This window comes from Pelobates fuscus, chromosome 13 (assembly GCF_036172605.1).
Source record: "Pelobates fuscus isolate aPelFus1 chromosome 13, aPelFus1.pri, whole genome shotgun sequence".
In the NCBI taxonomy this organism is placed as follows: Eukaryota; Metazoa; Chordata; class Amphibia; order Anura; family Pelobatidae; genus Pelobates; species Pelobates fuscus.
In genome coordinates this window covers 44,401,676-44,545,854 of record NC_086329.1, presented here as the reverse complement: position 1 = coordinate 44,545,854, position 144,179 = coordinate 44,401,676, and the positions used below count along the sequence as shown (strand labels likewise).

The window sequence follows — 144,179 nt, the reverse complement described above, 5'->3', positions numbered from 1 at the left end:
TGAAACCTTGCATATACATGTTCCTTGCACCATGACCACTTCAAAACACTGAAGTGGTCATGCTGCTTGAGGTAACCCTTTAATTATTTATTTATGTTTGCAAACAAAGGTTTCCATACAGCTATTTTTAAAAGCATCCGGTTATATAATCTGATGCTTTGGTTGTAGAGTTGATAGATCTGACATATTTTCTTAGACGTGTTTACCTTCACTGTGTTGAGAAGTACATGAAAAGTGTTACCTTCCAATATGAAGAATTAATGCGTCGGGCAGGTTCAGACTGACCTGTCGAGCACTCGGGCCAAGCTCAGAGCTAAATGAATGACACTGTCAGCTGGCAAATGAGCCTAAGGAGAGTCTACTTTTATAAATGGCTAGGCCACTGATGTCACAAGGATGTGACCTTACGTGAAATCTTGAGCCAAAGTTGGTGTTCATAAAAAGACACAGCCATACAGTGTCTGGCGTAAAAATTTGGAACTGTGCAAGGCAAGCATCAAACAAAGATGAGAGGTTTCATTTGAAAAAAAGTACTCTTGTCAAAAACAATGCAAAAATGCATTGCATCATGCAATATATCAGAAAAATAATGCAGGCTTGTGTCAAAATGAGGCTAGACCAGTAGGGTAGACCAGTAGGATAGACCAGCGCAAACCATGCTAATGGTGCGAGGATGATGCTGGGTGCAAGTTATACCTGATATTACCCCCCACTCCTCATGGGGATGAATTATCTGGTTTGTGAGGAAACCTGATGTGGAGCAGGCAGCATGGTGCATTGGCATGAACGTTTGATGCAGAAAGCCAAGATCTTTCCTCTGGGCAATCACCAGTCCAATGAACGAAGTAATGCAATACACCTCTAGAGATTCTATGACTTGGAATTCTTATTCTTCTTGGCCCTCAATCAGAGTAGAGGTGTAGCGATTGCATAATACAGGTTTTAACACTAAAGTATAAAATGTGTTGGGATTGTGAAGAGAAGATGGTAAGGCTGAAGAGCATGGCAAGGGTTTCATGCATCTGGTCACATTTATAGGGTCCATTATATCTGGAGTCAACTTGTAAGTAAGGACTTTGAGAAGGATGTTTTTAATTTAAAGCCAATCCCAATCCCCTATGTAAGTGAGAGCCGCCTTGTGCCTTATATCCGTGTACTGTTTCTTGGGTTCATTCATTTTTCTCAAGGTGGTCTGAACCTGTGTCCAAATGGAATGGACATTCTCAAGATACTAATGCAACACAGGCATGCATTCTTTAAATGTATGTGGAAGAACAATGGGATGGTATCCTTGACTGACAATGAACAGAGTCAGCTGGTTCGCAGCATTATTCTCATTGTTGTGGGCAAGTTCTGGCCAGGGCAACTGGTCAGACCATACTTGGCTGTTCGGGAGATACATTTTCTAATAATTCTGATTATTTTAGGTGCTCTGTATTACTCCATAGCAGCTGTTCCCATAATAGACAATGGATAAACCCTACCTCTAGGAGGCATAATTCCTGGCAACAAGTCTACTGGGCAATTGTATGGTCTGTGGAGAGGCAGTTTCTCGGATTCTTAGCTCCCCCCACCCCGCCCCCCCCCCCCCCCCAATATATATATTTAAAAAAAGAACAGATTCCTGGTATGGTTTAGGAATACAACTAAATATGGAGGCATTTAAGTGGCATAAATAGTGTGTGTAAATTTTAGAAAGTGAGATAAATAAGTACCTTAAGCTACTATCTGAGCAGTCTCCCAGCAAATGTTAGGGTTATGGGAAACCAACCATGGATACTCAAGGACATTAGAACAAGGAGATATTATTTGCACAATTTGTTTTTATTTATGAAGAAGACCAATAGTTATAGTTCTTTACACTCTTTAGTTATGGTAACTGAGATGAGGACGGCCATTAAAAGCTACAAGGAAATCTTTAAGAACTAGGACTCAATAGCTACAGGGAAGTATTTAAGAACTCTGGGAGTGTGGTGCTGCTTCGAAAAATCGTCATCCTTAAAATAACCCACCACCCCTTTTGTCTGATGGCTGAACTATGAAAGGAACCTGAAGGCCAAATTGGGAAGGCAGGTAACATAAGGCAATTGGTTATTTAGGGGACAAAGTAGTCATATCTAGAGTAGGTCCCCTGACAGCGTGTAGGTGTCACTAGATGGTCCTTCTTGCCACATTACATTCAAATATGTGCATGATCCAAAAATTCAATTCGGTTCGGTTCGGAAATACGGTTAAGAAAACAAATTCGGCACTTCAGTTCGGTTTGGCAATTCGGGACTTCGGCAATTCGGAAAATCTGTAGAGCTCCGTAACCCTACCTTAACCCTTGCCCTACCCCTAACCCTAGCCTAACCCTAGCCTAACCCTACCCTAACCCTACCCTAACCCTGTTATCATTCCCGTAATTTTCCCTCCCTCTCTTGTTTTGCCACTTTTCAGAAATCCAAAGCACTTTGGCAATTCCAATATGGCAATATGGCACTACGGCCATTTGGTTCGTCACTTCGGCAATTCGGTACTTCGACGATTCGGCACTACTGCACTTCGAACATTCGGAAGCATCTGAATGTCCGAATTGCCCGAAATTCGTCTGAATTCACATTGGGACCGAAACGAATTGCACATGTCTGCATACAAAGACCCTCCTGTATCTTCTGAGAGATGGGTAACACCTAATTGCAGTGGATCGTCAACCTTAGAGGGCATATGATTCAAGAAGCGTGGTGCTAGACATACAGGGATTGTAATGACTTGTTCTTCTGGTCTTGTTTCTCAAAATTCTCACATAAATCAAAGTGGCATAATCAAATTGAGTATCTAATTTTTCAGCGAATTCATCCAGTAATTTGTCAGGCTATTTAGAATGGCTGCAATAAGCCCTTCCTCTGTCCAACCGACTTCATAGGCAAGAGTCCAGAACTCAACAACTACCACAACAGATTGGCCCAATAGAGCAAATTGTGTGAGGGGCAAATAAGGCCGTATAGGAAGCGTACGAAGAGTAGCATAGTATAGGGAGAGATAAGTCGGTTGAGGTGTGCCGGAACCGACGTCGCGGTAGGCCTGTAATAAAAGAGGGCCCCATGAGGTGTTATGAAAAGTATAGATAGAGGGAGTGGAGGGTGGGGATATGCGAGTCGCTAAAAGCACGTAAGGGACGGAGGAAGGTGATTAGGGGATTTTAATAGGTTAACATGCCCCTCCCACAACTGCAGGCCAAGCCTTTGCATTTGTGTGAGGGGCAAATAAGGCCGTATAGGAAGTGTACGAAGAGTAGCATAGTATAGGGAGAGATAAGTCGGTTGAGGTGTGCCGGAACCAACGTCACGGTGGGCCTGTAATAAAAGAGGGCAAAAATACTAGAACTCTGATCTCCCAGTGATCATGCAATGGAGAAACACTAATACCAGTGCAGCTGACGGTATGTGACATTCTTACTGGGAAGTGATAAAGTAAAAATGTCACAATATGATACTGCAGAGGTAAGCCATGGTGATATAACAACGTGTTACCGTGGAGTTGTGCTGTAGTCATATCACCTTTGAAATTGTAGAGGTAAACTGAAGTAATTACATATTGTGCCATTTTGAGGTACACTGGAGTAAACTGCCAATAAAGTTAAAGAGCTGTCCCAGCACCAACAAAAGAATGCAGTGCAACAAACAATGCATGAAAAAGTACAAATAAAACAGCTTAACATGTCTGTACAGAGTTAATCATTTAGTGAATAACTCCCTAATTATTTAATTGCCTGTTAATAGAACGCAGTCGCAGATCCCCCATCTCCTTATCTGGCCAAGTGCTGTGCAGATACCCAAGCTCAATTTGCAACATTTTAAAACATTCATGCCAGTTTCCGTCTCATGCCCAAATCCACTGACTCTAAAGTGTGCAACCTAATACTTAAAGTATAGAGACGAGAAATAAAGCACATTTAGAGAAAGCTATGAGAAATGACACATGTACCATATGATGACAGGCTTTAAGATCCTGATTAAAGTTTAATGTAAAAAACTGACAACCAAGTAGCCTCACAACAGGTTAATGTGGACCCAGCACTTCTCTGTATCGAAACTCTGCAAGGTTGTAGTCACAGATGAACCCCGGTTAGGCAGCTGACAATCCCGGGAAAGTTACAGTCGTGGCATGGGCTCCGCCGATGTACAATGAGTAGAGCGTACAGCTGTCCAGGGGGCAACAACTACGTTTCATAAAGGAGTAAAACTGCCCTAATGAAAACAAATTGTGACAACTGTATGACAGAGCGTCGCGTCTTGGCTACAGAGCTCCCGACCGAAACAGACCACATGCAGGCAAAAGACTGCACGGAAACCCTATCTGGCCATAGGGCTTTCGTGCAGAAAAACAAGCGAAACTGGCGAAACAGCAGGCCGTTCGCAGGAAAAACAGGTGAACGCCAGACAGCCACGAACCCCCGGAACCATGCCAGCAACAGGAACAAGGGAAGGGGAAAAACTCTCGAATGGAGGTAAGTAACTCACAAAAATCAGAAGAGTTGGCTGGAAGAACGGCAGACTGGAGCAGAGCCCAGAAAGAACCGTAGACAAATGAAAACAGCGGGGGAACAGCAGGCCAGACAAGGAGAACCACGAGGGACCAGGCAAGGAGGAGATGGCGACCAGAAATAGCAACACGCGAATTGCTAAAAGCCCCTCCCACAACTGCAGGCCAAGCCTTTGCATTTGTCAAAATTGCAACACTGAAAATGACATGTCCCTAATATAACTCTATAACTTCCCAAAAATAAAAATCTGCAGTATGTACTGTAATGGTACACAGTAGGTCTGTGAAATTCACCTTGAATTGAAATATCTCTGTGGAAAGCACAAAGTGATAACTATATAACAAGCAGTCCTGGCAAAGGTTATGGATAGAATGGTTGAATTCAAAGTGTCAAAATTTGCTTAGTTAAATCCCCTGATGGGAGAATCTAACTTTTACATTCAGTTACTTTCTAATGAATCTGGTAATTGATGTTAAAAGTATAGTTCCCTCGTGTAAATATTTGAAAATATTTAGTTTTAAAATGACAATTCACTCCTTGCAATATTTGCAGTATAACTTTCAAAAATGGATTGAAATCATAGGCACATAAATTCAAAATAAAAAATAGAGTAGGTGAATGTGGTACCTGAAACAGATCATTGCCCCTATGCTACCAAATATAGTCCTTAGCAGTAGCACCGTTTGATTTTTACAATGCAATTTACAGTATGAAGAAACGACAAATCGCTAAAAGTGCAAAGAGCATATTAAAGCGACATTATAGTCAGCAATGCAACTTTAGCTTAATGAAGCAGTTTTGGTGTATAGATCAGGTTCCTGCAGTCTCTCTGTTCAATTCTCGGCCATTTAGGAGTTAACTTACTTTGTCTACACAGCTCTAGCCAAACCTCCCTGCATGTGACTTCACAGCCTTCCTAAACACTTCCAGTAAATATTTAACTAATGTTTATACTTCCTTTTAGTGCAAATATTGTTTGATTTTTTTTTATCACCTGCTCTTTTAATAGCTTGCTAGACCCTGCAGGAGCCTCCTGTATATCATTAAAGTTAAATTTACAGAGTAGGAGACAGTGTCAGTCAGAGCCTGTAGCAGTACTTACCCTCTCCAGGGGCCGGCCGGGGTCCTCTCTTCTCGCCGCGCGCGGTCCTGCTCCTGCACGAGCAGCGGTCACGTGTCCCGCCTGACACTAAGAGCGCGCCGCGCATCTCGGGTGCGCTCTTAAAGGGACAGTGGGAGACAAAATTAGAATCAGTCTCCCATTGGCCCCTGTCATGCCACGTTCCCCATACACTCACGTTTTGGGGGCGTGGATATGACAGGGGCCAATCAAAGTGAACATTAGGGTATTTATACTCACCTGTTTCCTTTGCACCTTGCCCTATCGTGGTTTCTGTTCAGTTCCCTTTAGTGCTTGTATCGTCCAGTTGGTTTTTTGGTGCTTGACCTTGGCTTTGTTCCTGACTCCGCTCTCTCTTTATCCTTGCTTGTTTATCCGCCGGTTTGTCTTCTGTACCAGTCCTCGGCTTGTTCTACTTTACGCTGTCTCTCCGTCCCCTTGACCTCGGCTTGTTCTGGACTCTGTCTTTTCTTGTACTCGTCTAAGTCCGGCCATTCTAAGGTCCGGTAAGACGAATCCTGGTTTCTTGTCTCTTGACTATCTGGACTATTCCTGCGTGTTGGGGTATATTACCGTGACACTACGATAGGGCCATGGACCCCGCAGGTTTAGGACAACAGATGGCCACTCATGAGGCTAGATTCGCAGAACAGGATCACTGTATGGATCAAATGGCTCAAGCCATCCAGACACTCTTATCCAGAACAGCTCCGGTACCTGTACCTGCGCCTCCTGTAACCCCTGTACCAGACACAGCTAATATGCCTAATGCTTCAGCACATCTAACCCCGCCACCTAGGTATGGAGGGGACGCTAAGACATGTAGGGGATTCCTTAATCAAGTGGAATTCCACTTTGAAATGTACCCACGTTCATTTCCCACTGATAGATCTAAGGTGGGTTTTCTTATGCACCAGCTTACGGATAAGGCACTTGAATGGGCAAATCCTATTTGGGAGGCTAATGGACCTATGGTACACGATTTCAATAGCTTCCTCACAGCGTTTCGTAGAACATTTGACACGACTAAAAGGTCAAAGAATGCCGCCAGGGCGTTAATGAGAATTAAGCAAGGATCTAAATCTGTAGCCGATTATGCTATTCAGTTCCGTACCCTTGCCTCACAGGTAGATTGGACTAACAATGGGCTTACTACTGCGTTTATGGAAGGTCTGTCTGAAACTATGTTGGATGAGGTAGCAGCTAAGGTCCTCCCTGTACCCCTAGAGGACCTTATTGACTATCTCATCGATATAGATAACAGGATCCGTGACAGGTTATATACCAAGTCCAGAAATAGACGCTTTGTCCCCGTTAATTCACCTAGAGCTGAGACTCCCGAGGGATCTAAAGGGTCAGAGGAGGAACCTATGCAGTTAGGGGTTACTACACTTACTGACGCTGAAAAACTTTATAGGAGAAAGGAGGGACTTTGTCTTTATTGTGTTAGGAGGGGCCATATGAGACAAGAATGTCCCGTGCGTCCGGAAAACTATCGCACCTAAGACCGTATAGAGGACAGGCCTTGGGTGTGACATCAGAGTCCTCACATTTGCCTCTTAATAAATTGCTTCTCCCTGTTTCCCTGCACCTTGGTAGTAACTGCATAGCAGGGAATATACTAGCCCTGGTTGATTCCGGAGCGGCCGAAAACTTTATAGATTCCAGTTTTGTCAAGGAGAATAACATACCCACTAGAGAGAAGGAGACACCCTTGGCCGTTGAGGCCATAGATGGTAGATCTTTATGCTCTCCAGTTATCACACATGAAACTGTACCACTACATATGTCTACAGGGGTGTTACACTCTGAAACCATTCGGTTTCAGATCATTACTTCTCCTTCCTCTCACCTCGTGTTAGGGTATCCTTGGTTGCGTACTCATAATCCCACTATTGATTGGGAGTCAGGACAAATAGTATCTTGGAGTGATGCTTGCCAAGAGTCTTGTATTGTTAAAATCACCCCTTTGAATTCTTCTAATATTCCTCCCGTGCCTACGGTCATACCCCAACAGTACTTGTCTCTTAAATCTGTTTTTGATAAAAGGGAGGCTGAAAAGTTGCCACCTCACAGGCCTTACGACTGTGCTATTAATTTACTACCTGGTACTATGCCTCCCAAAGGGAGAATATATCCTTTGTCTCCTCAGGAGAATCTTGTTATGGAGGAATATATTAAGGAATCTTTAGAAAAGGGATTTATAAGAAGATCCTCTTCCCCGGCAGGGGCTGGGTTCTTCTTTGTATCCAAGAAAGATGGCGAATTAAGGCCTTGTATTGACTATAGGGGCCTAAATAAAATCACCGTCAAAAATGCGTACCCCATACCTTTGATCACGGAACTATTTGATAGGCTTAAACATGCCACGGTTTTTACTAAATTGGACCTTAGGGGTGCTTACAATCTCATACGTATACAAAAAGGATCACGAATGGAAGACCGCATTCAATACCAGGAGTGGTCACTACGAATATACTGTGATGCCCTTTGGCCTTTGTAACGCCCCAGCAGTTTTTCAAGAATTTATTAATGATGTCCTACGTCAGTATATACATACATTCGTAATAGTATACTTGGACGACATATTAATTTATTCTACTGATTTACAGACTCATCACATGCATGTTAAATTAGTGTTGAGAACTCTTCTTGTTTACGGTCTCTATTGCAAACTCGAAAAATGTTCATTTGATCAATCAGAAGTCCAATTCTTGGGTTATATAATCTCTGCCAAGGGTTTTCGTATGGATCCCAAGAAACTTTCTGCCATTATGGAATGGCCTCTACCTCAGGGTTTGAAAGCCATTCAGCGTTTTCTGGGTTTCTCAAATTATTATAGGCGTTTTATTAAAAGGTTTTCTGCCATTGTAGCACCTATAACCAGAATGACCAAGAAGGATGGTAATACTCATGTCTGGAAACCAGAAGCACTTGAGGCCTTTGAATTCCTGAAGGCTTAATTTGCCTCTGCCCCTATTTTACAGCATCCTGTCCCTTCACTACCCTTTATTCTTGAAGTTGATGCTTCAGAGATTGGGGTAGGTGCTATCTTGTCTCAAAGAGATTCACCTGAAAAGCCGTTACACCCTTGTGGCTTCTTTTCCAGACAGATGTCCAAAGCAGAGAAGAATTATGATGTAGGCAATCGCGAACTCCTTGCTATCATTTTGGCGCTCAAGGAATGGAGACATCTACTCAGGGGCGTATTAGCCGCGAGGCAAACAAGGCATTTGCCTTGGGCGGTATTTTCCAGGGGCTAACAGACATGCTGAGCTGCTGCTGGGCGGGCGGGCGGGCGGCGCTGCTGGGCGGGCGGCGAGGGAGTACTCCCCCTGAGCTGTCTGCTCAGCTCCCTCGCGCGCTGCAGAGTGAGGCTGGGAGCCGGAATATGACGTCATATTCCGGCTCCGCCTCCCAGCCTCACTGTGCGGCGCGCGAGGGAGCTGAGCAGACAGCTCAGGGGGAGTGCTCCCTCGCCGCCCGCCCAGCAGCGCCGCCCAGCAGCCACTGGACCACCAGGGAGAAATATGACCCCCCCCCCCCCCCCAGCATTCCCAAAGGTAAGGAGGCTGGGGGGGTTAAAGTGAAAAAAAAAAGAAAAGTGTTAATGTGAGTGAGTGTGAGTGTCTGTTAGTGAGTGTGTGTCTGTTAGTGAGTGTGTCTTAGTGAGTGAGTGTGTGTGTGTGTGTCTGTTAGTGTGTGTGTGTGTGTCTGTTAGTGTGTGTGTGTGTCTGTTAGTGTGTGTGTGTGTCTGTTAGTGTGGGTGTCTGTTAGTGTGTTTGCCTGTGAGTGTGTGTGTGTCTGACTGTGTGTGTCTGACTGTGTGTGTCTGTTAGTGTGTGTGTTTGCCTGTGAGTGTGTGTGTATGTTAGTGAGTGTGTGTGTCTGCTAGTTTGTGTCTGCTAGTGAGTGAGTGTGTGTCTGTTAGTGTGTGTCTGTTAGTGTGTGTGTTTGTCTGTTACTGAGTGTGAGTTTGTCTGTTAGTGTGTGTGTTTCTGTTAGCGAGTGTGTGTTTCTGTTAGCTAGTGTATGTGTATCTGTCAGTGAATGTGTGTGTGTGTATTTAGAATGTGGGGCGGGGTAAAGGTTGGGTGGGGGTGGCGGGGGGGAGGGGGGCGCATGAGTTTTGTGCTGCCTAGGGCAGCACAAAACCAGGATACACCACTGCATCTACTAGAAGGTACTAGGGATCCCATCCTCATTTTAACGGATCACAAAAACCTCTCCTACCTTAGTGAAGCAAAAAGATTGTCTTCTAGGCAGGCCAGGTGGTCTCTGTTTTTGTCTCGTTTTAATTACATAATCACATACAGACCAGGTGATCGTAATACTAAAGCTGACGCTCTGTCCAGACAATTCGAGACTACTGACAAACTAGAAATTGATGTTACCCCTGTCATTCCTCCTGACAGAATAATAGCTACTACTGTTCTTTCTATTTCTTCTTCCCTCTTACAAGCTATACAGGCTTAACAAAACATGGCTCCTGGGGAAAGGCCTGCTGATAAACTGTTCGTTGATATACCCGAGAGACGAGACATTATGTCATTGTATCATGACACTAGAACTGCTGGACACCCTGGTATTTCTAAAACGTTATCAGCAGTTTCTAGATATTTCTGGTGGGCTTCCTTACGCAAGGACGTCACCGATTACGTTAATGCCAGTACTACTTGTGCCAGTATGAAGTCCTCCCACAGAGTTCCTTGTGGGTTGTTGCATCCGTTGCCCATACCCGAGAGGCCGTGGTCCAATCTATCCATGGATTTTATTGTTGAGTTACCCCCTTCGAATGGTAAAACTGTCATCCTGATGATTGTGGATCGTTTTTCTAAGATGGCTCATTTTGTGTCTCTTGTCAAATTGCCATCATCCAAGGAACTTGCCTCTATCTTTGCCAGGGAGGTGTTTCGGTTGCATGGTATTCCCACTTCGATCGTGTCCGATAGGGGTAGCCAGTTTATCTCCAGATTCTGGAAAGCATTTTGTTCAGAGATGGGTATCTCCCTCTCGTTTTCTTCCGCTTACCACCCCCAGTCTAATGGAGCTGCTGAACGTGCCAACCAATCTCTAGAGCAGTATCTTCGTTGTTTCGTGTCCCACCATCAGAACAATTGGGCTGACCTTCTTCCTTGGGCTGAGTTTGCTCGTAATAATGCTGCGCATGAGTCCTCCGGTAACAGCCCTTTTTACGTTGTTTATGGCCGGCATCCCGTGGTTCTTCCAGCTGCATTCTCCTTACAGGGCATGCCAGCTCTGGACGAACATTTGGCTGGTTTACGTAATACTTGGGAGCAGGTTCAGTGTTCTTTGGTGGATTCCGCTGCTCGCCAGATGGTTCAGGCAGACAAGCATCGCAGGGCGGCTCCATCCTATGCTGTGGGGGACCGGGTTTGGCTTTCTACTCGCAATATTCGTCTTCGTGTGCCTTCTATGAAGTTGGCTCCTCATTTTATTGGTCCTTTTCGTATCTTGCATGTGGTTAATCCTGTCTCGTATGCCTTGGATCTTCCTAGAAATCTACGCATTCCTAACGTGTTTCATACCTCCTTGTTAAAACCCCTCCTGTGCAACCGTTATACTCGGCATGTCCCTCCTCCCCCTCCGGTTTCTGTGGAGGGCCATGAGGAATTTGAAGTGGCTGCTATACTCGACTCTCGTTTTCTTCGGGGTCGCCTCCAATATCTGGTACATTGGAAGGGCTATGGGCCTGAGGAACGCAGTTGGATTTCCGCTTGCGCTGTTCACGCTCCTCGCCTTGTGCGTTCTTTCCACGCTCGCTTTCCTGCCAGGCCTGCTCCTCCCCGCCCGGTGGGCGTGTCTTCAGGGGGGGGTACTGTAGCAGTACTTACCCTCTCCAGGGGCCGGCCGGGGTCCTCTCTTCTCGCCGCGCGCGGTCCTGCTCCTGCACGAGCCGCGCGCGGCTCATCCAACGACGAGATCAGTCAGGCGGGCAGTGACCGCGAGAAGCGGTCACGTGTCCCGCCTGACACTAAGAGCGCCCCGCGCGTCTCGGGCGCACTCTTAAAGGGACAGTGGGAGACAAAATTAGAATCAGTCTCCCATTGGCACCTGTCATGCCACCTTCCCCATACACTCACGTTTTGGGGGCGTGGATATGACAGGGGCCAATCAAAGTGAACATTAGGGTATTTATACTCACCTGTTTCCTTTGCACCTTGCCCTATCGTGGTTTCTGTTCAGTTCCCTTTAGTGCTTGTATCGTCCAGTTGTTTTTTTGGTGCTTGACCTTGGCTTTGTTCCTGACTCCGCTCTCTCTTTATCCTTGCTTGTTTATCCGCCGGTTTGTCTTCTGTACCAGTCCTCGGCTTGTTCTACTTTACGCTGTCTCTCCGTCCCCTTGACCTCGGCTTGTTCTGGACTCTGTCTTTTCTTGTACTCATCTAAGTCCGGCCATTCTAAGGTCCGGTAAGACGAATCCTGGTTTCTTGTCTCTTGACTATCTGGACTATTCCTGCGTGTTGGGGTATATTACCGTGACAGAGCCAAAAGAGGTGTAGTTAGGGCTACATAAACAAAAATGTATTTAACTCCTACATGGCAGAAAATTAAGCAGTGTGGCGAAAGTAACCTCGCCATGGGCTCCTCGTGGGGCCTGCCTGGCCAGGCTCTTGGCAAAAGACTATGGGCCTTTTAAAAATGTATGTGATTTATGTACTTTTGTACTCCAAAAAGAAAGCCCTAATTCCCTGTAACTGTTTTGGGCATAGGACCATGTGCACGGTCGGTCAAAACCTATGACTTCCATGGAAATCCCGAACCCCTGAACCGATCTGGCTGCTTTTAGGATATGTTGAGCTCCCAGATCAGGGCTATCAGGGGATGTGAATTTTGTGGGGTTTCCATGTGTTTTGGAGGTTCACTTCACCCATAACACAGAGCCTCATCTCATGATTGTAGGGAACAGCTATACCAACTATAATCCCTGCTCTTGGGATTGTTCTTTGGATTGCTATAATCACTATCTCTTGTAAGAGCTACACTGCTATACCTACTCTACTCTCTGGAGTAGGAGAGGTCCACCCGCTGGAAGCTGGATCCTGGGTTTGGGTCCAGGGTGGGTGGAGGACAGCGAGACCCCAGCCAAGCTGCGGCGGCTAAGGTGCTTATGGTGTCCCGTGCTGTGCTTATAGCACTCCAGGCTACTAGGAAGCAGCGATTGGTGGAGGCACCCAGTCGGGGTGCCTTGCGGTCCGTCACAAGCAGGGAAACTACAGGTGCATGATCTATAAACCATAACTGCTTCAGCAAGCTAAAGTTATTTTAGTGACTATAGTGTTCCTTTAAGGATGCACTAGTTTAACTCCACATTTATTTGGAGTGAAAACATAAATGTTTTCTGATATTCTTTAAGAAAAATAGCGACTTTGTATGTAACTAAAGGGTATTTCAAGTGCTTGGTTGAGGGTGGGCTGCCCGACTAACTCAGGTACCGACCGGCAAGCAGATCAGGTACCTGGTTAGTCTTACCTTGGGGGGGGGGGGGAAGATATGTGGAGAAAGTAACCTCGCCACAGGCTCCTGGAGGGGCCTGTCTGGCCAGCCTCTTGCCTAAAGACTATGGGCCCTTTAAAAACATATGTGATTTATGTACTCTTGTACTCCAGAAAGAGAGACCAACCGTTAGCCCTAATTCCCTAGAACTGTTTTGGGCATAGGACCATGTGCACGGTCGGACAAAACTATGGTGGCCCTGGCCTGTTATGGAAGGCCATTGAGGGGGACGGTGATTTCGGCAGTCCTAAACAGTCACGATACTGGGCGATTTATGCACTATCGGAATATGGTATTACAATATCCCTCCGTCCTGGGGCTGGGACCTGACGTTACCTGTCTGGCTGCCATAGAGTGTGAACTAGAAAGAGACTATGTGGAGCTACTAGACGCAGTTCAGCCACCGGACAGTGGCGCAGAACGGGAAAGCTGGATGGCAGACCCAGACTTGCCACCCTACCGATGAGAAGACCTGGCTGAGGTACCCCCTGCTTTACTACCAGCTGCAAAAGTAGGGGACCTCATAGACTGGTCCTGGGAAGACTCCCAGGAGGCAGGTGGAGATGGGACCGAGGTCTCTCCACCGGCCCTACAGAGATGCTGGGAAGCCGGCCCAGATCCCTAACTACAGCCAGAGTTACTGGAAGTAGGGACAGTCGGTCCTACTCCCCAGTGGCAGTGTACCATGCAGGGAGAGGAGACAACCGGTCTCTCTCCCCAGCGGCAGCTGGAGATACCAGAAGAGGAGACAGCTGGTCCTTCTTCCCAATTACAGGGGGACCTTACAGACTGGTCCTGTAAGGAACCCCAACTGGCAGGGGGAGATGGGACTGAGGTCTCTCCACCGGCCCTATGGGGATGCTGGGCAACCGACCCAGATACCCAACAGCCTCAGGAGGAATGCTAAGGGGAGCGGGTGAGAAATCCATGCTCTCTGCAGCAGATGCCCAACGAGGTCCTGGGAATAGTGGATGGGACAGCGGTCTCCACTAACCCCCATCCAGCGGAAGACCTGGCACCAGGGCAGAGCGCAGCTGGCCTCTGCCCTGCCTGTCCCCGTATTGTTGAACCTGATGCCCAGCAGGCTTCTACAGCAGAAGCCATGCGTACAGGACAGAGCAGCACTGGCTTCTGATCTACCCGTCCATTTGTTCTGGGACCGGACGACACACAGGCCTGCCCAGCTGCAATGCTGACTACAGGGCAAAGAGCCGCTGACTTCTGCCCACCAAGTACCCACAACTCCATGCCTGGGAGCAAAGGAGAGATCTGGGGTGATGGACACCCACTCAGCAGCCTGGGACATACAGGACAGATCCGGGAACCATAGATCCACAGGTCAAGTGCTTGGTTGAGGGTGGGCTGCCCGACTAACTCAGGTACCGACCGGCAGCAGGTCAAGTACCTGGTTAGTCTTACCTTGGAGGGGGGAAGATATGTGGAGAAAGTAACCTGCTATACCTACTCTACTCTCTGGAGTTGGAGAGGTCCACCCATTGGAAGCTGGATCCTGGGCTTGGGTCCAGGGTGGGTGGAGGACAGCGAGACCCCAGCCAAGCTGCGGCGGCTAAGGTGCTTATGGTGTCCCGTGTTGTGCTTATAGCACTCCAGGCTACTAGGAAGCAGCGATTGGTGGAGGCACCCAGTCGGGGTGCCTTGCTGTCCGTCACAAGCAGTGAAACTGCAGGGGCATGATCTATATACCATAACTGCTTCAGCAAGCTAAAGTTCTTTTAGTGACTATAGTGTTCCTTTAAGGATGCACTAGTTTAACTCGACATTTATTTGGAGTGAAAACATACCGTATATACTAGAGTATAAGTCGAGTTTTTCAGCACATTTTTTGTGCTGAAAAACCCCACCTCGACTTATACTCGAGTCACTGTCTGTATTATGACAACTTACATTGCCATAATACAGACCAGGACCGCCGGGCTCATTACAAGCCCCGCGGTCCTGTTGGGGGCTGGCAGGAAGCTGTTAATTACCTTCACAGCAGCTCCTGTCAGCTCCCTTCTCTCTCCTCCGGTCCGGTCAGTTCCACTGCAAGTCTCGCGAGAGTCGCGGGGTCAGAGCGTTGCCACGGGTTACTGTGGCAACGCTCCACGCGGCCGCGAGACTTACACTGGAGGAGAAGGGAGCTGACAGGAGCTGCTGTGAAGGTAAGTAACAGCTCTCTGCCAGCCCCCCTCCTACATAGCCCATCCACTGGACCACCAGGGAGTGAGAGCCCCCCTCCCTGGCCATGTATCAAGCAGGGAGGGGGTACGAAAAAAGTAAATACAAATTTAAATAATAATAAAGTAAAATATTAATAATATTAAAAAAATTACAAAAAATATTAATAATATAACAAAAAATTTATATTAAAATAATAATAAAAAAAAAATACATCTTCCCCGTCCCTTAGTGTTCCTCTTTTCACTGTCCCTTGATTCAACTATCAATCAGCATTGACAGAAGACTTAGAGAAAGAAAGGCAGAAAAAGCTCTCTCGAGTTCAGTATGGAAAAAACCATTTAGTCCTTCAAAAACAACTGAAAAACCATCATTACAAAATGAACCTATGGAAATAGGGGTAATAAGAAGTCCTCTCACTCTAGAAGAGAAAACCAGAAGACGTCTACTAAACCTCTGCATGTATTGTGCCTCGCAAGATCACTTGATCCCAGATTGCCCCTTATTGAAACGGCCAAAAGTTGGTAAGCATGCTCATACCACTTCTATACTAAGTGCACTTCCCTCTAAATCAACCACTCAATTCTCCTCTATTTCTCTCATATTACAGTGGGACAAAGAAAGAATTACGACTGAAGCAATCATTGATTCTGGTGCAAACGGGGTGTTCATCGATTCATCCTTTGTAACCAAAAATAAAATCCTTGTGTTCGCAAAAGCACTTCTGTTTCTGTCAGAGTGATTGACGGCTCCCTCATATCCTCGGGCCCTATACTACATGAAACTATTCCTGTAAGAGTAACCACCAATCATACTCATACTGAATATCTTGTATGCAATATTATCTCATCACCTCTTTATCCGGTCATACTAGGAATCCACTGGTTAAGGAACCACAACCCACAAATTACTTGGTCTCCCTTCTCTCTCACCTTTAACTCTGCTTATTGTAAAGAAACATGCTTACAACATATTCCAATTTTACAGATTATTGAAGAACCAACTATACCTGTGACGAGAGCAATCTCGCCACATTGCATTGGAGAAGCCTGGCTGCCCGCCTGCTGCCTTTGGACTATGGCCCTGGGAGATTGGGCCCTTTAAAAACAGTATTCGGCCATACCAGAGTGTATGTCACTCATTCTGGCCCTTTAAATACAGTGGGGTCATTTGGTACTTGCCCTGTGTGAGCTGTGGTAACCCAGATAGCTATGCCATAGAGCCTATTCGTGTGATTAAAGACTTTGGCTCTATGGCGGTTAAACTGTATTCGGTTGGTCTGAGTGCCATTCACCTAATAATGTGCACTCAGACCTGAGCTATCTGGGGATATGTGAAATGTCTGTGTGTTATGTGTAAAATGTGACTTTATGTATTTTAAAGTGTTTTATGTCGTTTTGCAACCATGTGGTTAATGGAGTCTGCCTCTAGTTCTGGATAATTGGATTACTTCTCCAATTATCTCCAGGGCAGAAGGGAGGAAACCAGGATGCATTGTGGGGATGTTTTTTCTGCCAGCCAGGGGGAACAAAAGATACTTTTACTAACTTTTGAACCCCTGGTCTGATTCATGCCATTTTTTAATATGTTGTTCCCCTGAATGGATTGATTGAGGATATGTATTTTTATGTGAATGTGATGTATGGTTTTAAAGTTACAGAGTATGTGTGGAAACTGTATTTTTACTGTATGTATAATGGGATTATGTGTCACACTAAGGGGAGGGGATGTGTGGGATGTAACATCTATGTCATTGGTTGTTTTATGCCTCCCCCTGGGTGTGGCCTGTATGTGTACTCATGTAATAAAAACCAGGCTGGGTGCCCCAGCACTTCAGACCACTGCTTGACCCTCAACACTGAGCCTTGTCTCGTTCTTGGGGGGATTCACTGTATGCTGTTGGAGATTGATTGCTAGGAGTGTAAGCTGATGTCTGCTTTTCCTATTCGTCTGCTAGCAGCTATTCGTGAGGTTCCAGCTTGGAGTGCTATCTTATTCCCTGGTATGCAGTTCGGGAGTTTGATGCATTCACCTATATCCAATTCGTGAGTTTTGATGTTCTGCAGTAGCTGTGCCTTTCTGAGAAAAGGGGATTATCGCCTAAACGGATTTTAACCCCTCATATGCTGAAACGGTCCGTTTCAATTGGTGGCAGCGGCGGGATCGTTCCTACAGCCAGAAGGACAGCTACAGAACACCATTACTTTGGATTTTTACAATTTGAGGGCAACGCATGTCCCAGTACAGCGACCCTAAAAGCAACAGCATGGAACCAGCAGTGGAGTACGAGGAGGGTGACATAGATGACCGGGATGCATTGAGGAAAGGCATTTGGTACCAGGCCCTGGATAACGTACAGTACCAGCGGGGCAAGAGTCTCCCCAGTGAAGAGCAGCGATGGCAGACACGACTGGCACTGCGGATGCCCTTCCTGGGAGAGCAGCCTCTGGAGCAATGGGTAAAGGAGCTCGAGCACCGGGTATGGCAGGAGCTGTGGCTGGAGGATGCCTACCAGGCGCTCTGGTGGTATATGGCACAGTATATACCCTGGACAGCCGAACATGACAAGCCAGAGGGAGAGGAGTTTGATGGTCCTGGTGTCAGGGCTTACCTTGGTGGGAGTCCAGTTTGCAGAGATATGCTTACCCTTGCAATTAAACACAGGCCGAGGTGGTCAGGGAAGAACTCACCTGGCCTGTGAGTCTGTGCACGGGGGCTGTTTCAGGATAACCAGGTCGAAGTACAGACAAGGACAAGAACAGGAGAATCGTCGTGGAAAAGCCGGAGGTCAGAGGATGCCAGAATACAGGATCAACAGGAACAAAGCCAAGGTCAGAAGCCGAAAACCAACAAGACAACAGGAACTCGAAATAGCAGGAACCAGAGTCAATGAACTGACCCTGCCTTCTGGGAGAGGCAGGGTTAAATACCTGGCTAACGGCCATCAGCTTCAGGTGTGCAAGAGTATTGGAGCAGCCACAGATAACGGCCAGCCCCCAGTGCTGGATACAAGGCAAGATGTACTTCTGGCTATCTCTAGAGCTGATATGGTGGCTCAGAGGCAAAATAGCAGGTTCAGGATAGCAAGGTACCTGGGTTCAAATCCCTCATCGGGTATTTCTGGGGCGACCTCGTCTGGCGGTCTGGATGTCACGGTGACTGTCATGACAGTACCCTCCCCTCAAGAACGCCCTCCGGGCGTGAACAGGCTCTTCTTGGAAATCGTATTCATCATTGGTCTCAATGTCACTCAGGTAGTCTTTATCATTCAGGTATCCAGAGCAGAGTCCTTTTACATCCTGGGATTTTATGGTACCAGACTTGGAGGATGCTGTAAGTACCTTGATCCCAGGAGTCAGTCTCTCTGTACCTTTTTCCTTATGTGCATTGGTAGGTAATTCTCCTCTGGGCAGGTAGGAAGTGGTGCTTGCTTGAACAGCAGTTTCTTCAAGAAGAGGTACAGAAGTCTCCGGGACTGGAGGCAGAGATACTTCAGAGGCACTGGTAGCCGATTTTAGTGAAACACAGGTAGTATTAACTACCGTGGTCTGAGTACTCATATGTGTCACGGAGCGTGGACCAGACTGACAGTGACTTTGGCGTGTCTCAGGCAGAGGTGCAGACTTGGCCGGATGGGTATGCACAACCCCAACTTGAACGGTTTCTGGCCGATGTGGGCGAATTGGGCAGTGTGAGATAAGGTGCCCTCTTTCACCACAATAAAAACAAAGGCCATGATTTCTCCGCCGGTCTTTTTCTTCAGTAGTCACCTTGCGCTGGACCAATCCTATTTCCATAGGTTCATCAGAATCAAGAGGAAGGTAGGATTGTTCTGGGGCCTCCCTAGGAACAGGAGCATAATGAGGCAGCACGGGATTGTGGTAATGGTATAGGTTCCCTTTGTTTCTTGGAATCTGGGATCCTCTGGGACGTGGTGCTGGTTTAGGTACAGCGGTCTTGCTAGAAATCTTGCACTGTGCCTCCATGGCAGTCATGAAAGCATCCCATCCAGCAAGGACAGGACTCTGAGACTGCAACCTTTCATGTGCCCATTGTTTGATTTCTCCCGACAGCAGGTTAATAGCTGCTCGGACCTTTATGAAGTCATTAGCATAAGTCCGAGACTTCAGGGAAAACACCAATTCACAATCTGTTTTAAAGCACAGGAAGGAAGCACGGTTACCATCAAATTTCTCCGGCATAACGGTAAATGGTTCAGGATAACCAGGTTCCAGGGCTGGGCGTACCGTGCCTTTAAGAAAACTGACTTCTCGCTGCAGCTCCAAGACAGTCTGGGCCAGACTGGATACTTGCTGGGTAAGCAATTGAGACATCTCTGCAGACTCCATTGTGGTCAGTTCATTCTGTCAGGGCTTACCTTGGTGGGAGTCCAGTTTGCAGAGATATGCTTACCCTTGCAATTAAACACAGGCCGAGGTGGTCAGGGAAGAACTCACCTGGCCTGTGAGTCTGTGCACGGGGGCTGTTTCAGGATAACCAGGTCGAAGTACAGACAAGGACAAGAACAGGAGAATCGTCGTGGAAAAGCCGGAGGTCAGAGGATGCCAGAATACAGGATCAACAGGAACAAAGCCAAGGTCAGAAGCCGAAAACCAACAAGACAACAGGAACTCGAAATAGCAGGAACCAGAGTCAATGAACTGACCCTGCCTTCTGGGAGAGGCAGGGTTAAATACCTGGTTAACGGCCATCAGCTTCAGGTGTGCAAGAGTATTGGAGCAGCCACAGATAACGGCCAGCCCCCAGTGCTGGATACAAGGCAAGATGTACTTCTGGCTATCTCTAGAGCTGATATGGTGGCTCAGAGGCAAAATAGCAGGTTCAGGATAGCAAGGTACCTGGGTTCAAATCCCTCATCGGGTATTTCTGGGGCGACCTCGTCTGGCGGTCTGGATGTCACGGTGACTGTCATGACACCTGGCTTGTTATGTGAGTCCTTTGCAGAGCCTGGCTTCGGGAGCCCTGCGCAAACCAGACTTCAGGATATTTTCTATGAGAGGGAAGCTAGGCATGAGTGGGATGACCCCCATGAGGTAGAGCAAGACCTGGCTCACCTAGCAAACATGGAGTGGGAACTGGAGCAGGACTACCGAGATCTCTTCCGCTCCATTGGGAAGGCTCAGCAGGACAGTAAAGTGACAGACCCAGATCCAGACCCATTCCGCTGGGAAGATATTGTGGAGATTTACTGGGAAGAACCCCAGGTGGCCGGTAGAGATGGGACCGAGGTCTCTCCACCGGTCCTGCAGGGAATGGGGAGCCCAGTCTCCATTCCCCAGCGGCAGGCTGAGTTACAGGGGGCAGAGGTAGTTGGTCCTACCCCCCAACAGCAGAGTGATATGCCGGGAAGGCAGTGTGAAGTGCAGGGAGAGGAGAGCAGCGTCCTCCCTCCCCAGCGGCAGGCTGAGTTACAGGGGGCAGAGGTAGTTGGTCCTACCCCCCAGCAGCAGCGTGATTTATTGGGAATTGGGAGCCCAGACTCCATTCCCCAGCGGCAGGCTGAGTTACAGGGGGCAGAGGTAGTTGGCCCTACCCCCCAGCAGCAGCGTGATTTTTGGGGAATAGAGAGCCCAGTCTCCTTTCCCCAGCAGCAGAGTGTCCAGCAGGGAATAGAGAGCCCAGTCTCCTTTCCCCAGCAGCAGGACACTGTATTGGGAGGAGAGACAGTCGGTCTCCCTCCACAAAGGCGGAAAGTATGTATGGGAGAGGAGCTTGCTACCACCTCTCCCCAGCTGCGGATCATTGATGTGCCGGGAATAGAGAGCCCAGTCTCCTTTCCCCAGCGGCAGAGTGTCCAGCAGGGAATAGAGAGCCCAGTCTCCTTTCCCCAGCAGCAGGACACTGTATTGGGAGGAGAGACAGTCGGTCTCCCTCCACAAAGGCGGAAAGTATGTATGGGAGAGGAGCTTGCTACCACCTCTCCCCAGCTGCGGATCATTGATGTGCCGGGAATAGAGAGCCCAGTCTCCTTTCCCCAGCGGCAGAGTGTCCAGCAGGGAATAGAGAGCCCAGTCTCCTTTCCCCAGCAGCAGGACACTGTATTGGGAGGAGAGACAGTCGGTCTCCCTCCACAAAGGTGGAAAGTATGTATGGGAGAGGAGCTTGCTACCACCTCTCCCCAGCGGCGGATCCGTAATGTGCAGGGAATTGAGAGCCCAGTCTCCTTTCCCCAGCGGCAGAGTGTTCTATTGGGAGAGGAGCCTGTTACCCCCTCTCCCCAGCGGCAGCTTAAGGTACCAGGGGGAGACTGTAAGCCCCCCACCGGTGCAGATGGGACCGTGGTCTCTGCACTTACCACACAGGGGGTAGGGATGGTCGGCCCTGCCCCCCCACAACAGGGCTGTTTAGCCAAAGGGGAGACAGTCGGTCTCCAGCAGCAGAGCTGTGTAACTAAAGGGGAGACAGTCGGTCTCCAGCAACCAGGCTTCAACCAGACTACTCCCGTGGTAGTGCTGGCATCAGGGCAGAGTACCGCTGGTCTCTGCCCACTCAGCAACCCACCAAGGCAGCCTACCAGTCCCCCACACAGCCATGGTGAGGCACCTGGACATGGACAAATTTCTCCTCTACCCAGGTGTAGTAACCAGTTATTGTGGGTGGGCTGTACTGCTGTTTCTGTTTTGTGGGTGGGCTGCTGGACTAACAAGGGCACTGACCGGCAGGAGGTCAGATACCGTGTTAGTCTGTTTGGAAAAGGGGAGAGATGTGACGAGAGCAATCTCGCCACATTGCATTGGAGAAGCCTGGCTGCCCGCCTGCTGCCTTTGGACTATGGCCCTGGGAGATTGGGCCCTTTAAAAACAGTATTCGGCCATACCAGAGTGTATGTCACTCATTCTGGCCCTTTAAATACAGTGGGGTCATTTGGTACTTGCCCTGTGTGAGCTGTGGTAACCCAGATAGCTATGCCATGGAGCCTATTCGTGTGATTAAAGACTTTGGCTCTATGGCGGTTAAACTGTATTCGGTTGGTCTGAGTGCCATTCACCTAATAATGTGCACTCAGGCCTGAGCTATCTGGGGATATGTGAAATGTCTGTGTGTTATGTGTAAAATGTGACTTTATGTATTTTAAAGTGTTTTATGTCGTTTTGCAACCATGTGGTTAATGGAGTCTGCCTCTAGTCCTGGATAATTGGATTACTTCTCCAATTATCTCCAGGGCAGAAGGGAGGAAACCAGGATGCATTGTGGGGATGTTTTTTCTGCCAGCCAGGGGGAACAAAAGATACTTTTACTAACTTTTGAACCCCTGGTCTGATTCATGCCATTTTTTAATATGTTGTTCCCCTGAATGGATTGATTGAGGATATGTATTTTTATGTGAATGTGATGTATGGTTTTAAAGTTACAGAGTATGTGTGGAAACTGTATTTTTACTGTATGTATAATGGGATTATGTGTCACACTAAGGGGAGGGGATGTGTGGGATGTAACATCTATGTCATTGGTTATTTTATGCCTCCCCCTGGGTGTGGCCTGTATGTGTACTCCTGTAATAAAAACCAGGCTGGGTGCCCCAGCACCTCAGACCACTGCTTGACCCTCAACACGGAGCCTTGTCTCGTTCTTGGGGGGATTCACTGTATGCTGTTGGAGATTGATTGCTAGGAGTGTAAGCTGATGTCTGCTTTTCCTATTCGTCTGCTAGCAGCTATTCGTGAGGTTCCAGCTTGGAGTGCTATCTTATTCCCTGGTATGCAGTTCGGGAGTTTGATGCATTCACCTATATCCAATTCGTGAGTTTTGATGTTCTGCAGTAGCTGTGCCTTTCTGAGAAAAGGGGATTATCGCCTAAACGGATTTTAACCCCTCATATGCTGAAACGGTCCGTTACAATACCTTACTGTTATTCTGAGTTCTCAGACGTATTCAGTAAAAAGGAAGCTGAAACACTACCACCTCATCGTCCTTATGACTGTCCCATAGACCTCATACCTGGTGCCCCCATACCTTTTGGGCACATCTATCCTCTCTCTGAATCTGAATTACAAATCCTCAAAGAATACTTGGATGAAAACCTCCGTAAAGGGTTCATTAGACGTTCCAGCTCACCTGCTGCCTCCAGTATGTTTTTTGTGAGAAATAAAGACCAGACTATACGTCCCATCATAGATTACAGAGCTTTAAACAAAATTACAGTTAAAAATCGTTACCCTCTTCCTCTGATAAATGAATTGATTTAACGGTTAAAAACTGCTACTATCTACACCAAGCTTGACCTTCGTGGGGCATATAACCTCGTTAGAATCAAGGCTAACGATGAATGGAAAACTGCTTTCCGAACAAGATATGGCCTCTACGAGTATCTTGTGATGCCTTTCGGCCTCTGCAACGCCCCCGCAACCTTTCAACATTTTATAAATGACATCTTCAGGGATCTTCTAGATGTCTGTGTTATCATTCATCTAGATGACATTCTTATATATTCTAACACTCCTGAGGAACACAAAAAACACGTGAGATGGGTGTTATCCAGACTTAGAACTCATAAATTATACGCTAAACCAGAAAAATGTATTTTTAACGTTAATGAAATAACCTTTTAAGGTTACGTTATTACCCCTCATTCGATAAGCATGGATAGTTCTAAAATCAATTGTATCTTCAACTGGCCCATTCCTTCTAATGTAAAAGAATTACAGCGTTTTCTGGGGTTTGCCAACTTCTACAGAAAATGTATTAAAAATGACTCTGACGTAACTCATTCACTTAATTCACTTAACAGCAAAAAACATCCTTTCAATTGGAATGAAAAGGCTCAAAAAGCCTTTGGTGAATTAAAAAGAAGATTTACAACTGCTCCTATTCTTCAACTTCCAAACTCCACATGTCTCTATGTCCTTGAAACAGATGCTTCAGAAACAGCCATCAGAGCTGTCCTCTCTCAACACAAGACTCCTCAAGATCCTCTTCATCCAGTTGCCTTTTTTTCACGTTCAATGTCTCCTGCCGAAAAAAATTACCCTATAGGAGAAAAAGAATTATTGAGTATAAAAGCAGCCTTAGAAACCTGGCGACATCTTCTTGAAGGAACACAAACTCCTATAATGGTTTATACTGACCATAAAAACCTTGAATATCTTCACTCCAACAAGACTCTCTCTGCTAGGTGTCAGGGTACCTGAAGTCTCTACCTCCGAGAGAGGTAGAGACTTAGACGTCCATCCGTCCGGACGGGCTGTTTCCTCTGTTCCTCGCGGTCCATCCGGTCACGTAAACGCCGGCCGCGAGGGACTCACTTCCTTTTCTAGCATGACGTCCAGAAACCGACGTCATGACGCCAACCCGGAACGACCTGTCACTCAATCCTTCAGAGACTAATCAGGACTCGTCGGAGGCGTGTCTACCCTTCCCAGCCAGGGTATTTAAACTTGCTTCTCCCATTTGCTCATTGCTCTGTCGTGGTTCTGGTCTGCCTAGTCACACAGTGCTCTTGTATTTCTGTTATCCCTTTGGTTCTGACCCGGCTTGTTTGACTTACTCTGTTTATCTCTGTTACCCTTGACCCGGCTTGTTCCTCGCTTACCTGTCTTCTCGTTCCCTCGACCTCGGCTTGTCTTTGACTATTCTCTATATTCTCCGTACGTTAGTCCGGCCATTCTAAGGTCCGGTATACGTATCCTGTACCTGTTTGTACTCTGCGTGTTGGATCCCTGTCCCGATCCTGACATTACGACAGGGCCAATGGATCCTGCAAGTACAAACAGTCAGCTTGGTCCTTCTGATCCTAGGTTCGAAGCCATGGAGCACAGAATGGATCAGATGGCGCTAGCACTACAGGCGTTATTGTCTCGTGCGAATAACCCGCCTGAGGAGACGCGTACCACTTCTATTTCTCCTGTGAGCTCAGGTCTAGAGGTAGCCACTGTAGGTGCCTCTTCCCATATTACACCACCAGTACGTTATGGTGGTTCACCTGAGAAGTGTCGTGGTTTCCTTAACCAGATCAGTATCCACTTTGAATTACAACCTCGCTCCTATCCTAAAGATAGGGCGAAGGTTGGATTTATTATCACCTTACTCATTGAGAGAGCTCTGAGATGGGCCAACCCATTATGGGAGAATGATAACCCTTTGGTATATAATTATAATGCCTTTGTAGCTGCCTTTAGAAGAACTTTTGACCCTCCTGGTAGAAAGGTCAATGCAGCTAGATTACTGTTGCGCCTGAGACAGGAGAACCGAACTCTTGTGGATTATGCACTAGAGTTCAGGTCTTTGGCGGCAGAAGTTAAGTGGAACGAGCAGGCATATATAGATGTATTTTTGAATGGGCTATCAGATGTAATCCTCGACGAGGTTGCTACTAGAGAGCTCCCTGAGAATTTGGAGGATTTAATTTCATTCATTTCTCGTATTGATGAGCGTTTAAGAGAGAGACAGAACACTCGAGAGAGGAACCTTAGACCTTCATTTAAATTAGCTCCCGCATTTCAAAGTCCTGATTCCACTACCTCACTATGTCCTGAACCTATGCAGATAGGCAATACTCGCCTCTGAGAGGAGGAGAGGCAGTACAGGAGAAGGGAGGGATTATGCATGTATTGTGGAGTCAGAGGTCACCTACGCCTGAATTGTCCTAATCATTCGGGAAACGCTCGCACCTAAGTTTCTCTAGAGGACAGGCCTTGGGTGTTTCTATTTTGTCCTCTACGCATAATTATAAAGATCACAGGCTTCTGTTACCAGTTTCTTTAACTTGGCAAAGGGGAGTACTAAGGACCATGGCTTTGATAGATTCCGGTGCTGCTGAGAATTTTATCGATCAAGCCTTTGCTACTAAACACTCTATCCCATCCCAGTTAAGGGATACACCCTTGGCCGTTGAGGCCATAGATGGTAGACCTTTACTTGAGCCTGTTATCTCTCGTGAGACGATCCCAGTTAGCTTAACTGTTGGTATCTTACACGAGGAAAACTTATCGCTTATGCTTATTTCATCTCCTTCGGTTCCCATAGTCCTGGGCTACCCATGGTTAAAAAGACATAACCCTATTATTGATTGGGAATTAGGGGAGATACTCTCATGGGGCCGGGGTTGCCAGGAGAATTGTTTACGGAGGGTTTCCCCATTGGGTGTAATTAACACACCAGGTAGTTCTACCCAGTCTACAGAGATACAGATACCGCCCCGGTACCTAGACTTAAAAGCAGTATTCGACAAAAAGAATGCTGATACTCTACCTCCACACAGGACCTTTGATTGTAAAATTAACTTACTACCTGGTACCATGCCTCCGAGGGGCAATGTATACCCCCTATCCACTAAAGAGAATTCAGTTCTAGAGGAGTATATTCGGGAGAATCTAGACAAGGGATTCATTAGGAGATCTTCTTCTCCTGCCGGGGCTGGTTTTTTTTTTTGTTAAAAAGAAGGATGGTTCACTAAGACCTTGCATTCATTGATTACCGAGGTTTGAATAAGATAACCATCAGAAATGCCTATCCGATTCCCTTGATTACCGAGCTGTTTGATCGTCTGAAAGGCTCTAAAATTTTCACCAAGTTGGACCTCAGAGGGGCATATAACTTGGTGAGAATCCAGCAAGGACACGAGTGGATGACAGCGTTCAATACCCGTTATGGGCATTATGAATACACGGTCATGCCTTTTGGTCTTTGTAACGCACCTGCTGTATTTCAGGATTTGATTAATGAGGTTCTTAGGGAATTTCAACATGATTGTGTTATTGTATACCTGGATGACATACTGATACACTCTAGAGAGGTTGAGACCCACCACAGACAGGTCAGACAGGTATTACACAAACTCTTGCAACATGGCTTGTACTGTAAATTGGAGAAATGTAGCTTTGACCAGTCTCAGATAGACTTTCTTGGATACGTGATTTCTGGGGAAGGCTTTAAGATGGACCCTGACAAACTCCAGTCCATTTTAGAGTGGCCTTTGCCTAAGGGACTCAAGGCTATTCAGAGGTTTATTGGTTTCTCCAATTATTATAGGCGCTTCATTAAGGGATACTCTTCTATTATTGCACCTATTACCAATATGACCAGACAGGGGGCTGACACTAAGACTTGGTCTAATGAAGCTCTCGCTGCTTTCAAGACTCTCAAGGATCTTTTTGCTTCTGCTCCAATTCTAGTCCATCCTGATACGACTCTGCCGTTCCTACTCGAGGTCGATGCCTCTGAGACAGGCGTAGGGGCTGTTCTGTCGCAAAGGTTAGGGGTGGATAAACCACTACACCCTTGTGGTTTTTTTTCTAAGAAACTGTCTGGCCCTGAAAGTAGATATGACATTGGCGATAGGGAACTCTTAGCGGTCATTATGGCCTTAAAGGAGTGGAGACATTTATTGGAGGGGACCTTACATCCTGTTACTATTTTAACGGATCACAAGAACTTGTCCTATATTGGGGAAGCTAAGCGACTGTCCGCCAGACAAGCTCGTTGGTCCTTATTCCTGACCCACTTCAATTATGTGCTTACTTATAGACCTGGTTCTAAGAACTCCAAAGCCGATGCTTTGTCTCGCCAATATGAACCTTCTACTATATCTGAACCGGTTCTTTCCTCTATAGTTCCGAAATGCAATATTATCGCCAACACGAATCTCAGGATTCACTCTCCGTTACTTGCCGAGATCATGAAACTGCAACACCTAGCTCCTAAACAGACTCCTGAAGGTCGACGTTTCGTTCCTCCTGTTCTACAACTGGAACTGTTGCAATGTTTCCACAACAGCAAGGTGGCTGGACATCCTGGTATTCGCAAGACATGTGCTTTGATCTCTAAGGACTTCTGGTGGCCTGATTTACGGAAGGATATTAAAGATTTCATCGGTGCATGTGAGGTTTGTACTAAGACCAAGCAACCTCATACCCTTCCTTGTGGATTTCTGCACCCCTTAGAGGTTCCAGAGAAGCCATGGTCCTGTTTGGCTATGGACTTTATTGTCGATTTACCTATCTCTAAAAAACAGACTGTTATCCTCACCGTGGTTGACAGATTCACCAAGATGGCTCACTTCGTTCCTCTGCCTAAACTCCCGTCTTCTCCCGAATTGGCGGAGATATTCGCAAGGGAGATTTTTCGATTACATGGGATACCCTCCCAAATTGTATCTGACAGAGGTTCCCAATTTGTTTCCCATTTTTGGAGGTCCTTCTGCTCTCAACTGGGTATCAAATTTAATTTCTCTTCTGCCTATCATCCTCAGTCTAACGGAGCTGCTGAACGCACCAACCAAAAGATTGAACAATATTTACGTTGTTTTGTTTCCGAACACCAGGACAATTGGGTTGGTTTGATTCCTTGGGCGGAGTTTGCACACAACAATCTCGTTTGTGATTCTACTCGTTCAAGCCCCTTCTTCATGAATTATGGCTTTCATCCATCTATTCTCCCTTCGGCTTCTTCTTCCCAGGGGGTGCCGTCGGTTGATGTTCATGTTGCCAATTTGAGGAAGTTGTGGGATCAGACTCGACAGATTCTTCTGCACAATTCTATGCTGGTTAAGAAACACGCTGATAAACGTAGAAGGGCGGCTCCGGTGTTTGTTCCAGGTGATAGAGTATGGTTGAGTACAAGAAACATCCGTTTAAAAGTGCCTTCCATGAAGTTCGCTCCTCGTTATATTGGACCTTACAGGGTGCTAACTCGCATTAACCCAGTTGCGTATCGTCTAGCTCTTCCAACTGCCTTACGCATCCCTAACTCATTTCATGTTTCATTGTTGAAACCACTAGTCTGTAACAGATTTTCCTCCACATCATCCTCTCCTCGCTCTATTCAGGTGGAGGGTCAGGAGGAGTATGAGGTTAACTCTATTATCGATTCTCGAATCTCCCGGGGGAGAGTACAATATCTGGTCGATTGGAAGGGATATGGTCCTGAGGAGAAGAGTTGGGTACCTCAGGAGGATGTTCATGCTCCTCGCCTCCGCAGGGCGTTTCACTCCCGCTTCCCATCTCGTCCCGGTTCCTTCCGCCCGGTGGGCGTATCTGAGAGGGGGGGTACTGTCAGGGTACCTGAAGTCTCTACCTCCGAGAGAGGTAGAGACTTAGACGTCCATCCGTCCGGACGGGCTGTTTCCTCTGTTCCTCGCGGTCCATCCGGTCACGTAAACGCCGGCCGCGAGGGACTCACTTCCTTTTCTAGCATGACGTCCGGAAACCGACGTCATGACGCCAACCCGGAACGACCTGTCACTCAATCCTTCAGAGACTAATCAGGACTCGTCGGAGGCGTGTCTACCCTTCCCAGCCAGGGTATTTAAACTTGCTTCTCCCATTTGCTCATTGCCCTGTCGTGGTTCTAGTCTGCCTAGTCACACAGTGCTCTTGTATTTCTGTTATCCCTTTGGTTCTGACCCGGCTTGTTTGACTTACTCTGTTTATCTCTGTTACCCTTGACCCGGCTTGTTCCTCGCTTACCTGTCTTCTCGTTCCCTCGACCTCGGCTTGTCTTTGACTATTCTCTATATTCTCCGTACGTTAGTCCGGCCTTTCTAAGGTCCGGTATACGTATCCTGTACCTGTTTGTACTCTGCGTGTTGGATCCCTGTTCTGATCCTGACACTAGGCAAGTAAGATGGAATCTTTTCTTCTCCTGGTTTAATTTTCAAATTGTTTTTAGACCCGGATCTAGGAACAAAAAGGCGGATGCCCTTTCCAGAATTCACCAAGATCTTGAATTGGAACCTCCTCCGCATACAGTCATCGGAATCTTAACGTCCCTTATAGATGACATAAAAGGCCTAAGTAAAGATGCTCTTGAACTTCCTAAATCAATTAAGTTATCAAAGAAAGATGGTCTCTATTATTTCAATGACAGGATTTACATCCCTCCCGCATTCAGAAATAAGGTACTCGAATTTATTCATGATTCTCCTCTGGCTGGTCATCCTGGTATAAAAAAGACCCTAGAATTATCCAAAAGATATTATTGGTGGCCTCGCCAGGACACCACCATCGAATCCTATGTTAAAACTTGTTCAACCTGCCAAAGATCCAAATCTGAACATCATCACCCATTTGGTCAATTGTTGAATCTACCGATTCCGGAGAGGCCTTGGCAATCCATTTCTATGAACTTCTTGGTGGAACTTCCCCCTTCTCAACATCATACCACCATTTTAGTAGTAGTGGACCGCTTCACAAAAATGTCCCATTTTATCCCCCTGAAGAAATTACCCTCATCATCTGAACTCTCAAAAGTATTCCTCGATAATATAGTGAAACTTCATGGACTTCCAGATGAAATCATATCAGACCGAGGAACCCAGTATACCTCCAAATTCTGGAACGCATTGTGTGCTTCTCTTCGTATTCAACGTAAACTATCTTCCGCTTATCATCCCCAAACCAATGGGCAAACTGAAAGAGTTAACCAATGCTTAGAGCAATATTTACGTTGTTATTGTTCCCACTTACAAGATGATTGGATGACATGGTTGCCCATGGCCGAATTTGCATGTAACAACTCAGTTCATACCAGTAGCAAAATGACTCCCTTCTTCTCCAATTATGGGTTTCATCCCTCTTCGTTCCCTGCTCATACAATTCCTTCATCTAACACCTCCGTTTCAAATCAAATCTCCCACATGTCTTCTCTATTTAAAAAATTGCATGAAAACCTTGAATCAGCATCTTCCAATCAAAAGAAGTTTTTTGATACTAAGAGGCAACCTCCTCCCGCTTATAAAATTGGTGATCTTGTCTGGCTCTCCTCAAAAAACATATCCACCAACCGTCCTTCAAAGAAGCTAAGTTCCCTTTTTCTTGGTCCTTTTCAAATATTGTCAATTATCAACCGTAACGTTGTGAAATTGAAGCTTCCACCTACTTTAAAATTTCATCCTGTCTTCCATGTTTCCTTGCTCAAACCCCATCTTCCTGACCCTTTCCATAGAGATGCACTTACTACTCCTGACCCTGTTTTGTTACAAGGTGAAGAAGAATACGAGATCCAAAAGATTCTGGATTCACGGATCCATCGTGGCTCTCTGCAGTACCTCATTAGATGGAAGGGTTACGGAATTGATGAAGATACATGAGAAAACTCCTCTGTGATCCATGCAAACAGGCTAATTGCCGCATTCCACAAGCGCTATCCTTCTAAACCATGTTGACAGCACCCGGTGGGTGCTCCTTACAGGGAGGGTACTGTCATGCCTCAACTACCGGTAATTCCTTGTCTCTTCCGGGTTGACGGAGTTTAGCCACACCCCTTCTCTGACGCGGTCTCCCCCACGCTACATAATGCGACCGCGCCAGATACAAGACGCTGGATTATTGAACAGCGTTACCGCGATATCAAACCGGCTAAACGTTTCTCTGCAACCTCTATTGTGTACCGAACCGGACTGGAATTCTACTTACCCTCCTTCTCCTCTCCTCGACCACGGCTAGTATCTGGACTTTCCTCATCCTGCCTGAGAAAGCAACCCTCCCCGGAGAAGAACTCCGGGAACCTGATTTTTCACCCTTTGGAAGCTAAGTCAATTGTTAAATCTGTGATAAGAGCTTACCTTCTCTCAAAACCCGCTAAGCATTCCTGCCAAAGTCTGCTCTCACGTCTGCCAAGCATTTCTACTTCAGCCTGCTCTCAAGTCCGTTAAGCATTCAGGTTACAGCTGCTCCCAGGCCTGCTATCTCTAACTCCTAAACGAATCACTCCTGTTACAACTTCATCTCTAACTTACTCCATTTCCTTAAAACACCAATGTGCTATATTGCATGTACCGTATATACTCGAGTATAAGCCGAGTTTTTTAGCACATTTTTTGTGCTAAAAAAACCCAACTCGGCTTATACTCGAGTCAGAGTCTGTATTATGGCAATTTTCATTGCCATAATACAGACTGGGGGCTGCAGAGATGTTACTTACCTCTCCTGCAGCTCCTGTCAGCTCTCTCCTCCTCCGCGCCGTCCGTTCAGCACCTCGGTCAGCTCCCAGTGTAAGTCTCGCGAGAGCCGCGGCTCTCGCGAGACTTACAGTGTGAGCTGACAGAGGGAGCTGAACGGACGGCGCGGAGGAGGAGAGAGCTGACAGGAGCTGCAGGACAGGTAAGTTACAGCTCTGCAGCCCCCTCTCCCCCCCACTGAACTACCAATGCTGGACCACCAGGGAAGGAGCCCCCCTCCCTGCCATGTAGCAAGCAGGGAGGGGGGACAAAAAAATAATAATTAGTAATAATAAATAAATACTAAATAAATAATAATACAATAATAATAATAATAATTAAATTAAATTAATAAAAATAATAAATAATAATAAAAAAAATTAAAATAATAAAAAAAATTGCCCACCCCCCCAGCAAGGCTCTGCAACACACACACGCACACACACACACACACACACACACACACACACTACACTCATACACACAGACTGCATTCATACACACGCTGCACTCATACACACACGCTGCACTCATACACACACGCTGCATTCATACACACACGCTGCATTCATACACTCACACGGCACTCATACACACACTGCACTCATACACACGCTGCATTCATACACACGCTGCATTCATACACACGCTGCATTCATACACACACGCTGCATTCATACACACACGCTGCATTCATACACTCACGCTGCACTCATACACACGCTGCACTCATACACACGCTGCACTCATACACACACTGCATTCATACACACACACTGCATTCATACACACACACTGCATTCATTATACACACACTGTAAATAAATATTCAATTAATATATTTTTTTTAGGATCTAATTTTATTTAGAAATTTACCAGTAGCTGCTGCATTTCTCACCCTAGTCTTATACTCGAGTCAATAAGTTTTCCCAGTTTTTTGGGGTAAAATTAGGGGCCTCGGCTTATATTCGGGTCGGCTTATACTCGAGTATATACGGTATATCGGAAGCTGCTTACTCCAATTAAAGCAACAGCGAAGTAATTAAAGATACAGTACCTGTATTTTCCATTATTGAATACACAGTTCCTAATCTGTTCCTAAGTATCCTAATCAATAATCTAAGTCCTAAGAAATCTGCAGTTGTGCTCCATATCAACCTATGTAAACGTTACACACACTCACAGACAAACACATACACACACAGACACATACACACACTCACACACTCACAGACAAACACATACACATACACACACTCACACATACACAAACACTCACAGACAAACACATACACAGACACACACACTCACAGGCAAACACACACACAGACACACACTCACACACACTCACATACATATACACTCACACACAAACACATACACAGACACACACACTCACAAACACATACACAGACACTCACAGACAGACACACATACACAGACACACACAGACACACACTCACAGACAAACACACAATCACACATACACTTTCAGACACACACAAATTATTAATAATATCCACCCAGCCTCCCTACCTGGAGAGCTGGTGTGGATCTGTCCCTGGGGTCCAGTGGGGCTTTAGTGCGGCGGGCGGCAGTGTTCTAATGAGAGGCGGCGAGGGAGCTCTAACCTGTCTGCTCTGCTCCCTCGCGGGCTGTCTACTGATCCCGGGAGCCGGAATATGACGTCATATTCCGGCTCCCGCAGAATCAGCAAACGGCGCGCGAGGGAGCAGAGCAGACAGGTTAGAGCTCCCTCGCCGCCTCTCTTTAGAACACTGCCACACGCTGGGGATCCAGGAGGTGACCTGGCAGGAGGGAGCGCTTCCCTCCTGCCGATCACTGAAATCTGGCGCCCCCAGAGACGGTGCGCCCTAAGGCGGCCGCCTGGGCCGCCTTATGGATGCGCCGGCCCTGCATACACACTTTCCATCACACACACACACACTGCACTCATACACACACACACTGCACTCATACACACACACACTGCATTCATACACACACACACACACACACTGCATTCATACACACACACACCCTGCATTCATACACACATACACACACACTGCATTCATTATATATACAAACTGTAAATAAATATTCAATTAATATAATTTTTTTGGGATAGAATTTTATTTAGAAATTTACCAGTAGCTGCTGCATTTCCCACCCTACAGGGAGTGCAGAATTATTAGGCAAATGAGTATTTTGACCACATCATCCTCTTTATGCATGTTGTCTTACTCCAAGCTGTATAGGCTCGAAAACCTACTACAAATTAAGCATATTAGGTGATGTGCATCTCTGTAATGAGAAGGGGTGTGGTCTAATGACATCAACACCCTATATCAGGTGTGCATAATTATTAGGCAACTTCCTTTCCTTTGGCAAAATGGGTCAAAAGAAGGACTTGACAGGCTCAGAAAAGTCAAAAATAGTGAGATATCTTGCAGAGGGATGCAGCACTCTTAAAATTGCAAAGCTTCTGAAGCGTGATCATTGAACAATCAAGCGTTTCATTCAAAATAGTCAACAGGGTCGCAAGAAGCATGTGGAGAAACCAAGGCGCAAAATAACTGCCCATGAACTGAGAAAAGTCAAGCGTGCAGCTGCCAAGATGCCACTTGCCACCAGTTTGGTCATATTTTAGAGCTGCAACATCACTGGAGTGCCCAAAATCACAAGGTGTGCAATACTCAGAGACATGGCCAAGGTAAGAAAGGCTGAAAGACGACCACCACTGAACAAGACACACAAGCTGAAACGTCAAGGTTTTATGGACTGATGAAATGAGAGTGAGTCTTGATGGGCCAGATGGATGGATTGGTAAAGGGCAGAGAGCTCCAGTCCGACTCAGACGCCAGCAAGGTGGAGGTGGAGTACTGGTTTGGGCTGGTATCATCAAAGATGAGCTTGTGGGGCCTTTTCGGGTTGAGGATGGAGTCAAGCTCAACTCCCAGTCCTACTGCCAGTTTCTGGAAGACATCTTCTTCAAACAGTGGTACAGGAAGAAGTCTGCATCCTTCAGTAAAACATGATTTTCATGCAGGACAATGCTCCATCACACGCGTCCAAGTACTCCACAGCGTGGCTGGCAAGAAAGGGTATAAAAATAAGAAAATCTAATGACATGGCCTCCTTGTTCACCTGATCTGAACCCCATTGAAAACCTGTGGTCCATCATCAAATGTGAGATTTACAAGGAGGGAAAACAGTACACCTCTCTGAACAGTGTCTGGGAGGCTGTGGTTGCTGCTGCACGCAATGTTGATGGTGAACAGATCAAAACACTGACAGAATCCATGGATGGCAGGCTTTTGAGTGTCCTTGCAAAGAAAGGTGGCTATATTGGTCACTGATTTGTTTTTGTTATGTTTTTGAATGTCAGAAATGTATATTTGTGAATGTTGAGATGTTATATTGGTTTCACTGGTAAAAATAAATAATTGAAATGGGTATATATTTGTTTTTTGTTAAGTTGCCTAATAATTATGCACAGTAATAGTCACCTGCACACACAGATATCCCCCTAAAATAGCTATAACTAAAAAAACTAAAAACTACTTCCAAAAATATTCAGCTTTGATATTAATGAGTTTTTTTGGGTTCATTGAGAACATGGTTGTTGTTCAATAATAAAATTGATCCTCAAAAATACAACTTGCCTAATAATTCTGCACTCCCTGTAGTCTTATACTCGAGTCAATAAGTTTTCCCAGTTTTTTGGGGGTAAAATTAGGGGTCTCGACTTTTATATTCGGGTCGACTTATACTCGAGTATATACGGTAAAAGTTTTCTGATATTCTTTAAGAAAAATAACGACTTTGTATGTAACTAAAGGGTATTTCTCCTGAAACATTTATGATTTGCATTGCTACTCCAAATACATGTGTGGTATCTTGCGCTGATAATAATTTTATGAAACACAGATGGTTCTCAGGCAGCCAATGAGTATGGATCCTTTCAGGGTTATCAATGAATTTAAAAAGTACTGGGAATTCAAAGTGAATTTTAAATTTGAGGCCAAAGTGATTAAATGGAAATTCTCCAAGTCAGCTATGCTTCCAGTTTGGCGATTTTGTCCTTAAATTTGAAATTCACTTTTAAGTCCTACTGTAGTGAATAACCCTGAAAGTTTGTAGCAAATATGTGCATTGGTTTTAAGAAACATTAAATGAGTAATTTCAATTTAACTCCCTAATATTAATGCCCACTGTACTACAACAAGGGAGACATAGTCCAACAGCCTGCAGAGCTTTACCCGTTCAGTGACTGAGATATGCAGTGCATTATTTTGCTCCAAAACAATCCACTAACTATACCCCAGCCCTAAACCCTAAAAGGGTTTAAAGGAATATTTGAAGCACCATAACAGTACGCTGCAGTAGTTATGGTGCTAGTAATGCCCTTGCAGCTTAAATAGTGATAGAAGGAACTTCCATTAACTCCACTTTTTAAATCCCGCTGGCTGAGATGGTACGGTGAGCACTCTCAACCAATGACCTAAGCCCTGTAATACTGGTTTAGTTTAGTGCAGGAGCTTTTGGGCACAATCTCAAAAAGTTTGACTACTTATCCTGTGAGGGCAGCAGGAAAATTCAGACACTATAACTACGACCGCACCGGTAGTGCTTAGGAAGGTGTATGTGAGATATAATATGGACTGAATCTATAGGAATTTTTTTAACTTAGCAACGGCCCTGGCAATAAAACCCATCCAAAGAACAAACCAACATCAGTATAACAAGGTAAATTTGAAGAACAGACTTTATTGTTGTAATAAAATGAACACTACATAAAATACATATGTCTAGGAAAACAATGGTGGTTCTAGCATGCCAAGTGTGAATTCAGGTGCAGGCCAGTGAACCTTGCATGTTGTTAATGTGCGTTTCACTCTGTATTTTATTTGGCAATAATGAAAATAACTAAATCATGTTTTTATGCTACCACTAATGTGTTTGTTTCATAACATGTGTGTGTCTTTTTATCTGAATAAATATTGTTAAAGTTGTCATTAGGAAGTGTGTGAGTGTATGTGAATGTTTGTCTTTGCATAATTGTCTGAATTTGTCTTTGAATAAATGTTTGTGCTTGTGCATGAATATGTATGTCTCTTCCTGTATATGAGTATGTGTTACTTTGTGAATAAAGGTTGGTGTCATTGCCTGAATAATTTTTTATGTATTTAAGTAAATAAATATGCAGGCTTCTCTTTGTGCATTTGTTGCATATATCCATTTGTCCGTGGAATAGAAACATAGAAACTTAGAATGTGACGACAGATAAGAGCCATTCGGTCCATCTAGTCTGCTCAATTTTATGAATACTTTCATTAGTCTCTTGTATCTAGAATAGCCTTATGCCTATCCCACGCATTCTTAAACTCCCTCACTGTGTTAAACTCTACCACTTCAGTTGGAAGGCTATTCCATGCATCCACTACACTCTCAGTAAAGTACTACTTCCGGATATTATTATTAAACCTTTGCGCCTAATTTGCCCAATTTAAGACTGTCATCTTGTTGTGACTGTTTTCCATCTTTTAAATATACTCTTCTCCTTCATGTTGTTGATTTCCTTTATATATCTAAATGTTTTTATGATATTCTCCTGTCTCGTCTTTCCTCCAAGTTATACTTTCCTCCGAGCTATACATGTTAAGATACTCTGTGTTTTTTGTTTTGTTTTTTCTTTTGGTTCAAGGCACTTTTCTTTTGGATTCCTGTTCTACCTCTTTATGTATTTGATCAATAGTTTTTGGCCCCTCAGGTTTGTGTCGCGGTACCCAATTATTCCTCCTCAGATCCAGCACATCCTGCACCAAAAATCTAATCCTAGAAGAGGTCTTGTTTTTAATAAAGATATTAATCTTCTTGAAATAATTGTCCATGCCAGGCTTTCCATTTTCAAGGTATTTTCCAACTGATGTCAACAATTGACAGATGCACTCCATGGACTCCTCGGTGTTCTTGTTTAGTAGTTTAATAAGGCACTCTTTAATGGTGGCTTCTGAGATCAACTTTAATTTGAATAGCTCCCCAATAAATTTGATGTTTCCAAGGGATCGCCTGCGTGCTCTTTTACAGGCATCACTTAATTCTTCCTTTAGTCGAGCCTTTTCATTAGGTGATATAGCAGCGTCCAGTTCCTTCTGCAGTTCTTCAATTCTTTCACCACCTTTTTCACCTCTCTCAAACTCCACCTGGCAGAGCCTTATTAGCAGCCTGCGGAACGTAATGCACACTTCACGATTTTCTTCAGTTGGGACCTCAAGCATCATTAGCCAGTTGCACATGTTTGCATATATAACTGCAAAATGAGGCTCTGCTACTGCTTTTTCAAATATGAGTTCAGCAACTCCTTTAAGCTGATACTCAGTGTCTACGGAGAGGTCCTTCACCTGATGGATTAAGTGCTCGAATGTCTGAGGAGTGATCTTATTCAGGATACCGCGAACTTTCCGAAACAGTTCTTCAGCCTTGACTCTACTGGGTTCTTCGTTTGCCCTTTTCATGGGAGGTCTCCAAGCTTTTTCACATTTTTGCAGTTTCACATTCTCATTTAGTTCAAGGATTTGTAGACGTTCTTTAACAGGAGCTTGCTGAGACTTCATTTGATGGATTCCAGGTGGCAATCTGCGATTACCCTTAGCAGGGTGGCAGGAATTTCCAGATTGAGGTGTCCAATTCCTGCGAGACAAACGTGATGGATCTACTGGCCGAAGGTGAGGTCTAATAACCATGCCTTGGTGGATTTTACAGATTTCAGAGAAGTCCTTTGGTTCCTGCGTGATCGATTTGAATTGGAGTAAGAAGTTCCTGTCGTAGCATACCCTTTCTAACTTTGCTTTGATATTCATCTTATCTTGGAGTGAAGGTACTGCAAGGTCTTGGCTTTCTGTAATTGACTTTGAAACCACATCAGCCTTACCAGGTTGTTCTTTTTCTTCTGTTTCTGGCAATCCTTGCTCTTTAGGGTCACAGCTCAGGCTCCTATATGATGCAGGCTGGTTATTCTTTATCCCAATTTGCTTCTGATCAGGGGTGCCCTCTTTCTTAATTAGAAACAACTCCTCATGCTTAACAGTGGGGGAATCCAAAGTCGTCTCAGAGGGATAAATCACAGTGGCAGAGTTTACTGGCAGCTCCTCTAACATTTCATTAGTGTGTGCTTTAGCAGGACAAACTGGGACATCAAGAAGAATACTCTGTTCCTGAACTGTGGCAGTCTCCAGAGAATCTAGATTAGTAGGCTCAGGATGACAACCTGCAGTGGACTGTGGCAGAGTATGAGGTTCGATTGCACAAACATGGCACTCTAGAGAAATGTTGTCTTCTAAACATGTGACAATCTCTGTAGGCTTTAGGGACATAGACTGCAGTGAAGGACCAACTGTGACTGGGTCTTGAGCATATATATTTGTAGGCTCAGATGGACAACTCAATGTGGACTGTGGCTGATCAAGGTTTACTGTCAACTCATCTGTCAATTCACTTGTATGAGGTTCGATAGTACGAAAAGGGCACTCGAGAGAATTGTTGTCTTCTAAACATATGACAACCTCTGTAGGTTCTAGAGACATAGACTGCAGCAAATGACAATGACCTGTGACTGGGTTCTGTGAATCTAGATTTGTAGGGTTAGATAAACTGAAAGTGGACTGTGGGTGACTAAGGTTCACTGGCATATCCTCTGTCAATCTATTTGTATGAGGTTCGATAGTGCAAACAGGGCATTCTAGAGAATTGTTGTTTTCTAAACATCTGACAACCTCTGTAGGCTCTTGAGACATAGACTGCAACAAAGGACAAGGAATATCTTCTAGACTTGTGACGGGTTCAGGCTGTAGAATAGTATTCTGTTTATAATACTCAGCAGAATCTTTTTCATTTTCTGGTCCTTTTTTGACCACTTCCTCTTCTGGGACACTTGCAGCCTTTTCAGTTGCTATGTTTTGTCTTGGAAGTAATGTAGGCTTTACTTTAGTAAAACGGAATGGGTCCCTGCAATTAATTAGGAAAAGTTAAAATACAATTGTAACAATTCTATCCTTTCCTCCCTTTCCATCCATCAGCCCATTTTGTCATTTATCTTATTCCTCTTCAGCTATTTTCTCACTTTGGTCCGTCAGCCACCATATCACTTTGTATTTATCAGTTATCGCACAACTTATAGTGACGCTATCAGATCATTTATATTTCATATAATACATTCTGGTTACAACAATTTCAGTAGTTTATGTTGCACCATAAAAGCTTCTGTTTATTTTGAAATGCATTCCTTATGGAAGTTTAGGTAATGCTTAGTAAGTTACGTTGCCGTAGCACTCCCCACTGATTTGTGATGTTGGTTCAGAAAGAGCAGTGACATGTTTCTCTGTCTGTGTTTTTTCTCTCATTGGTTTTCTGTGTACACAGACAGCCAGTGAGAGAACCAGGGTATTGGCTTACTGAGGACACTGCAGTTTTATTTGTATATGTGTATATATATATAAGGTCAATCATTCTGTGTTTCATAATACACTTACCTAGGTAGCTGACCATATGTCATTAGTTTGTTGGTTTTTGTTGGAGTCACCCGAATATAGCATGGTACTTCGGGAATCTTCTCCTCTTTTCCATATCTGACATTAATGTTATGTCTAAAGCTTTTGAAGAAAAACACAAAAAAAAACAAAGGTCAAGCTAATTATTCCAGCACCCAGCATTGAGGTTAAATCTCACTTTGTTAAAACAAACATCAACAATAGATAAAAATCACAAGACCTTACCCCCTGTTTCCCCCCCCTTTGATTAATGTGATCATACAGTATTTACCTTTCATCAAGCTCTGCAAATTTAGATGTAACAGAAGGGGGAAGGCGAAGTCTTTTTGGGCCTTGTTGGCAATTGTGTAGAATTTCTTCCACAAACCCACCATTCTGTTTCCATGGCTCCCCTTTCTTCCCCTTTACAGGATCTGGACAAACATCCAGATTAGGTGATATCAGGGACAATATCTGGGGCTCAGCTTTAAGCGGTAGCCTATTTAGGAAAGAGAAAGTGATTAGTGAAGTTTCATATTTCACACATTGGATGGTATATTTTTTGAATAACTGAGTGTGTTTAGGAGATGATAAAAGAAGCCATTATATATTATGCATTATTATTATTTGGGTTGTATTGTAATGGTTAAATAATTCAATATGATTTGTAAAACCTATGAAATGTCTGGACTAATTTCATCCTGCATTTCATCCCTGTTGGTGCTGTCTGATCAGGGCCTCAAAAACCTTTCTTAATTCCTATATATTTTATTTTTTGCACCCCTGTATACCATGCCTGCTTATTTAATTGCAATCACTACAAATGGGCTAGGCTACACACATTCATTTTTTAGTTCATTTTTTATCTTGTCTGTTATGAAAAATAACTAAAAGATGAAATTCATATTCATATTTTAAGTACTTTAACCCGTATATTACTCCCATTCATTTTAAGATGAAACTATTACATCTAAAGGAAAGCTATGTTATTTATAGAGGTGATGCCCATGAGCAAACCATCCTTTATTCTAATTTTTATCGATCTCTGACCTCCATCTTCTAATAACCCTATCTAATATGATACTTGCAGCTGCTGTCCACTTACCTCTCTGTAGACGAGGGGTGGGGAGCCTTCGGACCTCCAGATGTTTTGGACTCCATCTCCTATAATCTTCTTACAGCCATAATACTGGCAAAGCATCAATAGAGATGTAGTCCAAAACATCTGGAGGGCCAAAAGTTCCCCACCCCTGCCGTAGACGTATGACAAAGAATATCCTCTAGACTTGTGACAGCTTATAGTGACACTATCATATCATTTGTCTCATATATTCAATTCTGGTTACAGCAATTTCAGTAGTTTATTCGTACCATAAAAGCTTCTGTTTATTTTGAAATGCATTCCTTATGGAAGTTTAGGTAATGCTTAGTAAGTTACGTTGCCGTAGCACTCCCCATTGATTTGTGATGTTGGTTCAGAAAGACAAGTGACATGTTTCTCTGTCTGTGGCTTTTCTCTCATTGCTTTTCTGTGTACACAGACAGCCAGTGAGAGAACCAGGGTATTGGCTTACTGAGGACACTGCAGTTTTATTTGTATATGTGTATATATATATATGGTCAATCATTCTGTGTTTCATAATACACTTACCTAGGTGGCTGACCATATGTCATTAGTTTGTTGGTTTTTGTTGGAGTCACCCGAATATAGCATGGTACTTCGGGAATCTTCTCCTCTTTTCCATATCTGACATTAATGTTATGTCTAAAGCTTTTGAAGAAAAACACACAAAAAAAATAAAGGTCAGGCTAATTATTCCAGCACCCAGCATTGAGGTTAAATCTCACTTTGTTAAAACACACATCACCAATAGATAAAAAATCACCAGACCTTACCCCCCTGTTCCCCCCCCCCCCCCCCCCCCCTTTGATTAATGTGATCATACAGTATTTACCTTTCATCAAGCTCTGCAAATTTAGATGTAACAGAAGGGGGAAGGCGAAATCTTTTTGTGCCTTGTTGGCAATTGTGTAGAATTTCTTCCACAAACCCACCATTCTGTTTCCATGGCTCCCCTTTCTTCCCCTTTACAGGATCTGGACAAACATCCAGATTTGATGATATCTGGGGCAATATCTGGGGCTCAGCTTTAAGAGGTAGCCTATTTAGGAAAGAGAAAGTGATTAGTGAAGTTTCATATTTCACACATAGGATGGTATATTTTTGGAATAACCGAGTGTGTTTAGGAGATGATAAAAGAAGCCATTATATATTATGCATTATTATTATTTGGGTTGTATTGTAATGGTTAAATAATTCAATTTGATTTGTAAAACCTATAAAATGTCTGGACTAATTTAAAGGAACACAATAGTCACCTAAATTACTTTAGCTAAATAAAGCAGTTTTAATGTATAGATCATTCCCCTACAATTTTACTGCTCAATTCACTGTCATAATTAGGAGTTAAATCACTTTGTTTCTGTTTATGCAGCCCTAGCCACACCTCCCCTGGCTATGATTGACAGAGCCTACATGAAAAAAAACTGGTTTCACTTTCAAACAGATGTAATTTACCTTAAATAATTGTATCTCAATCTCTAAATTGAACTTTAATCACATTCAGGAGGCTCTTGCAGGGTCTAGCAAGCTATTAACATAGCAGGGAATAAGAAAATCTTAATTAAACAGAACTTGCAATAAAGAAAGCCTCAATAGGGCTCTCTTTACAGGAAGTGTTTATGGAAGGCTGTGCAAGTCACATGCAGGGAGGTGTGACTAGGGTTCATAAACAAAGGGATTTAACTCCTAAATGGCAGAGGATTGAGCAGTGAGGCTGCAGGGGCATGTTCTATACACCAAAACTGCTTCATTAAGCTAAAGTTGTTCAGGTGACTATAGTGTCCCTTTAATCCTGCATTTCATCCCTGTTGGTGCTGTCTGATCAGGGCCTCAAAAACCTTTCTTAATTCCTATATATTTTATTTTTTGCACCCCTGTATACCATGCCTGCTTATTTAATTTCAATCACTACAAATGGGCTAGGCTACACACATTCATTTTTTAGTTCATTTTTTATCTTGTCTGTTATGAAAAATAACTAAAAGATGAAATTCATATTGATATTTTAAGTACCTTAACCCGTATATTACTCCCATTCATTTTAAGATGAGACTATTACATCTAAAGGAAAGCTATGTTATTTATAGAGGTGATGCCCATGAGCAAACCATCCTTTATTCTAATTTTTATCGATCTCTGACCTCCATCTTCTAATAACCCTATCTAATATGATACTTGCAGCCGCTGTCCACTTACCTCTCTGTAGACCAGGGGTGGGGAGCCTTCGGATCTCCAGATGTTTTGGGCTGCATCTCCTATAATGTTCTTACAGCCATAATACTGGCAAAGCATCAATGGAGATGTAGTCCAAAACATTTGGAGGGCCAAAGGTTCCCCACCCCTGCCGTAGACGTATGACAAAGAATATCCTCTAGACTTGTGACAGCTTATAGTGACACTATCATATCATTTGTCTCATATATTCAATTCTGGTTACAGCAATTTCAGTAGTTTATTCGTACCATAAAAGATTCTGTTTTTTTTTATAAATGCATTCCTTCTGGAAGTTTAGGTAATGCTTAGTAAGTTACGTTGCCGTAGCACTCCCCACTGATTTGTGATGTTGGTTCAGAAAGAGAATTGACATGTTTCTCTGTCTGTGTTTTTTCTCTCATTGATTTTCTGTGTACACAGACAGCCAGTGAGGGAACCAGGGTATTGCCTTACTGAGGACACTGCAGTTTCATTTGGATGTCCTAATAGCATTGTGGTCAATCATTCTGTGTCTCATGATACACTTACCTAGGTAGCCGAGCACACGTCTTTAGTTTGTTGGTTTTTGTTGGAGTCACCCGAATATAGTATGGTACTTCGGGAATCTTATCCTGTTTTCCAAAGCTGACAAAGGTATGTCTAAAGGTTTTAAAGAAAAACACAAAACACAAAATGGTCAGTCTACTTCTTATATCACCCATCATAGAGGTTAAAATGTAAATTTGTTAAAACAAAATATCAACAATAGAAAAATGCACAAGATTCCCCCCGTTGATTAATGTGATCATACAGTATTTACCTTTCATCAAGCTCTGCAAATTTAGATGCAACAGAAGGGGGAAGGCGAAATCTCTTTGTGCCTTGTTGGCAATTGTGTAGAATTTCTTCCACAAGCCCACCATTCTGTTTTGATGGCTCCCATTTCTTACCCTTCTCAGGATCTGGACAAACATCCAGATTAGGTGATATCTGGGGCAATATCTGGGGCTCAGCTTTAAGAGGTAGCCTATTTAGGAAAGAAAAAGTGATTAGTGAAGTTTCATATTTCACACATTGGATGTTTTGTTTCTGGAATAACTGAGTGTGTTTAGGAGATGATAAAATAAGTCATTATTATTTGGGTCGTATTGTGACCCATCTCTGACCTCCATCTTCCAATAACCCTATTTAATAGGATACTTGCAGCCGCTGTCCACTTTTCTGTGTACACAGACAGCCAGTGAGGGAACCAGGGTATTGGCTTACTGAGGACACTGCAGTTTTATTTGGATGTCCTACTAGCATTGTGGTCAGTCATTCTGTGTCTCATGATACACTTACCCAGGTAGCCGAGCAGACATCTTTAGTTTGCTGGTTTTTGTTGGAGTCACCCGAATATAGTATGGTACTTCGGGAATCTTATGCTCTATTCCATAGCTGACAAAGGTACGTCTAAAGCTTTTGAAGAAAAACACAAACAAAATGGTCAGTCTAATTCTCACAGCAGTATAGAGGTTAAAAATGTAAATTTGTTCAAACAAAATATCAACAATAGAAAATAAGCACAATATTCCCCCCCCCCCCCCCCCCCCCATTGATTAATGTGATCAGACACTATTTACCTTTCATCAAGCTCTGCAAATTTAGATGTAACAGAAGGGGGAAAGCGAAGACTCTTTCTGCCGTGTTGGTACATTTTTCGAGTTTCTTTCACAAGCCCACCTTTCTGCTTCCATGGCTCCCATTTCTTACCCTTCTCAGGATCTGGACAAACATCCAGATTAGGTGATACCTGGGGTAATGTCTGGGGCTCAGCTTTAAGCCTATTTAGGAAAGAAAAAGTGATTAATGAATTTTAATATTTCAGACATTTGAAATTCTATTTCTGGAATAACCGAGTGTGTTTAGGAGATGATAAAAGAAGGCATTATATATTATGCATTATTAGTTGTGTGGTTAACTAACTAACTTTGAATACTCAAATTAATGTCATTCTGTATTTCATCCCAGGATTGTGCTATCTGATCAGGGTCTCAAAACACCTTCATTAATTCCTATATATTTAACTTTTTTTTTTTACACCCCTGTTTATCATGCCTGCTTATTTTATTTCAAATTGTATCACTACAATTGAACTAGGCCACACACATTCATTGGTTTGTTTGTTTTAGCTTATCTGTTAGGTACTCTTCTTAACAGATGAAAATTATATTCACATATTAAGGATTTTAACCCTTATATTACTCCCATTAATTTCAAGATGACACTATTAAATGTAAAGGAAAGCTGTGTAAGTTATAGCGATGATGCCTATTAACAAATCATCTTTTATTCTAATCTCTATCTTACTCTGATCACCATCTTCTAATAACCCTATCTAATACGATAGCTGTAGCAGCTTACCTGTCCGTAGAAGGCTGGATCTTTGGCTGTTTTTTGAATTCTTTTTTAGTAGAATTCCTGGGTGGGGGTTGATTACCCCACAGCCATAAAACCAGGGGATGTTCAAATATAGAAATAGCGTTACTCATGGTCTCTGTAAATAATCTCACTGCAATGAAAATGCCTGTGAAATGGTAGTAGGACCAGTAGGAGTAGGGTTTCTGTCCTTTGGCCAGTGACATCACAATCGAGCCTGATTGTCTAAATGCAGAAACAATGACTGACTGCATAATGTCTATGGAAATCAAATCAAATTGAAAATTTAAATAGAATTTAAATGATAGGTACAGAAACCACTTAATTTTTCAATTTGTGTTGTGGCATTAAAGGGATACTCCGGTCACCATAACGCCAAGATCAAGATTTTGTAATTTTGTCTTTGTTCTTTGACAATATTAAAAAAACGTCTCTAAGCACCAACACAACTTTAGCTTAATGAAGCAGTGTTGGTGTATAGATGATTCCCTGCACTCTCATTGCTCAATTTTCTGCCATTTAAGAGTTAAATCAGTTTTGTTTATGTTTATGCAACTCTAGCCAAACCTCCCCGGGCAGTGACTCACACAACCAACTTGACAAAAAAAATTGTTTCATTTTCAATCAGATGTAACAGCACTGTGTGTTTACTTTGCAGATTTTATGTACTGCACTGTTAATTGACCATTCATAGCACACAGGAGGTTCCTGCAGGCTATTAACAGAATATGGGAGATGAAATTCTAATCTAAACAGACTGTGCAATAAATGAAGTTTCAACATTAGATCTCTCTTCACAGGAAATGTGTATGGGAGACTCTTTAGGTCAAGTTCAGGGAGGTTGAATTAGAGCTGCATAATTATAGTGATTTGACTCCTAAATGGTAGAGAATCGAGCAGTTAGAAACGGCTTTGATAATTCTTATATATTTTACTTTGGGTTTTTGTTTTTTTTGCACCCCTGTATAACTTGCCTGCTTGCTTTATTTCAATACCTATAAATGGGCTAGGCTAAATAAACACTTTCATTTTATTTATTTTTTTGTTCATTTTTTTATCTCATCAAAAATAACTAAAAGATGAAACTTAAATTCACATTTTAAGAAATGTAACCCTTCTATTACTTTTCATTTCAAGATGACACTGTTAAATCTACAGGAAAGCTGTGTTATTTATAGAGATGATGCCCATTAACAAACCATCCTTTATTCTAATCTCTATTGAACTGTAACCACAACTTCGAATAGCTCTATCTAATATGATACATGTAGCAGATGTTTACTTACCTGTCCGTAGAAGGCTGGATCTTTGGCTGTTTTTTGAATTCTTTTTTAGTAGAATTCCTGGGTGGGGGTTGATTACCCCACAGCCATGAAACCAGAGGATATTCAAATATAGAAATAGCGTTACCCATTCTCTTAATAAATCATCCCACTGCAATGAAAATGCTTGTGAAATGCTAGTACAACCAGCAAGAATAGGGTTCTCTATTCTCTGGTTAGTGACATCACAATAGAACTTGATGTTCTAGATCAGGGTAGATCAAAATAGGCAGATCCCAGATGTTGTACAATTACAACTCCCATGATGCTTTGCATGCCTTTAGAATGCCAAAGCATCATGGGAGTTGTAGTTCTACAACATCTACATCTGGGGATCTGCCTATTAGCCTTGTTCTAGTTGCGGATAGAATGGCTGACTGCATAATGTTTATGGAAATGTAATCCAATTGAAAATGTATATGGAGTTTAAATGACAAAAACAGAAACTACTTAATTTCCCATGTTGTGGTTGTGGCATTAAAGGGATACTCCGGCCACCATGACACCTTCATCACAATGAAGTTGTTATGGTGTGATGAGGTCCATGGCACATCTCACTTTAAGATGTTTAACCATTAACTGTTTAACCCCAAACACTTCCTCTAAAGGTCTGAAGCCTTGCACCGGATGCCGCTTATAGGGTGAGAGCATTAGCTGACAGAAGCTCTTCATTGAGAAAGTGAGTGGAAAGGACGCATACTTTTTTTCATTCACTTTTCTGATTGGGGAGCTTGTGATTGAGTGAGCGCATTAACTGATGCTCCCAGTCTAACAGTGGTGCCACGTTTGGGCATCCTGATTGAAGCCTTGGACCTTCAGAGGAAGTGGAAGGGAAGAGCAATCAAGCACAGTTTTCCAGAATTTGTGTTAAACTGTTTGTTAATGGCTTAACCCCATAAGGAAAAATGACACCCGTGACCTTTAGTTGTTATGTTGCCTTGAACGGTCCTTTGATACAAGTAATGGATGCAGGTTTAAAATAAATAAATAAAAAGACTGACACAGAAAGAGTGGAGTAGTACAGAGTTATGTCAATGTGAACTAATGTTATTGGTGGTGGAGAAGCATTGAGCAAGAATGATGATTGATACTTACACGCATCCTTTTTTGCTCAGCGTTGCCAAAGGGTTAGTCTAGGTACATTTTAACAAATAGCTTTTACCCTCATAGTATAGAAAATATTGACAAAAAAGTTATATGTAAAAAAAATAAAAATAATGTTAAACTACTTCTCAGAGCATCAGAGCACTGTTTATCGTGTTTGCTTGCAGCAACCGTTTTCCACAGTAGAGCCAGATGCCATATAGCTTAAAGGGACACTAGACTCACCAGAACAACTTTAGCTTAAAGAAGCAGTTTTAGTGCATATATGATGTCTCTGAAGTTTCATTGGTCAATTCACTCTCATTTAGGCATTAAAATACCTATTATTTCTTTTAATGCAGCCCTAGCCACACCTTCCCTGGCTGTGACTGACAAAGCCTGCATGGAAAAAAAATGATTTTATTTTTAATCACATTTAACTTACTTTAAATGTTTTTTATCTCATGCTCTGTAATTTGAACTTTAATTACATACAGGAGGCTACTGTAGGGTGTAGCAGACTATTAACAGAACAGGAGTTAAGAAATTCTAAAGTAAACCGAATTTGCAATTGTAGCGGTACTTACCCTTTCCAGGGGCCGGCCGGGGTCCTCTGTTCGTCATCTGACGGCTGGAACAGGAGGGCAGGCAGTGACCGCGAGAAGCGGTCACGTGTCCCGCCTGACTCTAAGAGGGCGCCGCGGGTCTCGGGCGCGCTCTTAAAGGGACAATGGGAGCCTAAATTGGAAAAGGCCTCCCATTGGTCCCTGTCATACCACACTCCCCATACACTTACCTTTTGGGGGCGTGGATATGACAGGGGCCAATCAAAATAGGTGTTTAGTTATTTATACTAACCTTTTTCCCTTAGTTCCTTGCCCTATCCAGGGCCGGCGCTTCCTATAAGGCGAACTAGGCAGCCGCCTAGGGCGCCATATAGGAGGGGGCGCCCTGTGCCCCCATAGCCGGTCCTTTAAATGTGGCAGCCGCCTGAAAGCTCTATAGAGAGCGCTCAGACAGCTGCCGCACTGCCTCACCTCACCTCCCCTGTAGCGTGGCCGAGCTCCTCTCCGGTCCGCGACCCGGCCGGACTGACCGGAAGTGCACACTGAGTAAGAAGAAAAGTGGAGGGGGGGGAATAAGAAGAAGAGGGGAGGGGGGAATAAGAAGAAGAGGGGAGGGGGGAGTAAGAAGAAAGAGGGGAGGGGGAGTAAGAAGAAGACAAGTGGAGGGGGGAGTAAGAAAAAGAGGGGGGGTAAGAAGAAGAGGGGAGGGGGGAGTAAGAAGAAAGGGGGGAGTAAGAAGAAAGGGGGGAGTAAGAAGAAAGGGGAAGGAGGAGTAAGAAGAAGACAAGTGGAGGGGGAATAAGAAGAAGAGGTGAGGGGGGAGTAAGAAGAAAGAGGGGAGAGGGAGTAAGAAGAAGACTAGTGGAGGGGGGAGTAAGAAGAAAGGGGGATGGAGGAGTAAGAAGAAAGCGGGGGTAAGAAGAAGAGGGGAGGGGGGAGTAAGAAGAACACGGGGGGAGTAAGAAGAACACGGGGGGGAGTAAGAAGAACACGGGGGGGAGTAAGAAGAACACGGGGGGAGTAAGAAGAACACAGGGAGGGGGGTGAGGAGAGGGGGAGGTGAGAAGAACACAGGGAGGGGGAGTGAGAAGAACACAGAGGGGGGGGTGAGGAGAGGGGGAGGTGAGAAGAACACAGGGAGGGGGAGTGAGAAGAACACAGGGAGGGGTAGTGAGAAGAACACAGGGAGAGGGGGTGAGGAGAAGGGGAGGTGAGGAGAACATGGGGGGAGGTGAGAAGACATGGGGGGCAGGTGAGAAGAACACAGGAGAGGGGTGGGAGAAGTGGAGATGAGGAGAAGGGGAGGTGAGGAAAACACAGGGAGGGTGGGTGGGTGTGAGAAGAGACCCCCAGGGGAGGGTGGGGGAGAGGAGAGACCACTAAGGGACAGGGGAGAGCTCTAAGGGACAGAAGGGAGAGCTCTTTCACACTACACGCACACACACAATGCATCCCTTACACACACATGCAAACACACACACACACTGCTTCTCTTACATACACACAAAAACAATGCATTTCTTACACACACTCAATGCACACACTTACAGACACACACCTTGCATCCCTTATGCATACAAACACAGATTCAAACAATGGATCCCTTACAGACAACCACAAACACACACTGCTTCCACTACACACAAACACACGGCATCACCTACACAAACTGGTATGCCTATACACTACATTCCATAAGCACACACATTAGATCCTCTACAATAACACATAACACATGCCCTACACACTACACTCCCTGTGAGCGAATTTAATGGGTGGAACATATAGGTGGACTTATGGGTGGGCCTTATGGGCATACTCACCGTCAGGCCCTGGGGCCCAGACCTTGAGCTGTGTAAGGGGCCTCAAAAAATGGAGCTGCTCCCTGTTCTCCCAGAACATTGAATTTTGTGACTGCAGTTACAAACAGCCTCCAGAGATCCGGTTCTACACCAGACCAGTGGAGCCAGACTGCAGCTAGAGCCCATCACCATCTTCATCTGGTTGTAAGTAGGCAATCTAGTATATTATTAGTGACACTAATCTCTAATTAACCTCACATTAAAGGGACACTATAGTCCCCAGAACCACTGCAGCTTAATGAAGTGGTTCCAGTGTCTATAGCCTGTCCCTGCAGGCTTTTTAATGTAAACACAGTGTGCAGCACTGGCTCATATGGCAGATCATATGGGTGGGGCATTGTGATGTCACATGGGGGGATGGCAAATTTTCCTTTTGCCTAGGGCGGCAAAAATTCTTGCACCGGCCCTGGCCCTATCGTGGTTTCTGTTTCAGTTCCCTTTAGCGCTTGTTGTGTTCAGTTGTGTTCCTTAATACTTGACCTTGGCTTTGTTTTCTGACTACGTTATCTCTTTATCCTTATCTGTTCTGTTTGCCGGCTTGCTGTTTTCTGTGTACCAGACCCTGGCTTGTCCTAGTTTACGCTGTCTCTTTGTGCCCTTGACCTCGGATTGTTCCTGACTCTGTACTTCTCCTATATACGTCGAGTCCGGCCACTCTAAGGTCCGGTAGCCGTATCTCCCCTCTGTGTTGTCTTCTGTTTAGCTGAATCCTGCGTGTTGGGGTATATTTTCGTTACATTACGATAGGGCCATGGACCCCGCAGATTTAGCTCAGCAGATGGCATCCCATGAGGCTAGATTTGTAGAGCAGGATCACCGTATGGATCAGATAGCCCAGACTCTCCAGACGCTCTTATCTAGAACTATTCCAGCAACCACACCTAACCCTCCTACACCTCTTCTTCCTGAGGTATCTGCTTTGCCTAATACCTCGGCCTATTTAACACCTCCTTCTAGGTATGGAGGGGACTCTAAGACATGCAGAGGTTTCATTAATCAAATAGAATTCCACTTTGAGATGTATCCACGTTCCTTTCCCACAGAAAGGTCTACGGTGGGGTTCCTTATGCACCAACTTACCGATAAAGCACTTGAGTGGGCAAATCCTATTTGGGAGGCTAATGGACCTATGGTGCATGATTTCAACAGTTTTCTTACGGCTTTTCGTAGAACTTTTGACACAACGAAAAGGTCAAAAAATGCCGCAAGAGCATTAATGAGAATTAAACAGGGTTCTAGGTCTGTGGCTGACTATGCTATTCAGTTTCGTACCCTTGCTTCACAGGTAGATTGGACCAACAATGGGTTAACTACTGCATTCATGGAAGGTTTATCTGACACTATATTGGATGAGGTAGCAGCTAAGGAGCTTCATATTGCATTAGAGGACCTTATTGACTACCTCATTGATATAGATAATAGGATTTGTGACAGGCTAAATACTAAGAACAGGAATAGACGTTTGGTTACACCTATTAACCCCAGAGTTGATAAACCTGAGGGTGTTAAAGTATCTGAGAAGGAACCCATGCAATTAGGGGTTGCCAAACTCTCTGATACTGAAAAATTACATAGGAGAAGGGACGGACTCTGCCTATACTGTGGTAGGAGAGACCATATGGTAAAGGAATGTCCTTTGCTTCCGGAAAACTCTCGCACCTAAGACCTTATAGGGGACTGGCCTTGGGTGTGATATCTAAGTCTCCTAAATTGCCTCCTAACCGTTTGCTTCTCCCTGTTTCTTTACATATGGGAGAGAGTTGTATAGCTGAGCACATATACGCTCTGGTTGACTCCGGGGCAGCTGAAAATTTAATAGACTCTGGTTTTGTTAAGAAAAACAACATTCCCATCAGAGAGAAGGAGATACCCTTGGCCGTTGAGGCCATAGATGGTAGACCATTAAGTTCTCCAGTTGTTACTCATGAAACTGTACTGTTACACATGTATACAGGGGTTTTACACTTTGAAACCATTCGGTTCCAAGTCATCACCTCTCCTTCTTCACACTTTGTGTTAGGGTACCCATGGTTACGTGCTCACAATCCCATTTTCGACTGGGAGTCAGGGCAAATAAAATCATGGAGCGAAGCCTGCCACGAGTCTTGTACTATTGAAGTCACCCCTTTGAATTCTATTAATGTTCCAACTACTCCTCCTTTGTCTACGGTTATACCCCCTTAGTACTTCTTTCTCAAGACTGTCTTCAATAAAAGGGAGGCTGACATATTACCGCCTCACAGACCCTACGATTGTGCTATTGATTTATTGCCTGGCACAATACCTCCAAAGGGCAGGGTGTACCCTTTATCTGTTAAAGAAAACCATGTCATGGAGGAGTATATTAAGGAATCACTAGAAAAGGGGTTTATTAGGAGATCCTCTTCTCCGGCTGGAGCGGGGTTCTTCTTTGTATCGAAGAAAGAAGGTGATTTAAGACCGTATATCGATTATAGAGGTCTAAATAAAATCACTATCAAAAATGCATACCCTATTCCTTTAATCACGGAATTATTCGACAGGCTCAAACATGCTACTGTATTCACTAAATTGGATCTTAGAGGTGCATACAATTTAATACGTATTAAGAAAGACCATGAATGGAAGACGGCATTCAACACTAGATCTGGCCATTACGAGTATACTGTTATGCCATTTGGTCTATGTAATGCCCCAGCAGTATTTCAAGAATTTATTAATGACGTCTTAAGAGACTTTATTCACACATTTGTAATTGTGTACTTGGATGACATATTAATATATTCTACAGATTTACACACTCATCACAGACATGTTACAACAGTTCTGAAGACCCTTCTTGCTAATGGTCTTTATTGTAAACTGGAAAAATGTCTATTTGACCAAACCGAAGTCCAGTTTTTGGGGTATTTGATTTCCGGTAAAGGTTTTCGTATGGATCCCCATAAGCTTTCTGCTGTCATAGAATGGCCTCTACCACAAGGTTTGAAAGCCATTCAGCGTTTTCTTGGTTTCTCTAACTATTATAGACGTTTTATTAAAGGTTTTTCCACTATTGTAGCGCCTATCACCCGTATGACAAAAAAGGATGGCAATACTCGTGTCTGGTCTCCCGAGGCACTTCAGGCCTTTGAATTTCTTTAGACTACGTTCACCTCTGCACCTATTTTACAGCATCCTGTCCCCTCACTGCCCTATATTCTTGAAGTGGATGCTTCCGATATCGGGGTAGGTGCTGTCTTATCCCAAAGAGAGTCGCCTGATAAGCCATTGCATCCTTGTGGCTTCTTTTCCAAACAAATGTCCAAAGCAGAAAAGAATTAGGATGTGGGTAATCGCAAACTCCTTGCTATTATTTTAGCACTTAAAGAATGGAGACATTTGTTAGAAGGAACTAAGGATCCTATCCTCATATTTACGAATCACAAGAACCTATCCTACCTTAGTGAGGCTAAAAGATTGTCTTCTAGGCAGGCTAGGTGGTCACTGTTTTTGTCTCATTTCAATTATATTATCACCTATAGGTGATCGCAACACTAAAGCAGATGCTCTATCCAGACAGTTCGAAACTGCTGACAAACAGGAGATTGATGTTACTCCCGTCATTCCCCCAGACAGGATAATAGCTACTACTATTTTGTCTATTTCCTCGTCCCTCTTGCAGGCCATACAAGCGAAACAAAGCATGGCCCCTAGCGAGAGGTCTACTGATAAACTATTCGTTGATGTTCCCAAGAGACAGGAGATTCTGTCGTTGTATCATGACACTAAGACTGCTGGACATCCTGGTATTTCCAAAACGGTGTCAGCTGTTTCTCAGTATTTCTGGTGGGATTCCTTACGCAAGGATGTCACCAACTATATAGGTGCTAGTACTACTTGTGCCTGTATGAAATCTTCTCATAGAGTTCCCTGTGGGCTGTTGCATCCGTTACCCGTTCCCGAGAGACCTTGGTCTAACCTGTCCATGGATTTTATTGTTGAATTACCCCCTTCGAATGGTAACACAGTTATCCTAATGATAGTAGATCGGTTTTCCAAGATGGCCCACTTTGTGTCTCTTCGCAAGCTGCCCACGTCTAGGGAACTGGCACTTATCTTCGCTAGAGAGGTGTTTCGGTTGCATGGCATTCCCGTATCTATTGTGTCCGATAGGGGTAGCCAATTTATTTCCAGGTTCTGGAAAGCCTTTTGTTCGGAAATGGATATTACTCTCTCATTTTATTCCGCATACCACCCCCAGTCTAATGGAGCTGCTGAGCGTGCCAATCAATCTCTGGAGCAGTACCTTCGTTGTTTCGTATCCCACCATCAGAACAATTGGTCTGACCTTCTTCCTTGGGCTGAGTTTGCTCGGAATAACGCTACTCATGATTCTTCCGGCAAAAGTCCTTTTTACGTTGTCTATGGCCAGCATCCCGTTGTTCTTCCGGCTGCTTTCTCCTCACAGGGCATGCCAGTTCTGGATGAGCATTTGGCTGGTTTGCGTAATACTTGGGAGCAGGTTCAGCGTTCTTTGGTGGATTCCGCTGCTCGCCAGAAGGTGCAGGCTGACAAGCATCGCAGGGCGGCTCCTTCTTATGTCGTGGGGGACAGGGTTTTGCTTTCCACGCGAAATATTCGCCTCCGGGTGCCTTCTATGAAACTGGCTCCCCGCTTTATTGGTCCTTATCGTGTTTTGCATAAGGTTAATCCTGTTTCGTATGCCTTGGGTCTTCCTAAGAATCTGCGTATTCCCAATGTCTTTCACACTTCGTTGTTGAAGCCTTACGTACGCAACCGCTATACCCGGCATACCCCTCCTCCCCCTCCTGTCTCTGTGGAGGGTCATGAGGAGTTTGAAGTTTCTGCCATTCTTGACTCTCGTTTCCTTAGAGGTCGACTTCAATACCTGGTGCATTGGAAGGGCTATGGGCCTGAGGAGCACAGTTGAATTTCCGCTGATGCTGTTCACGCTCCTCGCCTTGTGCGTTCCTTCCATTCTCGTTTTCCTGCCAGGCCTGGCCCTCCCCGCCCTGGAGGGCGTGTCCTCGGGGGGGGTACTGTAGCGGTACTTACCCTTTCCAGGGGCCGGTCGGGGTCCTCTGTTCGAGCCGCGCGCGGTCCTGCTGCTGCACAAGCCGCGCACGGCTCATCAGACGGCTGGAACAGGAGGGTGGGCAGTGACCACGAGAAGCGGTCACGTGTCCCGCCTGACTCTAAGAGCGTGCCGCGGGTCTCTGGCGCGCTCTTAAAGGGACAGTGGGAGCCTAAATTGGAAAAGGCCTCCCATTGGTCCCTGTCATACCACACTCCCCATACACTTACCTTTTGGGGGCGTGGATATGACCGGGGCCAATCAAAATAGGTGTTTAGTTGTTTATACTCACCTTTTTCCCTTAGTTCCTTGCCCTATCGTGGTTTCTGTTTCAGTTCCCTTTAGCGCTTGTTGTGTTCAGTTGTGTTCCTTCGTACTTGACCTTGGCTTTGTTTTCTGACTACGTTATCTCTTTATCCTTATCTGTTATGTTTGCCGGCTTGCTGTTTTCTGTGTACCAGACCCCGGCTTGTCCTAGTTTACACTGTCTCTTTGTGCCCTTGACCTCGGATCGTTCCTGACTCTGTACTTCTCCTATATACGTCGAGTCCGGCCACTCTAAGGTCCTGTAGCCGTATCTCCCCTCTGTGTTGTCTTCTGTTTAGCTGAATCCTGCGTGTTGGGGTCAGGGCCGCCATCAGGGGGTGACAACCGTGACGGTTGTCACGGGCCCGGCGGTCCTGGGGGGCCCGGACTGCTTTGGCAGTCCAGGGCCCCACAATTACACTCTGCACATATATATAGCGATCATCGCTATATATATGTGCAGCCGCGGGCCCCCCGGCTCCCTGTATTTGCAGAGGGGGCCCAGCGGATTGCAGGAGCACTTTCCAGCATTTCCTTGTCTCTCACTCCCACGAGATGTGTGGCCGTTAGAGCGTTGCCACAATGGCACCGGACCGGACCACCAGGGATCAAAGAATCTTCCCCATTCCCTGAACCAGGTAAGAAACAGGGAGGGGGGAATAACTTTCATTACATTACATACATACACTAGTAAACACACTAACACACACACACTGCATCCACTACACTAACACACACTCTGCATTCATTACACTAACACACTGTATTCACTACACTAACACACACACTGCATCCACTACACTAACAAACACTCTGCATTCATTACACTAACACACTGTATTCACTACACTAACACACACACTGCATCCACTACACTAACACACTGTATTCACTACACTAACACACACTGCATTCACTACACTGACACACACACTGCATTCACTACACTAACACACACTCTGCATTCCTTACACTAACACACTGTATTCACTACACTAACACACACTGCATCCACTACACTAACACACACTCTGCATTCATTACACTAACACACTGTATTCACTACACTAACACACACACTGCATTCACTACACTGACACACACACTGCATTCATTACACTAACACACACACTGCATCCACAACACTAACACACACTTTGCATTCATTACACTAACACACACACTGCATCCACAACACTAACCCACACACTGCATCCACAACACTAACACACACACTGCATTCACTACACTGACACACACACTGTATTCACTACACTAACACACACTGCATCCACAAAACTAACACACACACTGCATCCATTACACTAACACACACACTGCATCCACAACACTAACACACACACTGCATCCATTACACTAACACACACTGCATTCACTGCACTAACACACACTCTGCATTCACTACACTAACACACACACTGCATTCATTACACTAACACACACACACTGTATTCATTACACTAACACACACTGTATTCACTGCACGAACACACACTGCATTCACTACACTGACACATTCTGCATTCACTACACTAACACACACACTACATTCACTACACTAACACACACACACTGCATTCACTGCACTAACACACACACTGCATCCATTACACTAACACACACACTGCATTCACTACACTAACACACACACTGTATTATTTACACTAACACACACACTGTATTCACTGTACTAACACACACTGCATTCATTACACTAACACACACACACTGCATTCACTACACTGACACACACTGCATTCACTACACTAACACACACACTACATTCACTACACTAACACACACACACTGCATTCACTGCACTAACACACACACTGCATCCATTACACTAACACACACACTGCATTCACTACACTAACACACACACTGTATTATTTACACTAACACACACACTGTATTCACTGTACTAACACACACCATTCATTACACTAACACACACACACTGCATTCACTACACTGACACACACTGTATTCACTACACTAACACACACTGCATCCACTACACTAACACACACACTGCATCCACTACACTAACACACACACTGCATCCACTACACTAACACACACTGTATTCACTACACTGACACACACTCTGCATCCACTACACTAACACACACACTGCATTCATTACACTGACACACACACACACTCTGCATTCACTACAGTGACACACACACTCTGCATTCACTACACTGACACACACACTCTGCATTCACTACACTGACACACACTCTGCATTAACTATACACACAGCATCCACTACACAAACATCCTGTATTCACAGTACACACACTACATCCACCACCCATTTAGACATTCTGCATTCACTATACAGAGACACTGCGTCTAATACACACACTACATACACTAAACACATTACATCTAGTACACACAAAAACTAGATCCACTACACAAACACACACTACATCCACTACACACACTGCATCCGCTACACAAACACACACTCTGCATTCACTGCACAAACAGTATCTAATACACACAAACACTACATCCATTACACACATTCTAATTCACTTCCATTATACACACCACATTCAGTCTTGCATCATTGTCTGCGGACTAGGTGAGAGTCCTGTGGGCGGGCCGGGAGGATAGGGCGGGGAGAGGGGGCCCAGACCTTGTGCTTTGTCAGGGGTCCCAAAATTTCTGGTGGCGGCCCTGGTTGGGGTATATTTTCGTTACAGCAATAATGGAAGTGTAAACATTAGATGACCCTTTACAGGAAGTGTTTAGGGAGGCTATATCAGTCACATGCAGGGAGGTGTGACTAGTATAGCATAAACAAAGTGATTTCACGCTTAAATGGCAGATAATTGAGCAGTGAACCTTCAGGGTCATTATCTATACATCAAATCTGCTTCATTAAGCTAAAATATTTTGGTGACTATAGTGTCCAAATAAAGTAAGATTATAATTGAAGATTACTCTCATTTTGTATCCTAATGTGGAGATGACATATATAACGATAAATTAGGGAGCTATCCACTAAACAGCGGAATGATTACTTTTTCTAAAGCTTTTTTTTTTTGTCAATCTTTTCTTTTTTTTGAGGCATGAGATAAGACAGCATAGAACATAAAACAGGGAGTTAGACCATGTCACCACATGGTATGCACAGTACATCAAGATACTCCAGCGTGTAACAGCCTCCTTTTATTTTTATTTTTTATATTACAAACAATAACAATATATTACAAACAATAACAAAAACAAACTACTATTGTTAGCAGTGACGTGACTGTCTAGTTAAACAGAATTTCAAGTCTAAGCAGGCAACTCGGTAATTCACTACACTGACACACACACTCTGCATTCACTACACTGACACACACTCTGCATTAACTATACACACAGCATCCACTACACAAACATCCTGTATTCACAGTACACACACTACATCCACCACCCATTTAAACATTCTGCATTCACTATACAGAGACACTGCGTCTAATACACACACTACATACACTAAACACATTACATCTAGTACACACAAAAACTAGATCCACTACACAAACACACACTACATCCACTACACACACTGCATCCGCTACACAAACACACACTCTGCATTCACTGCACAAACAGTATCTAATACACACAAACACTACATCCATTACACACATTCTAATTCACTTCCATTATACACACCACATTCAGTCTTGCATCATTGTCTGCGGACTAGGTAAGAGTCCTGTGGGCGGGCCGGGAGGATAGGGCCTGGGAGAGGGGGCCCAGACCTTGTGCTTTGTCAGGGGTCCCAAAATTTCTGGTAGCGGCCCTGGTTGGGGTATATTTTCGTTACAGCAATAATGGAAGTGTAAACATTAGATGACCCTTTACAGGAAGTGTTTAGGAAGGCTATATCAGTCACATGCAGGGAGGTGTGACTAGTATAGCATAAACAAAGTGATTTCACGCTTAAATGGCAGATAATTGAGCAGTGAACCTTCAGGGTCATTATCTATACATCAAATCTGCTTCATTAAGCTAAAATATTTTGGTGACTATAGTGTCCATATAAAGTAAGATTATAATTGAAGATTACTCTCATTTTGTATCCTAATGTGGAGATGACATATAACGATAAATTAGGGAGCTATCCACTAAACAGCGGAATGATTACTTTTTCTAAAGCTTTTTTTTTGTCAATCTTTTCTTTTTTTTGAGGCATGAGATAAGACAGCATAGAACATAAAACAGGGAGTTAGACCATGTCACCACATGGTATGCACAGTACATCAAGATACTCCAGCGTGTAACAGCCTCCTTTTATTTTTATTTTTTATATTACAAACAATAACAATGTGGGTTAAACTACTATTGTTAGCAGTGACGTGACTGTCTAGTTAAACAGAATTTCAAGTCTAAGCAGGCAACTCGGTAAGCTGCGCATTAATCGTTCGTTGCGAAGCAGGCTTCAAATACACAAGTCTAGTGGAGTGAACATTTAAAGGGTAAATGCTGAAACCTAGAGCAGTAGGAGGCAACAAGGGTATAGACCACTGAGTGATCAGAGCTAGCCATAGCAGGGACTCAATTGGGTCTCTGGTTACTATTATTAGCGTGCAACATGTATAGGTGTAACTAGTCCTGACAGACAAAGAATTTGCACAGATTCTTAGGAGAAAATGATAATAATAAACTGGCTGAATAGGCAAGTCTAACCGGTGGGTACATGGGGCCTGAGACACAAACTGGCTATGGGTAATATGCATCTTAAATGTTTCAGGATCGAACAAGGCCAGTTGCGCCATAAAAGCTTCAGCAGTTACGTGGCCCTAATGCTTGCCAGCTGAACATTCTATGCAGGCAACTCAATAAACACGGTGAGTGAGATGCTTGTCAAGTAATGATAAAAAAGGCCGGAAATAAAATTACTTTTGTCGTGTAAGATAGGAGTAAGCTCAGAACATTGCTATACTAGGCATGTGCGTAAAATGACACTCTTAGTAAAGAGCACAGACCATATATGGTGTAAACAGCCTAACTATGAGGAAACAGAATAAAATGCATTAGTTAACAGTGTTAGATGCCAGCAGTCTCTGTTCAGGTGGTGACCGCTGCATATGGGTCAGGTGTTGAGCCTTGCAGTATAAACGGGACCGTTGGTCCCAAGTGCAGTTCGGGGGGGTTGTATTATGCGGCCCCGTCTGGAGAAGTGAGTGTTAGGGTAGGCCCAGAGCCCGCATCAGGGCTGCTGCATCCTTGAGATCTTGGATCTGGTGGAAGTCCGTCCCATATTGGATGGTGAGCGTTCGGGAGGGTCACCAGCGGTGTTTTGTCGTAACAGGGAGGGTGGTGGTCGGATCGATCTGCGCCAAGCCAAGGTTCGTATTGGAGAGGCGTTTTACCCCAAAGGGCCTTGAGAACTGCTGCTTTGTCATGTTGATTGGGGAAGGTGACTATAATGTCCCAGGTTGCCGTAGGTGTTGCCTTGGCATGTTTGGGGACCCTAAAGAGTTCTTCGGGGGTAATAGTTTTGGCCTGCTTGGGTGGTAGCAGGGCCGTTAAAAGGTGCCTTATTACATGTGGCAGTTCGGCCTCTGGGATTTCCTCGGGTACCCCATGGACCTTCAGGTTTTTTCTCTGCCTGGCGTCTGCTTGATCCGCGAAACTGTGCTCGTGTCGTGTTGCGGGTCGTGTACAGCCTGTTGGAGCTTGGTGATGTCTCTAGTGTGCTTATTCGGCCTCTAAGGCTCTGCTGGTGCTGCGTGCCCGTCTTCACATGTAGCCGATCGTCAGCCCCGAAGTAGGTTTTATCATTTTTGGGGGGTTTTTCGTCCCATATGGCTTGGGTCGTCTAGGGGGGTCCCCTCTGTTATCTGGAGGTGCAATGATAGATTTAAACTGCCGTTTTTGTCGCGTGAAGCCCGGAGCTCCAAGTTAGTGCGACCAATCGCTTCAGTGGTCAGGCTTGTCCTTTAGAATGCTTATTTAAACTTTCAGCCGTATAGTAGATAACTTCCTAAATTGGTACCTTTATGGTACCTTTATGAGGGATTGACAAATAGGATACCAAATTAGATTGAAACAGATTGAAATTAACAGATTCATAGCCAACCCCATTTCAATCCCTCATAAGGATACCACATTAAGGAGCTATCTACTAAACAACTGAAATATTTTTATTAAGAAAATACATAGTTACATAGCTGAAGAGACTTGTGTCCATCAAGTTCAGCCTTCCTCACATATGTTTTTGCTGTTGATCCAAAAGAAGGCAAAAAACCCAGTCTGAGACGCTTCCAATTTTGCAACAAACTAGGAAAAAATTCCTTCTTGACCCCAAAATGGCAGTCAGATATCTCCTTGGATCAGGCAGCTATTACCCCACTAATTGTAAATTATATCCCTGTATGTTATGTTTTTGGAAGTATTTATCCAATTGCAGTTTAAACATCTGTATGTACTCTGATAAAACCACCTCTTCAGGCAGATAACTCCATATCCTTATAGATCTTACTGTAAAAGAACTTATCTTTGCCTTAGATGAAATCTCCTAGCCTAAATGCGTGACCTCGTGTCTGATATATAGCACTGTTTATGAAAAGATTTCCAGATAATTGTTTGTAGTGGCCCCGAATATATTTGTTTAATGTTATCATGTCCCCTCTGAGGCGCCGTTTTTCCAAACTAAAGAGATTAAAAATGTTTAACCTTTCTTTGTAACTAAAATTCTCCATTCCTTTTATTAGTTTTGTAGCTCGTCTTTGCACTTTTTCTAGTGCCATGATATCCTTCTTAAGAACAGGTGCCCAAAATTGCACAGCATATTCAAGGTGTGGTCTTACCAGCGATTTATAAAGAGGCAAAATTATATTTTCATCCCGTGAATTTATGCCCCTATTTATACATGACAAAACGTTACTGGCCTTAGCAACTGCAGATTGACATTGCATATTGCTGCCTAATTTGTTGTCTATAACAATTCCTTCTCGTGAGTGCTTAGCCCTTATTCACTACTATTTAGGGCGTAAGTTGCTTGTGCATTCTTGACCCTGAAGTGCATAACTTTGCATTTTTCTACGTTAAATTTCATCTGCCATTTTCATGCCCAGTCCCCCAAACTATCTAAATCCCTCTGCAGCAAAGCAATATCCTGCTCACATTTTATTACTTTACAAAGTTTTGTGTCATCTGCAAACACTAAAACATGGCTTTCAATGCCTATTTTAAGATCATTTATAAATATGTTAAATAAAACCGGTCCCAAAACAGAACCCTGAGGCACACCACTTACCACTTTTGTCCAACTTGAAAATTTACCATTAATGACAACTTGTTGTACTCTATCCTTAACCCCTTAAGGACACGACATGTGTGACATGTCACGGTTGCCTTTTATTCCAGAAGTTTGGTCCTCTTAAGGCAATGTTCTACCCAAGAACAAGAATATTCATCTAGACCAATTTATTTTAGTTTGAAGACTAACCAATTGTGAGGAACCATATCAAATGCCTTGGCAAAATCCAAGTAGATCACATCCACTGCAACACCATGATCTATACTTCTACCTACTTCTTCGTAGAATGCAATTAGGTTAGTTTGACATGAGCTATGTTTCATAAAACCATGCTGATTATTGCTAATAACAAAGTTCTTCCCAATGAATTCCTGAATATTATACCTTAATAGCCCTTCAAATAATTATCCAGTCACAGAAGTTGAGCTCACAGGTCTATAATTTCCAGGCAAGGATTTTTAACCCTTTTTAAATATAGGAATGACATCTACCTTCCTCCAATCCTCCAGTACAATACCTGAAACAAAAGAATCTTGAAAGATTAAATATAGAGATTCACTTATTTCCCCACTTAGCTCCTTAAGTACTCGTGGGTGAATACCATCAGGCCACGGGGCTTTATTTACATTAATTTTCTTTAACTGCTGTAGCACCTTGTCTTGAGTCATCCAATCACAAGTTATCTGCAAGTTTTTTGCAGCAATCATTTGCATATCTCTTTCCATAGGATCCTCATTAATATATACTGAAGAAAAATAGTTATTTAAAATGTCTGCCTTTTCCTGGTCTTGGTTAATTAACAGACCTATCTCTGTTTCCAGTGTACCTACACTTTGATTTTTTTTGTTTTTTTTAGAATTGATGTACTTCTTTGGCTATCAATTTCTAGCTTAGCCACTTTAATTGCCTTTTTGCAAGTATTATTGGCTTCCTTATATCTTGTATAGGATGTCTCTGAATTGTCAGTTTTTAAATGCTTTAAATGCCCTTTTCTTATTTTTAATCTCGTTTTACTTTTCTACTAAGCCACATTGGTTTCAATTTGTTTCTTTTATATTTATTACCCAAAGGTTACTTACTGAGAAATGTACCTTTCTAATACCTTTTCTTAATTCTGATCTTTTAGCAGTTTAAAAGTTAATCCATAATTTGATATCCTTATGTGGGACTGCCATATACCAAATTAGGTTACTATCTACTAAACTGCTGATGGATCAGAATTAAGAAACATAAATTTACGTTTTATCTTTCCGCAGTTTAGTAGATAACTCCCTAATTGTGCGTGAAAATTGTCTTATGTAAAGATACAAAATTAGGGAGCTACCTACTAAACACACACATTCTCATGCACACATACATACACATTCAAACATAAATCACAGACATATACACATTCTCTCTCTTTAAAACACACACACCCACCCCAACCAACCTTTCAAAACATCCCACTTGTGTAAATTTCTTGTGTTTAAGGGAAATTACAGGGCTGTAATTGGAACACTTTGGAGATACTTATTTTGCAGTTTCACCGTGTCTTATATGAGACTGTATCGAGTGGTGCAGTAACATGTTACCTTATATATGTCATGCTCTGGGGTCTTCGATGAAGAGGAGCATTGCTGCGCGCAGGGTGTTTGGCTTGGTTTGAGGCACAGGGCAAGGAATGTCATCTCCCAGAAAAGCAAAAGGAAATGGCCCAAAATGTGGACAAAAAAAAGCTGGGCAGGTGTATTGGAAGGGATGTGAAGGAGGGATAAGAAGTTATAAACGATAATGGGAGTGGTAGGAGTATAGGAGAGCAATGGAATGTGTTATGGTATATCCCCATCTTTCTATGTTATGCTTTCAAGGATTTCAATGAAAACATAGCGGCTGCTGGTTATAAAATAAAAAATAAACATGAATCCCCTTCTAACCCATCCATCACATGTAGAGATCTGGGGCTAAACAGACTCTCATCCAGGGCTTCAGCCCTCAAAGTACCCCCTTGCACAAGCCAAACACATACGGTAACTACTTCACTAGTCGCATACAAACATACGTATATCTAATTGCTCACAGAGGCACTTACTAAGCAACATTCACATATATCCACAGTATATACGTTGACTTACTTATGTAAGCATGCATACACAATCTTACTGCTTGGTGGTTTTGCAGCTGAATCTGGTGCCCCCTTAATGCCCGATATCCTGCCCCTAAAAGTGTTCCATCATGGACCCACCTCAACCACTTATGTGCCATCCCAGTGAAGGTGTATATTATAGTTATGTAAATACTGTTAGCTATATGTTTTATATAAACACTGCATGGTGTGTAATGTATTTCAAACATTTTTATATATAGAAATGTATTTATATAAACAAACTAATATATCAATATATATTTTTGCATTGTGAATAATGTATTTAAATGTTGTGTTTGTGTTAATATTACAAGTAATATATTGTAGTTACATAAACTTTGCATGCTGAATATTGTATGCAATACATTTTAAAAATACAGGTTATGCTGTAGAATGTATACAAACACTGTGTGCTGCGTATTGAAGTTAAAAAAAACATTGCATACTGTGCAATGTTTTATATTGCCTGTTACATTTGTAGAAGTATTGCTTTTGTATAATGTATTTATATAAAGTCTGAATGATATGTATTTGTATATATATAGCTGGGTATATATTGTATTTGTTTACAATGTAACATCATGTATAATGCATTGATATAACTATTGCATGCAGTATAATGCATTAATATAGATATTGCATAGTGTATAGTGTACCAATAATAATGAATGGTTTATAATATAATTATAACATAATGCATTTATATTATTATTATTATTTATTATTTATTATAATAAAATAATAATAATAATTATTATTATTATTTTATTATTTATATAGCGCCATCACATTCCGTAGCGCTGTACAATGTATATATAACATCCTGCTGTATGGTGAACTAATATAACATTGCATGATGTATGTTGTACTTATATTTTTGCATGTTGCATTGATTTAAACATTATTTGCTGTATAGTGTGTTTATGTAAACATTACATGCTGTATATTGTATTTACATGAATATTGCCTTCTATATAATGTGGGTTTATATAAATATTGGTGGTTATTTATATAATGCCAACATTGTCCGCCGCGTCCTGCAATTATAGTATGGGGATAATTGACCAGTGAGCTTACAATCTGCTGCAATATGGTGTATCTGTATAAGAGTTGCCTGGTAATTAATGTATTTATATAAACAGTATAAAAGTGCTTATATATTTTATTTTTAGTTTCTTTCCTGCTATATAATGTTTATATAAATATTGAAGGGGGTACTGCTTGTTGTGTATTGTATTGTATGATAAACAGTCTAAATGGTGTATAATCTATTTACCGGTATAAACATTGCATGCTGTGTGTTTATATAAAGTTTGCAGACCATATATGATGTTTAATAATATTTTTATTTTGTATTATTGCCAGAGATTCTCCAGCTGGCCAGGTCTGCCTTGCTGAATTCTCAGGGATAGGTTTATCATATTGCCATGGTAGCTGCTGACGCTGGACGTTACGTGCTGACGTCATGTGACCGGCACGTCGTTCTGTGTAGCAACCGCTGCTACGAATGCCGAGGACATGGGAATGAGTGGAGTCATGGAGCAGCCCACAGGCAGAGCAGGTAACTCGGGAGAGCGCGCTTCCTCACCCTTCCTTACCGACAGGCTGTACTCAAACCGCTCACTGCGCTGCAACCTGGTACCCACATTACTATACTGCCAGTCTGTACCCACACTACTATACTGCCCCCCCACTGCCTGGCTGTACCCACACTACTATACTGCCAGTCTGTACCCACACTGCTATACTGCCAGTCTGTACCCACACTACTATACTACCCCCCACTGCCAGTCTGTACCCACAATTACTATACTGCCAGTCTGTACCCACACTGCTATACTGCCAGTCTGTACCCACACTACTATACTGCCCCCCCACTGCCTGGCTGTACCCACACTTCTATACTGCCAGTCTGTACCCACACTGCTATACTGCCAGTCTGTACCCACACTACTATACTACCCCCCACTGCCAGTCTGTACCCACAATTACTATACTGCCAGTCTGTACCCACACTGCTATACTGCCAGTCTGTACCCACACTACTATACTACCCCCCACTGCCAGTCTGTACCCACAATTACTATACTGCCAGTCTGTACCCACACTACTATACTGCCCCCCCCACTGCCAGTCTGTACCCACACTACTATACTGCCCCCCACTGCCAGTCTGTACCCACACTACTATACTGCCCCCCACTGCCAGTCTGTACCCACACTACTATACTGCCCCCACTGCCAGTCTGTACCCACACTACTATACTGCCCCCCACTGCCAGTCTGTACCCACACTACTATACTGCCCCCCACTGCCAGTCTGTACCCACACTACTATACTGCCCCCCACTGCCAGTCTGTACCCACACTACTATACTGCCCCCCCACTGCCAGTCTGTACCCACACTACTATACTACCCCCCCACTGCCAGTCTGTACCCACACTACTATACTGCCCCCCACTGCCAGTCTGTACCCACACTACTATACTGCCCCCCACTGCCAGTCTGTACCCACACTACTATACTGCCCCCCACTGCCAGTCTGTACCCACGCTACTATACTGCCCCCCCACTGCCAGTCTGTACCCACACTACTATACTGCCCCCCACTGCCAGTCTGTACCCACACTACTATACTGCCCCCCACTGCCAGTCTGTACCCACACTACTATACTTCCCTCCACTGCCAGTCTGTACCCACACTACTATACTGCCCCCCACTGCCAGTCTTTACCCACACTACTATACTGCCCCCCACTGCCAGTCTTTACCCACACTACTATACTGCCCCCCACTGCCAGTCTGTACCCACACACCTATACAGCCCCTACTGCCAGTCTGTATCCACACTACTATACTGCCCCCACTGCCAGTCTGTACCCACACTACTATACTTCCCGCTACACTGCCAGTCTGTACCCACACTGTGTACTGCCCCCTATACTGCCAGTCTGTACCCACACACCTCGTTCTCCCTATACTTCCAATCTGTACCCAAACATCTTAATGCCACTATACTGCCAATCTGTGCCCACACAGCTCACTGTTCCATATACTGCCACCTATATACTCATCTACTGTGCCCTACTCTATTTGCCCATTTGTAATGGCAGCGTGTATTCAATCTTTTTTTTGTGCCATACCATTCTCTTTCCTCAACCTAATGCTCATGTCACAGTTTGTAATAATTTGTCTCAACGTGCTGCAGGATAAGCTGACGGAACATATGCCAGTAATAATACTAATATCCCTGGCACTGCCAGTCTGGGTCCCACTCCATTTGTAATGCATGTCACGTATGTGCCATCTTCCCCTTCAAATGCAATATGGCCCTCACTCTCTCCTTTCTATGCCAGCCTATAATACACACTACGTGCAATGCCAATCTGTCGCCCACTTTTTGCAGTGTGTTTGTGCCCACTTCTTCCCTCTACAATTCCAATGTTTTCCCCACTCCCCTGCTAAGCTACTCTGTGTCACAGTCTCCCAAAACTGCCAGTCTTTGACCCCTCCTGCCACACCATTTGTAATGCATGTCACGTATATGCCATCTTCCCTTTCAAATGCAGTATGGTCCTCACTCTCTCCTTTCTATGCCAGCCTATACTATGTGCAATGCCAATCTGTTGCCCACTTTTTGCAGTGTGTTTGTGCCCACTTCTTCCCTCTACAATTCCAATTTTTTTCCCCACTCCCCTGATAAGCTACTCTGTGTCACAGTCTCCCAAAACTGCCAGTCTTTAACCCTTCCTGCCACACCATTTGTAATGCATGTCACGTATATGCCATCTTCCCTTTCAAATGCAATATGGTCCTCACTCTCTCCTTTCTATGCCAGCCTATACTACACACTACGTGCAATGCCAATCTGTCGCCCACTTTTTGCAGTGTGTTTGTGCCCACTTCTTCCCTCTACAATTCCAATTTTTTCCCCACTCCCCTGCTAAGCTACTCTGTGTCAGTCTCCCAAAACTGCCAGTCTTTGACCCCTCCTTCCACTCCATTTGTAATGCATGTCACGTATGTGCCATCTTCCCTTTCAAATGCAATATTGCCCTCACTCTCTCCTTTCTATGCCAGCCTATATTACACACTACGTGCAATGCCAATCTGTCGCCCACTCTTTGCAGTGTGTTTGTGCCCACTTCTTCCCTCTACAATTCCAATTTGTTCCCCACTCCCCTGCTAAGCTACTCTGTGTCAGTCTCCCAAAACTGCCAGTCTTTGACCCCTCCTTCCACTCCATTTGTAATGCATGTCACGTATGTGCCATCTTCCCTTTCAAATGCAATATTGCCCTCACTCTCTCCTTTCTATGCCAGCCTATATTACACACTACGTGCAATGCCAATCTGTCGCCCACTCTTTGCAGTGTGTTTGTGCCCACTTCTTCCCTCTACAATTCCAATTTGTTCCCCACTCCCCTGCTAAGCTACTCTGTGTCACAGTTTCCCAAAACTGCCAGTCTTTGACACCTCCTCCCAGGACTCCTCTGAAACTGCCAGTCTCTCAACCCATTGCCCTGCAGATTGACCCCCTCCCACAGCCATGCCAGTTTGGACACCACCCCAATACTTCATCTGACCCTTATGCCCAAGCATTGCTTTTTTTTCTCCCATTATCTCCCCAGGCACATGTTTTGTAGGGCTATGGTGGTACACCTAACCCTGCATAGGTGTGAGAAGGTGTAATGAGTATTGTGTTACAGTAAAGATAAACCCTGTGTGACCAGAGGTAGCAGGATCAGACAGATGGGCTGTATACTGTGACTCCGAGCTATGCTGAGTAATCACACTGTAAATGGGTAAGAGCATAGCAGAAACATTGCTTGTCTTACACTGCACTACAGTGCACATTGCCCTTGTGAGGTCCGTTTACCTTCATTTATATTACTCATTTTAATTAGATTCAGCAAAGGGGGGGGTAATAAACCCTGGCTCAGTAGTATGTTTTGCTGGCCTATTACAGGAATGTATTGCAAGCAGTATTTCTTATATGGGGAGGGAGTCTCATGCAGGTATAGCTATCTACACATAAAATGTAGTGGGGATACAATTCAGGTATTATCAGGTTAGATGGGACATCCAACTCCCCAAAGCTAGTATATCACATACCTTTAAATCTATGCATTTCATATGCATGTGTAATTGTATTGTATGTGACTGTCCTTGCTTATGTAAAGTTGATGTGTTTGACTCCATCTACAACAGGCCAACAAATATAAAGTAAAGACAGGTCAACTATGTCTCCAAGTTTATGCTTTTTTTTTTTTTCTTCACAATGGAAATTTCTGTGTGTTAATCTTGGGTGGAAAATGGCAAGCAGTGTGTGAAGTTAGTCAATGTGTTTATTGATGAGGGATACTGGGTTGATGAGTGTTTAGCCGTGTACAAAGCTGGTCCTATAGCAACTATGTCTCTAATCACTACTCTCATAGCTATTAATGATGCTGGAACAAAAACACACACTATCAAGTTAAATGTTTCAATTGTATTTGGTGCACTTTTTCAAGAGAATTTTCTCTCTTCCACATTCTTCTCAGACCCCCAATACTTCCTTCTCACCACTTTTTTTTCTTTGCTTTTGGTAAGGGGAGTGATTTCACACATGGTACTTGCGCAGCTTTAAGATCCTCTCTGTCTCACAATCTCCCCTATTTCTGGCCATCTGCCCGTTACTCAGCCTGCTTCTCTCTTTACACAATGCCAGGTAGGGTTTACTCTATAGGATAACATTGCTTCAGCTCAGAACAGATTTGCTAGTAAATGGAATAGAGCAGGGGGTGGGGGTTGTGAGAGCTCAGCTTGTAAGACTGGGAATATCAAATGTTTGCAGAATAGAAGAAGCTGAAGCTCATCAAGTTTTAAGGATAGTATAGATTGAATGGAATTTACAGAAACTTCTCCCTACCTTTAGTATATTCGTATTTGCCCGAATCCAATGGGTGAGGGCCTGTGGGAGGACTTTAAGTCCGTCTGCCCCCCTGAATTTTATCATATGGGCATGCGCCAATGGGTAGGGACATTAGGTCCTCCTCCTGAATATTATTGTTTTGAATATTTTTATTGTTTTCACAATATGACGTCTTGCATCAAACTGATTTGTAATAAAGCAAGTGATTGCCCACGCAGGGGCTTAAGCATTGGTTTAACACAGTATATACAGTTGGTTGCCTGCGCAGAGGCGGATTTGTCTTTGCCAGTGTAGCTTAACTTTTTTGTTCACAATTGGTTGCTTTGTGTTTTATATTTTAGTGTACTGTGTTGCCTTTTTAGCTCTGGTAGAGCGTTAAGTAATTGCTTTGTGTTGACTAGTGTGTGCCAGTGCTGTGTGTTCGCTGGATGGTAAATGCAAATTGTCGCCTGTGCTGAGGCGCATTAATCAACTTGCAGAATAGATGCAGATTAAGCAATAATCAGAAATACAGAAAACTTTTCCAACTTTCAACCTGAGGTGCATATTTGTTTTTAGGCTGCTGTGGTTTAATATATAATGAAGCTATCTGGCTATCAGGTATGCAGTAATAAGCGACTTTACAGGCCATCGTGCAACAGTCTGTCATTATGCATGCAACGGCAGACAACCTCCATCCTTTGCTCCTATGGGCATTATAGCATGGCCTGTATATTCCTTTGGCGTTTTAGGCTGTCATAGTAATTTTATGCTGCTGTGCAATAATTCTATATGTAGCTATTTGGGTGTCAGGTTTACATTAATAAGCGACTGTACAGTCCATCGTGCAGCAGTCAGCCATTAAATATGCATTAGTGAACAGTATCAACTTTTGGCCCCTATGGGCATTATGGCCTAAACTGTACATTCATTTGGCAATTTAAACTGACTTGGTAGAGGAGAGCCAGCATCATATAGACAGAATAGGTAAAGACTAAGGATATAAATGCAACTTTTAAAATACAAATGCGAGCTATCAGTCGACTGGGTCGCCCTGTCAAGAGGGTCACCTATATACCACCTATACCAACTAGCATAACATATTATATGCAGAATGTGCAAAGCTTAAAAATAAAATAAGTAAGAAATGAATGTAGCTTGTGAAGTGCAAATGCGGGCCCGCGATCCGCAGGGCCGCTGTGTGAATTCCCATGTCCATCTGGGAAGGCCTCCCATGGTGCTGCCTCCGCACTGTCCCCGGGGTGCCAGGCCTCCTTCCCTCGCCCCCATTCCGCTCACCGCTCACCGGTCAGGTCCCCCACAGTTCCGTGGGCACTCAGGAGCTGAAGCTGTTCGTTGGGCCCCACCACAAAAGCCCTCCGGCCGGCTGCTCCCTGCACCTCCCCAGCTTTGCGTGGGTCCCTTGTGGAGTGTGTCCCTGTGTCTCACCCGACGCCGGCCACATACTTGGAGCCGGCGTCTGCCCCCCACGACCACCAGTCCGTCGAGGGGGTCGGTACAGTCCCGCCCCACCGGGCTCGCGGTGCCAGGGACTAGGCTTTCTGGGCACCCCAGAACTTGATGCCCGGGCACCCACCTCTCCCGCGGTCGAGGCCACGGCCTGGTTGATCTGTCCGGCACCTGGACCTGCCTGGGCCAGCGCGAGTCGCCCATGCCAGACCTTCCTGGTGCGTCTCCTTCAGGGATAAATGTTCGGGCGGGCTGTATACGTTGCCTATGCCCGGTCAGGCGGCCTGCTTGGGCCCTGCGCGGTATCTGCTGCCCCGGGGTGTGCCGCCGCCATGCGGCCTGAGTTACCCCACATCCCCCGGCCGGGTGGGTGGAAGAAAAAAGGGGGGGGGGGAGCGGGGCCGAGCCGCCCCTTGCCTCAGTGTATTCTTTCAGGCTGCTGTGTGTTGTGTCTCCCGTCCACCAGTCCGGTCTTATCGGCGGGAGTCGCCATTTTCCATGTGCGTGATGGTGCTAAGGCCTGCTTGTTTGTTTGCAGCGTTCCCGACTTGAAATCTGCCTCTGTTTGGGGTCTCCAAGAAGCTTAAGCTTTGCTGGTTAATTGTAGACCAGTTAATGCCCGTTCATGGTATAATGGGCGCTCATTTTCGTGTTTTTTTCCGGGCCCAGGCCGGGAGGCTCAGTGTTGTGCTGCCTCCCCGCCCCCCCTCCTCCTGAATATTATTGTAAGGGCCCACTCCCGCCACCTCCCCTTATAGAGTACCCCCCACAAGCTGACCATGGGTGGGGGTAGAGGGGGACATTACGAGGTTCTCCCTTTTCTTTTCTTTTTTTAATTAGAGGCTCCATATTGTTGGTGTGTCTGAGTATATAACAGAGCTCCACATCAATAATTCTCCTAGTAATGTGTCTTTAAACCACAATAAATGTTTAGAAACCAGTATGTGCAAATAAGATACATTGTTATTCCTCGAAATTATGTTTTAGATGCGAAAATTATTAGTAAGTCAAAAATGTATTTGAAAAATCACACCCAGAAATGTAAAGTGTTGATGGGTATTGCAATGCAATGATGAATATAGATTTACATTCTTATCCTGGCCTAGAAACCCTACCAATATCATGCTCCAATTTAGATTTCTGCCCTGATTTTCAAATCTGTTCTACTCAGTCACTCTATTTGTTTTAAGACATTACTGCTTTCTCCTTTCAAATCATACCCTCCCTTCTCACGTACAAAACTTGTACTGTTCGGACAACTACCCGTGGCGCGCATTATGGCATGATCTATAACTATTTTAATCCCTCAATGTATCTCATCATCATCATCCCTTAAAATGTATCATCCCTCTTCAAAGCTAATCATTCTGTTAATACAAGCAGTCATGCCCAAAGATATTCATAATGCATCCATTTGTTTCTGTCCGTTGTAGTGTTTTAAATTTTACTATAGTTATCCAGAACTGCAGATTTTGTTGGCACTAGATCAATAACTGATAAGTACTCAAAAAGCTTGTGTGCCAGCAGCCATATTTTTTTAGAACCCTGGCTCCTAGTGTTTTTAAGCCCAAGCTTAAATTATTGTTACACTATTACCCAAGGTTGCTTAAGGTAATATATGGCACTTTGCATCATAAATAAAACATTACACTTTTGTTCTTTTAAAGCTGCACTGCAGTCTGGAGTTTATACGTTGAAATAATGTTTTTGTTCTCTAGCTGGTTAGAGGTCCTCCACTACGTTCAATGTCCTAGACTGGTGGCTCTTTACCATTTTTTTTTGTCAGAGACCCTTGTTAGATGCATGTAATAAGCTTAGCAATCCATTATTCGCTGAACAGTTGGCTCAGAGGTCCATTCTTAATGTGTGATATATTTAAAGTAACACTCTATTGGCACCATAACCACTTTAGCTTAATGAGTTGTTTTTGGTGTATAGAGCATGCCCCTACAATCCTCTTCCATTTTAGGAATTAAATAGCTTTGTTTATGCAGCCCTAGCCACACCTGTGTAAATTTTTTAGTTTCCCTTTTAGGGGTCGTGTGTGTGTGATATAAAGTTCAATTAACAGGGGCGGAGCCAGCGGCCTCTTGAGTCGGATGCACATAGTGATAGCTCGGTACAGGCTTGCAGATATCTGCAGGTGACGACCTCTTACACTTCCCTCACAGGTCTCTCCTGCGGGGCTTCCCTCCCTGACGCTGATTGGGAAGAAAGCCAAAAAACACTGTACTGATCGAGTTAACTGGACGTTCCTGCGCGAGCCTGTTAGGCCGAAGCAGACTAAAATGGCACCGGAGGAGGCCTCTGCTTCAGCATCCTCAGATGAGAACAGCTTGCCGGAACAGCTATTGACCTTTCCAAAGTTATCTTCGGTCACCCAAGGGCCCCTGCATATGGGGATACTGCCCATTCCACTAAGGCAGACATCAAGGCTGTGCTTCTTGAGCTGAAAGCGATGTTTAAAGCAGAATTGTCACAACGGAGGAAGACCTAGGTGTCCTGAAGGTGACACAAACTGTGACAGATACAGTCCTTCACATATTGCAAAAGAGCAATGCTTACATACTCTGCCACATGGCCACCTTTGAAGACAGGACCAAGATGCCTCACTTTATTAGTAGGCTCATTGCTTCACTGTTATTGCCGAAACAATTAAAATCGGTCGCAATAAACTATTGTTTTCATTTACCTAGGGCCCTACAGGAGACTTCCAGAGATGTTCTTATGAAATTTGTGCGTGCTCAACAATATTTGAAAATTTATAAAAGTAGGCCAGATTAAATGTATTCCAACTTGTACTCCCTTGTCGTCTGGTTACTATGTGTCGCCTGGGGGTGCATAGAGCGAGTTACCTATTCGGCTCCAGGAAGGAGCGGTTCCAGTACCCCAGTCAAGCCACGGCGACACTGTGCAGTAGTGCTGCGGTTTTTCCCCTGTTCCAGCTTGGAAGCGGTTCTTTGGCGGAGCTACCCTGCTGGGGTAGTAGAGCTCCGTTACAGGATAGTCACGCGTGCGACCAGGAACACCCAGTCTAGGACTGGATATGTCCCGCCACACCATCCTTTGGAGGAAGTCCCTCAGGCTGCTGACATGGCATCTACGCAACCACCAGGTTCCTTATAAATGGGGCATGCACTGGCTCCTCGTAGAAAAAGATGGAAGAACCCACTCACTCACGCATCTATCCGAAGTGTACTTCGTATTTCGGGAACTGGGATTAGCAGCCGGATCCTTCTCGGTAGCATAGTGCTCTGTGGACCAGATAACCTCATTGGTTCCCAGAGCAACAACATCAAAATCCAGCAACCTACTACCATGAAGAGTGATACCGTATCTTGTCTACAATGCATGCCTGTTATATGCACTGGCTCCGTAAATGTTCTTTCAGTCATAGATGGCTTGTTTCCTTCCACCTTAGCCCAATACACCACTGACAGTCTAGAAAGCTCAGAAGGTGTATTAGATTGGCAGTTAGCATCTCCTACTAGGCTGAGTAAGTAACAGTCAGGAGACATGTAGCTAGGGATGCATTAATAGAAACAAGTGATTTAAATCCTAAATTGAACGCAGAGGCATTATCTATACTCTAAATCTGCTTCATTAAGTTACACTTGTGAAGCTTAGTGCCCTATTATTATTATTATTATTATTATTATTATTATTATTATTATGTTATTTATATAGCACCATCAAATTCCCTATGGGTCTCCATTGCACTTGGATGGCAGTGATACTACAGTTTATTGCACTTGTCTGAGAATCTTGAATGTTATGTACCCATTCCAAACATTGGGGTCTCATTAAGTTGATATGGTAACCCATTTTTTAGGTCCTGACACAAGGGGTTAAAGGGCCAACTCCATTGGAAAAAATTATATATATTTTATCTGTTGAGTAAATATACCACCAAAGAAAACATGCCTGTATTTTTTTTCCACGTTTTCTTTGGGCTTACATGGGGAAAAAACTACTTTCAAAAACTGCAGACCTGTTCAGCCTGTGCCAAGGAATTCTCCAATCAGAGGCTACATGTACACTACGTGTTAGTTATTTCAACATAATGTATATGTCCGGATGCAAGCATTGCATCTGGTAGTGCAGGGGTAGGCAACCTTTTAGCAGCACTGTGCCGATATAGGATTGTGATGTCCCGTAGCGTGCCGGTCCTATTTTTTTATAAATCGAGGTGTGTGTGCTGCCGTATTCTGCTTGTGTTATTTGTACTGTAATTGCTTTGTATCGTTGTATTTGTGCGTATATATGCAGGGCTGTCTTTAATAATGACTGGACCCTGGGCAAAGCATTTTCTTAGGGCCCCCTGGACCCTGTCCCCCCTTCCCAGGCATGCAATCACGTCCTCCACCTCAACACAGTGGCGGACCTAAAGTAGAGAGGTGCAAGAATTCTTGGCAGTCTCCCTGTTGCACGGGTGATTAAAAGGTAGATCCCCATCTGTCGTGCAACTCCAGAAATGCATTAACCGCTGGAGCTCTACCATTTACTCATGTTTGCAGGTCTGAATTTAGCACTAAGCAGTATTTGTGTGTTTTTGTGGAATATGTTTGTATGTGGTGTTGGCATGATTGCAAGCACACACACACACAGATATACTGACACACACAGAGACATACTGACATACACACAGACATGCTGTCATACAAACATACTGACACACACACAGATATGCTGACACACACATAGACATACTGACACACAAAGACATACTGACACACACACACTGACAGACATACTGACACAGACATACACTTTAAAACTCACCCTCCAGTTTCCTACCTTTCCTGCTGGTGGCTGAAGGCGTTGGGAGTTGGGAGTTGGGGTCTAGAGCTATTGGCCAGCCCCCTCCAATCTGCCTACTCTTCTTTCCTGCGCGCTCCTCTCTTTGTGGGAGGAAGTGATGCGTGGCCGGCACTTCCTCCCAGCCTGCTGCCGAAAAGCAAGGGGCCCGCTGTTAAAGCACCTCAGCGTGTGACCGGGTCCCTGCTGACAGAAGCCCAGCGGGTGGTCCTTTGTGCATGGGCCACCCGGTGGGCCTCCTTACTGTGCAGATTACCAGCCAGAGCGTTAGAAATAGTTGAGGCCAGCAGGGCTCACGGTGCAGCTGCCCAGTTTGCCCCGCGTTAAAGAAGGCCCTGCGTATATGAGCTATTATATTGTTTATGTTCATGAGTAGTTTATGGTATTGTGTATGATACATATGAATGTAAGCTGTGTATGGGTGCTGCTTGTGGAATTGTGTGTGTGTGGATGGATATGTCAAAGTGTGTGTTTGGTAGTGTGTGGGGGCTCTTTGGGGTATTGCATGTGGGGTTGTGTGCTTGTATGTGGATTGTTAGTGGTGTTTCGTTTGTGCGGATTGTGTGTATGTTTGTGCGTGGGCTGTCCATATTATTTGTATGAGGGGAGGGTTATTCTGCATTTCTGTGTATATCTAGCAGTGTGGGTAACTTCCCTGGGGTCCAGTGGGGACTAGTCCGGCCAGGTACAGGTCAAGGACAGGAGCTGCAACAGCAACTGCGAGCTGCTCTACTACAGTGTGGCTTCCTATTCACAAGTGCTGGGAGGAAGTGATCTGAGATCACTACCTCTACGTGTTGCAATGCATAAATTTAGGATTGTCCTTCACCACCTTTTCGGATTAGCAGATATCTAAAGTTTTACTAGGACTCCTGATAGGCCAGAGCCTGTTTGACTCTAGCAGCCTTGAGTGCCATGCAAAGACACCTCGAGTGCCGTGCATGGCACTAGTGCCGTAGGTTGCCTACCCCTGTGGTAGTGAATTTTACCAAAATATATCAAATGGCAATCCAGATAGTCCCAGGATGAGTGTGTTCACAGGTCTTGTTAAGTAACAATCTTAACATGTCAGTCTCCTGGTATGTCACTCTCCTTAAAGGACCACTATAGGCATCCAGACCACGTCAGCTCAATGAGAAACTGCTATGTTTACACTGCAGGGTTAATCCAGCCTCTAGTGACTGTCTCCCTGATAGCCACTAGAGGCCGCTTCCGCGTTTTATACTTACGGAGTCCAGTGTCAAAAAAAATGAGTCGGAGGGATTACTTATCACGCAAACCCAAAAGAAGTATGATTGTGCTAAACAAGAGATAAGTTAAATTGAACCTCGCTTGTAGTGATTGTTAGCACAAAGCTTGTTTAACCCCTTAAGACCGGAGGGCGTACAATTACGTCCTTTTTTAAGCAGCTCTAAACGCCGCCGGGCGTAATTGTACGCCCTCCGGGTTTTTTTTACTTACCCGGTCGCCGGCGATCGCGGTTGAGGGGACTCCCAGGGAGCCCCCCGCGGCACGTCCGCCCTCTTCAGCCCCCTCGGACCATGTGAGAGTGAGGTCCTTGCGAGGACCTCACAATTACATGGCCGGGATAGCTGGCTGCAGCAATGCCAGCAGGGGGACTAACTGTAATGACAGTCCCCCTGCTGGCTGCAAATTAAAAATAAATTAAATAAGTGTGAAAAAATCTATATATATATACTGTACTTAGATCATATATATATGATCTAAGTATATATATATATACACATATACATACACGCACATACACCGTCTAGGTGTATTTTACTATTAATATAGTAAAATAAACATAGACAGATTACACGTAGACTGATACTGATTAAATATATATATATATATATATATAATTATTGTTTTATATATATATATATAATATAAAAAAAAATATGTAAATACGTAATAATAAAATAAAATTTCAAAAATAATTAAAAATAAATAATTAAAAAATATATAGATGTGTGTTATTTCGTTCTAACTGTATTGTATTATATCAAAATACACGTAGAACGAAATAATATATAAATCTATATACATAAATATATACGTATATATCACTATATATATATATATATATATATATATATATTTATATACCTATAAATAAAAATATTTAAAAAATTATATATATATATATATATATATATATATATATATACGTATATATAAACATATATATATATATATATATATACATATATTAATTCTACACATATATTTATGTAATATTTTTACATAATTAGGTATCATAATTAATTACAATTAGCGGGACCTGCCTGACAACCCATGCCGAAAGTATAGGGAATTTAATTTGCTAGCACTATATTTAACCCTATAACTTTCCAAGACACCATAAAACCTGTACATGGGGGGTACTGTTTTACTCGGGAGACTTCGCTGAACACAAATATTAGTGTTTCAAAACCCAAGAATGAAAATTACCCCTATGATGGCATACCATTTGCAATAGTAGACAACCCAAGGTATTGCAAATGGGGTATGTCCAGTCTTTTTTGGTAGCCACTTAGTCACAAACACTGGCCAAAATTGGCGTTTTTTGCATTTTTCACACACAAACAAATACTAACGCTAACTTTGGCCAGTGTTTGTGACCAAATGGCTACTAAAAAAGACTGGACATACCCCATTTGCAATACATTGGGTTGTCTACTATTGCAAATGGTATGGCATTATGGGTGTAAATTTAATTCCTTGGCTACTATACAGTCTCAAAGGCAACGTAACCAATCTGGCGAATTTCGATTTCAAATGTAACGTGCTATATTTGACCCTGTAACTTCCCAAAACACCATAAAACCTGTACATAGGGGGTACTGTTTTACACGTGAGACTTTGCTGAATAGAAATATGTGTATTTTATTGCAGTAAAAGAAAACAGTATTATGACATTGACAGTTAAAATGTCATGTAGAACTAAAAAAATAACTTCTTATTTTCTCCCATTTTTTTCATATTAAATTCATAGCTAAATATTTGATATTAAATGAAAGCCCCGTTTCCCCCTGAATAAAATGATATATAATAAGGGGGGGTGCATTTAATATGAAAGATGTGAATTACGGTTGGACAGACATATAGCGCAAATGCCAGGTTTTGTTTACGTTTTGTTTTGTTCACAACTTGTCCTTATTTGGCTCAGTCCTTAAGGGGTTAATAAGGTATGTTTTGCATTGAGTAGCTCATGTGTTGTTTGTTTATACTCTTTTTGTTTTGTTTTTTTTCTTTTGTGTTAGTTAGCAGAGCCCAGTCCGTTCCTAGATATGGAATCTCAAGCCCTCTTAAAGGACATTTAAGTACGAAAAGCAATGGTAAGCAAACGCAGAATCCATTCTTTATTATTTTTAATGAACCGTACAATAAGGGATTCAACATGACTTGACTGTTATAGACTGGTACATTATGTACACAATTCACATGTATAACCAAGTCGTCCTTGTTCCAGGGCATATAAATCATTGTGCATTGTAGTGAATTGGAAGCAGTGTTCTAAGCAGAAACAGACATTTTATAAAGCAATCTATCCATTACAGCAGTATTCTTCAAACTCCTGGCCTCCAGATGTTGCTGAACTACAATTCCCATGATTCTTTGAATGACCTGAATAGCCAGATAGTCATGTGAATTGTAGTTCATCAACATCTGGAGGGTCAGAGTTTGGAGAATCCTGCATTTGAGCATAAAGCAATATAGCGGAGGAGTAGCACTGGCACATGTCATTATATGTAAAACATAACTTCAGTATTATTATTATGTTATTATTTATATAGCGCAATCAAATTCCGCAGCGCTTTACAGTGTGTGGACTAACAGACATGTAGTTGTAACCAGATAAGTTGGACACACAGGAACAGAGGGGTTGGGGGTCCTGCTCAATGAGCTTACATGCTAGAGGGAATGGGGTAAAATGACACAAAAGGTAAGGATAGTATTAGAATAATGACAGTTGCAAGAGAGGAAGTAATGAAGAAGTGGGTTTTTAGCGATTTTTTTTTTTTTTTTTTTTTTTTTTGAAGGAGTGAAGACTGGGTGAGCATCTAACGGAGGAGGGAAGCGAGTTCCACAGGAACGGTGCAGCCCTTTAAATTACTCTGGTTTCCGCATTCTTGTTTTAAAGTTAAAGAGGGCCACCGTGTTGGTTAAACACTGGAAAACCTTTAAAGTAAAGACACTATCTTTTCTGTCTAAGTAGCAATTGACTTATTGCAAAGTGTTACCCTCTGTTTCAGTAGATCAAACAATCCCTGATGCCATTAAACAGAATAGCCATGTTTCTTGAATGCTATTTAGCTACAGTGCGCTCATGGCTTCTTCCAGCGTGATAGAAACGTGAGTCAGTCTTAAGTTATAATATAGCCAGCTTTCCAGCTTTTGTGGGGTTTTTGTTGTTGTTTTAATTCCAACTGGTTAGTACTTCTACACTTTGTGACATAAAATGTATCACAGTATGTTATTTCCTGTTTTTAGCATTTTGCATTGGACCAAATAGCAGACTGAGTGATCAGTATCAAATCCGGGATCAAATGCTTGTTCACTACAATAAAATCATCAAGGCAAAAGGTAAAACGGTGTGTGCTTATTAGTTTAATACACAATAACATGTAACATCTTGGTACACAGATTTTGTTTTGTTTTTTAATGCAAAAAGGATAGCATTATTTTATTTCGCTCATACCCTTATGATGTCAAAATGGGGGTTAAAAATCACAAATTTTGACCAATCGATCAGATGTATGTACCCCCACTGGACTATCGTATTGAGGGGAAACAAACATCAGGAGAGTATTTTTTTTTTAATTTCTAAATGTGCTAGTAAATTGACAAACACAATGTGTACATTCGCTTTCATTACTTGCTTGAAGCAGATCTGGCACCATTGCCTTTTCTGTTTTGTGAGTTCACGTTAACTCAAATAAAATGTCCTTCAGATTTAGTTCAACAGTAAAAGTCACCCTGCATAAAATTCCAAAATTGTCTCCATCACTTAAAATGACCACCAGATTTTAACTCTGTCTGATTTTCAGTGGGAGTTTAGAAACTGATTGCGTTTTAGACCTTGACCGAGGATTTGATTTTTCTCTTCTCAGGAGAGAATTTCAAACGCTGTATGTGATGCCTTTTGCAGGTAGATAGATTTGTATACAGCAAGTACAGGTTTAGTTGATATTCCCTGCAGTTCTCGGGCTCAGGATCTTACATGTATTTCACCAGTATATTGCTTTCATTATTGATCTGGAACAAGTTGTATTCATTTATGTTAAAGACTAGTCCCATCTGGATAGACATAAAATCAAGGTACAAACATATATATTAAAAAAAAACAATTCTCCACTATATATGAAAAGAAATCAAAAAGCAACATAAAAGATCATTCATATTTCTCATGTATTAAGTAAAATCTATCTCATATTGACTTTACGCAATAGCCGAAGATGTAACAAGGTTTAATCTATGCTGTACTAGTAAAGTGAACTAGTCATCTGCATATCATATCTACTTGAGCCAACCTCAGACCAGACATTGTGCACATGGGCATTAATTCAGAGGCTTCTCAATAAGAAGCCTCTGCTTTGTTATTTCTTTGTTAAGAGACTGAAAGTCTCTTCTGGGGGAAAAAGGGGGAGGACTAGTTATGAACGCAGTTCATAAGATCTGCAGCATTTGCAAGTTCTTTTAAGATATTAAGGTATATCTACTAAACAGTGATTTTTTATTTTAACCATTTGGGCAGTGGAGTGTTCCTTTAATAAAGGGCAAAAACACTTAAAGGGCTCTGAAACCACAAAAGGGCCCAGTGCAGCCAAGAGCTCTCCCTAAATAGGGAGGTTCTGTACAAGATTGGCTCTGCTTCTTGCAAGCATTCAGCACAAAAAGGTAGCACCTGCGTTAACCACAGGTGTCCCACAAATAGACAATCAAGGCAATTCAGGCAGGTAAGTAGCAACCAGGCAACTCAAAATTTTCCACAGTAAGCAGAATGTGGGAAACGGGTTCCCCTAGAGCCAGTCGGAGAGTGATGACCCCCCAGAACTTCTTTTTCTTGACACCTATAAAGTGTCACCCTGGCATGTCTGTCATGACATGGGCACTCAATAAAGCAGACTGTCATCTACATGTATATATGGCAAAGTCCACTTAATGTGAGATTATAATCTGTACGTAGTAATTTCTTTTCCTCTCAATATTTCAGCTGCCATTGATTGCTCACCCCCGAAGAGTATATCGAGAAGCATTAAATGTAAGTATAATTTTTTTTTTTTTACCAATTTACTATTTTTTACACTGCACTCTTCCTGCCTGGGAGTAATGAGGTTTATACTCATGGGCAATCACTGCAGTTTGCGATTGCCACCATTAATTTAGTCTGCTTCCAGTTACTGAAATGCTACATCATTATTTGGAGGCTGACTGTAACTCCTGCCAGTCTTGGGCAAACATACGTAGACAAATATATGAATATGTAGGTTTTAAATGCTTTGTCAGACCTGCTCCTTTGACCACATTGTTCTACCCTTGCTAGGAATCTACAACAAATTAATGTAAGTGATGAAACGTGCTGTATACTCATACATATGAAACAAATTTGGTTAAATTTTTTTTTTGTTATGAATAATATTTTGCTTGATAAGTCACTGCAGTTTATTGTGAGAAAACCAGCGGTAACTGCTATTAGTTCAAAGAAATGTAAAACGACTTTCAGTCGTATGTTAATAATTTTTAGATTCGAAGGCCATTGAAAATCAGTCATTTAAAAATGCAATATTGTGTGGGAAAACCGTAATGTATCAGTAAGCAAAATGTCCCTAATGGATCTCTCTCCAGGTGCACTTGGCTCTTTTGTATAAACTATTTGTCAAAGGGTAAAAAATATCATCCAGAAAAGAGAGTGAGGAAGAGGGAGGAAAATAAGGAGGGGGAGAAATGCTTGCCACCCAATTTCAGCCTGCTCTGTAGGCTAGGCATATCCACAAGTGATTTGGGAAGACTTGGAGTATCACAAGAATCAGTCCATGGGGACCTTAAGTTGCCAAGCACATCTTGTAAAGCATACTGTATATATGTTTGGGCTATCTGTAACCCTCAAGATATATTTTAATATACTTCTCGCCAAAATGCCTGTGCACTGTATATATCACAAGTTTAACCAGGCACTTTCCAGCGGAGGTGGAGGGGCGGGCTTGAAATTATTCTACACAAAACAGGTCTCCATACTCTGCCAATCAGATGCGTATCATGAAGGAGCGTTGAATCTAATGCTTCTCTGTGAGCATTGGGCATTGTCCTGCTGTGCGTAAAGGCACAGAACTTAACCTTCCCACTAGAAGTGTGTACTCTGACTATACAGATTAATCAGAGTCATACAGCAAAGGAGTTAAGAAAACCAGGGATTTTTTGTAGGAAATGGCTTCCATATACAAAGCTATACTTAGATTTCTCAGATCAGTCCAATCTACTTAAAAACTAAAACTGCATATAATGAAGAAAGGGACTGCACTCATGGTTCTCACACCGTGCCTAAAAAGAGTAGATGTCCCTGACCACCTGGCTGGCAAATCCCTAAATTGCTTGTATATTTGAAATAGACGGTTTAGGCACTCAAAGGTTCTTATAAAGTGCAGACTTTAATAGGAATTGCAAGCAGAGAGTGGCAACGTTTCAGCCAACAATAGCATTTGTCATGACTTGACAAAGGTCATTGTTGGCCAAAACTTCACTTTCTGCTTGCTGTTCTTATTAAATTGTACAATTTATAAGAACCTTTAAGTGCCTGGACTTTCTATTTTTAAATATAATTAAAAGCAGAAAGACTTGACTGCAATTTCTGTCAGTAATTCTGTAGAACCACACTTGAATTTATAAGCAAAAGGCATTACTTTTTAAAAAGGAACTTTTGGGAGGCAGAGCCTGACTCTCAAGCAGAGTGGACATGTGCTTAGCAAGCTGCTAAGCTGGCACAACTTTTAATCAAATTAATACAGTCCGCCTGCAAATCTAACCAGAAAACAACCCTTATCATTAAGGGGGCACCTTGGTGAATCGAAGATACCAGAATCGGTGCCTTCCTCATCCAGATTGCCAAATTCAGATCTTTGCGGCCTTTAAGCGAAGCAGGCGCGTGGAAGAAATTAACGCTCTCCAGATTCCGTAACCGGCTGATCGAATCTAAATTCTCTACCTCTCCTTTCCTTTGAACTGGTCCCAAGAGCCCATCCAATGCTACAAATTACCCTTCTGTTGTGTCCACATGGCTTCCAAAATTGAGGTGATCACTTTTGAGACTTAGCCATGGGATTCATTGCAGCGTCACTGGTAAAACTGGATCTTTGCAGGATTCCTGACATGTAAGGCAGCTGAGCATACAGCTACTTATACCAAGTCACAGCGAGGCAGAGAAGCAGTGTACCTGTATGTTCTTGAGCATCTTGTCTCTGAGGCCTGTCATTTGCCCTACCTGTCAGTTGGAATCTCTTTCCCAATGGCGGATGCTGGCAGAATCTGGATCTGGCCTTGCTTCAGGAATTGAAGCTCTTGGGGCAGAGACTGTGGCAGTTTGGAGTCCGGTTTTGGCCCAGAGTCCCAGGAGTTCTTTCTACAAAGCCCGTCAAGATGGCGGCTGCTGCCTTTTAGAGATCCTGTGGAAACCCTATGCAGGGTTGAAGCTGGCATTCTCAAACTACAGACATCCATTTATATGGGACTATTTACCGAGTCATCAAATCGATTGGTAATCGGAAGAGGGCACAAGGTGTCCTGGCTGATATCAGGCGCAGTGTGGTGTCTCCTTTAGCCTTTATTTGGCTAATTTTCTCTTCGACTCCTGTTTTTTTTTTTTTTAGCACTTACCAGTTAATCTAGCTTGTATTTTTTTATTTTTCCTGTTAATTGAGACACACTCCTCTAAATTGCTCTAGTTGCCTTATTATATTTAAAAAAAATGAGTAGTTTCTTAGTTAATTATATATTAGTTGAAACATGAGCAGCAGGGGCGGGGCCTGACAGCCAAGATGGCCGGACGCACAATCTCAGAGCTGCTGCAGCAACAGGCAAAAGATTGGTGAAAACGAGCAAACTGACGGCGCTAGCTGCAAATGGTGACCAGCAAAGGGCACAGGAGGACTCAAGCTATCTAAAGATACCTGCCCGGCACCGGAACGCCGAAAAAAAAAAGACGCCGGCCATGCGGCCTACTACAGAGCGGGACCCGAGGTCCGGGGGAGGCGGCCGATCCCACGGCCCGGAAAGTGCTCACAAGCGAGAGAATGCAAAAGCCCTGCTACCCCCCCAATGAACCGGTGGGGGACATCCTGGTCCTCGCTGGGGACGACTTTCCCCACGCCTCAGATAGCCCAAGCGACGAAACCGCGCAGCATGCAGGGCAGTCGGAGCCTAGCCAAGATGGCGCCCCTACAGCAGACCAAGACAAAACGCGCACTCACCAAATCACCCCAGCACACTCTGGAATTCTACGAGAGGTTCAGCGCTTACCTATGGGGGAAACTGAGCTCCCGAAGACAACTCTACAGGCAAGCGCTAAGAGAAATGGAGGCATGGATCCGTCCGGTTACCCAGCGCCTTCTTCGGGGGAAGCCCCACCGCTACTATATGGCGGCCTCCAGTAACAAACGGCACCGCGAACCAGCGGGGCAAAAAACAGCACCATGCCTCCCCCCGACAGCAGCAGTTATGCCTCCAAACAACAGGGAAAACACCACTGGCGCACACAAGCTGCCGACTACTCGGAGAACCCAGCAACTAAGGCTGACCGGCGAGACACCTGCCTCACGAATGGGACTCGGACAAACAAAGGCCCACATGATTGCGGACCTGCGTCCAGGAGCACCACGAGGCACCCGGGCACAGCACTGTTTCAAGCACTGTTTCACGTCTGGGTGACAGGTACATTCCGGCATGATACATACCCACTGCCAAGCGAATACCGACCACCACATAGACAAGGCATTAGATGAACGGGCAAGAAGCTCCGGACTGTCTCATGGCACTGCAGCCCTGGTATATCCTAGTGGACACCCGACGAGTTCAGGCTCTCCTGTGAGCCTCTGGGACTGACATATGGACACAAACCTGTCTAATAATCTGAACAGCAACATGGAGAGTTTCTTAGGTCTGTACTCTGCCCACACGAGGCATCGGCGGAACGGCATTGCGGGAGAAAGACTCACCCTAGGGCACCTGTGACACGGACTACCCACACTTGCTGGAACACTTCCTTAAATGTGCAGCCCACCCCTGAGAGACCCACTTCGGATGGCAGGACTGTCATTCTGCGCTGCCCACTCAAACCCCTTGAAAAGCCGAGTGGTTAAAAATGTCATAGGCTTCTCTGTTTATGTTTACGTTCCCTTTATATATAATTTATCATTAGTAGTCCTAAGGCGAATTAATCAATGTACCCAGCAAAGTTAGTTTACTCGTTCAGCATTATGCTTTTGACCTTCTAAACCTCACTGTTACCCGAAAACAGCATGTTACAACTCCCATTACATCCTAGGTGCAATGCTGCCTTTACTTATATCTGCCCACTCAGTGCACAGTTATCACCACTCACAGTATGTACAGCAGACATACCACAAAGCACACACCTCAACTTAACCCAGTGTTTCCCAACCCAGTCCTCAAGGAACACCTACCAGTCCAGGATTTAAGGATTACCCAGTTTTGTCTAAGGTGTTTTTTCTTTTTTTTCTAAAAACACCTTAGACAAAACTGGGTAATCCTCCAATCCTGGACTGGTAGGTGTGCCTTGAGGACTGGGTTGGGAAACACTGACTTAACCTATACGGTGTAACTACCAAGCCTGAGTCTTACTATATAACATGCGTTGATTTACCTCGTAATTGATAAACCTCACTAAATGGAATAGCTGGTCATTACTAGTTAGAATAGCATGTTTACTATGCATAAAATATCTATACACATGATCTTACTTAACTGTTTCTTGTTTCAAGGATTGAACCCACTTTTAAGCTACACGTAACGGAAATTACCTTTTACATTTGTGCAAATATTACTATGTTCCCCAATGTTGTGAATGTCATTGAAAAGCATGTGGAATGCCTTTGGGGTACCACATACGCGTTGTTATATCTTTATGCACTACAAAAATAAAGAATAAAAAAAAAAACATGAGCAGCATTCTGTTTACATTTATCTCTTCAGGTAACTTATCTCACTGTGTTTGCTTACTCTTATTCTGCGTATATTGAGGTTACAATATCTTATTGCTCTCTTTAGAAATCGTATTCTTATGAGTTCATTTGATGTCGTACTGTGTCCTATTATTGTATTGGCAGATATCTGTGGTGCAATTTATACATGTATACTGCCATTTCTGTTTGTGAAACTGTACGACAAAAATAAAAAAATGGAACTTCTCTGGAAATTAAACCACCCTATCCTTACTCTGAGAAATAATAGTAGGTCTCTTAAAAAGCATCTCTCACTTCTCTAGTTACAGCCATTACATTTTAATTCTTCTAGTGGTTCACATCCCTTGACTTGTTGTACTTGGTCTTAAGGACTCTTTCATTCTTTCATGAAATGCGTGTTGGTAGGGGGGAGGGCGGGGTACATGGGTGCGTCCAAAGTGGAATATGGAGTTCAGTGACCCTGTAGGACCCAGGAGTAGCTGACTGTCCGTCTGGTCAAGATGGCAGCAAAGGGGTAGCACCAACTTATGCAAATTCATATGAGGGACAATCGGAATGCAGCAAAATCTGGGTGATTGTTGATACAGTCATGGAGGCAGGGCTCCTTTGTTGATTTTGAGTGACAAGTATCTCACTGCATGGTCTGTGAGAGATAATCCATTATACAGCTGATTTCTTGACCTGTCAAGCAAGAGGATCGGCCTTTACCTGAACTTTCAGGCAGTGATGGAAATTCAATGTAAAAGCAAAAAGCCTAGCTGCACAATTATAAGGATGTTTTATCGAAAACATTGCTACCCGCACTATATGGACTTTTACTGCGGGTGCCTTTACCAATATTGCATTTTAAAATTTCTATGGATCAATGTGGTTAGAGGCTGGAGGAAGTGCACTCCTACACAATATTGAGGCCAACTCTGACACAAATTGTGTATAATGAGAAATAGGACTTACATTGTACCTGAAGCAGCATAAACAACGCTGGAGGTGTGTCCCGCTGGTTTCCGGTTTGTAGGCTTGGTGTCTGTAGTCGGCAGCATAGCATAATATACAAAACTGACTTCACAAAATTCCACATTCCAATATTTGGTTTAATTCCTTAAAACATATTCTTAAAGTTACAGTTGACGTAAAAGCAAAACTAAATTGGCCTCCACGTACGCGTTTCATATACGCGTCTCACACTTATCGTTGGTCACAAAATGGGTGAAGTGGAGGTTTTTTTTAGCTTTTACGACAACTGAAACGTTTCATAAGTGTTTTAAGGAATGAAATGAAGTATTGGAACGTTGAATTGCTGAACTGAATTTTATTACAAGCTTCCGTGGAGCCAGTAGATTTTTGCAACTTTACCACAACCACTTTACGCACCACTATATGCGTCATTTCATTGAATACAGGGTACAGCAAATGGACAGGGGTTTTCTTTGGAAACAAATGCTCTTTAGACAGTACATCATGAGCCACCCTAACCACAAAATGCTTCATAAATCTCTCTGCTTTCAATTAGTCAAATAGTTATATAGAACATTCATAGGATTTGGTTTAATTACTTTGGTGTATCTTAATATTAATTTGATTATAATTTGTTTAGCTATGTTGTACCCTTAAATCTTCTATGTAGAACGCATGGTTGAGTCGTTCCCTGGGGCTCTGAGGATGTATATAAAATCACAGCAGCCTGAGTGCATGATCATGATAAAGCATAATGTGTTCCCTTTTGACCATATGCTCACTGTGAGCTTTCACTGTTGATACCAAATGAATAATTGTTTAACCCAGTTGTAGGCGGGTTAATACACAGTAGGCATCAATATTGATATTGCTGGGAAATTAAATGAATGTCCAGTATGTTTAATTTCCAATCATATATAAAATGTCTCTGACAGACATGCACTTAGATTATATTTTGGGTAGCAAAAGAGCTTTTTGATGAATAATTATGCTGATTTTTGAAATGTCATGTATTTAAAGAAAAGAAAAGGAGGATGCTATCAATAAAACAGATCTACAGGGTGAATGCAGGGTTTAACATGTCTTGTAAGGCTGGAAATTAGTCCTCCGAAGGGAGATAATCTTTGTAACCTTTTGTTCTTCTGAGCAAAGCAGGTGCATTAGTTACATCAATTAGAAAAGGATGCTCATGTATTGTGTAATATGGAAATCAATTCTAGACTCACAGAAATGTTAACAAATATCATGTCCAAGTCCAGAGCCCATGCATGCATTCCGCATCGCTGTGCATTATTCTGTTTTTTCCATAACAGAAGAATTCATAACGAGGTTGGCCTATTAGTGAATCGCCCAACAATCATTTGTGATTCCAGCTATGCCGTTCCTGTATTCATCCCCATCTCTGTATCTCTTCTACATTCTCTCTCGTTAGCCCCAGTGTTGTCATGTCTTGAATCAAAACCCTTAATGTACAAGCTGGGAACATTCAGATATTTTTACTATTTTGTTGCAAGATGCTTAGGTTATTTGTAAAATTACCCAGGTATTTATTGTCACAGAGAGCTTTTCTCTTGGCAAGCTCCAAATCTCATGACGCTTATTCTTGTTCATTTGATCTCCGCAAGGGACAGTGCCACTTTAAGTCATTTAGTGAACAAGGCTTTAGTCCTCTGCTCTCTTAATGCCCTGGGAAATCTGGTGTTTGGATAATGTGTTCTACAGTGCTTTCCATTACCTAATGTTACACGTTAACAACACATCAGTCCCTACTGCAACATTGAAAAATGACAGATTGGGCCAATTTAAATCACTTCCGTAATAGTGCTATATGCATTGATAAAATGTTCTTCCTAACTCTGCACTGTTGAGTTGTTTTCGGTCTCACAGATGATGATAAATAATGTCTAAATTTGCTGCGAGGAGTGCGGCAAGCTGGCTTCAATTGTGGGTCGGGAAAGTCTAGTGTTGTCGCCAAGTTTAGGTTTTTAGAGCGAAAAAGTGCCATCAATCTCCCTGTTTTCTGAGGAGCTCTGCTAAAGCACGTCTGTCCTCCTGTTGTTTTATCCCTCATATTTAACAAATATGTGTTTTGTAAGGTATGAAAAATTAAATCAAATGTACAAATCTACACGACTCTATCAGGAACTGAGCGCATCCATCTGGACTACATGTCAGTCGTTAATCTAATACCCTGGCAGTCCAGAGTATTAGAGAGAATGTAGAAAGTGTAGAGCTTTGTTTCTGTTAGTGCCTGGAATGAACTGAATTGGGATGTCAATAGTTAAATCATTAATACACATTTAAAACAAAACATAGTAGAGTAACAGAGCTTAAAGTAACACACCAAGCACCATAGCCACTGCAGCCCACTGTAGTGATGATTGTGCCAGAATTGCCCTGATGCCCTCCCAGGACAGCTTACTTGAGACCACTAGGCACATGGCGCCCTCTTCTGTGCCCTTGGAAAAGCTTGCATTGAGCTAAAACCAGGCCATTGGCTAATCGCACCTTAGCTGCACCCAGCGGACCACAAGTAAGTCGTCTGACTTTTCATGAATCGCAGATTACTTACCCTGGAGCCCTTCTGGCACCATAACTACGACAGCTGGTCATAACACATTACAGGTGATTTTTCCATATTTCATTCCGAGATGTAATTTCCAGAGAAGTGACCATTCCCCTTTTATTTTTATCTTGTCTATGTGTTTCTAGTATGTTTTATGCACGTTGTCCCATAAAACCGTGTTTATATCCCCCGTCGTATTAACTACTAAAACATAGATAACTGTGGGTGATTATGATTACAACAAACCTAATTATTTGAATGGTTTGTAGAGTAAAATAATGTCATTGTGTTACACCATCTTAAACCTTTTGTTAAATATTGGCATGCCCTCAATGAAGCGGTTTTACTCCACTGGTGACAAGAAAAGTGTCATATTTCTCATTCTGGCATGGAAAGTCATGTGTCTCTCCCTTTACCAGTTTATTATTGCCCATATTTTGACTAAGATTTAGAGATTGATATAGCTCTATATTTTTGAGGCTATTTATTGATTCTCTAAATATACCCAGGAGAAACCCTCCACAGTTGTATTTATAACCTTCCCTGAGAAACCATATAATGGTAATAGATCTTTGTTATAGCCATTCCTTCCCTATCCTCTAAGATAGTCCTATTTTTACCCCTGTACCATGAGTGATGGCTTGTTTAAAATAATTCCTTGCCAGAACTGGATATTTGAAGCCATACATTTTAAAAGGGGGCTTGCAACACCCAATGAATATGATCTGGTACAGGTTTAGAAACCCCCATCATTCTTTTAAAATTATTTATTTATATTATTTATTGTTTTGCTTTGTTTTTTCTCAACTGTAAATCTTTAGCAGTACTTCAGAGCACAATGTTACTTACATCGTTTATAGGATTTATGGTTTTTTTTTTGTTGCATTTTGTAAGTGTGTATTTTTAATATTTTTAAAAAGGACAAAAAAAAATCTAATTTCAAGACCATGGGGAATTCAAAAGCACTGAGGGAAGATGGGCAGGTAACAGGGTGCGTTTCATCACATTTAGCGTTTTGTAATGTAATTGCTCTATACATATCACCCCCTGTCTGTATAATAAATCATTGTAAAGCTTGACGTTTGATTATTCCACTTACAGCATCTATGCCCTGGTGCTCCTCAGTCTAATTGGAAACTGCAGATCATAGAAGAAAACACTCTCCAATGTTTACAGCAAAAATATGTTTAGAATTCCATACATGTAGGGATTTTTTTATTAATAACCTTTCGTAATAAAAATATAATCTATATAATCATAGGAAATATTTATTTGGTTCTTATAGAAGGAGCGAACCGCACAGTGCTACAGTCTCTGGAAGTCCTCACATACAATTTTTTTATTTTTTCTGAATTATTGTTCGGGTCTTACAGACCAAAACATACTTGGATATTATTATCAATTTGGTCTGAAAAAAAGCCAAGGTCTCGGAAACCTCTTGACAGTTGAAGAGTAATCCCTTAGCCTCAGGAGAGGAAGAACCTTGTATGGAGGAAACCATGGCCTGACAGACTGCCCTTCCATCTGGACACACAAATACAAATATAGTAGTAGATTTCTGAGAAACAGTGCTTACTCTTATTAAGCTGTTTAAATTGATAGGAAGATAGATGCATAGATAAAATGCTCAAGCACATTAATCATAGCTTGAGTGAGAATACTTCATGTAATGTGCGCATTAGGCTCTTCTCTGCTTCCAGGAAATAAATGATGATGGGCCAAATGGTTCTTATCTACCGTCACATTCTATATTTCTAACAACTCCATAGCATGGAGACAAAAGCAATCCTCCCAACTCCGCAAACACACTGCTTAAAATGTTTATCCCCACTGATGAAGATTCAGTCTTTGATAAAGCCTATATAAGTAGCTGTGTAAAATATAAGGCTGATGACTAAAACTTCCATTGCTCAAGATGACATTGAGGGTGGTCAATCTCCGTTTCAGACACATCCAAAGGAGGCATCGATAGGTATGGGAACTGTGGATGCGGATGTGTCATTTTATATATCCTTTACAGGGCTCTAAATATCCACTAGTCAAAGGTGTGTGAAAATTTAACCCTGGTGAGTAGGAATTCACCACTGGTGAGTGTGCATGTTCCCTCCAGACTTGCAGTGGCAACTAACCTTTTAAGGCCTGGCTAGTAGCATAGGTCTTGAAGTTTTTAAGTCCTGTGTTTTACAAATATCCTCTGTGTCTTTTTGCATCAGTCATTGCTACATTTGTGCTGATGAGGTAAAGGACTTGAGTCTATGAAGGGGCATCGTATATGATGTCATAACCTTGCACTTTCCTCAGTCCCAAGAAAGCAGTGACATTTGACATAACACACAGAATACTTCATCCTCAAAAACACCATTAGATGATGTGATGAAGGGAGTGAGGGAATCTGGCAATGGAGGAGTAACTGTAGCCGGTCAAAGAACAGAAGGTGGCTGGGAAGGTATGTGTGTTTATATGGGTGTTGGAGCAAGTATGACTGAGAGTATACATAGCAGAAATTATAATGCTATTTGGACCATACAGTGAAGGGGTATGCATGGTAGACAGACTGATTAGTGTTGAGGGCATATATATATAATCCTCATGGTTTCATAATTTCATAATATGAAATCCTCATGGTTTATTGGCATGGAGCAAATGAAGAGTGTTCTTCTTATGCTGCAAAGGACTTGATGCTCCATTGTTTTTCAGGTTTGGTAAAGACAACGAAGCAAAGTTCTGCTCAGAATTATTCACACAGTACATATGTCATTAGGTCTGTTTTTATTATTCTTTACAGTGGGCTTTTCCTGAGGTGTACGAAAGAAGATTAGCTTAGGTGAATGTCTCAGTTTCTTCAATGTTCCTTGGAGCATTGTGGTTTGTCTAAAGATCCGTTTTTCTCAGAATGTCCCAGCTGCCTGCTTGTGTCTTTGGTACATTAATATGGATAGTTAAGGAGGTATTTACAAGTATAAAACCAACAATTGTCAATTTCTGTTCCACTTTGTCCATGCATTTGACAGCATTAAAAAAAAGTGTTTTTTTCATTGAGCCATAGTCTAATTTACATAAGAGTTTTTTTAGTTACTGAACCCCGACATGCCGTGATTTTATTTTATTTATTTATTACTGGCATTTATAAAGCGCCAACATATTCCGCAGCGCTGTATAATTGTGAAAGACAACACAATAAGAACAGACCACTACAACAGGTAGAGGGTCCTGCTCGTAAGCTTACAATCTAAAGAATAAACTGGGGAGATGAGACAAGAGGTAGCAGAGGCATGTGTATGTGATAGCAGAAAGAGTTAATAGTATAACTACAGCAGCTGATAGCATGTGATGGGAATGAGGAGGTGATTGGCTGTGGCTCCAAACTGCTGAAAGAGCATGCTATATAGTAGGAAGGAACCAGGGTGCGTGGGTGGGTAGAGCCAAGTAAAATTAAAAGACCTTGTAGCAGGAATGGATGATGATTTGGGGCTAAGGAAGAGAGATAAAACTGTTGCATTACAGCCACGGCTCACCTCAAAGGTCTTACTCACAGCGCACACTATATGCATACAAACCACGTTATTATCCTACACAAGACACTGTATAAGCTGTGTTGTACTCTTGCCTACACTATGGGACAGCCGAGCAGGATACCATTGCATAGCTTGTACCGATGCCTAGCCTGTTTAACACAAGACACAATCTTGTAACACACTACTGCTACACACTCACAATAAAATACTCAACTGAAACTCATCAGTTATACTAAGCTTGTTTAAAAAAAAAAAAAAAAAAAAGTGCAATAATTCATGCCACAGTCTAACATGTCTACACCTATGTACGCTTTTGTGGCGTTTGACTTGATATGTACCCACCTGCACAATAAAAATAAAGGATTAAAAATAAATAAATTTAAAGCTGGGAGTGGAAGGGGGAGGGGGGGGCAGAATGGAGCAGGCTAGTCATTTGTTATAAACAAGTAAGTATTTGGCAACCAAATTTCTATCAGCCAGATTATTAATAACTACATGTAATCTCAAGTGCAAAATATTACAGTAGTAAACTATATGAAACAATGGTAGTATCATTATAGTAAAGTAATAATCTAGTTTTATGGATTGTGATTCAGCGATTGGTATGTTTCACAGGAATCAGCCCTACTGGACAGTATACTTACCAAAGTAAAGACTTCTGCTACTGATCTGAGCATGTCAGGTGGCCATGCATGTGGTACTTGATCCTTCAGAGGGGTGGCAAAAATGCAAAGCTACCAGCCAATGAACAAAAAGCTCTAATTGTTAGAGATTAAAGGGGTAGACCATCATTATACTAATGGCTAGGGGATATGTACGCTTTAGACGCAAGCATATCAAGCTCAAAGGCTAGCACAGGCCACATAAACAAGGTTTAAGTTTATGTGGGCCGTAAATAATAATAAAAAAAAAACCTTACATTTTCATAGAAACGTAGCTTTGTTTTGAAAAGTACAGTATAAAACAAAAATTAGCATCCCCCCACTACTAAATCCCAGTTCCCCCCTCTGTACTAAATCCCAGTCCCCCTATACTAAATACCTGTCCCCCTCACCCTCTATACTAACTCCCAGTCCACCCCCCCCCCCCTCTACTAAATCCCAGCACCCCCCTCTCTACTAAATCCCAGCCCTTGTTTAAAAAAAAAATAAAAAATAATAATGATAACAATATTGGCCAACAAGCAGACTCCACTCACATTGCCGCTGCCAGTATGCGACTCTGGAGTTCAGCCTCTGGTATACCTCGAATGGCGCCGTCCCCACCTTGTGCTAAAGCTGATCCTCCTGCTACTCCTTGAAAACCTGTGATGGTGGAGAATGTTGACATCACGTCGGAATGTTACGTGGCATTGCCTCCGTGCACTTCCAGTTCCTCCACTGTCCAGCCACGGCCATCACAACACTGACAGACACACACACTCTCTGACAGACACACACACACACTCTCTGACAGACACACACACTCAGACACACACAGACACACACTCTGACAGACTCACACACACACACTCTGACAGACAGGCACACACACACACTCTGACAGACAGGCACACACACACAGACACACTGACAGACACACACACACATTCTCTGACAGACACATACACACTCTCTGACAGAGAGGCACACACGCACACACACATTTCCATATTCCTGCCCACACCAACATCATTTGATTTATTGCTCCCAACTTATTGGAGCTTGTGTGGGGCCTCTTCTCTCGGGAGCTCAGTCTTCCTGCTCCTCACTGCTCAGTTTAGTGATGCTGAGTGCCGGAATATGACGTCATATTCCGGCACCCGTCATGACTAAGTGCATGCGCGAGAGAGAAGTGAGGAGCAGGAAGACTGACCTCCCATCGCTGCCGCCAGGGACCTCTCCGCCGGTACCGGGTAAGTTTGAGCAGAGTAGGCACCTGCAATGTAAGGAGAGCAGGTGCCTACTCTGCCTTAGTAATCATGACAAACTCGCGGCTTGTGGGCCGCAAATATATTCATTGTGGGCCGCGAGTTTGACATGCTTGAGCTATAGTATATATCTATAAATTGTATTGTATATGGAAGATTGTGTTTGTACACTACAGTTAAATCATGAACTTTTATATGTCAATTATGCAATTCTACAGAATATGATAATTATCTTAATCATTGTTTGGTCACTTGAATATTTTAATGCCTTCTTTTTTTTTTTTAATAGACCGTGACCAGCAGCGAAGGGAAAAAATCAAAAAGCAGCTGTCACAGTTTGAGGTGGGATCATTGCAAAGGCAGCAGTCGAGAATTGATTGGCGCCCGCGTTCCACGGAAAGTACAGGTTCTTTAACCCAGAGAAAGGTAGGACCGCATGGTAATTATTGGAAATGGTCTGGTGAGTTTTCTTTTGAATCCATTTTTTCATCTTACTGAAGAAATGAATAGACTTAAATCTAAACTCTAGTACTAAAATTAATAAACGCGAAGCGTCCGGGCTTACCGTATTAACCCTCTACAGTGAATAATTGCTATTAATTTATGTTCTCGCCAGCGTGGCAGAATAATTATTGCTGAATTGGTTCATACCAATTATCAGGTAACGGTGTGCAAGAATTTGATATCTTCCTGAGATCCAGCCCATTAACTTGTGTCCTCTGTACTGGGCATTTCGTTCACAAGCATCTCCTTTTATTCTTTTGAGCTACTCTATCAATCCCTGCTGTATTGTAAAGAGGACATCCTGGGCTTTCCAGTGATATGTCATGTGATAGGCTGGGATGGTGGGAACGTCCTCTTCCTTTTCTTCAAAAATGGAAAGAAATTGGAAGATAATTATTTTCCTCCGTTCCCGAGAGGACATATCTATTACATTGTTAGTCTCGGACAAAATTAGGATACACTATGTTTTGTGTGGGGGTTCTGGCACTAAATAATTGAAAAAGGGCCCTTCAAAACAACACCTTTTTGCATTAAGTACCTGTTGTAAACCTGTATACTTCAGATTGTATATTCCACTCACAGAAACATGTACAGGCTGTGAAGCCAATGTTCCCCCATAAAAAAAAATTATAAATAATTATTTTTTGTTTTGTTTTGACTGCAGGAGCATGATCAATACACCAAGATAGCTTCATTAAGCTTAAGTTGTTTTGGTAACTGACTATAATGTCCCTTTATTTCATTAAATTATGAGCCGTCTTTTATTCATAGTGATTCAAGTGAATTTAACCCCTTAAGGACACATGACGTGTGTGACACGTCATTATTCCATTTTATTCCAGAAGTTTGGTCCTTAAGGGGTTAAAATATAAGGTCAACATTGCTGAACTTAAAACATATCTGACTTGATAAATGTTCACATCATTTCTGAAATGCTAGCAATTCACAGTTTAGTAAATAATACCATTATTCATGTCTGTTAAAGGAGCACGTGCCGCTATATAAAAAGTGTTTATATTAAAATGCAGATTTACATGACGTAATGGGAGCAGTTCTTTCCCTCTTGGGGGTATTTGACCTTTAATGCATTGTCATATATCTCTGTATAGTTTGCTTTTCCTGCATATGCTACTGACGTACAATCTCTTCTCAAAGAGGCCCATCTGAAAGATTATTATTTTATCTTGGTAACCACATACACCACAAGATTCACTTTAAGGATCTGAGAGCCTGGCCTCCTGCTGATCTGTGGTTTCTGATTATATCCAGGCAGAAAATTATTAAATTAGAAATCTCTCCAAAAATTAAGTGAAGTGTAATTACATTTTATTAGACACATTCTGTCTCCTTCAGACTTCATTTTTTATTGTGCACTGTTAGTCTTCTGATTAGGAGGCTGATCTTAAATTGCATTTATAAGTATAACGCTGGGCTTCTAAACCAGCCATCAACTTGGGTAGCTATTAACAAAGTTGAGCTGAAACAGGCCATAAAAGATGGATACTGCCAAACATTGGGGATATCACACACAGGGTTATTTAGTAATGTGTGAATTGCCAGGAATTCAAAGATAATTTCACATCTTGGATAAAAATAGCCTAACTGGACACATCGATGACTTAAAGATTTTATTAAAATTCAGTTTTTAATTAATTTCAGGGAGAAGAGCCCTACATTTTTAAATGGTTAATAAAACATAACTTATTTTTATTAATATTGTTAAAAGTAATTTCATAATCTCAATGATATCCAAGTAGTAATATGTTCATGAAATACAGTGTCTTTAGAAGTGAGTGTTGTTCTAAAGTGAGTTTACTTGCCTTTCTTACCTCGCTGCACAAGGCTGACCACGGCCGTTCCACTTGCCTGGCTGAAATCATCACGATTAGCGATCTCAGCCAATCTAATGCTTTCCCGTAGGGGAACCATTGGGGGCCAAGTGCACATATGCGGCAGATCACTTTATTGCGCCAATCAAATGCTCCATGTGAGCAGCGTTTAATTGAAGAGTCGGTTCTTATACTAGAAACACCTCTAGTGCCTGTCGCACTACGGCTGTGCTTAACCCGGTAATGGAAACATTGTGGTTTCTACAAAATGTTTTATTTATTCCCGCGTTAAAACTATAAAGGACCACTGCACCCAGGCAAGTTCATTGAGATAACGTTGTCAGGGTGCCTTTTGTGGTACATTAAAAAAACTAAAGAGAATTTCATGTCAACAAAAATACTATTTTGAACAAGTTTAACCCCTTAAGGACACATGAGATGTGTGACATGTCATGATTCCCTTTTATTACAGAAGTTTGGTCCTTAGGGGGTTAAGGTAACGTGTGCCAATTTTCCTATTTTTGCAATATTAACCATTAATCATTAAATTATGATGTGTGGATAATTTACAAGGGAAGTATACATTTTATACCAAATCGGCTATTGTGGGGAAAAAAATGCAATCTGCTATGTCCGTCTTGGCTGTTTTAGCCTAGAATTTGCGATTACCTTGCTAATTATGTGTTATTTCAAGTTTTGTGAATGAACACAGAGTTCAGAAGTAAGCAAAAATGAATCTGGGATGTTATAATATACAGTGATTTAGTATGAATATTGAGTTTCAATAATTCAAAATGATCAGCTCCTTAAACGCTTAAAGGACCACTCTAGGCACCCAGACCACTTCAGCTTAATGAAGTGGTCTGGGTGCCAGGTCCTGCTAGGGTTAACTAATTGTTTTATAAACATAGCTGTTTCAGAGAAACTGCTATGTTTATCAATTAGTTAAGCCTTCCCCTATTTCCTCTAGTGGCTGTCTCACTGACAGCCGCTAGAGGCGCTTGCGTGATTCTCACTGTGAAAATCACAGTGAGAGCACGCAAGCGTCCATAGGAAAGCATTATGAATGCTTTCCTATGTGACCGGCTGAATGCGCGCGCAGCTCTTGCCGCGCGTGCGCATTCAGCCGACGGGGAGGAGAAGAGGCGGATCGGAGGAGGAGAGCAGGAGGAGAGCTCTCCGCCCAGCGCTGTAAAAAGGTACGTTTTTACCCCTTTCCCCTTTCCAGAGCCGGGCGGGAGGTGGTCCCTGAGGGTGGGGGCACCCTCAGGGCACTCTAGTGCCAGGAAAACGAGTATGCTTTCCTGGCACTAGAGTGGTCCTTTAACAAGCCAATGCAACGGTACTCTTTGTGCACTGAATGTAATGAATATTTAACCAAATCGAAGTTTTGATTCTTGCTTGCATTGGAATTTTATGCGTTCCTTGTCAATCCTTCAAAAAATGTTTTTTAAAAATCCATCACGCAAGCACTCATCATGTTGTGCCCTGCTTATAAGGTAGTATAGACGTGGTTGCTTGTTTCAGGGAAAGAGTGATAAAATTGGCACTTTTATGATCAATTTATTTTGTTAGACATAGTTGCTATGTCATGTAAAAATGAAATATTAGAGATGAATCCTAATCATCTTCAGATTTTTATAGGGTTTGGATATAGTATGATTAATAATTTCAAATGTATATTACAAAGAAAAATTAAAGGAGCACTTTAGCATTAACAATACAAACTTTCTATTCTACACAATATAATGACTAGCTCACTCTTTCGGTCATCGCGTCCATGTGAAGTAAAAAGGTACTTGATCCTTTCTCCCTCATCCTGGTGCTCTCTCTGCTGCTAACTCTGCCTCCTTGACTGAGATCACAAATCTTGATGATCTCAGCCAATTCAATGCTTTGCCATAGGAAAGCACTGTGATGCTTGTGCGTGTGCATCAAAATGCTGCACTGTGCCAATCAAATGGCCTCCATGAGTCCATCCTATTGAAATAGCCAAGTTTAACTTGGCTATTATTGTAGAAGCACATTTAGTGGCTGGCAGTGGCTATGCCTCTAGTGGCATGTTGACCCTGCAGTTTAAACATTGTCTTTCCTGCAGAATGACTGTTTTCAATTGCAGAGTTAAAACAACAAGGGCATGGAAACCTACCACTTCATTGAGATAAAGGGATCTTGGGTGCCTTTCGTGTCCCTTTAACCCAGGGCTCGACAAATCCTTGAATTATGGCTGGGGAATTGTGGAGGCAGGCGGCATGCTGGCGGGTCGTGGAGGAGGCCGGCTAGCTGCGTGAATGGTAAGCAGGGGGCGAGGGAGCTGTGATGTCCCTGCTGCTCTGCTCACTCGCCGCTTAGTGAGACTCAGGCTAAAATATATCGCCCTATTCCGCCCCGTTCTCACTAAACGGCACATGGGGAAGCAGAGCAGGGACATCACAGCTACTATTCACGCAGCTAGCCGCCTGCCTCCACAATAATCCAGCATGCCGCCCACCTCCACGATGCAACCCTCCAGCCGTTCGCCCACTGGACCCTACATGTATTAAAACAACCAATAATGTGTGAGTGTAAGTCTGTCATGGTGTGTGTGTGTGTGCCATGGTGTGTGTGTGTGTGTGCCATGGTGTGTGTGTGTGTGTGCCATGGTGTGTGTGTGTGTGTGCGCGCCATGGTGTGTGTGTGTGTCATGGTATTTGTGTGTGTCTGTCATGATGTGTGTGTTTAGGTGACCAGACTCCTTCCGTTTGCAAGGGTATGGTGTTCTCACCTTATTTTTTATTTATTTTTTTACGCTGTGCTGGTCTCCCCTTGACTGGCCCTGCCTATATGGCTAAGATTATCACGCTTGATGATCTTTGCCAATCCAATCTTTTCCCATAGGATTGACTGCACCAATTAGCATCTCCTTATAAAGATGCATTGAATCAATACATCTCTATTGGGAATTGTCAGCGCCTCCATGCCCAGCATGCAGACTCTGAATGTAGGTTCTGCACACTGTAACGCTCTGACACAGGAAGCACCTCTGGTGACTGTCGGAGTGACGCTCACTAGATGTGTCACTAGGAAATGTTTACATTAAAAGGCCTGCAGGACAGGCAATGGACACCAGAACCACTACATTAAGCTGTAGTGGTCCTGGGTACTATAGTGTCCCTTTAAGAATTGTATTTTTGTTGTTGAATATAAAGCTTTGTAAGTTTTAATAAAAAAATCTGTCTCCTAACTTTTTTAGCTCGCTCCAAGATTCAAAGCAAATTTGTCAAGCCCTGCTTTAACCAATATTTTTTTTTTTTTGTCAATCTTTCTTTTATTGAAGCATATTAGATGGGGTACAGAAACAAAGAGAGGGAAATGCAAAAACGGTTTACAATAAAGGGTTAGTACATCGATAGCTTTGAAAAATTTAATTTCCTGAGTGATGATGCCTCATTTTTTAATTGTGTTAACGTGTCGTGTAACAAAAGCGTGTTGTAGCTAGTAGCTATGCCTTTCCTGATAGACTATTAGAAAGTAACATTAGACTATGCAATAACATAGGCACGCAGTAAATAAGTAGTATGTGAGGTCATAGCAGAAAAAACAACGAGTGGTATTCGTAGGGTACATGCTAACATTCCTTGTACTGTGTTATGAGAAATTGCATAGTTTTGTATAATTATAACAATCATCAGCTTGGCTAAACAGTGAAGACATTGATATAAAATGAAAATGTAGCTTATTTTAACAGTCATAACTGAATATAACCTCGCTAGTGTTTAAAATTAGCTAGTTTTGAGTGCCATACAATAACATATGAACCGATGGATTCAAGCTAGGTCTAACTTTTATACAAGGGGGGGATCACATATGGTTAGTGTACTTTCTGCACTGAAGTGTAGTATTAACAGGTTGAGTGGGCTATGTGCTTAACCCCTTAAGGACCAAACTTCTGGAATAAAAGGGAATCATGACATGTCACACATGTCGTGTGTCCTTAAGGGGTTAATGGCTGCGTTGCCATATGCTAGGTGATAGTATAAAACAAGGGAGGCTATCAAGTGCTTCATTAATTAACCCTGTAGTGTGAAGGCAAGTCTCCCAGTTAAACAATAGGTGTGTGCTAGCCTGAAGGTTAAACATAACGGTATTGTTATCATACTGTTGCGGTTAATCGGGTGCAGATGGGCTTCAGGTGACCGGTGTTAAGATGCATCTTGCTGTGTTTCAGAATCAGTCCAGGAGACAGGCAAACAAACCCCAAAGGAGTGTGTTGGCTGTTTTGCCTGCGGTGTGCCCATAGTAGTTCAGCCAATACCTATTGGGTGCTGGATACAGTCCAGGTATGAGTGGCAGTCCTGCATGGCAAAGCTTCTAGGTGCAGGCAGGTAGGTTGGTTCCTTGATCGCTTTTGGGGGATCCCTTTCCTCTTTTCCGGCTGTAGTTGTGACCTTGTTGGTAATCCTCTGAGTCGCCTCTGTGAAGTTGATCGGAGGGTATCGTGCCGGGATGCCAGTAGATAGGTCGGGTCTTCTGTCTTCTTTGTGGTTTCCCACAGCGCTCCAGGCCCATGTATTGATCCTGCTTTGTGCCGGGTAGTGATATCTCGCAATGCCGCATTCCGCAAGGAGGAAGTGCGACTCTTGTTCCGCAGCAGTGATGGGAATTTTGCAAGTGACCTGCTCGGCTAACTCTTCTTGCCCCTGGGTGCAAGGTCTTGTTGCTGACTACCTTGGTGGTCTCCTGGGTCTGGTCCCGAATGGGACCTCCGTTTGTGCTTGCCCCTCGGGGCCATGCGTTGATGTGGGGTTGCTGCGTTGCTCTGCCCAATCTCACTTGGTGAGCCCTGTGGGGATGAGTGAGGCTGTTTGTCAGCTACCGAGGATGTCATATGGGCCTCAAGCTTCTCCCAAAATGCGGAGAATATGATGCTCAGACGTGCTTCAGTTTCCCACCATGCGTCGGGGTGGTCTGCAGTGCGGCGGGCCTCCGCCACTTTAGAGACAGTAGGGACCCTGGGCTCATTGACATAACGGTCGGTTATGTAGGGGCGGACAGGGATGACCCCCACCAGTCCGGGGGGGGAAGGAGAGCTCACCTTCGGGCATCCGACCTGGTGTCGCCTCAGGGGAGCGGGCGACTCCCCGGTGACCGCCATGCTGGTAGGCCGCATCATGAGTTGGGCTCAATTTATTGCTTATGAGGTGTTGATCTGTTCGTATCGATGCCCTCTCTCACTTGACAGCCTTGTATCCTCGCTTAAATGCCAGTGTGGCAGTGAAATTCAGACTTCAGTGCCCATTTCAGCAGGAGCTGTTGTGATGCACGTCTTCACAGTTTTGCGGTCAAGCCCTGCCCCCCTTTAACCAATATTTTGGTATATAAGAAAGCCTAGTCCTGTTTTATATCATTATTATACTGTAACATCAGTCAGTAAATGTATGATATCCTGAGTGCTTGATGGGCCTGTAAATCAATGTAAGGGATAAAAATTACAGCTTCAATTTTAAGGAACACTATATAGTAATATAAGCCTGTATTCCTAACCTATTGGGTCCCTCCCCCACTGTCCGGTGAATAAATGCTTTTTTTTTTTTTTTTTTTTTAACTTAACGCAAAGCTCCCTCGGCACTGGCTTGGTCTCTTTATCCTGCTATGTCACAACATGGTGGGACTTAATCAGCATGCACGGTGCCCACATTGAAGTGTCCCCATAGGAAAACGTTGAATCAATGCTTTCCTATGGGGAGTTTGAAGATGTTTGACATCCTCATGCAAAGCGTGAGTACATGATACATCTAATGTTGTTTCACTGAGTAAAACTCTGTTCTGCACCAGGAATCACCAATGAGATGAAGTGGTCTGGGTACCTCTAATGTTCCTTTAAGTATAACTTAAATTAATTGTGGATATAGGCAACTGCACTTTCAAAACTTGAATGATCATTCACAGGTCAGGTCTGCAACCTCCTTGTCGAAATCATGTTTGCAACCCTTGCTGATTCCCAAACAAATGCTTTTGAAAGTATGTCTTTCTTTTTTAAATCCTCATGTGATACATGTACACCTCCGTAATTTTGGCCAAACAATGGCACAAGACCAGCATTTTTCTCCAGAGGAAAACTTTCATACCAAATACAACCCTAAATGTAATTACACAGCTACTCAAGTTCTTCGTCTGAAAGTCTGCTTTTAGTCACTTATGATTTATTTATTTTTTCGTGAGGTGGGGGGTGGTCCGCATTTTTATTTTTTACATTGTGCACAATGAGCAATCAAGAGTACTCGTAGTGTGTGGGGCTAATAACACCAAAAACATGAATATTTTCAATAAACTTTATTTATTGCACTAACAGCAGCAGCACAAGCCCAATAAAGAGCTGCCTTACGGGTATTAATTACCTTTTCATTGCAAAAATCTCTGTGTCATTCAGCAGTACCTCATGTTGTTTGATCCTGTGGCTGTATTGCCTGCTCTCAATAAAACGCTTGCAATTCTGATTTTCAGCAGAAGTGTGCTTTAAACTATTGTTCCTCTATGGGCTTTTTTTATTTGTGTGGTTTTTTTTTTTGGTTTTTTTTTATATATTGGCCAAAATATCTATTCTAAGGTCGATAATGGTCCTTCAGTATATAAAGGAATGACATTGAATGAAAGGCTAAGATGGCGTATCTCTTGCTCTCCATGTAAAATAGCAATTGTACCACGTATACAACCAATCCACAATGTCTGACTTATGACAATTACCTATTGGAAGCCACTTCCGTGATTAACAAACAGAAAGTGTAGCTGCAGGATAAAATGTATTTATTATTATTGTATTTTATCACTACAATTATTTAGTAATTTTACAGAAAAAAACTACGTAACTTTTTCAAATATGGAAACTTTCATAAAAGCTCACTTTTTAAAGCAGCACTTAAAGTAAAATCAGACGTGGCTCATACAGCGAGGGAAAAAAAAGTAGAAAATCAAAAAACTTTATTTTCTTAATTTAACTTTATTTCCTTCACTTACAATCTCGTCTGGGACTGTACAGTAGGGGAGAATGCACAACCATGATGATGTTTACAGCTTTCGTGCCTCAAGAGTACTTCATCAGATCCTGTGTTGGTCCAACTGCACATCAGAAGTATGAAGGTTTTTTTTTTTTTTTTCCTCACCAGCCACCTACTAAATACCATTTTTGGTTTTGGATACAAGATTTTTTTTTAGGATTCTTTTTTGGTGGGCAGCACTCAAAGTATGGCTGATTTGACAAATATTTACAGAATTTAAGATTCATACTTAACTATTGAAGAGCCAAGCCCAGGAATGAACTGACGTATATAGTTGTGTATGTAATACAATAAAAAAAAAGAAGAAATATAATCTAAAAAACTAGCGTGGCAGCTGTAAAATATCCATTATGGGAACCATGTGCTCATCTTGTCTGTATGTTCTGTGAAGATGATAGTCCTAAATACATTGTATAAAAAAACATGTATGTATTTAGTCTGGTAAAGTAGCGAATGCATTTTGTGTGAAACGCGTTGACATTAGTCCCACCACATACCTCTCATTTGTCCTTTACTATGACCCAAATCTTCTTGTCCCTCTTTTTTTTCTTTGGCACACCTCTTTTTTAGGAGCTCAGAATATATATAGTGTGTGTGTCACAGAGCTCCACCGAAGTACTGTTAGCTCTAGATGTGCCACATTGCTTCACTCCAGTAAATATTACATGAATAAGAACCTAACACCAAAAGCTACATCCATCTGTGGTAGTAGTAGTAGGCTTGGACCTTTCTGAGTTATAATCATGGGACACACTCTCCTCTCATTGATGATCACTTTTAATCTACTGGTTAATACTTTTCCACTTTAATTGCTCTCTTGCTTCCCCTAACCAACCTGGAGATGATGAAGTAAATGTGAATTATGTATTTTCAAAATTCTGATTAAGGCTTGTCTTTTTTTTTTTTTTTGGTTAAAAGAAACAGATAAATGAATTAGTGCTCGGATGTTTCCCACGAGGACCTGACTTTTAGCATCTCGGGACAATAACAAAGTAAAAGGTCACATAAGATCACACTATATGTTGGTTAAAATATATTTTTTTGCAGTAGCTACCTGCTCATTTCTCAGTAGAAATATTTTGTTGCTTTTGTGCAGAGTCACTTTTTTCAGTATCCATTCATATACGGTGGGCACCTTTGCCAACACCATCGAATCTTGAGACTTCTAGCATTTTAACTAATCCTCCTTGCCATTTTAAAAACTGATATGATTTTGTGTACACATCTAAGCTGGCTATTTTGTTCCTGGCTCTTGTTTACTTGAATGTTTATTCTGAAGTTTTGTTGGATTTTTTCTTCTCAGTTTTTTTTCTTGTGTTTTTTCACTAAGCAACAGAAATAAACATATTCAGGATCGCAAACAAAGCCGTATTGGCGGTGACTAAATTTAAACTAATGATAGTAATTAATTTAAATGTGGAACGGAGCAAAACAAAAGCTTACAGATGGCTTACGAAGGAGAAGTCATTCTGTTTAACCCAACTTTGCAATTTTGTTATTTATTTTTTCCTTTTCAAAAGAATCCTGCTGGGTTACTTGATTCTGCGATCTGCTTCCACAAAACAGTCAAGATGCACCAAAATAGGAAGCCGCGCAGATCATCGTGGGCTCAACCAAAACTGTCAGATGCACCAACAGCAGGAGGTCGTTTAATATTTAATCTGTCAAAATATTTCGCGTTTCCCTCGCAACCTTTTTTGGGCATCGCTGATTTTTCAGATTATCCAAGTAATATCTCGCAGAGATATTATGGTCCATGTAGAGAATACACTGTTCGCTACAGTTCTGTGAAAGTACCTTGCATGTTTTTTTTACGTCACAAAAACTATCACAGATTCTAGTTTGAAGGAAAAGGCATGATTTAAATCAGGGGTGCCCAAAAGGCTGATCCCCAGATGTAGAACTACAGCTCCCATGCTTTGCATGCATTTAGAATGACAAAGCATGGCAAGAAACATGGAAGCCGTAGTTTTAAAACATCTGGGGATCTACCTTTTGGCCACCCCTGATTTAAATGTTGTTTAATCAAGTTTGGACCATTAAGACCTAAATGCACCTCGAAACATGGGAACTGGCGTTCGAAATATCTTAAATGTGCTATGAAAAAAAGCATGAGTCCCTGGGACAGAGACAAGTTTTCAGGATAGGTGACAAGTATGCACAGCTAGATTAAAATGTATTTCTTCAGATATCTCAAAAGTAGTGCTGGCCTAACCAGAACATGTATATTATTTGTGTCTTCTTTACCATTGCAAAACCTGCTGAATCAAATTATTGTTTTATGTGTATCTTTTCACATAGTTATGGTCATAGTGTGACTGCTGAAACGCGTGTCAAGCGCTTTCTTTATACATATATATTTTTTATTTTCACATTAGGTAGCACTTAAGTAGTCAGTATGCTGGGATAAGTCAGTTAGTTTACCAGATTGTTCAGGATTTTTAGGTAGGCAGCTTTAGTCCTGTGTGGTGTTTCTAGACCTTGTATAGGGTTATTTATCTTGGGTCTGTTTAACCCATTCGTCTACAGGATTTCCAGTCTGCCTTTTGATAGTGGGGATTCTTCACTTTTTGGGGGGTTATCAGCCCTTATTTAGTCCTTATTTAAGGAACTATGGGAGGCAGAGGGTGGAGATAGGATTTTTTTTCTGTTTACTCCCTTTCACCCTTTCCATCCCTTTACTCATTTATATGTGACTCCCCTCTCTCTTCCTTCTTGGTTTCTCTTCATTATCTGGTACTACATATGTACTTTCTGTGTTCAGAGCTACTCTCTTTGGGATCCCCTTGTTTCAAGGGTCTCCTCGTTGTACTTATTATTGTTTGGGTTACCCCCTATTTTGTAGCTCTGAGGTAGGCTATTATAAGAAGTCTACAACTTCACATATGTTTGTGATGTTGTGGCTCTACCTTGTATCTCTTTTTCACTTATGGTCATAGTGTGACACATGCTGGTAAGAAGGGGTTGGGAGTGTGTTACTGTCGAAAAAATTTTTTTTTATAAGTTGTGTCTGATGAACTCTGAAAACTTTACCTGCCACAATCGTCTTGTGAGTTTTGTAAGCTACATCCATGCTTTAAAATACTACATGCCATTTTTTTATTTTTAAATATATCATCGCTGTTACAAAGTTATTTTTGCGTGTACACTAGTAAGATTGGCCTCGCATTGGACATGGCCAAATACAGTCAAATGGTTAATCTAGTAAATGGGCAAAGATCACAACAGGCAGCTGCAAAGTCATAGCAGTGTTCAAGGTGAAGAACAGAAATTCCAGTGAATAAGATAAATGGGCAGAGGCTAGGGGAGCAGTACAAGGCACAGAAAAGATAAGACAGACATTGCTCCGGTCAATACTAATTACTGTAAAGGCATCCCTTCTTCCCTTGTGTGCACACGCTTCACTGCTTCACGGCGAACATAACAAAGATGAAACCTTATTCAGATAATGCTTTTCTTGGCAAGAATGCCCACACAGCATTTGTAGCTGGTTTCTCTAGCCACCAATGTTGCGGCATTTAATGTCCTTTGCGTCATTATACTTGTGCTTTCATTCCGGTATCTCCGCATACAGCAATTTGTAGATAATTCGTCTGTTGTACCATCAGCTTGACAAGTCCCCATAGTTATTTGCTAAGATAGGCGTGTTTATATGGCCCTGGAAATGTAACTATAATTTTGAGTGTGCACTGTTTCCTTAATGCGTATTATGGGTACACGTTCTGTCACTTGGTCCGATTGCATAATACGCATGGTCGAGTGGTGCAAACTCGGATTTGTGGCACTGCACAATCTTGCAGGAATTATGTTGGATGTGTCACAGGTAAATTTATTTGAGTGATGTGTCAACACTGCGCTGTATGCAACAGTCGATGGTCAGGCGTGCAATATGTGCGTTGTAAGGTGCATCACTTGAATGCTGTATACTATGTGCTTGTAAAAATACATATACATTTTTCAGTAACAGCGGAGTATGCGAAGAATTTATTCTGAATTTTTATGTAGTTATATTGAGTATTTTACTGGTTGCATATAGTAGGGTTTCCTATTTTTCTAAATATTTTGCAGGGAGCATTAACAATACAAAGGTGCACATTGTAACCATAAACTTGTACAAGACGATCAAATTGAAATTGGGAAAATTCTGATCTCTATATGTCGCATAATATTTCTTTCAATCCAGAACTCACTTTATTTTAAGTACGTGACTCTTTCTGGATTACGACCGTATTACGACCGTATCTGTATCCCCACAGCATGTTTATTTTTACTTTGCTAAAAATACATTTAACCTTTTCTTACAATATTGGCTGCCTTTAGCAAGTGGGGAATTTCGTGTATTAACAGTATCAAATCCTTTCCTATCCCAAAGGTGAAATACACCTGCCTTCTAATAACACGGGAAGACCTTGTGTCTGATTCCACAGACCTAGTAATAAAAGAATCCAGATGTTTAGCAGTCGTGAACAAATAAAATAACCATGAGTTCACAAAAGCTCTTGTCCACCTAATGTAAACAAGTAAAAACAAAATGATCTAGAAATACAAACACACTGCAAGAATTGAAAAACGCGTTATTTATTAATTATGTGGCATTCAGCTGGATCCCATTGCTCAGCGCTACGGAATCTGTTGGCGCTATAGAAATAATAAACTAATAATGTATAACTTGCGTTTGTTATATAGTATTAAAAAAAGTACAGTGAAAATTCATCAGTCTGTTTGAAATTCCCATGATACAGTCACTAAATGTATTGAATGTAACTCTAATAGTTTAGATGCACAGCTAAACATGTGGACAATAGTCTTAAAGGACTGACCCTGTTGCAGAGGACTGCATCTGAAACAATCACAATAGAAACTGCCAGAATATTCATCTTAATTACTTCAAATGCCTTTTAGTCCTAAAACAATATCTTTCTTTTAAATTGTTTGTGGGGAGAAAAAGGCATTTCAATGTGTTAAAAGTGAGCAATCATCACAGACTCATTTCTCTTGTTATCCTCTTCTTCTCACTCCCCCCCCCCCCCCCCCCCCGCATCTCCTGTTCCACCTTCCTGCTGCATCTTACCTGTGTTTCTCTTACTAACCGAGACCTCTTTATAAAAAAAAAACAACAACAACTTTCCGAGAGTGGGACATCCCACAGTCCATTATCTTTGGATACAAATACAAAGAAACAAGTCCTGCGCTCAAACTCCCCATTACTCCTGGGCGGCAGCAATGACCATAGCACACATCAGTAAAAAAAGTTCTTTGGTTTTTACATTATCTTTGAATGCCAACGAACCGGTTGGACAAGACCGTGTTTTTCCAGCCGGTACTAAGCTGGAGACCACCTTTCACATATCTGTAAAGCTGTGACTAAACATACACTCTATGATCCCAAAAAGACAAAAAAATGTGTAAATATTGGTAGACCTATTGCTACTGATAATCTCTCTCTCTCTCTCTCTATATATATATATATCTATATCTATATATCTATATATATCTATATATATATCTATATATATCTATATACATATACATACAGGGAGTGCAGAATTATTAGGCAAATGAGTATTTTGACCACATCATCCTCTTTATGCATGTTGTCTTACTCCAAGCTGTATAGGCTCGAAAGCCTACTACCAATTAAGCATATTAGGTGATGTGCATCTCTGTAATGAGAAGGGGTGTGGTCTAATGACATCAACACCCTATATCAGGTGTGCATAATTATTAGGCAACTTCCTTTCCTTTGGCAAAATGGGTCAAAAGAAGGACTTGACAGGCTCAGAAAAGTCAAAAATAGTGAGATATCTTGCAGAGGGATGCAGCACTCTTAAAATTGCAAAGCTCCTGAAGCGTGATCATCAAACAATCAAGCGTTTCATTCAAAATAGTCAACAGGGTCGCAAGAAGCATGTGGAAAAACCAAGGCGCAAAATAACTGCCCATGAACTGAGAAAAGTCAAGCGTGCAGCTGCCAAGATGCCACTTGCCACCAGTTTGGCCATATTTCAGAGCTGCAACATCACTGGAGTGCCCAAAAGCACAAGGTGTGCAATACTCAGAGACATGGCCAAGTTAAGAAAGGCTGAAAGACGACCACCACTGAACAAGACACACAAGCTGAAACGTCAAGACTGGACCAAGAAATATCTCAAGACTGATTTTTCTAAGGTTTTATGGACTGATGAAATGAGAGTGAGTCTTGATGGGCCAGATGGATGGGCCCGTGGCTGGATTGGTAAAGGGCAGAGAGCTCCAGTCCGACACAGACGCCAGCAAGGTGGAGGTGGAGTACTGGTTTGGGCTGGTATCATCAAAGATGAGCTTGTGGGGCCTTTTCGGGTTGAGGATGGAGTCAAGCTCAACTCCCAGTCCTACTGCCAGTTTCTGGAAGACACCTTCTTCAAGCAGTGGTACAGGAAGAAGTCTGCATCCTTCAAGAAAAACATGATTTTCATGCAGGACAACGCTCCTTCACACGCGTCCAAGTACTCCCCAGCGTGGCTGGCAAGAAAGGGTATAAAAGAAGAAAATCTAGGGGGGGCGTGGCCAGGCAGCCGATGGAGTAGGACGCTGGCAGTGTGAGCTCCTAGGCCCCAACTCGCCAAAGCCCGTGTAAATAGCGCAGTTATACCCGTTTGAATGGGTAAACCGAGGAGGGGGACCACCCCGGGCCCGCAACACACCGACATGTCTCAGCAGTCGGGGCCGATGGATGAATTCCTCTCAACCCCGCACTGCATGACTGGCGCACGAGGCCCAGACAAAATGGCGCCCGGGTCGCCGGGATCAAGCAACAGAACATGCTCCACACAGGACTCCCCAAAGAGAGATGCCCTCTCCCAGATGTCCGCAGAACTAGCGGCAATCTCTACAAACATGCTCACCAGGCAAGACAAGAAGGACCTGGTGGTGGAACTCCGCTCCGCAATCCGGGAGGAGATAGCTGCGGTCCGACAGGACCTCTCTGCACTGGAACACCGGGTGGATGACCTGGAGGTCCGACGGCTGCAAGCAGATCAGCACCAACGGGCTACAGACCTCGCTACTACACGGCAAGGCAACATCATCCTGGAACTCAGACGCCAGGTAGAGGACCTGGAGAACCGCAGCCGACGCAATAACATCCGCGTCAGAGGTATGCAGGAGTCAGAAGGGGAAACACCCAAAGAACTGCTGGAGGGCCTGTTCACACACTTACTGGGGGAAGAGGCTCCACTGGACTTCGGATTGGAGCGAGCCCACCGGGCACTCCGACCACCAAGGAGAGATGGCCTCCCCAGGGATTTAGTCTGCTGTTTTCAATCGTTCCAGCTGAAGGAGGCCGTTATGAGGGCAGGTAGGGCACTGCGCACTATCACGTACATGGATTCCCATATATCTCTATTCCACGACCTGTCTGCCCTCACCCTTGACGCCAGAAGAGCGTTGAAGCCGCTCACAGGCCTCCTGCAACAGAAGAGGATCCCGTATAAATGGGGATTTCCATTCAGCCTGCAAGCTAGAGTGGACAACCGCTGGCTGACGATTCGGTGGCCTAACGATGTGCCCAGATTCCTGCGAGCTGCAGGCCTTACGGAGATACCAGTCCCCAATTGGATCCTGGACCACCCACCAAGCAGACCCACAGGCCCAACAGTCCCGGCAGAGAACTTGGTGGACGGCCCCCCGCCGAGCCCCTGGACGCAGCGAGGCGGACCCAACACCTCGGAGGAATAGAGTGCTGGAATACCCCCGGGGACAGGCTAGATACACCAAGACCCCCACGATTACCACTCCAGATTGAATACCAGCATATCCTGCAGCAGACACGGGAGTGTAGAGACACTGAAACTGAACTCGTGGGGTATGTACTTTGCTTTCCCTTAGGCCCACGTTCCCCCGGGGTACCCTGTAAAACCCATCTCCCCAGGGAAACAGCGCTTGGGTGGGGTACGGAGGGGGGCGGGAGATGGCTGGGTGGACCAACTGCCAATACCCCGCATAGCTCTGGAGGGAACTGAGCAGGTTTGGGTGTGGAGTCTGGGCAAACGAACACGCTATCAGGACCACAGGGGATTTGACTGTGCCCACTACTACTACCGAGATCATATGCCCAGGCTCTAGCGGCCGGTCATGCCCGGGGGGGGGGGGGGGAAGCCTCATATGGAGAGGGGGAGGAGGAGCCCGGGAGAAAGTGTTTGGGTAACCCGAGGAAGGGGAGGCCTCCCTACGGGGGCGAGAGAAGCGGGAAGGTGTTTGACCGGCCTACAGGTGGAGAGGTGGAAGAGCGGGGATGGCCTGGCCCCGGAGGGGTCACAGACAGGTGGGGGATAAAGGGGGCTCTAACGAGGGTACTCGGCCGGGCTACAGGTAGTGCACGAGAAAGGTGGACTCAGGTGCCCGAACCTATTGGGAAGCCAGAAGGGTGGGAGAGAAACTGGCAGCACGCTCGGCATCCCCCCACACGGCCTGACGGCCATCCATCTTCAACCAGACCCCCGCTAGGAAAGGGGGGTGTACGACCGTGCGCCAGAGCGCTTGAGGGGGGTCCCCAAAGCAAGCATGCAGGGGCACAGTTACTGTTAAAATGTTTATTGTTAGTTGAATATTGTTATCTCTAAGATGCGAGGGGACTGGGCGAGCCAAAAGTCTGCAAGGGGAATGGAGGTTGACAACCGGACAGGGCTGGACGGGACCGAAAGAGGAGATTGGGCGACCGGGGGTAACTGGCCGAGGGAACGGTTCACTCACACTCCATGAACGGGGGGAACAAGGAGCAGGCTAGGGACGATAGACAGGAAAGACGGGAAAGAGGGCACACACAGCTTAAAAAGGATGTACACAGGGAGAAGAGGGGACGAGGACGCAACCCGGGAAAACTGGTCCTCCACCCTCGGACACGCCACGAGACGGGGACGACTTTTTACGATGTGACGGGCGGGTTGGGAGCACCTGGAGACAGCCACGATCACGACACATACAATAGTGTGACAGGCACAGTAGGTGACCTTTCTCGCACCCCACGCAACTGACCCACAGTGTACATACTGGTCGGTGTTTGGTAGGACTGCGGACGAGCAGCTTCCAAACGTCTCCAACCGACCGAGGTTCATAGTTGCTACCCAGCAACTTTCCCCCCTCCCCCCCCTTTTTTTTTTTCTCCTCTCCTTCTTTCTTCTTCTCTCCCCCTCCTGCTCTCTTCCATCTCTTCACCTCACCCTCCCCCGAATCCCCCACGTATGGACGTCTGGGCTATGCCTTCAGCATTGCGACCAGGCGGGAGAAGCCCAATCCGCAGGGACGGGGCGAGCCTCGCCCCCGCACACCTCAAGGTGTGGTCTAATAATGTGAGAGGCCTAAACCTCCTGGAGAAACGCTCCCAACTCTTGCGCCAGCTTTGGGCGGAAAAGGTCTTTATTGCGCTCCTGCAAGAAACGCACTTTAAGGGCCAGGACTCCATGAAAGTGGAGAACAGCCGCTATCCACAGGGGTATTATGCCAACCACCCAGCGTCTAAGAAGACAGGGGTGGCGATTCTGATCTCCCGAACAGTCCCGTTTCAACACATAGACACGATGGCGGACCCTGACGGGAGATTTATCTTTCTGAAGGGCACCATCGCCCATCACACCTACACCGTAAAGCATCTATAGCCCCAACCGCAGGCAACACATCTTCCTGGCCAAAACCCTAGCCAAACTAGAAAAATTCAAGGCCGGTCTGCTGTTAGTTGCGGGTGACCTCAACGTTCCCTTAGACCCACGGATGGACACCACCAGGGGGGCCAGCACTGTCCCGGAACACAGCCTGCGCCTGATGAGGCGCACGCTTACCGGGATGGGGCTGGTGGACAGCTGGCGGGTAGCCCACCCAGACGATAAAGACTTCTAATACTACTCGTCAGTATACAAGCAATATAGTCGGATTGACTATATATTCCTACCCCAGGAAAGCCTAGCGCTCCTCTGAGAAGCAACCATAGGGCTCATCAACCAGTCCGACCATGCCCCAATTACGGTAGTGATGAACTCGCCACTATTTAAACCGGCCGAACGCCAATGGAAACTAAACGAAACCTTGTTAACAGAGCTAGAGACACGCACCAAGGCATCACAGACGCTCACACAATACTTTGAAATTAACGACACTCCCGATATGCCCCCACTGACGCTCTGGGAAGCCCATAAATGTGTTGTTAGGGGCTTCTTTATATCCATCAGCACACAACGGAAGAAAGATAGAGCTCGCCAAATATTAGACCTAACGACACAGATAGCAGACCTGGAGGATACCCACAAGCAGAGCTTAGATGACGACACGTACCTACGACTCACAGAGGCACCACCTTTCTCAGGGTCTACTACACACAATACGGAAGTCAGCTAGGCACTTCTATGAACATTCAAATAAGAGCGTTAGACTACTAGCACAAATGCTCAGGGAGAAGCGTAAAGCCCAACATATCCACCAGATACACAACAGACACGGTCAGACCACCAGAATGCCTGAAGGCATTATGGAAGCATTTCGGGCCTATTACATGGACCTTTACAACCAAGCAAGGCCCACGCAAGGGACAGTAGCCCAAGAACACCGCAAGAAGGTCACAGACTACTTGACACTATATGTGACGCGCAAACTCACTCCGGAATTAACGGAGGAAATAGATGCGCCCCTGACCCTAGAGGAACTGGCCTTGAAAGGCTCCAAACCGCACAGGGCCCCGGGCCCAGATGGCTTCCCCCTAACATACATAAGAACATTCCAAGACCAAGACCCTACTTCCTCGCCTTCTAGCGGGCCTGAACTCCATACAAGAGGGGGGGGCGGTTTCCCACGGACTCCCTGGCAGCGACAGTCACGGTCATCCCTAAAGAGGGAAAAGACCCGTCAAACTGCTCGAGCTATAGACCAATATCACTATTAAATGCCGACCTGAAGTTGTTCACCAAAGCAATCTCCCTGAGGGTCTCACGGATCCTGCCGGATCTTATACACCCAGATCAGGTGGGCTTCATCCCGGGTCGAGAAGCTAGGGACGATACGATACGAGCCCTGAATGTCATACACTGCGCGCGGACCTCGGGCAGGGACACAGTCCTCCTCTCCACGGACGCCGAAAAGGCGTTCGACAGGGTGGACTGGGTCTATCTGGACGAAACCCTACGACATATGGGGTTCGGACCAATAATGCGATCATGGGTGTCGGCGCTGTACTCCTCCCCGACGGCCAGGACCCGTATCAACGGAGCACTAACGCAGTCTTTCCCAATATGCAACGGGACCCGCCAGGGCTGTCCCCTGTCCCCTCTCCTGTTTGCCCTCTCTCTTGAGCCGTTTCTGGAGGCGGTCAGACAGGACGGGGGCATAACGGGGGTGAGGGTGGGCGCGGAGGAGCACAGAGTGGCAGCTTATGCGGACGACATGCTCTTCTTCCTGGAGCAGCCCAGGATTTCTATGCTCAACCTGCTACAGGCGTTTCGCACCTACCATCAGGTGTCCAATTTGAAACTCAACATAGAAAAATCTGAAGCAATGCCGATAATGCAGGGAGAGGAGCAGGTTCGCCAGCTCAGCTCACAGTTCGCCTTCTCATGGTGCGCAACAAAACTACGGTACCTGGGCACCTGGCTACCAGCGGACTTGACGCAGGTATACAGGCTGAACTTCCTTCCCATCTTCTCAGCTATACAACAAGACCTCCAGCGGTGGACGCAGAAGTACATATCGTGGTTTGGCCGCATTAGTGCGGTCAAAATGAATATACTCCCCAGGTTGCTGTATCTCTTTGCGACACTCCCCACCAGGATCCCCCAGATGTTTTTCAACTCGGTGACAACAGCTATTCGTAGGTTTGTATGGAATCACAGGCAGACGCGCACCCGCAGATCGATCCTAGAGAGACCGAAGACAGCAGGAGGTATGGGACTACCGTCAGTAATGGCATACTATAGAGCGACGCATCTCCACTGAATAGTAGACTGGCATGCACACCCCAGCACTAAACGCTGGGTATCCATGGAACTGCAACAGACACGGGGAATTGTTCCATCACAGCTCTGGCTCGGGGGGGGCCACTTTCACTGACCTACACACGAAGAACCCGATGATTGACGCCACCCTCAGGGTATGGTGTGGACAACGGTATGCCCACCAACTTACCACCTCCCCAAGCCCGCTTACGCCCATCACGCACAATCCGGGGGTGGCAGGAGGCCTCCACACGGCCGCCCTAAGCAATTTCCAGAGGACAGATTGGTTCTTTATACGCCAGTGGAGTCCGGGGGGAACGCTACAACCGCTGGACAACTTAATAACAGACAGACAACCTACCCTGCTTGACAAATTCCATTACCACCAAATTAGGTCCTACTACGCCAAACTCCCAGGGAAGCCCCACCTCCACCGTACACTTACAGAATTCGAACGATTATGCACAGAAAGACGACATATAGACCATGGGGTCTCCTGTCTGTATGCTATGCTCCAGAGGACAGGAGACAGCTGCCCATTAGGCTACACGAGCAGATGGGAGGGGGAGACGGGCACACAGCTGACAGCTCACGAATGGGACAAAATATTCATCCTTACCCATAAATGTTCGATAAGCTCTAAGTTCCAGGAAACAGGCTACAAATTATTAACACGGTGGTACAGAACACCAGACACACTTAGACACATACATGCAACGGAATCAGGCGATTGTTGGAGATGTGGCTTGGAGAGAGGCACGAGCCTACACATCTGGTGGTCATGCCCACATATCACACCATACTGGCAGATGATCAGGGCAAAGATCAAAGAGATCACGTGGGATGATATCCCCCTGCAGCCCCTGACGATGCTCCTGCACCATACCACCAGCCCCACGCAAGCATACAAAAATTCGCTGACAATCCACCTACTAAACGCAGCAAAAGCTCTTATCCCCCTGCACTGGAAGAGTCCATCAGTCCCCACTCTTAGACAATGGATAGACAAAGTAGAGACCATTTACGATATGGAGATTCTGACTGCCTCCTTGCGAGAGCGCTCAGATAAGTGCGCCCTGACATGGTACCCCTGGAGGCGATATGTCTCAGGGGGAGTAGCATAAATCACCAGAGCCCTGGAACTACCCGGAACGACGGGGCCGCAGTGGTCAAGACTCAATACGCAGCGCCCAGACGCTCAATACGCCCCCCATTCCCCCCCCTTTTTTTTCCCCCTCTTTCTCTTCTACTATCTCTTCCCCCACGTTTCCTTTTTCTTCTGTACTTATACGTAGTACGACAACTCGACAATAGACCGGCTCCGACCGGACCACTCATAGACTGCAGCTCTACCTAGCAACACACAGCCGACATGTTTGACGCGGACAGACCACACTTACACAGCTAAAGAGGTCACCCTCCTAGGTGACACCATCGGATGTACGGCTGCCCTCAATATGACGGAGGCCTGCCGGCACCAATATCCCGCCCATAAAAACTGAAAAGGACACACACTGACACTGGGTACGACGATAGACAACGCTCACTGTCTATGACGGCCAGAAAAGAGCCGACTTTCCATAAGACACACATGAGAAGGGCTATATCAGCACCTAAGCAATCATTAGATCTTGAGAGCGGAAAATACCTGACTTTGTAAAGCTGTTCATAAATGTATTGTACCATATACTGTTTTATTTGCCGTATGCTTACGGATTTCACGAAAAATGTCTTCAATAAATATGATTGACACAAAAAAAAAGAAGAAAATCTAATGACATGGCCCCCTTGTTCACCTGATCTGAACCCCATTGAGAACCTGTGGTCCATCATCAAATGTGAGATTTACAAGGAGGGAAAACAGTACACCTCTCTGAACAGTGTCTGGGAGGCTGTGGTTGCTTCTGCACGCAATGTTGATGGTGAACAGATCAAAACACTGACAGAATCCATGGATGGCAGGCTTTTGAGTGTCCTTGCAAAGAAAGGTGGCTATATTGGTCACTGATTTGTTTTTGTTTTGTTTTTGAATGCCAAAAATGTATATTTGTGAATGTTGAGATGTTATATTGGTTTCACTGGTAAAAATAAATAATTGAAATGGGTATATATTTGTTTTTTGTTAAGTTGCCTAATAATTATGCACAGTAATAGTCACCTGCACACACAGATATCCCCCTAAAATAGCTAAAACTAAAAACAAACTAAAAACTACTTCCAAAAATATTCAGCTTTGATATTAATGAGTTTTTTTGGGTTCATTGAGAACATGGTTGTTGTTCAATAATAAAATTAATCCTCAAAAATACAACTTGCCTAATAATTCTGCACTCCCTGTATATATACAAACAGTGATCCACTATTGGTTTTGATTTTCCTACATGATGATGTTGTCTCTACGAGACTGTACATCTAGATACTGCTGTAACACAATAAGCATACCATTGTTTTGTCATTCATTAATCGCTCTTGTCCTTCATGTACCACTTCTCTCTGAGATTAAATAAAGAATGGAAAAAAATTCAAAAGTAAGCAGTCATCAAGAGCATTCCATTATTTTCCACGGTGATTGCTACACTTTTTTTTTTTTTTTTTAAATTCTTTATTTTTGTTGTGCAGGTAGGTACATGTCATTCACAAACGCCACAACAGGGTACTTATATAGTCATACAGGTTTAACAATGGCATGAGTGTGTGCACATTTTTTTTTAAGTATTAAGCTTAATAAAACATTTAACATTAGCGGAGAGTAAATGCGCAGTAGTTTAGTATGTGTGTGGGTTAGGTGTCCTTTGCAGGAAACTACTGCAGTATATTGAATGCTGGAGTATACACATCTGCCTGAGAAACAAGGCTGGAGGTTCACGTGCAAAAACGACAGACATGAAAATCGTTAATTAATTAGAAAGGGTAAGTAACAAAATAAGCTAGCTAGGTGAGGTCTGATGCATGGTTGCCGCCGGGTATTTAACTTTGCGGTGACTGAGGATAGCCCTCATGATGCTAGGGACCAATTATGCTAAATACCATGTTAACAAACAATGTGAAATTACGGTAACGCTATGCTTAACAACTGTTTAGATAATAAAAGAAGAGAGTCATTGCGCGCTATATGTATGTATGCTAGAGGACGTTTTAGACAGAGCTAAGCAAAAAGAAAAACAAAACACAATAAGGCACTGATAATATCCCCTATGTTAGGCTGTCTACTAGCGAGTTTGTCGGCATGAATAGGTCAGTTCACTTTGAGATCTGGGGAGTACTATAGGATCATGTAATGTCCCTGTATGAGCACAGTCCATCTCTGGTGTATGGTATCCCAGTCAGCCGATACCGACCCTTGAGGCTTGGCAGGTGGGCCGTGGGTACTTGCGGTGTTGGCGCTGTGGCAAGAGTTCGCCACCTTTATGCCTTGGTGAGGTTCCCCGCCCGAGTCCGTCGCCAGTTGGAGGCTGTGCCGCTGTTCTTTGGCCGGGGGATTCCGGCGTTGTCGAGTGGCAGGTGAAATGTGCAGGCTTGGTCTCACTCTGGTACGTGTGAGGGCGACAGCCGCTGCCTGGGAGGTATTTCTTCGTTTCCCGCTGTTTTGAGCTCCGAGGAAGGCGCTGTCTAGGGGCTCGGGATGGGCCTCTGCTCAGAAGGCGTCGGGTGGCTGGGCGGATCCACGCCGCAACACTTTTAATCGCCAGCTTGAAGTGCCGACCCTGTGTGTGGAGCGATGTCCAGAGGTTGGAGCGAAGCCGGTAATAGAAAGCTAGGGTGCACTTGGGTGGTTCGAGGAGGGTGTTTCGTGCCGCCATCTTGTGTGCGCCCCTGCAGTCCCATGCATTTGCGGATTTAGTCGCTTAGTTGAGCCGCGTTGTGGGGGTAGTCGTCCCCAGCGAGGACTGGGATATCCCCCGCTGGTCCAGAGGGGGGGGGCAGCGGGGCAACCTCAGAGTGGTGCATGTGAGCAGGTCCTGCCTCCCCCCACGCTTCAGGCTGCGCTTCGGTGTAGGCCACATGGTGAGGGTGCTCGTTTGGCGTATCGATATGGGACAGGTATCATTCTGTTCCCCGTGTGGTCTGGTGTCGGTTTCTGGGCACTTTGTGCTGCTGGCATGGTTGAGTCGTGCAGGATAATCAGATTTGTGCTAGATGGCTTGGGAGCCCTCATGGAGCATGTCCGGCCATCTTGGCAGTCAAGCCCCGCCCCCTCGATTGCTACACTTTTAGCTACACTTTTAGAACTGTGTCTCTGCCTTAAATGTTATACTCTGTAATCTACCTGTGCTGTTAATCTTATTGGTAACCCTGTGTGTTCCTTTAATTTACAGTTCTCTGTTTAGTGAATAAACCCAACTTTGTAACACAGGGGAATTTGAGTTTACAACATCACCTGATTACACTATTTGTGCTGCATTAGACAGTTACTATTGTATGTCAACATTGTTGTTTATAATTAATTACAGGACCTGTATCCTGAACGTGACCGAAATGCAACAGACTCTCCACACTCTGATCCTGGACTTGGGTGCCCTGCAAGATCTGTTTTCTCCTCACCGATACTATATGGGTATTTAGATTCCCCCTATGACCTGAGCAGAAGTACACTCAAGGGATACCCAGATTATAGAATGGCATCCAGATCACACTGTGACGCGTCAAACTCAAGTTCGTGTAGCAGAGACTCAAAGTGTTTCAGCAAATTTCAGGACAATCAGAAGGCGACATACAGTGGAGATCTGTTAGACAAACACGCAGAACAATTCAAAAACGCTTCACGCCCATTTACACCACGCACCTTAAAGACAGAAGCGAAGTCAGTCCTTTCACAGTATCGCTATTATACCCCACCAAGAAGAAAAATTAAAAGCAGCGTGAAGGAGGCAGATACCCAGAAAGATATGAACAGGTATGGAGTAGTGGTATAAAAATGTTTTTAGTGCCATTTATCTCCATTAGGGAGCTGAAAAGGGTTCAATTAATATTGACCATAAAAACACTACTGAATAACAACTTTGTCTAGTGAGTTTTGTATGCACAAATAGAGTCCATTCATTAATACTTGCCACTCGGACAAAATGTGGAAATTATGACTCCTATAAAGTATTGTGAATTTGACGGTTGTACGTGCTATGATAAATGAATGTCCTGAGGTTAAAGACCATGAGGGTAGAGTGTATACTAGGTGAGTCTACGTTATGATTGGCCATGTTTGTATGTTGGACGAGTTAAAATATAACACATCTACTTGCCTCTTATGTATGAAATCTGCAAGAGTGAGTTAGCTTAGCTCACAAAGCCATCTAGCACTAAATTGGTCAATTTCGTTAAATGCAAACCTGTACTGCTAACGTTTTAGTGTCTATGTACCTAGTTTTGAACGTGCCCCCTTGTTTAACTTTACTCTTTCAAGCGCCTGGTCACCAACTGCTCTGGCTAGGTCTCCTCCTCCCGCAATGTCACACCAATGGTGGGACCTAATGCGCATGCGTGATGAGTGTCATGCGCACATTGAAACTTCCTAATAGAAAGCATTGAATCAGTGCTTTCCATGGGGAACATGCAAAGCGCGAGGACATCCAACATTGGACGGTGGTGTAAAACTTCACTAGGGACCCGGAAGAGCCTCTGGTGGTTGTTTGGAAGAGAGCCACTAGAGGTGGAGTTAACCTTGCAATGTAATCACTACAATGTCTCAGAAAATGCAATGTTTTGCATTGCATGGTTAAACAGACCGGGCCACTGCACCCAGACCACTTAAATTATATAAAATGGTCCAGGTGTCAATTGTGTCGCGTTAAACACTCCACTTTTATTTTCATTTATCTGATTATTTTTTGTGCATGGTTAAATGGTTTGGGGTGTAATGCACTCAAGTGTGAAATAGCTATATTAATATACGGTATAATATAGTTCGACCCCACGTGGGAATGCCAAAAGACCACAGTTTCCAAGAAAATAAAATTGCAGTACCTTAATTTCTTCATTTTAAAAACACACAAGCTGGAGATCAAGGGAGGGATCACCACACTGGGAATGCTGTCTTATGTGTGTTGTGTGTTTAACTCTTTATCTGAGACTTTAACATCCAATTTTTGAATTTTTTTCTGCACAGAATGGCATCCGAGAAACAAGCTTCACCATTAAGCGGAGACATGGTAAGACCAGAGTTGAAGGTCACCTGACTGGGCTTTATTAGTGTCGTATGAGATGTAAGGAGGAATTACATCTCCATGTTCCTTGTGGTTAACTGGGAGTCCAATGTCCCCTATTTTTTGTTTTTAGGTTGTTTTTTTTAATTAATTAATGCACCCATTTGTCCACTGGCTCCTTGTGCATCCAGTAAGCAAATATAACCGATTTCTGTATTTTGTTTTTTTCTTTCAAAATCTCATACTGTGAGTTGGATTCGAACCACTCTTCTGCTAATGTTTTTTGCTAGACATTGAAATTTTCCAAATGTGATGTGCGTGTTTAGTGCGATTCAGAGTAAACCTCTGATTTGTGAATGCAAGGAAAAGCTAGAGATCTTCACCAAATTTTGCTTGTCCGAAGTATGTTTGAACTGCAGAGAATAAGCAGTTTTTGAATGATTTGACAGTCAAGCCAATACTGATTGCATCTCTCAATATCATAGGAAGGAGAATATGAAGATCCTCTTCTTGAAGACGGTTTAGGAGCCAGCTCCCAGTTTTCTGAGGACGATACAGAGTGGGACCAAAGAGTGAACCATCCACATTCCCAATCACGGTACAGGCTGCATAATAACACAATCATATTTTAATTTCATTTTAGATTAACCCTAATTTGAACATTAGGCTTACTCCTCTTATTTTCAGCATGTTCCCCTTTCCATACAGTTAATACTCAGCAGGAGACCATGCTTTCTATCTTAGATAGGTCCTGTTTGGTTATTTCTTTTATATAATCATATGTACTCCACTGATTCATTTTTCAGATTTCTTGTAAACAGCCTGATTCATTGTCCAGCATGATGTAGTTTGTGTGAAATCCATTATGGACGTGAGATTGCTAATTTGATTCTGTGGTCCAGTTGGATGTCCACATGCCCTAACCTTCCAAATGAATGAATTCCCATCAAAATGATTTAGGTCTTTTGTTAGAGCAATGGTGGCGTCATTGTTTTAGGGAAGCCTAGCTTCAAAGCTCGGTCAGAACAATTCACCAGTAAGTGTCCCTAGGCAAGATACCTTACTGTATACAGTTGTGCTCAAAAGTTTGCATACCCTTTGAATATTGGTACCATTTTTAAATATGTACCATTTTTAAAGAAATACAAAAAAAACAAGTCCTGTGCTCAGCCTCCCATCACTCCTGGGCTGCAGCCACGACCATAGTACACATCAGCTCCAATACATACAGTAAAAAACAAAGAAAAAGTTACCTGCGCTCTTCCCTATTCCCTTTGCATATTTAAACAAATGGGGGTTGTTTAGTTTCTCCAATGGCCGTGAGAGAGTTTAGCCCACCTGCCACATCAAGGCAGACCTCTTAGGTGGGTCCTAACTCTAACCATTCACCTTGCTTCCTTGAGCTTCTGTCAAAGATATCTCTAATGAGACAGAAAGAGGTATTTTTTATATACACCCCTACATGCTTATTAACCCCTAATAAGGAACACACGTGATGGGCGGCAGCATTGTAACACAGTTGTGTGATACAAAAGTGAATACAAATTAAAGAAAACCTGAGTGAGCAGGCAAAACCCATTTCTTTTATTTCTTATGGGATTCAGGTTCAACTGTAGGCTATAACAGAATGGCACAGTCCTAAAACAAAACATGGCAACAAAGAAACATTTTTAATAATCCATGTTTAAAAGTCTGCATACTCTTAGTTCTTAATACTGTGCATTGCCTCCTTTAGCATTAATGACGGCGTGCAGTCTTTTTTAATAGTTGTCTATGAGGCCCCTAATTCTTGCAGGTGGTATAGCTGCCAATTTGTTTTAGCAAAATACCTCCAGGTCATGGTCGTCTTGCATGAACCGCACGTTTGAGAGATCATTTTTGTTCAAGTATCGTCGTATTGTGCTCCTTGAAACAACCACACCATCTTTTTCCTGAGCAGCCTGTATTTCTCCTGAAGTTACCTGTGGGTTTTTCTTTGTATCTTGAGCAAATCTTCTGGCAGTTGTGGCTGAATTCTTTCTTGGTCTACCTGACCCCGAATTCTCCACTTCTTAATAAGTGATTGAACAGTACTGACTGGCGTTTCCAAGGCTTTGGATATCTTTTTATATCCCTTTTCATCTTTATAAAGTTCAATTTCCTTATTACGCAGTTTTTTTGACAGTTCTTTTCTGTTTTCAATGGCTCCGTATCTAGCCTGCTCAGTGCGTCCACATGAGAGCTAACAAACTCATTGATTATTTATACACAGCCACTAATTGCAATTTAAAAAGCCACAAGTGTGGGAAATTAACCTTTAATTGCCATTTTAACCAGTGTGTCACCTTGTGTGTCTGTAACAAGGCCAAACATTCAAGGGTATGTAAACTTTTGATCAGGGCCATTTCGGTGATTTGTTATTATGATTTAGAAAGCAGCCAAACAACTACGTGATAATAAATGGCTTCATATGATCACTATCCTTCAATAAGATACATTTTGTTTGCATAATCAGTCATATTTTCAAAATCAATGCCACAATCATATCCCCTTTCTATAATTGTAAAGCGCTGTGAACTATGTTGGCGCTATATGAATGCAAAAAATAAATAAGACATTTTTATTTGTTTTCTATTTAAAATTATGTACTGATTTACAGTCTTTGATGTACATAAGGTCTAGTTATTCTGCCATATGAAAAAGCCAGGATTTAAAGGAACACTATATGGTCAGGAACACAAACATGTATTCCTGACCCTATAGTGTTAAAAACACCATCTAGCCCCCCTTGCCTCTCTGAATATAGTAAAATCTTTCCTTTACTCCAGTCTGCTGCTGCAGGCTCTGCCCCTTATCTGCCTGCTTGGCTGACATCATCAGAAGTAATTCTATCGGCTAATCACAATGCTTTCCCATAGGAAAGTATTGGATTGGCTGAGAGTGTCAAGGAGGTAGATCAGAGGCAGAGTCAACACAAGCCAAACACAGCCCTAGCTAATCAGCATCTACTCAGAGAGATACATCGAATCCATGCATCTCTGTGAGGAAAGTTCAGTGTGTGCATGCAGAGGGTGGAGACACTGAATATCAGTGCTGCACATTGTGCACCACTGCCCAGGAAAACACTCTAGCAGCCATATGAGGAGTGGCCAGTGGAAGTATCCCTAGGCTGTAATGTAAACACTGCATTTTCTCTCAAAAGACGGTGTTTACTGTAAAAAGCCTGAAGGGACTGATTATACTCACCAGAACAAATACAATAAGCTGTAGTTGTTCTGGTGACTATAGTCTCCCTTTAATGTCAGTGATTACACATATTTTTTACAAATCTAGTTTGTGTTTCTTTCAATAGGCTGTCTTCTGAAATGAACTCACCATCTCCTGTTATGCGGAAGATCCATTCTCAGTAAGTACTATTTCATTTACCAGTTTGTAAAAAATAAAGTGTACTCCTTTGGAATATTTGTAACTCTGAAGCCAATATCTTAAAGTCATTGGGGTCCATGGTAATAACATTATATAGCCGTGGAAAACCGATCCTATGTAAGCGTGGGAACACATTCTCTTTGTGATTCACACCATTTAGACGTATTCTTACTCTATTTTAATGGAGCTACGCCTACACAATGCTCACTGACTGACTTCACTGGTTTGTTAAAATGTCTCAGACAGAGACGAAAAGATAGAGGGGGTCTGGGCCTCACGAATTTATATTTCTATTATCTCCCATGTGGCAGGGAGCCTCTCTTTCCTCTCATCTAATCTACTCTATATATTTAGGCTACTTCTCCTTTTTCCTATCTCTTTGCTCTGGACTTTCACTTTTTTTCAGTCTCATCTTTTTAGTTTTATTTTTTCTCACAACCCTCCCACTGGTTTTTCCATGGGAGGTGGCGTTTCCTTTTTCGCTTCCTTTAGATGCTAAGATACGGTTGGATGAACAATGTAGTCTGTGAGCAAGTTGGGCACTCACGTAGACTGGGATCATGGTCTTGCTGTCATGCAAGTCGTATTCTACAATACCTAACTTTAGACAGCGGGCGCCTTGGGCCTATGTCAAGGATGGGCATGTGATTTCAATATACCTCTATGCAATATGGCCATGCGCAAGGGCTACCTTGTTATTTACTTGCTATTTTCTGGGCTTCTCTCACAGTCAATGTGCTTCTTTCTATATTAATAAGCAACGTAGATAGCAAGACTGCCATTACTTTTCAACACAGAATTTGATTTTGACTATGTATGAAGAGATGCGTGTATTCCAACTCACTGTTAACCAACAGAATTGTATTTTATGTTTATACTCTTAAACTTAAAAACCGTGCTGTATTAACCTGTTTTTGACATTGTCAAATGCTATAAAATGCACACAGACGCTAGTGGGGCTCTGTGTAATTGTTATTGATACGTGCACGACAAAAATAAAGAATTAAAAAAAAAAAAAAGTGCTACCTGGTTCTAGTTATGCCAATGTTAGACAATGTTAATCTTTTTGTCAAACATTCAAGTGAGGGAAGACTTCGGAAATGGGGGTCACAATATGGTGTCTTTTGAAATAAACTCAAAAAAGAAAATGAATTTTGCATAGGCATTCCATTCTAACCTTTTCCCACAATTAACCTATTTAGACTAACAATGCCTACTGGGCATTGCTTTTAGGCCCCCCTGTCCCCTGAAAATTAATATAATGTCTAAACATACCTTGAATCTAGCGCCAGGCAAAGCTCCTCCAGTGATCTAATGTCACAGGGGGCCTAGTTTGATCGAAACACATGCTTCTTACAGAGAAACCTGCAAGTGTATGGTTACGCTGGCTCAGAGCGCATAAGCACACTCTAGGCTGGGGGGGGTGGAGGGATTCTATTTTAAAAAATTTAAATGGAGCAACGAAGCACACATTGGAAGGTAACAATATTTCCCTTGTAGGCACTTTGTTGATTATTATGTCTGTTGCCAGCGTGCTAACGACAGACGTAAAATATGCACAGAATTGACATTAGGTAGCCTGGAACAAAGTTGATAGGTTCCTGGCTACCTATGTCACATGTGCGGGGGTGTAACACGCTCCTGGCACACAATAAAAGCTGAATACTGAATGTACAGTGTTTGAAGGAGGAACACTGCATATTTAGGTCTCTTCCTTCATGGCAGGAAAGAATAGCTTGTTTATTTACCATCAATCCCTGCCAGGTGTTTAAGCAACAGATCGAGACTGCGACCCGGCATGGTATTGGTCCTGAAGGAACTATTTTTGGTATTTTGACAAATCTTCCTGTCTCAATGAATGTAAATGTAAATGTAAAATGTTGCCTGAAGCTGTCGTGCACATAAATCCTGCCGTGCTTGTGCCTGGATGTCAATTCAGCTGCAATATGTGCATGTGCTACTTTAGGTGTGTGAGAGTCAGAAGGAATATAATCAAAAATGTGACTTTTTTTTTTATCTTTATTTTATTGTCTTACAGAGAAGAGGAACTTGCTTATCTGAAATTTGTAACCAACGTTACCACTGAAATCCTGGCTCTTGGATTCTTTTCAGACAGGTTAGATCCATGTACTTGAGAATGATTTTATCAAGGACACAATTAGTTCTGAATGACTATCCCTGACATGTCTAGTATAATGTACTATTGTAATAATTCTGTTTGACAGGATGCCAGTGGAATTGTATTTTAGGTATTCCTATATCCGCTTCCATCTGCAGAATCCATAATGTTTCATATACATGTAACGTATTCACTCCCTCCAAAAAAATACTTCATAAAGTTGTAATCTTTAGGAAATTATACTGAAATTCAAACCCAGTCATAAGATATACTGAGACAAAGTAGGGATGCTATTTTTATTTTTTTATTACTGGCATTTATAAAGTGCCAACATATTCCGCAGCGTTGTACAATTGGAAAAACTACAATACAGTATAAACAGACCAATACAAAAGGTAGAGGGCCTTGCCCTTCAGCTTACAATGTAAAGGATAAACGGGGGAGATGAGAGGAATTTGGAGGTGATGGCAGAGAGAATGAATCGAATAATTTTAGTAACTGATAACACGTGAAAGGAATGAGGAAGTGATTGACTGTGGTTCCAAACCGCTGGAAGAGCATGCTAAAGAGTTAAAAAGAACCAGGGCAGGACAACTGAAGTGGCTTTGTTGCAGAGATTCATGTGGGTTGGGTACAGTACTGATGTGATCTTATGTGGGCTCATGGCAGCTGAAATGCAAAGAGCTGGAGAAGAGCATCAGAATGGTGGCACCCTTGAGGGACAGGTTCAGTTAAGTAAATCTCAACTTTGCCTGCCACCCGGCACCAGACCCGAGCAGCAATGTCCCCAGACAGTGACAGATTTGCTTTAATGTTGTTTAATTATGTATACAGTTTGCACACTTATACAAAAATGTGTTAAATTTCACCTATGGGCTGATTACAAAGCATTAGACTGGCTTGGCATCCTGGGAAATATTTGTAGCCAAGGTCCATACGGGGTGTTCATTTTGATTAAGATCGTGGTATGTTGCACTAGGTATACAATAATGTGTTGCTTTTTTTTTTTTTTATTCATGTTTGTGTTTTTTGTTTTTTTTTTATGTCCAATAAATGTCCATAATAGGACCAGTAAAGAAGTCATGGTTATTGTTCTGTATTTCTGTTTGCTTTTTTTCCTGTCCAGGGTTTTAGCTCGTGTGTTTGAACGCCATATTGATGAAAACAGGCACCGATTGGATGAGGTAAAATCTTTGTGATGTACATATATATGCTTTAGTTAACACAAATTCTTGTTTTTTTAAGGAAATGAAAATTGTTGTTTCATTTTTGCTCATATTATTAATCCACTTTTTGGATTTGAGAACACATTATATTTATTGTTACCCATTTGGACTATCTATGTAGTTTTTGGTAGCTAGATTGTTTATGTTAAATTTATTTTGACCTACAGTCTTTTTCTGTTTCTTATTTTGCTCAGATTTGGCAGTTCAATTTCAGCTATTTTATTAGTGGCTTCGACAAATTATTCATTCCCAATATGAAGTCTCAGGCACATGGGGTATATATATATATATATATATATATATATATATAATCTTTATATTTCTTTACACAGCCAAAGTATGACATTTTAGATCAATACATCGTGCAAAGCACCTAAATTCTAAATCATTTTTATGGTTTATCTCCAGGGTAAAATGCGGCACCTGTTGGAGACACTCAAGGAAGACTTGGATGACAAACAAACTCATCGCAGAACTAAGATCAATGATATGCTTGCTACCTCATCAAGTGATTACTCAGGGAAAAAGCTACATTCCAGCGAATCACTTTCCATTCCTCAGAATTTCCTTTTGGAACCACGAAATGTCACTTACCGGAATGAAGAAGATTCAGATGACCTGCTTCATGATGAACCAGAGAAGTGTGATGACTCTGCTGAGGAAGACCCAAGTCGTGGTGTCTTAGACTCGATCAGTGGTGCTTTGGGCTCGCTAAATTATGACGATCACTTGGAGAAAACGGACACGTTGCTGGACCTTCATGACCTAGAAGAACAATTTTCCAAAGTAGTTCAAGTGTCCATGGCTGAAGATCCATCTGTGCCTGAAGAGGTGGATGGAAATGCAGATCATGAAGACGTAGTTGTAGATCAATTAATTGCCAATGAGTTGTGAAAATAAATTTAGACAGAAATCCAGTGACTGTAAGGTTTACTATTCACACTATATATTTCATCTACAGGTATTTAAAAAACGGCTTTCAGACCTATAACTGCTTCAGGGACGAGCCATTCATTTCAAACTTCTGGTCACTTAAAGGGCTAAACACATAAACACTTTTATTTAATGTCCAGAAAGTTCACAATAAACAGGAAAAGGTTGTGGATTAATGAAATGTTTTATGAGCCATCTTTTAAAGCAGTCCTTATAGATGACAATGCTATTTCGAAGACCTTTTACAATTTGCCCTCTGGCACATGGTAATTATTGATGTTTGGGCAACCTGTGCGTCAAGGGACCGATTATAGCACACCTTGGAGCAATACCCACAGAGCTGACACTGAGAAAATATGCGTTCCCTGTAAGCTGAATAGTGCAGAGCTGAAATTATTTAAAAAGATATTTAAAATAAAAAAGAAAACATGAAAGGAAGAAAAAAAAAAAAACTCTCCTGCATTAATAATTAATGCTCTATGGAAGAGGAAAAAATCCCCAGCAGGAGATATGGATCCATCATGTACTCTTTCACTGTGATTTAAAAAAAAAAAATCTTTTCATAAGAAGCCCATGTTTAACAATTTCTGTAGTGGACTTCTCACCTTAGAGGGAGCACTTTTTCAGTCTATTTAAGTCAGAGGTGCCCAAAATGTAGATCGCCAGATGTTTTAAAACTACAGCTTTCATGATGCTTTGTCATTCTAAAGGTATTTGATAGGCATGCAATGCATCATGGGAGTTGTAGTTCTACAACATCTGGGGATCTACATTTTGGGCACCCCTGCTGTAAGTGAATAATCTTTTTTAATATAATCCCTACCTTCTTTCTGCTAGAAGTATTGTTTTGTTTCACATTTTTATATGAATAACCTTTCCCATAATACTTCTTTTCAGGCTTTGCCAGGTGTCTATAACTATATTGCGTGGGAAGGTGGTAGCACTAATAAGGTTTTCTAATGAACTTCATTTATACCTCTGTATTAACCTTGAACCTACTTAGACTATTTAAAGGGGAACCGTCATACCCTGAGAGTTTTAGTGTTATGTTTACTTATTGCCTATATTTAACAAAAATGTATATTGTGGTTTGTAAAATAAAATTCACAGTGGAAATACATACCACAGTATTTACTTCTGTCTTGGAATTGAGTGCCTCCATCTTTGCTTCCTGTCGGTCTGTGTTAAAAACCCTGCCCTTTGAACCTGTCAGTCATCACAGATATGTCCTCCAATGTGTGCCTGGATTGCGATATCAATTGCTAAATCTTTAATATACATTATAAAAAAAAACTAATCCTCACTTAAAAAGTTATCGTGACTGTAGGTGGTTTTTTTATAATCCACACAGGAAAAGGAAGTCGCATTTTTATATAAAGACCTAGGTGCTCCAGACCTGGGAAATGCAAACCCCAGTACGATATGTCAGAAATAAATATGATCTAGGGCACTGAAGGTCTATCTTCAAGCAGTTTTATTGGAACAAGATAAACAACGTTTCGGCCTACATAGCTGTCTTCATCAAGTTTGATAAAGACATCTGTGTAGGCCGCAACATATTTCTCGAACTGCTTGAAGACAGACCTTCAGTGCCCTAGATCATAGTTATTTCTTGACTTATCGTTGGTTTTCAACATTTTATTTTATAATTTCCAGAAACTTGTCAGATCCTCATGATCTGTAGCAAAACTGCAGAGCTTTGAGAGTCTTGCAATGACCGTCTGCATTCCAAATTATTTGCCTGCATTGCATAAAAGATCAGAACTGCCCCTTTAACTGTCTAGCTGGTAATTCTCTATACATTGACAGTTTATGCTGTATAATGACATTGAGGGTGTGCACATTTAATCAGGTACTTGTATGCCATTCATTCTAGATCTTCTCTTCTTCTTTAACCAATAGGCATCCAGACTCTCCATCCCCTTATTTATATTTTGCTGTAAACGGTATGCAAGCCATAGGATTAACAGATGTGCCTTTAAAGGAACGTTGGCAGCAGTTTATTTTTATATTTATTGCTAGTGCTACCCGTAGTGTTTTGAATGTAAGTAAATGTTACTTTAAATTAACCTGGAAACATTTAATCTGCATGATGCCTTGTCCTGGATTTTTTATGGAATGCTCATATTTCAACTGCAGTCAAAATGGGTGATGTCAGTGTGTGGCCTCATCAGTAGACCCCACACTCCATTCAACAGAATATGCTCATCTGTAACCCAGCAGCATGCTGGGAAATACTCTAAATTGTAGGAAGTAGGCAGAGCCTGGCTACTCACTGATCTTACCTCTCCATGGTGATTAACGCAGGCCAGATCACCCTGGCTGACCGAGTCTGCCATTCACACGCTTGCAGGAAAGCTGAAGTGCTGTACCGTCATGGCAATGAAATTTATCTAGCAACACAAAGATGGAAACATACATGCTATACAAAGTAAAACAGATACAACCTTTGTAACAGATCAATACTAGTTATATAAATATATATAATATTGTATATATTTGTATAATATGTATAAGTATACATATTGTATGTATAAAATAATATTGTATAATATACAATATTATATTATATATTGTATATATTTGTATAATATGTATAAGTATACATATGTATATGTATAATATACATACACAACTTTTTTACTCTCTAACTTTTAACATCTGGCTTGTTTTAAAGGAACACAATAGTGTTAGGAATACAAATGTCGTATTCCTAAAACTATAGTGCCAAGATCACAGAAATTGATGATCTCAGTCAACCCAATGATTTCCCATAGGAAAGCATTAGGAAGCTAGTGCGCATGCACAGCATAATGGAATGCTCCACCAGTGAGATGGTCTCTATGAGCATTTGACTGAAGTAGTGGAGTATTCCTTCGCTATCTGGACTGATGCTCTTCCAGTGGCTGTCAGTATCACAGTCACAAGAGTCAAGTTAAAGGGACACTATAGTCACCCAGACCACTTTAGGTCAATTGAGAAATGCTTTCCTATAGACTGTTTGAATGCGCGCGTTGCACTTGCCGCGCATGCGCATTCCGCTCCACTCGGGAGCTGACATCGGCAGGGGAGGAGAGGTCACCAGCTGCTGAAGGGGTTTTAACCCCTTCAGCGCCACGGGAGGGGTAACCTGAGGCTATTGTGATCCTTTAAAGAGACACTGTAGCATTAGGAATACATATCTGCATGCCTAATTATATAATTTCTGTACTGCCTGTTGGATTCAGGGCCTGCTCCAGGTAGTGTTCAAACACCAAATAAATGTTTTTACTCACATTATTTTCAGCTCTGAACATTCCTCGGCACTGCAGTGGCTCCTCCTCGACTTTCATCCTGGAGGTTTTCCTACAGGATGATGGTTCGGTCCAATTCTCCTTGTAGAGGAGCACTGGGCACCATAGGTGCATGCACATCACTCTTCACAGTGCGTCTATGATTATGCCACAGAGAATCAGTGAGGATTCTCTGTCAGACTGTGACGGTACTGGGCACGCACACATAATGTCACAGTACGATAGGGTATAAGAGCCGGTAAGTTACAGTACCTGCTCATCTACACAGTGGGCTAGGATGCTTGCCTTAAAGTTGTGCTTCTAAGCCTTCTAATTAATAAAAAAATATATTTTTTTTGTGAGCCTGGGACAGAGGGGGAACCATTGTAGGTACTATCATAACTTTATGTATTTTAAGTTGTTATAGTAAGTACAGTGTTCCTTTAACCCTGCAATGTAAACATTGCCATTCCTGCAGAAAAGCATTGTTTTCAGATGCAAGTTTAAAATGTATTTATTTTACATTAAATGCACTTATGCTGTGAATAGGCATTAGGACAATGCAGAGAGTGCTTCGGCAGTGCTTTCTGCGTGGTCCTACAGGTTAAAAGCCGCTGAAACAAGCTTTCAGTCATTCTGGTGTGCTTGACGACAGGCTGGCATGCCCTTTCAAGGGGCAGGCTGCAGCTTTTTCCACAAGGGTCTGCCCATTAGTTGTGCCACCAGTGATGCAAGTTGTATCCGTATTGACAACACCCCTCAAGCCCACCCTCTTGTCTGATCTCATAGCTCCCAATGTTAAGAGGTATGCTCACATGCTATGTAACGGAGAAGTTAGATCCTTGTTTATTAAACATACCAAATGTAGGAACTAAAACTCTAAAAGGTCTATATTCTGCTAGAAAAGAAGATATTGTTGGCTACAGCTACAGCTAATTGTATTCCTCGATAACACAAAAAGTGTTTTCCATTTCAGAATGTTTGTCTTGATAACAGAGAGGATTACTAATACTCACTGAAGTGTGGTGAATTGAATTGAAAAGTGCAGGCCAAAATAGATTATCTCAAAGTATTCCCCCAATTCATATTAATATTTAGTTTTTTGCAAATTGTCATATGTTTTTTTTTAATTTAGTTTAATTCTGTGTTTGGTGATTGAACGCCAAAGTATGTGTCTAATCGTATTCCTAGAGAGTTCAAAGCAAATATCCTGGGGAAAAAAATATATAATTTTCTTCCGAAAATAGGTAAATGCTATCCTATTTATACCCAGAATTTCTGTGTAGTGTAGGGATTAACCCCTTAAGGACCAAACTTCTGGAATAAAAGGGAATCATGACGTGTCACACATGTCATGTGTCCTTAAGGGGTTAATTTACTGCTGTTGTAAATAAGAAAGTAGATTTGAATTTCAAAGACCTTCCGACATACAATTTTATTTTCAATGGGATATAGATTATGTGATATGTATAGATTGTATGCTTTAAACATTGACTCTTGAAAATTATTGTCAATAAAAGAAAACTTTGCATATTTTATGCTCATCTTTTGTTGATGGTTATTCCAAAAATCTAGGAATCCATTTCTAATTTCCATGAGGATCTAATATGATTGCAGAACTTTGATAAATTATACCTAGATATTGCTGTCACTCTATAGGAACGGATCTGAGAAAATCTGGGAGACTTGAGGTAAGACAACACTACGTATTTACTTTAGTGAAATGCACGAAAATAATTTTCTCATGAAATCGGTGTCAACATGATTATGCAACATGTAACAAAAACATGTAACAAAATCGAAAAGCACCCCTTTCTCATATTTTCCAAAAACAATGAAGTCCAAAAAGTTAGGCACAGAAATGATGTATAAATGTCTCTTAACATAATTTTAAACACATTATGAGTAATCACACCATATAAAGGAGAAAGCCCCCACTGCCTCCTTGGAGTTACTGAAAGAAATAGCATCCAGTATAACTAAAATAAACTCTAATACTTTGGGTGTTATGTAAGATGTCCAACCGCAAGGAAAGTGAATTTCAGGGCATGTTCTGTATTTGCTATGACTCTGTTGTCTGTGCTTTTCATAACTTCGATAAAGCATTGATTGAGACACAAAAAAGTGAAGTTCAGATAAATCAATAAATAGTTGGTCTTTGCATTAAGCTTTATGTGTTTTGTCTCAATAAGTTTACCTATAATATTTGTTTTCTTTCTCCTGTATATGCTTTGACCAACTTTGTAGATTATGTACATAAGGGATCAAAATTTGAATTTGTACCCTAAGAGTCAGGCCTAAAAGATACTCGGCACAGCAAGTCTGGAATTATTAGGTTCATAGGGTTGTGTGTGTGTGATTTTATGTCTAGGAGAGCCTTCTAGATAAGATTTTATTTAAGTTATTATTTTAATAGAAAGGTATCATACTTACAGGAAAACTAAAAGGTAAAAGCTACACCTGTATAGATAAGGCAAATAATAAACAAATATTAAAAAACCACAACATACTTTTAAATATTAATTCAGAAGTACAATTTAGTACATCTCTTACGGTTCTACAGGCAGACATCTATGGAACAAAGAAGACTATTTCCCTACAACCATACATTTCTGCTCAGAAGCCCATTTCCAACTGACCCAGGTTTAGTAAGACGACCATAAATGTGTGGTCATGTCCTGCCATCTCGTGTTTGTTCCACTCTGGACCTGGCTATTTACATATGATTATAAAGAATTTGTAAATCAAATAGAAACACTGCAAGATGGAATGTAGGGGCAGAAAGGGTAAGCTCACGGAACACATTTAATATGTATGACATTTGTATAAAACAAAAGGTTTAATACTAAGAGGTAGTAAAGCGCCCAGGATAACTTACTGAAACCTAACCTACATATTGGATCAAAAACTTACGTAGAATTTCCTGCTCTTATAAATGTAGCATCTTTTTAAATGCTACCCAGGCTTTGAAGTTATGAAAAATAAAAAAAATTAACTGGCTCGGTATTTAACAGATTCATAAAGAACACTTCAAAAATAAAATAACACTTTAAAATAGAGTTGGCCCTTCAGCTGCCCTTCAGATCCCAGTGCCAGCGGTGATCAACCCCTCCTTTTCCTTGTTGCAACACTTTATGTACAGGACAGTCTCCCAGATTTAGCCAAAGATTTCCTTTGACACATTACATAAGCCGACTTTGTTATACTAATTCTTTATTGTTCGTGTATTGCAGCTAAAACTGCATCTGCCAATTTCATTCACACATCTCACATGAATTCTCATTATATAAATCTTTTCGCAGCAGAATCAATATTGGTAAACAAATTGTAATTAGCTCCTTCTTGTAAACACACATACAGCGTACTGCTAATCGTACAGCCTTTCACGTTACACAGTTGAATTTTGTATCTGGCTAGAGAAATTTTATGTAAAAAAATAAAAAATAAATGTAAAAAAAAAATTACAATTTTTGTCTGTGGACCTTTTCTATCCCATCCATTAGCTGACTTTACTATTATTTTTTAAACTTACATTGGATAGAAATAATTAGGGTTGATGCATGATTATACTGTGCCTAAAAATTTAAAAAGGAAAGATATCTGATTGCACAATGATTGCAAACTGCCCATTTTTGCATACCGGCACAGGTATGGAGATGGGAGTAATTTTATTTAATACCTGAAGAGTAGGCATGCCCTGGTCCTCTGGGAGTGTGTGGGAGGATCTTGGGGTATTGGCGCCGCCTTGACCCCAACTCCTCTCCATCCATCTACCGCCCTATCACTACTACCATTTGCCTCCAAGACCCTTGAGAGAGTTGTGTACATGAGATTGACCAATGTCCTCGAATCCAACTCTGCTTGACCCACTTCAGTCTGGATTCTGCACTTTTCACTCTGTCGAAACAGCTCTGACCAAAGTATCCAATTATTTAATCTCTGCAAAATCTTGTGGTCACTGTTGTATTTTAATTCTCCTAGACATTTCTGCTGATTTTGACACTAGTGATCATCAACAACTTGATGATCAATAGTGTTGAAATCCGCTCAAAATCATATAAATATACCACAGAGGTTTTGGGATTGGGATTCTGTTCTGTGGAGTGATGAAACAAAACTGGAACTCTTTAGCCCAATGGATCGGCAGTATGTCTGAAGAATGAAGCATACGCTGAAATGAACACTCTGCCTACAGTTAAGCATGGTGGTGGCTCAGTGATGCAAGACAACAAGACAATGATTCCACGCATATCTCAAATTCCACCAAATCTTGGTTGCAGGAGAGGTCCTGGAAAATTCTACAGTGGCCATCAGTCACCTGACTTGAATCCCTGTAGGAAATCTCTGGTGGGATTTGAAGAGGGCAGTTGCATCACGCAAATCCAAGAATACTACTGAACTGGAGGCCATTGCTCATGAGCAATGGGCTAAGATTCTTCAGGAATGCTGCCAGAAGCTGGTATATGGCTATGCATCTCGTTTGCAGCAGGTCATAATGGCAAAAGGGTGCTCTACTTAGAACTAAAGATGTTTAACATGAAGGGGTTGAATAATTTTGAGACTGGAGAATCAGAATTTGCATTTTCAGTTGAATTTGGGGAAACCAATTGAGCTTTTTAAATTACTTTTGTTTGATTTGTTCATTGCAAACAGCTGAAAGTCTTTGAATTTTGACAATAAACTTTATTTTCAATGTAGCTTGAATAATTTTGATTACAACTGTATGTCCCGTATAGGCCCCTATGCTCTACTGAAGACCCGGGTCTGTCCTCTGATTATACTCTCACTTCTGATGCTCACCTTCAAGACTTCTCTAGGGCTGCACCATTCCATTGAAACTCCCTTTCCTGCTCCATTGGACTCTCACCTAGTCTCCACTTCTTCTTCTTCAAAAAAAATTCAAAAATAACTTTCTAATATCTATCCCTTCCTGCACCTTGGTTGCAAATACTTGTCTTTTAGTCCACGCATTGTACAGCACTGTGGAATTTGTTGGTGCTTTATAAATAAAAATAACGAACATAAGTACTGAGCATCCCCGATCTTCTCATATGCTAAACTGGGTCTTCGGAATAACTCAGGCCCACTATCTCACAGCACATGAGGGTGAAAGATGGGGTTGCATGTCAAATAAAATCAAGCTGAGAAAATCATTTAGGAACTTCAACTGTCTGAAACATATTTCCTAATTCACATTGATTCGATTCTTAAATATTCCTAAGTTAGATCACCATGGCCAAATCTCTACCTTACCCATACATCCTTCTAAAATCATGAGTTAAAATAAACCCTGGTGCCCTATATGAAAATAGTAAGCCGTTTATGATGGCTGACTGCTAGTGCCATCTGCTGGTATTAGAACACTTATTCAGAAAAGTGTACTTTAAATGAATATACTTAATGTTCACTTTCCATAGAATATTTGGTATAAGGGGGATATTGTGTTTTTGTTGTTTTGTGTAGTTCCATTAATTAAAAGCACACAACCTAGGACAGGATTGGTTATAGTGACATGCAGACACCAAACTGTGAGTTGAGGGAATGTTATGCAAGTTTAATCCTATTTATTAAACTTTTTTTATTTTGTTCCTTTTGTTGTAAGAATAAAACTCAATGTAGTAGATATACCCCCAATGAAAATGTGCATGCATTTAATTCTGATTTTTTTTGTCTGCAGCCTTTGTAACCTGCCCTGTCTTTCCCCAGCCCAGACTTTCAGTATTCCAATAAGCTTCTCTTTAAGACGCCTCTGTGCTGAAGCTATGGGTTCACATGTGCACAACCTTTCCATGCTTGTTAATGAGCTGTAGTACAGCTCATTGAGAAGTGGGTTCGCAGGTGTGCTCTAGCGTAGCTCGCATCTGCATCTGCACATTTATAAACCGTCATTGATGTTTCAGACTCAAGACCAGAGCTTTCCAAACTTTTCATGTTGGTGACACACTTTTATTAGAGATACGGTAGCGATCAAGACTTCTATTTCTTGAACACGTCAGTTCAGTTGACGCGGAATCAGCGGTTTTAACCTGATTCCACATGCTGCGCATGCACAGTACATGTATGATCCCTTGACAGTCTCTCTTAACACTCTGACCCCTATTCACCATATAGAAATTTTCTGCTGTTGGATTAACTATATAGTAATTTGATGATGTTAAATTGTTTGGAGCTATATCTCTGGTGGGGATCATACCACTAAAGCACTTTGGATTGAGCAAACCGGAACTTGCTCTTTAGCATGTGAGTAGGTTTAACTTATTTATTTCTGCTTACACTCCTTTTTACGGTGTACACTATTGTGGTTCTGTTTGTTTATCTCCACAAGATTTATATTTACACCTGTATCCTTGAGTGGGGATCATACTACTTCAAGCGCTATCAGAGGAGCCAGGTTTTACAGTTCCATTACATGTGAGTGTACATTTTATAGTTTTTACCTACCCTTGCATTATAGCTCTACATACTTCACCATATACAATTTTTATTTTTTTTATTTTTTATGAGGATACCCCCTACCACACCTACAATTCGAAGAATTACCTCTGCACTTGATCCATAGGCGGGGATTATTCCTCCCAGGCGCATACACTGGAGCTGCTTTGAAGCTCCAGGAAACTGTGAGTGCACATCATTTATCTTACCTATCTCCACTACATTTTTAAAATACTACACTATTCTTTCTTCTCTGGTTCTCTCCACATATACCTTGTCAAGGATTACTGAAGCGCTGCACCTACCCCGCTGTTTTTATCTACTATATATAACAATATGTAATATAACATACCCAGCCCAAGTTGGCTTTTCTCACTGTATTTACTGCGGATTGGCAGGCTGACAAACAGGCCTCTTCCTTCCCTCAGCCCCATTGTGCGTCTATTTCTCCCCTAATCTTTTTTTCCACTTTCTCTGTATGTCTCTTGTCCCCTCCCCCCCCCACTCCTCTGTGTGTGTCTCCCCCTTCAGCCCTTCTGTGTGTGTCTTTGTGCCCCTTCCTCCCCTGTGCCATTATTTTGCTCCCCCTCTCCTGTGACATTTTTGTTGCCCCCCTCCCCTTCTGTCAGACCAGGAAGGGGAAACAGAAGCTGCTTGGCCACGCAACCGGCAGGAGAGGAGCACTGTGCAATACGCTCCTCTTCCGGTTGGACATCTCATTCACTTTACACACTTAGACTGTGCAGCCTATATTTTTTTTATACCCAGGTGAATGAGGTAACAGTTACATTTTATCCTTTTGATTTGCAGGCATGCTATAAAATATTTCTGAGCCCCTATTATTAGGAGTTTGAAGAAAAGAAAAAAAACAGAGAAGGAGACACA

At 42.9% G+C, this 144,179-nt stretch overlaps 1 protein-coding gene across 2 annotated transcripts; it reads left to right on the top strand.

Annotated features, from left to right (window-relative positions):
• The first annotated feature begins 67,604 nt into the window (after positions 1–67,604).
• On the top strand, positions 67,605–134,067 carry SPATA7 (spermatogenesis associated 7). 2 transcript variants are annotated; one of them, XM_063438961.1, is made up of 12 exons: positions 67,605–67,687; positions 81,577–81,651; positions 82,808–82,900; positions 84,531–84,578; positions 98,742–98,878; positions 124,222–124,664; positions 125,871–125,913; positions 126,393–126,505; positions 129,239–129,292; positions 131,351–131,428; positions 132,558–132,615; positions 133,066–134,067. In XM_063438961.1, exons 1-12 carry the CDS (start codon positions 67,645–67,647, stop codon positions 133,549–133,551), a joined length of 1,671 nt encoding a protein of 556 aa, XP_063295031.1. In that variant the 5' UTR covers positions 67,605–67,644; the 3' UTR covers positions 133,552–134,067. The 2 variants fall into 2 exon arrangements, with proteins under 2 accessions (XP_063295031.1, XP_063295032.1); XM_063438962.1 differs by lacking the exons at positions 67,605–67,687; positions 81,577–81,651; positions 82,808–82,900; positions 84,531–84,578 and adding an exon at positions 95,915–95,985.
• Positions 134,068–144,179: the final 10,112 nt, after the last annotated feature.

Coding starts and splice junctions, on each gene's coding strand:
- SPATA7 (XM_063438961.1), top strand. CDS start 67,645: ATGGGAATGAGTGGAGTCATGGAGCAGCCCACAGGCAGAGCAG. Junction 81,652..82,807: donor TTTAAGTACGAAAAGCAATG/GTAAGCAAACGC, acceptor TCCTGTTTTTAG/CATTTTGCATTGGACCAAAT. Junction 129,293..131,350: donor ATGCGGAAGATCCATTCTCA/GTAAGTACTATT, acceptor ATTGTCTTACAG/AGAAGAGGAACTTGCTTATC.